The sequence below is a fragment of the Scleropages formosus genome, chromosome 6 (assembly GCF_900964775.1).
Source record: "Scleropages formosus chromosome 6, fSclFor1.1, whole genome shotgun sequence".
NCBI lineage: Eukaryota > Metazoa > Chordata > Actinopteri > Osteoglossiformes > Osteoglossidae > Scleropages > Scleropages formosus.
Window position 1 is genome coordinate 31,073,347 of NC_041811.1, and position 144,179 is coordinate 31,217,525.

Sequence of the window (144,179 nt, forward strand, 5' to 3'; positions counted from 1 at the left end):
ACTGTGGCCCGAGGCACAGCAGAGCGCTCCCACAGATCGATGGGATATAAATCAATCCTATCTCCCCTCTCCGCACTTCTGCTGTTATGGATTTTTTTGTTACCACTCTCGTTTGTTGACTACTTGACCTCTGAACTGTTCAAATTTTTAACTATGCAGAATTTGAAACTGGAGCAAGTGGAAAAAAAAAAATCACCTGAGAGGAAACATCTATAAGAAATGTCAAGAGCCCGTTTGCAGTAACACCAAATAGCCTGGCAGCGGATAAAGCAAATTATGTCCAGAGAAATGGTGGAGATCTGTTATGTCGGCCCTTGTGCGCTGCCGTGTTTCAAATGTGGGTGGTAGAAATGCTGTTTTTGCTGTGCCCTGATTCGTAAGTAGACATTTGCTTAAAAAGATCAGCAGGCAGTGCATTCTGGTGTCATGTTGTTCCAAGGAGCAGCTCATCAGTTACACGCTTAGCAAGCAAATTTACCTGCTGAACTGTGGATATGTAAGTTTCAGTGAATACTTAAGCAGAAACCCTTCCAAGACTTAAACTCCCTTTTTACCACATTAAAGCTACTACTGCACTCCCCGAGCCAGATATTTATGAAAACAAGCACAACAGAAACACTATATTTCTACCTCTTCATGGTGTATTTACAGGCACGGTAAATGTGTGATAATTGACGCACTGCGTTACTTAAAAATTTGCCAAATTCGTTGATCCATATATATTCCGTATTAAGTATTGATATCCATAAAAGAAAGCTAAGTATTTAATATTGTAAGATTTCTTATAAATCTGTTACAGTTTGTATCTCAAATACACTTGTACTCATTTTTTTATGGAAATCTGATGGATATTTCAGGGCCCCTAACAAAAAAAAAAAAAACAATTTTGCGATTAGAAACGTAAGCTACTTTTGGCAGCGATTGATCTGAGAGCAGCCCCGGGCTTTTGAAATTGCCATTTTTGACGCCGATTGTGTCACCGCGGTTACCGCCCACCGCAGTTCGCGATTGGTTGACCCGTGGGACCGTTTCAGTCGCCTCTGCTCTCTGATTGGTCCGAGGGCGGACTATGAAACTGTGAGAACGCGTTATTCCGGGTGGCCACAGTTTTCTGCAGCCCGGCGCCGAGGGAAGGAGCCGCGGACACGGAAGGGAGCTGCGCGGATCGGCCGGACTGTTCACAGCAGACCCCCGCGCGTTCCGCTTCATGTCGTTAAACACCGGCGAACACACCGGTCCAGTCGTTTGAGATCGCAACCTTGTGAACAGCCCGCGCTGCAGCCCCCCCACCCCCCATCTCAGGATTTCGGATCCCATCTTACCCAGGGACTCGGATGTCTTACAAATAAACGGACGAGGATCATTTTGCTGGCACCCGATTTCCGACAATCAGGGTTTGTGGTGGAAAAAGAAAGAGCATAATTTCGCCCCTGCGACTTTTTAGTCGTTGCGTCTGCCTTCGGCCAGGATTTTGCCTTGAAAACACACACCGGAGTGAGTGTCATCTCAATTTCCAGGGACATTGTTGTGTGACTGAGGGCAGCAGCGACTCGAGTGCGTCCGGTGTTTTCGCGGACGCGCATTTATATTCCCGTCTCGGCATCTGCGGGCGGCGATCTCGCTCGATTTTTAGGAGAAACTAAGTAAGCTGCGGGGACGGTGACATGCCGCCTCACGCGCCACATTTTCACGGATTTGCGGTGCGCGCTTTGCGCTCGGAGGCGGGGATGAAAATCGGATCACGCTGATACTTTGTTTACAGCGAGTAAGTCCCGGTCCGTGACCGTGCTGCGCCGCGCGAATTCGGAATAGTACCGGATAGCCGACGGCGAATGCGCTGTTTCGGCTCCGCAGGCGCGCCTTCCACCTTATTTATGCGTTCGCGAGGGACGCCCGGGAGCGCGTCGCTGTAGCCGCGGCGCTCGTCTGGATTACAACACCGCGGGGGAAACTGGATAACTGAACGGCAACTTGATTCACTCGTCGATCGCAGCCGAAGCGGGGGATGAACACACGGGATTGCTTCACTTGTTCGCCCCAAAGTGCATCCTCGCCGGGCTCTGGATCATCATCATCATCATCATCATCATCATGCTGTGATGAGAGCACCGCTGCCGGCTTCTCTGTCTCTCTCTCTGCCTGGTCGCCTGCGCTCGGAGGAAGATTGACCGGAGCGGCGATCTGTATGGCTCTCTAAGCTGCGCCATCGAGCAGTTCAGGGTAAATATATAATAATATTCCTCTCCGCCTGCTTTTCCCCTGCGGACACATCAAAGGGTCGAAGCGCCGCTTTGATGTAGCCGCGTGACCGCGGCGTGCGTTAATAAATAAGAGCGATCGGGCGGTCGGCGCTGTCGAAACGTCCAAGTTGGGAGGCTGTCCGCGCCTTCGTGTGTGTTGACTGTCGCTCGGAGGACGGTGTCGCGGTGATGACCTTTCCCGGCACTGGCGGCAGTCGGAACCCGGCAGCCGCGGTTCGCTCCGAAGCCGAGGTACTGTACTCTGTGTCTGTGCCTGTGGATGATGTCCGGGGTGAAACGATGTAAATGTAACGCGGTGTTCAGAGGAGCCTCGAGACGATCCTCGTGTCAGAGGCACGAGTTGAACGGGGTCATCGATCTCCGGCCAAGGGATGTGCAGCTGCCGCCCGCCGCTTTATTTCCGTTTATAATAATTTCAGTCTGCGCTCAGAGATGACGCTGCAGCCTCGGGACTTGCAGTAAAAGTGCAGCCCAAGTTTGCGGGTCTCGGAGGGGCTTCTTCGGTGGCGGTTCAGTGCGAATCGTTAAGTTTTGCGGCAAACTTCAGCATTGATTTCCCCATACAGCTGCAAAATCTGAAATAATAATAATAATATTAATAATAAACTATAAAGCCGAATAATAAGATCATCATCATCTTCTTCTTCTTTTTCTTCTTCTTCTTATTATTATTATTATTACTGTAGCCAACCTGCTGCCGCAAACAACCCAATATGTCAGGGCAGATTTAAGGGTCTGGGTACATAGTAAACTGCCGCAGTTTACAGTCCGTAAATATGAGGCTTAGGAGGTGTTTTTAAAATGTGGTTTAAGTGACACTAAGTTTATTTCTGCCTTTTCCACTGTATCACTGTAACGCGCAGCACGGATGTCGGAACGTGTCGGTTTTTATGTTGCTACATTTTTTTTTTTTTGTTTTTTTTTTTTTAAGTTAAGAGAAACGTTAAACATCCTCGTTTGCTCCAGACTGGGAAAAAAAACTCCGAAAAATTTGCTTAATTATATCCAACATTTAATGTAAAACACACTTTATGTTGAAAAACCAATATTTATTTCCATATCTCTAGTTTTATTTACCATGTTGTTGTTGGATGATATAAACTCTCGTTTCTAAACTGTTTACCACATTATTTGAAATTGTTTTCATATTAATAATCGCTTTTTATTTTATTTACTTTTGAGATGCATCAGATTTCGAATATAATAAATTGTAAATTGAATGGCTTCTGATTATCTAACCTTTATTTTTGCAAAGAAACAAAATTTATGGTGTTAATTTAACAACAATTTACTGATTTATACATCATGGTCATCTTTATCTATCCGTTCACGGTCATACCTTGATGAAGGATGGTACAGCAGGGTTCAAACAGGATTTTCGGGGCTAGGACTCTAACCAGTACGCCCCCTACTGCACAGTTTCCCGTTTAAAACAAATCAGTGGGTTGTGGTTTGCAGCTTCCTTCTATCAGTTCGAACCTCCAGCTCAAAGTTTGGTTCTGATCAATCTGGGGAGCTGAGAAGTTTGGTGGAAAACCCTTTTCCAGAAATAGCAATTGAACGCACCCATTTAGATAATTGACTTGTGCGTTTCAAATACCCAGTTTTACATTTTAACCTTCACTTAAGTCACAGAAGTCATCTGAGGAAGATTGGCATTTGTCCTATGATGTCGAAACGGGGTTAATTAAAATAAAAAGTAGGCTTTGACATTTTTTTTTTCAGGACATCCCTCCAGTGACTCCCGTTTCAGATAATGTGATTTGGATGTCTTCTGATTCCCAGTTGACAGAGGCCATGACTGTCACGTGTGCTTCCCTGCTTTATCGCTACAGGCTTTGACGTCGGATCTCGGCTCCTGGCCTCGAATGCCGGGTGCTGCTGCAGGACATGCAGTGACTCGAGGGGCCTCTGCCCGCCTGGGAATTGTCCCCATTCAAGGAGAACCTTGCCACTCTCCTCCCGGCATCATTTCCTTCTCTAAGAATGCGTTTCCCCTTCGTTAACGCTGAGCCAGCATCTCCATTTGTAATGAAATAAAAGATCAGTTCTTCTGCAAACTGCTCTTCAGACGCTGTAGTGATGCAGGCCCTTTGGTCGGCCCAAACAGCCCTACGTCCTGTTTATAACCAGTCGTAGGGGTCATAACTAAGAGACCAGGTTTGTGATCAGATATTCTCTCTAATGAGATGTGCGGGTGCCAGTCGTGCCAATTAGATGTCTAAGGGCAGGTATAGCTGACAAAAATAACTTGTTTGAAGTTGCGATGGAGCCACTCCTGTCCATGTCGTGTTCCTCGCTTCGGTGCCGGCGAGTCCGTTTTTTTCCCGGAGGCGCAGCACTGACTGCAGGTTTGGTGGGAAGGAGAGGACTGCTGTCTTTTCCGAGCGTGCTCCACATTTGTGGACCCCGTGAAAGCGTCGTTGGCTTGGAGATGATTCGCTTCCATTGTTTCTTCTAGCCACAACAGCGAATGTTTTGACCATGATGTTTCCAAGGCAACCTTAATATGTAGGTCACTGAATTACACCTATTGGGTTTTTTTTTTTCGTACCATGTCTCAGATGTTCACTCTTGGTGCCTCTAAATGTGCAAATCACAGAATAAACAATTCGTCTAGCGTCGCGGTGGATAATTAAATCCGCAGTAAAAAGTTTGTTTGGTCCCCTTGGAATTGATCTTAGTTTTCATTTTATTCAGAGGAGCAAAGTTATTCTAAGAAGTTAATTAAGTTGACTAGTTTCGTCTCATAATTCTGTCGGAATTATTTTTTGGTTCATGTTGTATGGAACACACTTAGAATCATTTTTTGCATTACGTTGGTGGTGCATTACATTAAGGGGTCATTAGACTAAGCAGAAGCAGTAACTCTGAATGCACAAAAAAAATGGGTTCATTCTTCATGTACAGAATTCCAGCCGTATCCATGAATGTGTTGGGTGTAGCTGTGATTTCGCTTCCTTTTATCTTGTTTGGGTTTCTCTTGTTCACTGGAGCCGGGCGGTCCAGCAATCCCCAGGGAACTGGAACTGCTTGTTGTAAATTATCCATAATTATTTTGGTGTAGGAAGCATTAAAGTGGCATTTTTTTGTATATCTTTTTAATGGGTAAAACCAAAGCAAAGTGTCCAAATTGTTGCGGGTTTAAATTCCAGGTCATCAGCTCGACTTGTACGCGTGAAAGAAATACTTGGGCTTAAAATAAATTCACTCTTTAGCCACCAAGGTGCCAAAATACTTTATATAAAAGCATTTGCAAAGAAACTGCACTTGTATGAATTTAGAACAAACTACAAGTAAAAAGTACAGTTTAAAAAAGCAGTGTGGAAATATGCAAAGATAAAAGTGTACCGGCCCAACCCTCCCTGCAATTCTGAGACTAGCTCCGCTCATCATATTCCCCCATCAGCAAGATCACACAGCGACTTCTAAAATTAAAATAAAATTACTAACGAAAATGGAATTACCATATTTCTTATAATAACGGCTGCCCTTGAATTGTCATTAAAAAGGTTAAAATCCTGACATCCGAAAGGGTACCGATTCGGTGTCAATTTATTGTGATGAGTTTCCTTTTATACCTTTTTTTCTAGGACAAGTCGCAGTGCGTGCCTTAATAGGCAGCCCCTTCACCTTGATTTCATTACTTTTTATTATTGCGCATGGAGCGGAAACGCACGACCCTTCGACCTTGAACGCCCATCCTTCGAACCTGCTTTTATTTGTTTGCGTGCATTTGCATTTTTCGTTCAGGAAGACCAGAGAGATGACTGGCGCTCACAACTCTTAAGTGCAGTAACCGCAGTGGAAGTTGCTTGAAGCCTTCAGGGCCAAAGTGTCTGATGGGTAATCATCTACCATTGATTTTCCCTGCCACCTAGCAGGCCCTGCAGGGATGGATGTCAGAGCAGATATGAGACAGGATTTTCACACATATCCTGTGTTGCTTCACCTTCTAGGACTGGACTCACTTGAGTTTACCCTTTTCCATTTCACTGTTCTGGAGTTTTAAACCCTATTCCATTGACTTCTTAGTACTGTGGGACACCTGGTAGTGGAGTGGTTGGAGCTTCTGCATTTGGACCCAAAGGTTGTAGGTTTGAACATCACCTCTGCCTGTAGTGTCTTTGACCAAGGTGCTTATCCTAACTTGCACCAGCTAAAAATTACCCAGCTCTACAAAGGAGTGAATAATTGTAGGTAGATTAACATTGTAAGTTGCTTTATAGAAAAGCATCAGCTGACTGTGATGTAATACTTCTTTTCTTCCCAAAAATGATTTGCGTAGTTTACAGCATTATTGGACCGTGTACCTCGTTCAGCATCAGTAAAATCTGCACCGGCACTTCAATCACCCACCTTCTGAACACCATAAAGGTTGCCTGGCCCACGTATATATCGCAGCAAGACACAGTTAACCGTGAGAACGAACACTTCCGAAAGGCTCACCGACACTTTTTTGGGTCCGCTTTTCGTAGCTGATGGCCTCATATTGAAAAATGTCCTATCTTCTCATTTAGTGCTTAAGGTATTAAAATGTTTTTCCGCAGTGTCACGTTTTAATTCAGAATCAGGTTTATAGTAGTCGTAATAAAAGGACGTTGTTCTGCGAGCTCAGCAGCGGTCGGTCGAAGGGTTTGCTCCATGCGCTTAAGCCAAAGGCAAGGCGACCTCAGAATTGGTATCGACTCGGCGTCTTCATCGGTCGCGGTGCCTCCAGCCAGCCCATCGTAACAGGAGATCTGGAAAAAACGACTCGACCCAGTCAGTGATACTCGCTCTGAGCTTTCTGGTTCTCCTTTCCAATTATTCAAGGAGACACTGGAGTCTGAAGACCAGGGGAAGGGTGTGTGTGTGTGTGAGGGAATATTGATTTCTGTCTGCTCACCTTATACATTGCCCTCTCTTTTCCTGCCTTTCTCACTCAATCCAGATCATGTTGTTTGAGTGGCAATGCAAAAGTACATCCCGGCTGCTAAGTACATAACAGATGAAGGGGGCGATCGACCAGCGAGTGGCAATTATAGAGGCCGTTGAACTGAGCAGAGAAACCATTGAAAGGTAATATGTGCATTGAGCAAAAAACAAGTAAATTAGAGTTGCTTTGTGGTATTTTTCCTCTTTCTCTGTCTCTGTCATTGAAACATTTCCCCCGGTGCCTTGGAAAGATGGATGGGTTTATTCTCCTGATTGCACTTCCCGTAATTTCGCTTCTGATGCCATAGCTACTTTAATTTCGGTTGATGTACGATATCCTCCCTAGATGACTCGAGTTAGCATGAGGGGCCAGTCTGTCAAAGATCCAAGTTACAGCAAAATGATATCTTACACAGGTATAATTTGTGTGCGAAACAACGGGCGCGCGATTCTCCACCGGCTGTTTTTGTTATCGCGCTTCCTGTGGTTCGCCAGCTTCTGAAGTGATCCTTGAGGCGGATGGGGGTCGCAAAGGCAGGTCGCCGTGCACTTTTTTGACCGGCTTGTCCTCGGTTTACCAAACGGTACAACAAATTGGTTTTTGCGAGGTTCGTGACGATCGTTTCGTAGCGGAATCTCGAGGGAGTCGCCTGATTCGCTTTACGAAAAACACCCTCAATAGCGGCGACTTTTCCCATGCTGGACAGCTGGCTGGAGCGATATGATGGTACCCAGTGGATACCATTCCGATACGCCGCCACAGTCCTTCTACCCTCTCTATTACCGTGTTTGCTAAGGTTTTCATCAGAATCCTATTTATTCGGCCACACATACAAGGATTTTCGCTTCGGTTCCCAATGCCTCATAGTGTAGAGAAGACCAAAAAAAAGCACAACATACATATACGCACCTATAAACATACATAAATTCAGGGATTCATTTTGGGGAGGGAGGCATAAATAATGAGGGAAGGAAAAAAATAATGAGGGATCGAATAAATAATGAGGGATTGAATAAATAATGAGGGAGGGAATAAGTACTGCACAGAAAATTTAAACACGAACCACAATTGGCTGTTTGTGGACATGTCAGCATGGGGAAAGAACCTGTTTTTCTATCTTGTTGTTTCAGCTCATTTGAAATGAACACACACGCACACACACACACACACACACACACACACACACACACACACACACACACACACACACACACACACACACACACACACAGCCTGAAACTGCTTGTCCCAAGTGGGGTCGCAATGAACTGGAGCTCAAGCCAGCAACACAGGGTGCAAGGCTGGAGGGGGGAGGGTACACACCCAGTACGGGATGCCAGTCCATCGCAGCCCCAGACCCACCAGAGAGCAGGCACAGGCCAAACCCGCAATGCCACCACACCCCCTTTGAAATGAACAGCTACAGTAAATGTGGCTGCGTGTTTTTTCCATGGTTTGACCTACAACTTGAACTGGCAATTTTATGATCACATGTTCAGGTCCTTAACTATTATGTTGTGTGGAGGTATACAGCTGGTTTTCACACCAAGTGAACGCGTGCATTTTGTCATGTAGCCGTACAGCCTACAGGTTGGCGGGAGGGTCCCCGGGTGAAATCGGATCAATCAACGGCCTCTCAGTCGCCTATTGTTTCCATCCAAACCAACAACAATGCAAGCAGTGCAGAGCTGAGAGGCTGTTTTTGCTGAACTGACCAGCTCACCACCTGGTTTGGGGTGTGGGGAGGTACTTGGGATCAATACTTGTCCAACTGCTAGCATCAAGTGGCGTAAAAATAGTACCGAGACCCCGGCTCCCCAACCTGGACCTACTAATGCACCCGACAGCTGGTAGCGCAGTGGTTGGGTTAGAGCTGCTGCCTTTGGATCTGAAGGTTGCTGGTTTGAATCTCACCTCCTGCTGTAATACCATTGAGCGAAGTACTTACCCTAGGTTACCCTAGTAGAAGGGGGGTGCAGTGGTGCAATGAGTTGGACTGGGTCCTGCTCTCCGGTGGATCTGGGGTTTGAGTCCCGCTTGGGGTGCCTTGCAATGGCCTGGCGTCTCATCCTGGGTGTGTCCCCTCCCTGTCCAGCCCTTCGCCCTGTGTTGCCAGGTTAGGCTCTCCCTGCGCCCCCATATGGGACAAGCAGTTCAGACTGTGTGTGTGTGTGTGTGTGTGTGTGTGTGTGTGTGTGTGTGCGTATACCCTAGCAGAACTAGCTGCAAGGAGCTTAACGTTGTAAGTCGATTTCGAGAAAAGTTGTCAGCTATGTATGTAAATGGGCACGCGTACGGTTCGAGTCTCTTATTGTCATGTTCTTCCAATAATGTCTCTTTCACTGGGGACTCTCCTCCTCCTCCACGCTCCACCCTTTTGTCCTCCTGCTCTCCTTCGCACCGCACTTGTGTTCCCTCGCTCAGCCATTTCTCTCGCCCCGACCCTCCATTACTGTCGTATCCTGTCTTCCCGAGGCCTGTTTTACTGCCCCCTGTCTGCAGATAAATTTTTTCCCCTCGCTGTGGCATGCCGGGCCCCGGGTTTCATTGTGCTGCCCCGGTTGTGTGTGGAGAGTGATGGATGTGACTCTCTTTATCTTCCTGTGTTTGTTTTGGAAGCAAGCGGAGAGTGTGTGCCTGTGTGTGTGCTTTGGAGAGGGGGCAGGGAGAGGAGGGATAATGGGCACAGGGAGGGATAATGGGTGCGAGCAATACGCAGAGCGCCCGGTCCACTGTGCTGCGCTCGGCAGGGTCATGCTTCAGCTCCACAGTAATCACCCTGTATCTCTCAAAGATGTCATGTGTAATTATAAGCCAACGGCCGTCTTTCTGAAATCTGCCTAATGGGTCTTTTCATTTCATTTCTGTAGGCTGGTGGGGGAAGGAGGCAATGAAGTGGGGTGGGGTGGGGTGGGGTGGGGGGTGGATTATTTCATGTCCTGTCCTGTGGTTGGTGAACACGGTGATGACTGATCAAGCGCCCAAAGCGGCTTTTTCTGCCTTTGTGGGACAGGAGGTTGGCAGAGGACATTCCAGGAAAATTACACAGAGTGAAATCCAAAAATACGGGGGGTGGGGTGGTGCTGCTGGTGGTGCTGCTGGTGGTGATGGTGGTGGTGGTGTTGGAGGGGTGGTGGCAAGGAAGGGGGCCACTCCTCCTGATTTGTATTATAAACATTTTCATTACCGTGCACTCTGATCCTCGGGAGCACAAAAAAGCTGCCAGGCCTTACCCTGTAGATAACCGTGCTTTTACAATAAGTCGCTGAAGGTTAATTAAAACTTGCCACCGCTGTGTTAAAGCGGCGTGTTTGTGCTGCTTGCGGAAACCATAAAAAGGAACAAGAGCTCAAAACGTATCGCGTCGGCAAATCCTGGCGGGATTTCTACTGCAAAGTTCGCCCCGATACCCAGTTCCTCATCTGCTCCCGCAAAGTTTTTGTGCCGTTTAATTATAGCGTTCAACTTTGGTATTTTCGCTCAATTTAAAATGTGCTTTTGTCTTCGACTGATTGGAAACTTGGCACACAGAAATGTGAAAGTAGACCAAAGTGTCCAGCAGTGTCCAAAGTAAAAAAAAAAACAAAAACCTCAATAGCATCAATTGAGTAATTTATGGGGGAATCCTTAATTACATAAGAACAGTAATTCTGACGTTTTGTTTACTTTTTTCGCCAAAGTACGTATTTTTTAAGCTAAACTTGCTACTGTCATTCCTTTAGCTGCTGTATTATCACCTGGAGGCTTCAGAAGAGTTTTACTTGGGTTGTGCATGTGAAGATCCTACGAACAAGGGCAAAGGTTCATATTTTGGATGTTGCAAGTGAAAATCTTGGCTCAGCCCAAGACCTAAAGAAGGAAAGCTGGAAAAATGGTGCCAGTTGATCCCTCTTGGAGCAGGAAACTAGACCTGCTTAGAAAAACTAATAATAGCAATGTAATCCATTGCAAGTGTTGTTCAAGGGCTGGAAAACGGCTGTAATCTGCTGGCTGGCACAGGTAATTTTTGGCAGTGTAAGGAGGACCCAAGATCAGGGAAAGGAAATAGAAACCGTTATATCATCTAAAGTCAACATAATCCAGTGGCTTGATCATGCGAATAGAGTGCACTTTGTATGGGAAATAGAGCAGATCTGTTCCTTGTTGACATTTCTGTTGACTTTTTTTGATGCCAAGCCATAGACTGCAACAGTGGGAAGTAATTAATCAATAAAATCATAGTGTATAGACTCATAGACTCTGCACAACTACTTGTCCACGTCATGGTGACATCCCATCTGGATACTGCAACTCTCTCCTGTCTGGTCTTCTTGCTACTGCCATCAAACCTCTTGACTTGCTGAAGTGTTCCCATGTATCTCCTCTACTTGTTTCTCTGCACTGGCTTCCTGTAGCTGCCTGGATGAAATTTAAGACCCTGGTTATGGTCTACAAATGCATTAATAGAACTGCTCCCAGATTTCTACAGGACTTGATCATCCGCTACACCCCAACCAGACCGCTACTCTCATCTACTTCTGCCCACTTGGTAATCCCACGCACGAAAGGTAAAGCACAGAGGTTCTCGGTTCTGGCTCCGCTGTGGTGGAACTACCTCCCCCTCTCACTCAGAACTGCCGAATCCCTGTCCACATTTGAAAAGGGTCTGAAAACTCACCTCTTCCAGACTCACTTCACCCATCATCGCCTAAGTTCATGTAAGGCATAAAAGTTCATGCACCATAACTTTAAGATGATGCCCGGATAAACCTTTACTCAGCTACTCCTGTAATGTAACGTAAATGTTTATATGTATGTCAAAAAAATATAACTAGCAAGGTTTTGAAATGACTTTTTATCTCTGTTTTGCTTTCGGCCCCTGTATGTTAGCACATGCCCGTTAATTTCTTGCAATCGTCCGCATTTATTTTGGCTATTTAGTCTCTTAGTTGTGCTGCATTATGCTGTTTATCTTGCTTTTCAGATATTCCTTCCCTTATAATTTTTTAAAACAACGTGCAGTGTTTCGTTCCCTTGTGGAAATGAAGTCTGCTGTAGGGTGAACCATTAGCGCTAAGGCCTGTCCTCTCAGGTCACAGGGCTATTTAGATAGATTTAGTCCTAAATGTAAACTAGTAATGACTTAAATGACAGCATTACTTCTCTTGAAAGCCTTGTCACTAATGCTACTGGGACTGGGAGTTGGTGTTTATTGGGTTAGATTCAGCAGGGTTCCCTCATCCGAGTCTCCTGTCCAGGTTTTGTTCTGGAACCCTGGTGACCTGCTTAGAAGGTGTTGGTAGTAGGTGGGCATAGAGCTAAAAAAATGAAATCAAAGATGTCATGAACATTGTTCACATTTGTTTATTTAGTTGATGGGTTCCTTCAAAGCAGCTTGCAATGTTAAGATACCTACAGTTACATAACTAGGTACTTTTTACTGGAGCAATTCAGGGTAAGTATTTTCCTCAAGGGTACTATAGTTGGAAGTGCAAGTTGAACCTTCAACTTTCAGTTCCAAATGCAGCAGCTTTAACCACAATGCTACAAGGTGTCCTGTTGGTTGCAGTGAGCTTTCTTAAATATATTTGGTATTTATATTTATGTAACTCGGGTTAACATCTTCAGCACCAGGGCGGCGAATATCATACTGGTAAGAGCTGCAGCCTTTGGACGTAGAAGCCGCAGGTTTGAATCGCCTCTTTACCACCTACCCTTGAGCTTCACCTGAATTGCTGCAGTAAAAGTACCCAGATGTGCAAATGGGTAAATAATGCCAGGTACTTCAACATTACAACTTGCTTTGGAGAGAAGCATCAGCTAATTGAATAACTGCGTCTAATAAAGTGGCGCTACTGTCAGAAGTAGTTTCGCTTTCGTTCCCGTGGCCCTCGGTTTGTGCGGAAAATTTTCGGTGGCAGCTCCTTCTCAGCACTTGTGTGATTGTAAAAGAAGGAGCTGAATGGTACTAGTGGCACTTTGCCTGAGTAAAACCCAACATTTCCCCAACCGTCGTTGAGTCGCGATGGCACCGCCATGCTTACAAGGCCATCGTCACGCTACCAAGGGTTGGAGGTCTGAAGAAGAAGCCAAAAATGTATGGTAGATGTATGATGTATGAAATTTTTACATACTGAGTTGCACAGTGTGTGGAACCAGGCACCTCTGGTGGGCTGGCAATCCATCCTGATCCATAAGAAAAAAAAAAAGTATGATGTACAGGGTAATGTTTTACATTGTATTTTAGAAGTATTTTCTATGTTTCGGAGATGCATGTATGTGGTATGATGTTTCAGGTTAGGCTGCTAACGGGGAACATGTAGATCAGTCATATTTTTTCGAAGCCAGTCAGGGGATTGTGTGTTTTTTTGCGGGGGTTGAATGTATGTTATTGGACAAAGACTTCATGTGATTTTATTGTGACAATGTATTTCACGTAAAGATTTTTTTAGTACTTTTTTTGTTGACCAACCGAAGGAAATGTAGTTGTTTTTAAATTTGTATAGATTTTAGTTGTGTGTAATATTAAATACGTCTTTCCGATACAGTTTAAGTAAAAAAAAAAAAAAAAAAAAACGTATGATGTATGAGTGACCCAGTGTAAGTAGTATATCTAGCAGTGTAAATCACTGCAGTGAATAAGGTGTGTGGGCTGATAACACTACATAGAGTTCACTGGGAGTCGCTTTGGAGAAAAGTGTCTGATAAATAAATAAATGTAAATGTAAAAAATAGCTGGCAAAGCCATCCGTACCGTGTCTATATGAAAGCAGCAGTTGGCGGTTAGAAATGCTCCAAAGAGCGAATACGTTGACCTTTGTAATGTAAAGACAAGACGCTGCTCCCCCCAGAACAGCAGAACAGAAGCGGTGCTTTTACAGCACTGCCTGATGATTGTTCTCTCGAACCAAGTGCAACGTTTGCTACCGAGACCTTTACCGCCGTGCTGGAGAAATTTTCAACAAGAAACGCCGCCGCCGTGTACCTCGTGTTGTTATTATCAAAACGACGGATGCGATCGTCCTAGATTTAGCGTTCACGTTACCACCTCCTCTCCACGCTCTCCGAGTCTCTCCTGTGGATTGCGCCGAGATGAAAGTTTCCTTCCGTCTTTCTTTTTGGACAAGGTGCAATGAGGAAACGCTGCTGTTATTCTGAGTCAATATAAATGCATAACATTCAAAGGGGAAGATGTTGTGTGCTTGACACAAAGCCATCCTGCAGAGTTTGTGAATCATATGTTTATGCCTGGGGACATATTTTATTCATGAACTCGACATAGAGATCATAGCCCCGACTCTGTGGAGTGTTAAATTAGGTATGCCTGCGTTTTGGCAGAGCCCTCCGAACACAGGTCAGGGGGGGCCGCGCTTATTCTTCTCCGACTGCTGCTGACCTGTGCGGTAAGTGCTTAAAATAAAATCTCTGCTTTCGGATCGTGCGTAAAGTAGCTCTGCGGTTTTGGACGTTTATTCTTTGCGAGGCGGAACGACTGGATGACGAAGTCGTGTATCTCAAAATTGTTTCGGGTTTTGCGTCCTTATTTTTTAAAAAAAAACGGCCCGGGGAGGTGTGCTTGGATGTCCCTACCTATGGGACAGCTGGTAGGGTTAGGCTTAGAGCCGCTGCCTTTGCACCCAAAGGTTATAGGTTTGATTCCCCCTCCAGCTGTAGTACAACTGAGGAAGGTACTTATCCTAAAATTGCTCCAGTAAACTTAGCCAGCTGTATATAGGTGGTCCCTGACTCATGATGGTTTGAATTATCAATTTTTCAGCTTTACAATGGTGAGCTGGAGATAGACATTCAATAGAAATCGTACTTCGAGTTTTGAATTTTTCCCCGGGCGGTGCGGTGACGTGGCGGGTTTGGACGGGTCCTGCTTTCTGGTGGGTCTAGGGTTCGAGTCCCCGTCTGGGGTGCCCTCTGACGGACTGGTGTCCCGTCCTGGGTGTGTCCCATCCTCGTGCGCCCTGCGTTCCTGGGTTAGGCTCCGGTTCGCCGTGACCCCACTTGGGACAAGCAGCTTCAGCCAGTGTGTGTGTGTGTGAGCGAGTGAATTTTTTCCCGGGAAGGCGATATGCAGAGTGATACTCTCTTGCGACGCTGGGCAGCGGCAGCGATCTGCATCTCCCAGTCTGTCACGCAGAGGTGTGTATTAAATGCATTTTCGACTTACGATATTTTCGACTTCCGATGGGTTTCACGGAGCGTAACCCCATCGCAAGTCGGGGATCGCCTGTAAATGGGTAAATAATTGTAACCTTAACATTGTAAATTGCTTTGGAGAAAAGTGTCGGCTAAATGAATACATGTAAATGTGTGTGATTGTTCATGTCTCTCTTAACCTTCGACCCTTTGTGTGCAGTGCTGTTTGGACAAGGCAACACTCTTCAGATAACCTGTGTCATTGTTAGGGTTCGGGGTTATTCTCTCTGGAATGATCAGATGCCTCTGAATGATAGTTACATATTATTGAATAAATCTGCTAATGAAATTATGGGTTTTGGTGGTTGGGTAAAACCCCCAGACCGGTGGACAGGCTTTCCGTTCCTGCTCTCCCAGCTCGCGGCTGGCTCACGAAGGAGTGCGGAAGAGGCGCTGTAAAAAAAGGCTCACATACTCACACCTCTTAAGTGGCTTCTGCTGTCCCTCTTCCTTTTAACTCTTAGAGGTTCAGTCCTAGATGAGCCACTGGAGACCGGTGTGGGTGTTAGGTTCCCCCGTCGCACAGCGATCCGGCAGCGGCACTGGATCATCCTGTTACGTTGTCAAGGAGGCCACAAGGTCTCCAAGCAAATGCTTGTGACAGTTGCAGTTTCCTCTTAGCGGGGAAGGATAAGCATTAATTCAGTTTGCTCGGAATATCTGCCTCTTGGGCAAATTGCACAGTTTGCATTTAGGTAGGATGTATTCAGTTGTGATTAAGTAAGATACCTCCAACCAACGAGCCAGTTGTCCCATGCAGGGTCACAGGGAGCTGGAGCCTATTCTGGAGACATTAGGTACAAGGCATGAGTGGTGGGGGGAGCACACCCTGGATGGGACACCAGTCCATCTCAGGGCTGCCAACTAGTTCCCCAGGCACAGGAGAAGTTGCAGGGCAACCACCATGTTTAAGGGCACTGTAGCTGGAGGCAGGGATTGAACCAACATCCTTCAGGGCCAAAGGCTGCCGCTCCAATCACGATGCCACCAGCCTCCCCTGCGAGACACTGCCATGAAACGCAAATAACTCATGGATTTCAGGTTCTTCCGGTCAGTTTGTACCAAGAAACAAGTGGAGGTGGACTGACATGAGAGGAGATGTTTCTGGCTGCGGCTTAATGGGCTCAAGCCAGAATAAATGTCCAGCTTAACCAAAGCTCAAAAGAAGACGCGACGTTTTCGTTTATGTCTTCTTCATCAGTAATTTCTCCTCGGGTTTGCGGGAGGACCTCTTAAACCGTGTCGTGAGCGACTAACCATAACGACACGGTGTCGTTCACCCCTCCGCCCCCCCGTGAATCGAGCGGAACCGTATGAGCTCTGCCTTTCTGTTTGGGTTTGTTGCCAATGCGCCCCATCAAAATCCAGGCCCCTGTTGTGTTCTGCTCTGATACCAATTATGCAAACTATTAAACATTTATAAACAGGGGAGGCTTTTTCCCCCCATTTAATCCCAAAGTAATAGATTGCATTAAAAATGCATAAGGGCAGCTTTACTGATGAAATTGGAGTTGGTGTCTGTCAAAACGCCATCTCCTGTCTTTCTTTTTTCTCTTTGGGATCCGTCAGGGGAAATATTTGCGGCCATCCTTTCATTATTATGATAGGATCGGGTTTCAAAGGGATGGAAGGTCGTTCGGGGGCAGACCAGGAGCACTTTTGCAGGATGATGGAGTTTGTGCGCGGAGAGCAGCAGCGCCGTATATGGAGTCTAGAAAGGTAAATCAAAAGACCCTTTATTGGTGTGTTATTTCGTTTGTCACCTTTGCACCCGTAATCTGGTCGTATATTCTACCTCGAGCATCACGGCAGTTTCTCCTGTATACCTCCCGAGTTCAGGCTTCTTTAAACCGAACGACTGTCAGGTTGCTCCTCTTTTCCTCTCTAGTGTCTGCTTCCGTTGTTTTGGATATGTACGTATATTTATTTATCAGACGCTTTTGTCCAAAGTGACTTCCAATGAACTCTATGTAGTGTTATCAGCCCACACACCTTATTCACCGCGGTTATTTACACTGCAAGATACACTACTTATACTGTGTCACTCATCCATACATCAGGGGAACACACTCTCTCTGTCACTCACACGCTACAGCATGTCTTTGGAGTGTGAGAGGAAACCAGAGCACCCAGAGGAAACCCACACAGACATGGGGAGAACATGCAAACTCCACACAGACTGACTGGGGATTGAACCCACAGCCTCTCGCACCACCCAGGCACTGGGAGACAACAGTGCTACCCGCTGTGCCACCATGCCACCATGCCACCCTCACGTACTTGACTAGTTTGGAGAATAGAATCTCGTTTTTTTTCCCACGTGTTTTCTTCAATGCACGATTTGCGTACGGGATGCATGCAGCTGAGAAGAGCAATGCCTAAAATATTTGCCGCCACGTTTTAACGAGGGTTTTCACTCAAAAAGCTTACGTGACGACCCTTGCTCTAGAGAAACCCCTCATGGACTTAAACCTATGGCCCTCAGGTTTAGAAGTTCTGGCCAACATCACTCATGCTTCTCCGCTGAGCTCGAGGGCATTTTATTTAACATACTGAGTGAAGCTCTAAAGTCAGATCGCGCTCTTTCGGCCGCTCTTGTCGATGAAGCACCGACCGGGGACTTTCTGCGCACTTATCTCCTGTTGCCAGTGGCGGCGGAGAAGCATCCAGCATCCGGGAGCTCGAGAGGCTTTCACCAGCTCCGTGTGGAACAATATTGTTTTTTAGCTGGTGGGAAGGTCCGATCGGTAACCGTTCCTCGATGCGCAGCCTCCCGCTCTTCAACTCGAGAGAAATCAGCTGAGCAGTAATGAACAACCGGCTATTCACCCTTTAGGTTTTAATTCTAAGATGTGTTTCTTGCCAGTCGGGGTACAAACCCCCGATGCACCACCTCTCTCTGGCAGCCTAATAAATTAATAAAATGGATAAATAAGCCTCAGAGGCATTGAGAGTTCTAGGCCGTACCCCCCACCTCCGCTGCCCCCCGCCATCTGACGCACTTCGCAGTCCTAATGTCCCTGTAACGCTGTATTAATGATGCGCTACCTCCACAGCCCGGAGAGCAAGGTACGTGTTAGCTGGAGCTGAGCCTGGAAGCCCGCAGCAGGTGGGGGATGTTACCGCCCTGCTCTCTTTTCCTCCTTAATGCTGCTTTAATGCTCAAAAAAGCTGGATTTCGAATTAACATTTAATGATTAGCAGAGGACTGTAGTTATAAGGCCTAGGGGTCTTGTGTGTGTGTGTGTGTGTGTGTGTGTGTGTGTGTGTGTTTCCGAGAGAGAGAGAGTGAGTAAAAGAGACCTGGGGAGGGGGCGCTGGGAGGGAAAGGGGAGGATGCAGAGCGATATTAGAGCCGTGTCACTCTGTATTAGCGGAGACTGAATAGACGGCGTTAAGTATGGATAAAAGTGAGAGCAAAGGATTGGATGGAAAGCTGAAGGTCGTACTGCTGGTGCTTCCGCCGTGTGTGGGTATGCGTGCGTGCGTGTGTGTTTGTGTGTGTGTGTGTGTGTGTTTCATTTCTGCCCTTGGCAGTGTGTCAACAGTGGAAAAGCCCTCTTCTTGTCATTTGCATTTATATGCGAGAATATATAGAATGTAATCTCCCCTGCCATTTCTGATAAAAGGAGAAATGACTCCATCTATGCTAATTACTGAAACCTGGCAATGGCGCTTGTTGACACGCCTGGGACAGGCCATGCTCCGCTAATTTCGCAGGCGAGATGAACAGACACTTCATTTGTGCAGGCTGCTGGGGGTGGGGTTCGACAAACTCTCGGGGCTGTGAAACGCCCCAGTATTTCCTGCGCTCTACCTTCTCCTCTCCCTTCGCTAGCACGACATTTACATTTACATTTGTTTATTTTGCAGGAACTTTTCTCCGAAGCGACTTCCAATGAACTCTGTGTAATGTTATGATCCCACACACCTTATTCACCGCGGTGACTTCCGCTGCTAGATACACTACTTACACTGGGTCACTCATCCATACATCAGTGGAACACACACTCTCTGTCATTCCCACACTATGGGTGAAGCTGAACAGCATGTCTTTGGAGTGTGGGAGGAAACCAGAGCACCCAAAGACTTCCACTGCTAGATACACTACTTACACTGGGTCATTCATCCATACATCAGTGCAACACACACACTCTCTCTGTCACTCACACACATAGTCTGGAAGTGTGTGAAACTGGGCTTTTCTAACCGGTAGGTTTTTGCTGTCTTTAAAGTGACCCTTTGTGTTCTTGGTATGACAGCCACCAACAGGAAAGGTCAGGTGAGGAATGATGATGGGGGCATAAAGATGTGAAATTGATGGCTAGTGGGACAGCTGGTAGTCTAGTGTTTAAAGCTGTTGCCTTTGGACCCAAAGGTTGCAGGTTTGATCCCCACTCCTGAGCAATGTACTTACCCTAGAATTGCTCTAGTAACATTACCCAACTCTATAAATAGGTAAATAATTGTAGGTAGACTAACACTGTAAGTATCTTTGGAGAAAAGTGTCAATTAAATGAGTAACTGTACAACTGGGTGGTCTCACAACGCCTGGGTGGTGTGAGAGGGTGTGGGTTTGATCCCCGCTTAGTCTGTGGCGAGTTTGCATGTTCTCCCTGTGTGGGTTTTCTCTGGGTGCTCAGGTTTCCTCCCACACTTCAAAGACATGCTGCTCAGGTTCCCTCGTAGTGTGTGAGTGACAGACAGACAGAGTGTGTTCCACTGATCTATGGATGAGTGACCCAGTGTAAGTAGTGTTTCTAGCAGTGTAAGTCACCTTGGGCTGATAACACTACATAGAGTTCATTGGAAGTTGATTTTGGAAAAAAGCGTCTGCTGGATAAGTAAATGTATTTCGTACTTTCGCTCCACTTATGCTGTTCCCGACTTAAAACTTTAAAAGTAACATCCTCTGTTTCCTGGATTCCATTTATATAACCAGAACCTCTAACCCGAGGTGTATCGCATCAGCCCAAGTTCAAGATTTGAGCTACGACAAGGACAAAACCTGCTGCGCTCTGACAGATAAAAGTCTCATCTCTTCAGCCACGTTCTAGGTTCTCAATCCAGAAGTAAAATTCTAATAATTTTCTCTTAAACGTCCAAGAACCGTGAGCTTCGCAGTCAACTGGACAAAAATCACCACAAATACCTTTGGGAACGACGTAATGAAAAATACTAGTAATAATGAGTAACGCTGATGTCGGCGGTAACAATGTTGGGGGAGAAAAAAAGAAAACGGAACGGAAAAATGAAAATAATACTGACAATACAGACAATGGAGACTGGCGTGCTCATTATAAAAACAGAAGAAAACATTTCCATCTAAAGAGATGCAGCTTTTCTTTAAACCCGTGGAGCTGTGCTGTGCGAGGAAGATCACGGTAGATAAAGACAGCGCCGTTAAAGCGACGCAAGAGGCAGATTGAAACCAAATAAACGCGATAAGCTCTCGAAATGCTGCTCGCCTTCTTTGCAAAGTGACCCTGTTGTCTCGGCCTGTAGGCTCGCGAGCCGAACACGGCAGAGATAAAGGCCTGCCAGCCCTGCAGTTCCTAAAGTTAGTCCTTTTCAAGCCAACCCCTTGCAAAAAAAAAAAAAAAAAAAAAAGAAAACGAGTACTTGGGGAGCGGGGGGGTGATTTGCCTGTCAAAGCCATCTTATCAAAAATCCTTGAGACAAAAGATCAGTCCCACAATGCAAAGCTCTTATCTCCCATGCAGTCCCACACCGGAATGCATAGTGGGTGATAAGCGAGGTCTTATCGCCTGCTTGGCGTCACGGGAGGTGCCAACGATTTTATGTCATTACCTCTGCAGAAGTTTGTCTTTTTGAAAATGATTTAAAAGACACGGAGACCTTGCAGGTTTGGAAACGGAGGTCATCGATAGAGCGGACGAGGAGAGGCGCCATTGGGGAATTTCGATATTAGAACAGTGGAGACATTTACATAATCCAAACAAGGGAGAAAATAGCCTGGAATCTCAATGTGTTACTGTGTTAAGCACGTTGTCTGTGGGATACGGCTTGTCCCGTTGTCCCTTTCTGCAGCCGTTGCAATTTTCGTTTGCTCCTCCTTTTGTGTAGCATGTTATTCAGCTGTCTTACTTAAGAGAATTACAGGTGGTCCCCGGCTTACGAAGGGGTTACGTTCCGCGAAACCAATCGTGAATCGAAAATATCGTAAGTCGAAAATGCATTAATGCACCTAACCGACCGAACATCATCGCCTAGCATACGTGCGATGGCCATTACGGGCTTGTCGCCTTCATGCTGGGCCATTATCTTGAGTTTCTCCTCAAGAGTAATCGTCCTCCTCTTCTTCTTCCCACCAGTAGCAGGAGACACAGATGCACAAAACACAACGTAGATGCAGGGGTATCTATATAGCGACCGCGTGACAGACCGGGAGATGCGGATCGCCGCCGCTGCCCAGCATCACGAGAGAGTATCGCGCCACATATCGCCGGGGAAAAATCTAAATTCAAATTTCGAAGTGCAGTTTTTACTGAATGTCTATCGGCCGCTCATCATCGTAAAGTCGAAAAATCGTAAGTCGAACCATTGAAAGTCGAAGAGCATCTGTACAGTGAAGAATTATGAGAATTGCCTCTTGCTTCGTGTTAGGGACTTCCTGGATATGCTCCTAATGCCATGTATGTCCCCCCGGTTTAAAAATGGTTAATATTTTCTGGCATTTTGGGGCATTTTTTTTGCTCGTTGATTTGATTCTCGTTGATACTTGTCGACTAACAACGCTGATACATTCCGTTACTTTTTAGTGGAAAAATCGTAAGTCGAAAAAGAATACAGTACCGCACCTACCGAACATCATGGCCTAGACTAGCCTACCGTCAGCGTGCTCAGAACACTTAGCGTAGCCTGCAGCCCGGCAAATTTAAGCAGGAGACACACATGAGCATTTAGTAGACATGATGGGATGTGAAAACGCCAAATTAAAGAAAAAACACTTTCGACATGGTATTGGTTTTTTACACTCGTTGGCGCGATCGCTACGGAGACTGCGAGCGCGGTTGAGCGGATGCTGCGGCTCGCTGCCATCGCCCAGCATCGGGAGAGAGTATCGTAGAGCATATCGCAAGCGCGGGAAGAGATGGAAATTGAAAATTCGAAGTACAGACTCTACGGAACGTGCATCACTATCGTACCATCGTAACTTCGAGAAATCGTAAGTCGAACCGTTGTAAGTAGAGGAGCATCTGTATAGCGGTTTTGTTGCATTTCTCCTGCCAAAAGGTATTCGCATGAACCGAAACAAACCGAGTTGAAAGGCGAAGGGAAGGAGCAAAGTTCGAAAACACGGGAGATGGCTTTGCTAGGACGTAAAGAGCTTCCCCGCAGAACACAGGAGGTGCGTGTTTGGAGGGGACAGGCGGGGGAAACCAGACAACTTTAAAGTGGGCTTCCAGAAGCGCTTCAACGTAATATAAAAAAGAAAGAATTCTCAGAGCTTCAGTGGAAAATGACATCCCTTGATGCTGCCCATAAAGCATAGTCTTGTCTGAAGGATCCTGACTGGAGAAGATTTAGTGGGGAGAGAAGTGGGTGACTTTGCACTCTGTGTGTGTGTGTGTGTGTGTGTGTGTGTGTGTGTGTATGTTTAGAGTATTGGGGAGTTTTGGCTTATACTGCATCTCTGGGAAAAAAAAGAAAAAAAAAAAACTGTGAAATTGATCACTTCTATTGTGAGTTTACACTTTTTGTCATTGTACATCGCAGTATTTTTGTGTTCCCTGTATTGCATTTATATGTAAGTGGTCAAATATTGGTCAAGCCTTATATACAGCTGAACATATGGACTTTTTTTTTTCCATTTTCAAAGGGACTGCGCTCTCTGTAGTGGGTTTGGTAAAGCTGTTAAAGGCATCTCAGAGGAGTGAGACAAGAGCTCAGAAATTCACTTTGATGGGAAGGATGAAGAAGACTAGTTGTCCTCTAACAAATGTCTGCCAGGAGCTAAGAGCTTGCTGCTTTTCCCCATCTCCCTCTCTGCCTCTCTTCTTTTCACCCTCTCAGTGGAAAATTGATGGAAATTGGTTTTTGAAATGGAATGAAGAAGTGACTTTGTAATGCACTTTATGTAGGAGCAAATTGGGGTATAATGGAAGGGAGTTTTGCCATTGTCTCTCTCTCTCTCTTTCTCTCCCTCTCTCTCTCTCTCTTTCTCTCTCTCTCTCTCTCTCTCTCTCTCTCTGACCCCTCTCTCCACCTGCGCTTTCTCCTTTGCGCTCTCTTGCTCTCTCTCTCTCTCTCCCCTTGCTCTCCCTCTCTCTCCCTCGGTCTCTCTCGCTCCCTCCCTTGCTTTTTCTCCTTTGCGCTCCCTCGCTCTTTTGCTCTCCCACTCCCTCCCTCACTCTCTTTCTCTCCCTAGCTCTCTCTCCGTTTCCCTCCCTCCCTCGCTCGCTCGCTCCCTTGCGCTCTCTCCCTCGCTGTCTCGCTCTCTCTGTCTCTGAAAAGACTATTTTTCTCATGAGGCACAGCGTCTGCAGTGGAAGGCTGGCTCACTATGACATGCATATTCTCTGACTGTGGACCAGAGGAAAGGGTTGTGTGAATTGATGATTGTGGCGATGCGGTTTGACGAGGGGGGTCGTCTCCGGCGGAGGGAAAGGCGGAGGAAATAATTTCTGCTGCCTGGAATCAAATTGTGCCCTGCTCAGCACCCCCTACCCCCAAACCCACAGCCTTTCTCTTCCCTTTTATGTACAATTGATCAAGTTGGTGCGGTGAGTGTTCTCAGTCCATATCCCCCACGCTTTCAGCGACAGATTTAACAAGATTGAATATCAAAAAATGAGCATCATCGCTCGCATTGTGTGCTGTAGAACAGTCGCCTTTCTGTATCGGCGCATTTTTTGTTTCGGCCGTGATTTCAACCCTTTTCCCCGGAGAAGAAAATCCATACGATGGTAATGTTCGCAGCGTTATTATCCTGATGACTTTCATTCGTGTTGCTGTAGCTCCATAGCAGCGCGAAAGTGACGCGTGAAGGAAAGCGATGTTGAGGTACTTGACTGTTTTTGCTTGCGGGACCACTTGAGCAGCAGAAGAAGGATGAGGTGCAGGCATCTGACTGACTGGGAGGCCTGTGGAACACTTTTCATAACACTTCTCTGCACATCACAGCTGGATAACGGCCAACAGACTGCATCTGGTCTTCACAAGCAGAAGGGGTACCAGTACATGAGTTGGACTTGATTTACATTCATTCATTTACATAGCTGACACTTTCCTCCAAAGCAACATCTAGTGTTGGGTAATTTTCCTGGAGCAATTTAGGGTAGGTACCTTGCTCAACTGTACTATAGCTGGAGATCAAACCCACAACCTTTGGATCCAAAGGCAGTAGCTCGAACCACTACACTACCAACCAACCAACCAACCAACCAACCAACCAACCAACCAACCAACCAACCAACCAACACTTTTCTTCAAAGCGACTTAAAATGTTAAAATACCCATAATTATTTACCTATTCATACAGCTGGCTAATATTTAACGGAGCAAATCGGGGTAAATACCTGACTCAAGGGTGCTACAGCAGTTGGTGAGATTCACAACTTTCCGATCCAAAGGCGGCAGCAGCTCCAACCACTATGCTATGAGCTGCTCGTACACTGATGTTATGCGTAGGGACGAGAAGTACTGTACCTAGGGGTGCAACAGTGGTGCCTTTACTGGGACACTTGGTAGCATCGTTGTTCACGCTACTGCGCTTGGATCTGAGGGTTGCAGATTTGATCCCCATCTTTGGCTGTAGTACACTTGGGCAAAGTACTTAACCTTACATCACTCAAGTAAAATTACCCAGCTGTATAAATGGGTAAGTAGTTTAATATTATAAGTTGTGTTGGATCAAAGTGTCAGATAAATGTAAAATGCACTGGAATAAGCAGCCTTTAAATTCCGGGTTCATCTCCTTAGTCGATATTCCACTTGCTGAATTTCTCCTGTGTAAATTCTAAGAAGAAAGTCCATAACGGAACATCGAGAAGTTGCGCGGTCTAGTTTTTCGATTAATTACTGCTATTTTTTATCTACCACTTAATGACCTCTTTTATTGAGGCATTAATTTTGTCGGGCACTGATAGTGTCACACATTGTTTTCAGTTGCTGTGAATACCGATGTGATTAAAATGTTGAAGAGAGACGTGCTTGGGTTTGCAGCTTAATTAACATAGCCACTATTTTAAAACGTCCTCTCGGGCGTTCTCCGCTGGGAGGTAAAGGTCAGATTTTAATTTCGGGGAAGTGTTCAAAACGGGGTAAATACACTCCTGCTGTTTGGGTTTCTGTGCGACTGCGTGTTTCTGACGTAGTTGTTCTGATGGGGGTGGGGGGTGTATTTGGGGGGGGGGGGGGTCTCGGCCATTTGCGGCCTCCAGTTCCGTCAGCATTCCGTCTGCTCGCCTCTGCTTCTGCGCACCCCCCACCCCCAACCATGATGTTGCGCTGCTCAGAGGAAGGGAGGCGAGATTTATGGCATGGCATGCTGGGAGATTGATTAGTCCTGTCACCGGCCCTTGTGCACCATTGGCACTAACTGCTTAACTCATGCACGCGCGCGCGCACACACACACACACACACACACACACACACACACACACACACACACACGATAGGCTACCCAGGGCTTCCATGTGCTAGAGCTGAGGCTGGAAGACTGCTGTTTCGCACTTTTCCACCCGAACCCCTCTTGCCTCGTACTCTGGTTCGAGACCGCCATTAATCATGGCAGATGCGCCACCCAGGAGTGAGGGTGAAGGTGGTCTGGTGGACGTGGTCTCCCTTGTAAACAAGCAGACGAACCCTGTTTGAAATGGTACCACCCAGAGCTTGGAATGGGTTCGCGTTTAATATTTAGAGCCGGAACGTGACGATCATTTTCTCGCGGCGATGGCATGACGCTCAGTTTACTTCAAGGAAGTGTAAACTGGAGGTAATTCTTCGCCGGCCTCCTTAGAAATTTGCGCTCAGCCTGAACGCTTTTTACTGCCTCCATTTATTTGTCTTACTTCTCCGACTCTCTCTCTCTCTCTTTCTCTCCGATGCCCCAGACGCAGCACGGTGCCATTTGGCTGTAGACCTCCAGTGGTGCAACATGTTGGCCTGTCTGCAGAGGAGGCAGAACCCAGCGGAGCAACGGCTACCGTGCATTGGAAGAACCCTGGAAGCCCCGCCCCCCACCACCCGCAAATGTAAGTGCGACCGCATGGTAGGATCACGGCCCCTTTGGGTTCTTAACTTTCTGGAAGAGAGAGCTTCCAGTCTACTGCTTCATTAAGGTTCATTCAAGTGGTTCTGCTGTTTATATATAGTTATATACAGAGCTGATTGAAAGTATGTGAACCCCATAGGGATGGTCATTATTCCTATATAAAATTCACATTTTTTTATTTCACAGACACTTTTCTCCAAAGCAACTTCCAATGAACTCTATGTAGTGTTACCAGCCCACACACCTTATTCACCGCGGTGACTTACACTGCTAGATACACTATGTCATTCATCCATACATCAGTGGAACACACACGCCCTCTCTGTCACTCACACACTATGGGGGAACCTCAACAGCATGTCTTTGGAGTGTGGGAGGAAACCAGAGCACCCAAAGGAAACCCACACAGACACGGGGAGAACATGCAAACTCCACACAGATTGAGCGGGGATCAAACCCACATCCTCTCACACCATCCAGGCGCTGTGAGACAACAGTGCTACTCACTATGCCACCATGCCACCCAGATTATGAAAATACTTTTATATTTTATATATTTAGTATATAGAATATTAAAATAAATGTATAAAATCTAAATCAAACTTACAAAATGAATAGATGATGATGATTTACACCCCTGATTCTACTTACCTACTTGGTTGAACCAGTTCGACTTGGGCTTCACTTATTTTTACACCTGCACTACTTGTGTGTTTCTACCACACACACGATTTCCTCTAAAGCAACATATGGAATTGATCATTACCCACCTATTATGTCACATGAGAAACACTGATTATCATTCAATAACCATTTTGTGGTAAAACTAAGGGACACAAGGGCTTCACATACTTTCAAGCAGCACTGTATATATCTATATATATATATATATATGTGAATACATTATATATCTGGACATTCGAATCCCACCTCCAGCTTAGGAACCCTTGAGCAAGGTACCTACCCTGTATTGCTCCGGTAAAAATGGCCCAGCTCTCTAAATGGGTGGGTCAGTAGCTGTAAGTAACTTAACACTCTAATTCACTTTCTAGTAAAGCATGAGATAAATGAATAAATGTACTGTAAATATTCATAATTAAATTTTTTAAAATATGTATTAAATACATGACCTGGGGATGCAGTAAGAAGTGTGTTTTACACCATTGGAACTTCATGGCATCATGTTGCTCTTCTAACCTTACCCACAGTGCCCCTTTCCCTCTAATTTTACCAAAAACGCGGTAGCGGTAGGTGTCAAGGCATCAGGCGTGTCGATGCTTGAGGGGACCGATCGTCTACAGACTGGGGGATGGTGGACTCTTGGGGGGGGGGCACTTGCCGCAACCCTCCTCCGTGACGCGCCGCTGGCTGTCTGACAGTGATTGAGCACGGCCTTTAAATGACGTGGCACCGGATCCTTCATCGACACCTTGGAGTTCCCACAAGCGGAGTGACGGGCTTCAGACTTTTCGGCGCAATTTCATAAAACCGTTTCTAGCCTCGCGGTTCTTGTTGAAGGATTCCTCGGTATTAGGCGGCGGGGCGTGGGACTGTCCCACCTGCCGAGGCGTAACGAGTGAGTTCGGTGCGTTTTCTTCGTCGGCATTTCAGCAGAGCCATAAAACGCGTAAATACAATTATTGTTTTTTTTTTTTTTTAAGCCAATCAGTCGCATGCATTCTCTAGTATGGGGAGATGTTCTGGAGAGCTGGCAGTGTGACGATTAGAGCTACTGCCTTTGGATCCGAAAGTTACAGGTTTGATCCCCACCATCTGCTGTGGTACCCTTAAGCAAGCTATTTACCCTAGATTACCCAGCTAAATGGGTAAGTAATTGTAACCTTGGCATTGTAAGTTGCTTTGGAGAAAAGCATGAGGTCAATAAATATACATGCATGTAAGGCAAGGTAACTCCTTATTAATTGGTTCCCAGAGTAAATCTCTGTAGGAAAGAGCACAAATATAGAGGATGACTGTACGGGTAGGTCTTACATGCCGTGAGGCTAAGCTCTCTCTGCAAGACTCTACTTTTTTTTACCTTCGGCTCATTCAGTGCTGATGGCTCACAGTCAGACTAGCAGCCAAAAAGTTATGGACCCATCATGGTTTTTGTAGCTGAGAAAATGGCACTTAGTCCAAAAAAGACAAAAAATTGTGTCTAAAGCAAGGAAAAAACAGCAGATGTTGTAGCAGTTAAGGACACACGGACTGTAAACTGATGGCCGATGGCTGGAATTACCCTCCCGTGTCCTACCATGGACTGGATTACCATTGGAAAATGTACCCCCCCCCCCCCATGAACTGCTGGTGTAAACGGGTAACAACTGTAAATTACTTTGGAGAAATCTTCAGCCAAATGAACATTTTAATTCAATAGCAAGGTGTGTTTTAGTCTCCAGCAGGAACGACTCAGCTAGGTCCAGAGAACCAGGGGAGAGACCTGGGAGGTTTCACTGTAGGTTGTCCTATCATTTTCGAGAGAGGGCCATCTAGGAGAATCGGGCCTTCACCTTCGTCCTCCGACCAAGAAAGGGCGGCGCGGGAATACTGACGTATGGATGAGTGACCCAGTGTAAGTAGTGTATCTAGCAGTGGAAGTCTTTGGGTGCTCTGGTTTCCTCCCACACTCCAAAGACATGCTGTTGAGGTTCACCCATAGTGTGTGAGTGACAGAGAGAGTGTGTGTGTTCCACTGATGTATGGATGAGTGACGTAGTGTATCTAGGTGTAAGTCACCGCGGTGAATAAGGTGTGTGGGCTGATAGTAACACTACATAGAGTTCATTGGAAGTTGCTTCGGAGAAAAGCATCTGATAAATACACACACACACACACTGTCTGAAAGTACTTGTCCCAAGCAGGGTCACGACGAGCCAGAGCCTAACCCGGCGACACATGCCGTAAAGCTGGAGGGGGGAGGGGACACACCCAGGACGGGATGCCAGTCCGCCACAAGGCACCCCAAGCAGGACTCGAACCCCAGACCCGGCAGAGAGTGGGACCCAGCCAAACCCACTGCACCACCACCACACCCCCCAAGTCTGCTAAATAAATAAATGCAAATGATTGTAAATGTATTAAATGTAAGGCACCCGAGATGGGCCTTCCTGATCCGCGACTGCATCTCGTCCTGCAGACGAAACACCTCCAGCCTGTTTCAAAAACCCTTAAGTCCTCGTCCTCAATGACGAAAAGGATCAACGTGCCCTCAGCTTGGGTGTTGCTCTCCAGACAATCAATTTCTGAGCGCGAGGGGCTTAGCGTGCGATGCTGGTGATGAGTAAAAGGGGGGGGGGGCAGGGCATTGTCACATTGAACTGGATCCAACGTTTCTGAAAAAGCTCCGCACCACGTGCTTCATGAAGCCCGTCGGTGGAATTGCTCAGTGGGGTTCAACCTTCGGGAATTCGGAAAGCGCGAATGAGACGGAACCCCCCCCGACTGCTGCTCGCTTTCGCGGGTCGCAGCTCCACGCGTGTAGCTCTTGCTTCAGGCGCTGTCCTTTCGAGTGAAATCCATGTTCTTTACACCGCATGTGGGGGCGACAATGGTGCATACGTATTCGGAGACCTGAGCCGGGGACCGGAATATTACATTATTACACAAGAACGCTATATTATTATTCAACAGCATTACCTTGAGTCTTTTATCCGTTACATTAATACTTTATCAGGCGCTTTTCTCCAAAGTGACACGCAGTGATTGCTAAGTAGTACTTGGATTCACATGATGCAGTTTAGAATCACCAGTCCGTCTGAAACGCTTGCCTTTGGACTGTGGGAGGAAACCAGAGCTTGTATAGGAAATGCACGCAAGTACAGGGAGAGCACGCAAATTCCACAGGAGCGTAACAGGCGTCAGACCTTCTTCTGATCAAGCATGGTGAGACAGCTGCGCTGCCCGCTGCACCACCTTGCCACCCCAGAGCAGAGCATCCTGCAATGTTTGACCTGTTTCTACAGCCATGTGTTTTTTTTTTTTTTTTTATTATTACTGGAGCAGCTCAAGGGTGTTGTAGCCAAGTGGGGCTTAAAAGCAGCAGCCTTCAAGTTGTGAGTTCATATTTGTGATCACTGCAGTGTCTGTTCCTTGTTACATGTGGGGTTCCGCTGTATGCCCTGGAGTGAGACTCTTGGGACACATTTACATTTAGTCAATTAGCAAATGCTTTTCTCCAAAGCAACGTACATCTCAGAGGAGAATACAAACAGTGCATTACATCAACAGAAGGAGAGATTTGGATGCAGACACATGATTCTGGAATACAGGTCATTTGTCTCATACCACCATTTAAACCTGTAACATTTACATTTATTTATTTATCAGACACTTTTCTCCAAAGAGACTTCCAATGAACCCTATGTAGTGTTATCAGCCCACACACCTTATTCACCGTGGTGACTTACACTGCTAGATACACGACTTACACTGGGTCACTCATCCATACATCAGTGCAACACACTCTCTGTCACTCACACACTATGGGGGAACCTGAATGGCATGTCTTTGGAGTGTGGGAGGAAACCAGAGCACTCGGAGAAAACGCACAAAGAGGGGGAACATGCAGATTCCACACAGATTGAGTGGGGATCGAACCCATGTCCTCTCGCACGACCCAGGTACTGTGAGACAGCAGCGCTCCTCGCTATGCCGCGTTACATCACATTACAATACATTACACACGTATCTATATGTTCTTTTTTTTCTTTTAGAAAAACAAGTAACTACAGGGAGTTTTAAAAAACATTATTAAACAGATAACGTAGTTTGGGACAAGCGGTTGTAGCTATTGTATGTGTGTGTGTTGATAACGTAGTTCACATTTATCACGCACATGGGAGAACAAGGGAGAAGTGGTTCCGTAAGAGATGTTTTCAAACTCTTCTTGAATGTTGAGAAGGATTCAGCAATTCCGAGGGGACATGGGGAGGTCATTCCACTACATCGGAGGCAGGCCGAAAAACTTTTGTGCTTTTGTAAGTTGAGCATTTATGTGTGGGGACCCCTGAGAGGGGAGAGGGGGAGGAGCACAGCCGGCTGGTTGGGCTGTAGTGAGGTCTTGTAGATCAGAAGCAGAGCTGTTGATGGGTTTGTAGGCAGTAACCAGAGTGTTGCCGTTTGGGTGCGGGTTCGAATTCACCTCAGACCGTGTGGAGATTGTATGTTCTCCCCGTGTCTGCATGGTTTGCATCTGGGTGCTCTGGTTTCCTCCCACACTCCCAATATATGTGGTTCAGGTTAACTGGGGACTCTAACGTGCATGTAGTGTGTGTGCCTACCCTGTAGTGAACCGTCCCATCCAGGATGTACTTCTCCTATCCTAGTTGCCCGGTAATTCTTCAATAGGCTCCAGACCACCGTGACCCTGACCGGGACAAATGGTTAACGAAACGGAACCGAGTGTTTATGAAAAAAACTTACGTCGTTTGAATGCCATCGCTTCACTTGGTGAGCAAATCCAAACATTCCTCTATTTGTCCTCCACCCAGTTAACTATGAAATACTGAAAGTGTCTGGTTTATAGCCCCTCCCCCCCCTTTCATTGCCAGTGAAGTTTTAAATATTAATTGGGAATCACTGGAGGACTTGTCTCCTAAATGCTGGAACAGGGGGGCCCAGCTTGCCTCAGGCAGCCTGCAGGCATCTCACCCCCCCGTTCCCTCCATTTACCTGCACCCCCTTGTGCATCTGGTGCTACCCAGAATGCAATGCTCTTATCGCTCATCTTCTCATGCCAGACTGGCTCTTTAATCCTGGTGTCTCGGTCCTCTCGTGTTGTTGTAACACATTCCCTCCATATAGGGCTGATTTTTTTTCTTTCTTTCTTTTTTCCAAGTGCCTCTTTTCTAACATTATTTATTTTCTTAACACGTTCTTTCATCCAAAGAGACTTTTGTAGGTTACAGTTTTGCTCCTTTACCCATTTATGTAGCTGGATGTTTCCCGAAGCAATTCAGGTTATGCGTCAAGAGCTTCCAGGCAGTTTTTCAATGCCACTTAGAATGTTTTTATAACAAGATCTTTTGGAAAAAAAGCCTTTTTTTTTTTTTCCCTCTTGCCACGGTTCCACTACAGTCACCAGTGGGGGACGAAAAAAAAAAGTGCACAGGTGCAGATTGAATCGCTCCGCTCGTGATTGTTTTCTTTGCGATGTGTTTTTTTTAACGCAACATCTACGAATGTGTGTGTGAGCCGTGTGCGTGAGCCGCGAGGACGGGCCACTGTCACCTTCCGCTCCCGCTGTCTCCTTGTTTCCCCGCTTTCTTGGCTCGGTTTGTTCCGGGTGCAGAAAGCTCTCGGGAATTATAGATAAACCTGGATTAACCTGAACAGAAGCAGCTGACAGGCAGGGACTTGTCCATCACACCCACATCCTTATCCCCCCTTGCTGACGGCAGGTATGGTAAAGCTTGGTAAAAGGTGGGTTCCGGCTCCCTGCCTTTGGTTTGCATGAGCGGAGCTCCCAGCCCTCTGCCGGACCCCCGTCTTTTTTTATTCTAGAGGGACGTTAACTTTTTTGATCCCAAGGTGGGGTTAGATTGACACTTCCTGACCATCAGGGCTGCGTTCATGGGAGCGTCTTCCTTTGTTGGCAGTCTTTCGGTCAGCTTCCGTAAATTAAAATGATCCTCTTTGTTCATCATCTGCAGAGTCAGGGTAAGGGAACCAGCTGGACGTCGGAAAAAGCGAAACGGGCCCAAGCCCCTGAGGCCGGTCTTATGTTTGAACTGTAAATGTGTGTCATGGAGGCTTTGAAGTGACCCAGAACGGGAGGAGAATTTATTTAATGAAGCATGAAAGTCCTCTGGGTGGTTTAAAGCAGGACAGGGATGCGGGGATGGAGAAGAGCGGAGAGGCACAATGAGTGACAGGAGAGGAGCTCGCGCAGAGACGTCGGCGTGCTTGTCACGGAGGAGGAGGGGAGAGGCGGTACCGACCGAGGCCTCATCCGTAGACCGTCTTTCCGAGTACCGGCGACAGCTCCACGCTCGGCAGAACCTTCTGAACGTTTCTGCAGGAGAACTTGCACAGCTTGGTGTCTTTGGGTCACTGTCACTAATATGAAGTGTGCTGTGCTGCCCACTTCTCTGCTTTGGGAAACATTTGTGTTTTGAGACCCTTCGTGGGTCTACTGCTGTAGGCTGAATTCAAAGGACACCTGAGCCTTTCCCACCTTGGAGATGAGACTTCCCACCATCAGAGCCTAACAAGAAATACATCTTTAGCAGCCAGTAAATTGCTTGCTTTCGCTGGGTCTTTTAGTTGGTGCTGCTCAATAACATGTGGCCCGTTGGCCTTGAAGCAATGTGACAATGATAAATAAATGATCACGATCCAATCTGTCTCCACCTTGGATGATTTGACATTGTCTGATCCTTAACACTTCTCTCTTCTTTGCTTCTCAGCTCAAACTCATTGAATGAACTCATATGTTTAGCTCATCAATAAGTCAGCAGGCACATCAGCGCCAGCTGGACTGGGGTGCACTGATTTAATTAAAATAGATGAGCTTCCACTTCCACGTATTTGTCATCTCATATCAGAATTAAGTAAACTGGTGGCTGGGCTCGGGGAGTGTCCCACTTCTGTGGCTGCTTGAGATCGGGGTACCAGAGGAAAACTAGCTGGGACTCGAACCTGCAGCATTCAGCACACATGCGACGTCCCTCCTTGCGCTATGTACCGACTTTGCCTGAGCTTGGCTGTGGATGCTTTTTTATCTGAGCCAACAACCAAATCTGGGTGGAATGGGGGCACAGCAAGTAGTGCTGTGGTCTTACAACACCTGGGTGGTGTGAGAGGATATGGGTTCAATCCTTACTCAGTCTGTGTGGAATTTGCATGTTCTCCCCTTTCTGCTGGGTGCTCTGGTTTCCTCCCACACTCCAAAGACATGCTGTTCAGGTTCACCCATAGTGTGTGAGTGACAGAGAGAATGTGTTCCACTGCTGTATGAATGAATGGCCCAGTGTAAGTAGTGTATCTAGCAGTGTAAATCACTGTGGTGAATAAGGTGTGTGGGCTTACAACACTACATAGAGTTCCTTGGAAGCTTCTAGATAAGTAAATGTAAACAGGCCCTTGCACTGTTGAGTGCTGTGATACAAGGCAGCTCCAACAGCAGCCCTTTTCTGCCGCACCACCGAGAACCCGCTGCTAAACTTGTCGACGTCCAGCTCTATTTTTAAACTTAACCAAAGTGCTCATTGGAGCCATTAATCAACCTTTAGCTGAAACGGCCCCATAACAACGAGGTGGCGCCGCTTGCTTCTAAGGAGGCTCACCTGAACATTCAGCAGGACTGCGGATTAAAAGCAGATTAGCCGTAATCATCTTTCACCATCACGGAGCCCAAGTCCCTCTGCCAGGTTAACGGGACCTTTATAATAGTCCGCCTGTCCCATGTGACAGGTAATTAACATCCTCCCAAGGTCACACTGCGTAGTTTCTGTCGGAATGCTGGGGCAGGTAGACAAGGTGGGCGCAGCTTCCTTCATTTGACGCAGTCGCTGACTAACTGTGGAGCTTCTTTTGTTTTTTACATCAACATTTACATGTATTCATTTATCAGATACTTTTCTCCAAAGCGACGTACATCTCATAGAAAATACAACGTGTTCATTACATCAGCAGAAAGAACCACTTAGATGCAGATGTGTGATTCTTAAGTGCAGTTTGTTTCTTTCCACCATATGAACCAATGTTCATCACATGAGTAGCTTCATAAAACTTTATCTGAATCTCTGTGATTCCGCATCATGTTCCTATTAATTTTTTTTGGCGATATATATATAAACATTTACTTTACATTGCAGGAGTAGCAGTGTAAAGGACTGATCCGAGCATCATCTTAAAGCTAGGGTGCATGAACATTTACACCTTAGATGAATTTAGGAGATGATGGGTGTGAAGTGAGTCTGGAAGAGGTGAGTTTTAAGACCCTTTTTAAATGTGGATAGGGATTCAGCAGTTCTGAGTGAGAGGGGGAGGTCGTTCCACCGCATCGGAGCCAGAAATGAGAACCTTCATGCTTTACCTTTCATGTATGGGATCACCAAGCGGGCAGATGTGGAAGAGCGATGCGGTCTGGTTGGGGTGTAGCGGATGATCAAGCCCTGTAAATAGCTGTGGACTCTCTTTTTTTTTTTACATTTCCATGTATTCATTTATCAGACGCTTTTCTGCAAAGCGACGTACATCTCCTCATAGAAAATACAATGTGTTCATTACATCAGCAGGAAGAGACACTTAGATGCAGACGTGACTCTTAAGTGCAATTAGTTTTCCTACCACCATATGAACCAATATTCATCACACGAGTAGCTGCATGAAACTCAGAATATCGACGATTCCTGATCACCTTCCTAGTAATTTTTTAATTTTTTTTTTGGAGATACATATTAACATTTCCGTTACATTACAGGAGTGGCTGCGTAAATTTTTTAATTTATTCATTGTCATCCTTCACCTTGTGTTATTTCTCATTGCCAGTAGGTGGTTGCCTCACGCATTCACACACACACACACACACACACCCACACCCACACCCTGGCGTACCCCTTCCTGCCCGTCTTGACGTGAACTCATTACGATTAAGAGTAATTAGGCCGTTGTTAATTGAGTTTTCAGGATCATCCAATCTCCCTCCACCTCCTCATGGATGACCTAAACTGCATGAAGGAGAAACTCGCGGCTGGGAGTAGAAGGACCCGGTAGCAGAAAAAAAAAAAAAAGGTTATCTCACTGGGTCACCGTGCACCCAGAATAAATTGCAACTGCTATGATATATTTTAATCCCTTTTCTAGCCCATTAATTCCAATCATTCTTTATTTGCCAAAGTAATAGAAGTGATATTTTTGTTGCATTCCCCTGACAACGGCGACAGAAAATATTGTCCCAGTTGTCGCAGAAATATGGGTTCAATCAATAGTAAGGCCACATATTGTTTATTGCCATCCGGGGTGATGAATGGAGCAGAATGGTAACAGACTGACCTCTGAGTTAACAAATATCAATTGATGTTGCTGAGTTTTATTCCGGGCTGACAGACTGACATTGAGATTGTCCTTGACTACAATTTTTTTCCCGGCTCTTAGGGTTCGGTTAACGTTCCTGAGTTGACGCTTGTAATGGAAAACAGAAAAAAAAAAAAAAAATTCTTGTTAATGTTATTTTGTAATCCTTTCTGGGGGAGTGACTGGGGAAACTGATAGTGTAGTTGTTCCAGCTGCTATCTTTGGCTTCGAAGGTTGCTGGTTCAAATCCCCCTACTGCTGTAATACCCCTGAGCAGGGTACTTACCCTAAAATGGCCCAGTTGTATAAATGTATGCTGTTAGCTCAGCATTTTAAGTCACTTTGGAGAAAGGCATCAGCTAAGTGGAAGTGAATGAGTTTGACATTGTTTCCTAAGAAATTTTACATCTACGTATTTATCAGACGCTTTTCTCCAAAACAACTTATGAACTCTCTGCAGTGTCATCAGCCCACACACCTCATTCAGCAAGGTATCTTATACTGCTAGATACACTACTTACACTGGGTCACTCATCCATACATCAGTGGAACACACTCTCTGTCACTCACACACTATGGGGGAACCTGAACAGCATGTCTTTGGAGTGTGGGAGGAAACCAGAGCACCCAGAGGAAACCCATGCAGACACAGGGCGAACACGCAAACTCCACACAGACTGAGCAGGGATCAAACCCACATTCTCTCACACCACCCAAGCGCTGTGAGACAGCAGCGCTCCTCGCTGTGCCACCATGGCACCGGATTTTACCCGAATAAACAGTGAATCAGCGTTATCCTAAGAGCTCATGGTCGCTGCCTAGAAATAGGTGATTTTTCATCGTAAGAATGAGCGTGTGTCACCTCTCATTTTTGGATTAGGGTTTATTCTGTTATTTAATCTCTATTAAGGAGGGAAATGGTGCTGCGGAGTCAGATCGATTACTATAGTACACTTTTTGGAGGAGAATGTGCTCGTTGTACGTCCCATATTTTTGCTTGGCCCTGCACCTCCTTGGCAATTGCCTCTTATAATTTTCCTGTGTGACACTGCTCTCATGGCTTACATCATTTTCATGGCCGGAAGCTCACAGACGGCGCACCGTGGACCGCCGAGCGCGAGAGCCCGGGGAGCGGCGGCGGGGTCTGTCCGACATGGATGGAAAGGCCACTCGGAGCGGTTTCCTCGCAGGGAAATAAATGAAGCGTCTCTGCTCTTCGTTCCCTCGGCTTGCGGCGACCGTTGCTGACCACAACATTATCGCATTTAATTTTGCCACATTTCTGTCCAACCGTAGTGCGGCGCAGAAGGTGTCGGTTCCGGGTTTGCTCGTAATTCCCGGCCCTTGATTTATTGCTCGTAAATGGGAGCGCTTTTTCCGCCCCTTTCTTTGTTGCAGTGAGCTAAGTAGCCATGAAATTGCCTGAATGATGCTGTTTGAATCCAATCTCGGCGGGGGCACACCCCCCCCTCCCCCACCCCCACCCTCCACCCTCCACCTCCTGCCCCTACGGTCACGCCAGTCAGCGCCAGGCCCTCGGGAGTCCGTGCGGAGGAAAGGAAAAGGGCGCGGCGTTTAAGGCCCTTTCACAATCCGGGTCCGCGGGTCTGCGCTTGGCAACATGAAATTAAATTTCGGCGAACTACACGCGGGCTCCACAGCAACCTGACCAGCTCTGTAATGGCGAAGTCAGTCCGCCTTCTCCTCAAACCCCGATCCGATTCAAGCACTTTCGCAACCATTATGACCATTAAAGTGTCCATACTTACATTTCGGTATCCGCGAGGTTGGCGGCAGAGAGCACCGGCTTTGTTAGAGCGGCCAAAGGTTGTTGATCATTTTCAAATGAGCAGCTAAACAGACTTTTCTCCTCCTCCCACGGCCTTTTGTAATATCTCAGGGTAATCCAATTTCATGTGCGGCGGGGGGAGGGGGGGGGGATCCAAAAATTAATTTTGTAAAACGCCTGCGGTGTCTCCTGGGAAACAAAAACGAGTTTTTAAAAAGACACAGATGTCTGGGGATTAAAGGAGAGCGAGCGAGAAAGACGGGAAGAGGATGGAGATGAAAGCAGCGGGCGTTTGGCGAGGTTCTTCTTTTGCTGCTCTTCCATGCCCTGGGTTCTGCAGTGTATCATGAAGCGCCACGTGAAAAACAATTAGCAGAACATTCGACCCCCCTGGCGGTTGCGAGGGCGGCTGGAAAACCATGTGGCCCGGTCCTCCATAGGTCGAAGAGCTTTGCTATAGATCGTTGCAGCTCATCAAGTCCTCTCTGCTCTGTTGTTGCAGTTGCGGGTGATCCGGCGGCCCTGGCGCATTCTCGGCGGTATCCGAGCCCGGCCGAGCTGGACGCTTACGCCCAGAAGACCTCGGACAGTCCCCTCTCCATCAAGATCTTCCCCACCAACGTGAGGGTTCCTCAACACAAGCACCTCAGCCGGACCGTCAATGGCTTCGACACGTCTGGCCTACGGTACGGCCCATATCCGCTCCTCCATTCAGGAGGATACCGTGGTCTGCTGGCCATCGCTAAGACCCCCCCGACGCCCACGCCCAAGGGTGTTGTGAAATCTGCCGAGGGCAAGCGGACCAAGGTCTCCCAAGCACACATCACGGTGGCACCTTACCCGCTGCCCGGTAACGCTCTGGCACACCGGCAGCGGCAGGCGGGCTACCCTACGGCCCTCCCTAAGCCTCCCGAGGCTCCCGGCGCCACAGCCACCGCCTCTGTTGTCCCTGTTGTGGGAAGCAGAGGCCTGGCCCTGCCTACCCAGGCCAATCTCCCCTCCATCCAAAGCCTCATCTACCAGATCAACCAGCACTGCCAGCCCCAGCCTCCGAGCCAGGTCCCGGAGCAAGCGGGCGCCGGTGCCCTGACTGGCGCGGCTGCAGGTGCCAATGCCAGCCCCTCCACGCAGCTCACGGCAGTGGCGGCCGTGGCTTGTCCCAGCACCCCCGCAGGGGGTTTTGCAGCGGGCGAGGTGCCCCAGGATTGCTTGATCTACACCGGAGCGATGCTACCCACACAGGGTGCGGAGATGACGAAAGCCGGGCCCTACGTGGACAATGTGGATTACCTTCTGTGGCAGCACAAGCAGCAACAGCAGCAGCAGCAGCAGCAGCAGCAGCACCACCACCACCACCACCACCACCACCACCACCAGCAGCAGCAGCAGCAGCAGGTGGCCCTCCGGATGTACAGCACAGGCAGCGGAGGAGGGGGAGCCCTCAGCAGGTCCCCCGAAACGTGTATCCCAGGGGGCGGATGTCAGGTTTCCGGCAGGCCCTATCCGCTCGGAGGGGGCGGGGCAGAGCGCTTCAGCTCCTCCCCTCTGAACTGCACGGCCATGCACGGTAACTTCTCGGTGGGCCAGTACTTCGCGCCGCCCTGGAACAGCGTGCTGGCCACCCCCGACAGCGACTGCTACAACCCTCAGGATCTTCAGGGGACCGGACCGGGCGGGCCTCAGGAGCAGGGTCCACCTCCGCACGGTCCCGCGGCCTGCGGCGGGGGCCTGTGCTGCACCCTGCCCGCCAAGAGCCTGTGCAGCGGCGCCGCCCTCAGCAGCAGCCTGCAGTCCCTGGAGTTCCTCATCAGCGGGATCCGGCCGCCCTGCATCAAGGAGCAGATGCTGGGGAAGGGCTACGAGGCGGTGGGCGTTCCCCGGCTGCTGGACCACCAGCACGCCCACATCCGCCTGCCTGTGTACAGATGAGATGCAGGGCTGCGCGGGCTGTACAGGAACTAGGCTTTCTCTGCAATTAAATTAAACAGAAAGGAGATCTTATTATGAGTAAATAGGCCTATCAATCTCTGCGTGAGTGCGGGTCTATGTGCACGTGTTGGCCTGCGCTTGAGTGCGTGCGTGTGTGTGTGCGTGCGTGCGCAGACGCACGTGTGTGTATACTGATTTTGTAACGGGCAATCCTTTCAAAGAGGGAAATCGCAGACAGGCGTGTCCTGCCGTGGACCGGACGATACTCGTTTGACCAACGGGGAGAGGTGGACGTGAAACGGACAGGTAGACGACGGGAGGGGGGGGAGCACTTTGCATTTTCCACTAGGATTGCCCTCGGTCTCCGTGGCATGTCCGCTTAGAGCGTTAGAGCTTTTAATTTTAGTTTTTTTTTTTTTTTTGCTATATCTTGTTTGCTGGTTTCATATTTTATTACCCGTTAGTAACGTTTAAGGGCTCAACTTGAAAGGCTTCCCTCTCCCTCTCATAAAATTAGCACCCATAACGAAAGCGGTGAAAATACGGGCTTTTCCCGCTGACGAAATACGTGCAGCGGCGTCGGAAAGCGCTCAACTCAAGTGCAGCGGTGAGCGGAAGCAGTTCCACGTAGGTAAAGCGCGCAACTGTTATTTGCACTATGCGCATTTTTCAAGGGTTGAAATAGTGGGAAAAGAGGGTCTCGGGGTTAGCTGAATACAACGTATTTATGAAAATACAAACTTGAACCTGTTTGTTTTACTCTGTTAGATGTACAATCTTAATTGGCTGCTAAAGCAAGGAATTATTTATTTGTCGGTGGTATTTTTATTATTTAATTCAGTTTTTTTCCCCCCCCCGTTTTGTATTTTATTGCTGTTTTCGGTTAATGTGAAGCTGCAGGTCATGGGACTTGTAGCAGCAGCGATTCTCTAGGAACGGGTCGCCATGGTGATCGTTGCTGGACACCAGTGTAAAAACTGCATCGGAGCTCACAAGGAAATGTAAGAGACTGAAGAATGTTGTTCCAAAACGGAGATTTGGCCTTTGCACCCTCCCCTGTGTTTTATTCCCTGGAACCTTTTTATCATGCTACGATGAGCGAAAACAATTTTGAAATTTAATCCATATAATAAAATTTTTAAAAACTATTTCTACTCTTTTTTTTTTTTTTTTTTTCCTCCCCCCTCCTGTTGGGTCCTGCCCTTTGTATCTTGTTGAACAACCGAAGCGAAAGATGGATCACAATCGGCGTTGTTGTCTCTCATTCGGCTGGTTGGAAATTCTAACGAGGTCCCACTGCTGAGATAATCGACAGTCATGCATCAAATCTTCATACTTACAAAGTAACTTCACACGCAGGAGTGTTTTTTTTTTTTTCCTTTCCTCACTCACAAGTACGTTTTCTGTAGTTATACCTTTATATTTATGCATTCAGCCGATGCTTTTCTCCTTACGCTTTTAACTAATTGCAGTTATTTAGCCATTTAAAAAAGCTGGGTAATTTTACTTTTTGGGTGAATACTTTGCTCAAGGGTACGACACTTGAACACGGGATTCAAACCGACAAGCCGCGGCTCCAAAGGCAGCAGCTTGATCCACTATGTTACAAGTGCCCCGATCCGGTGTAAGTTTGCTGTAAAAGGTCTTATTTTCTATATTCCCAGTACTCTGTAACAAAGTTCATTATTTATAAAAAGAAATATTTTAAAATTCTAAATTGTTTCTTGGTCAGTTTTGTCGACAGCATCGAAAAACGTCGCAGGACACTGAAAAGTAAGCAGAAAGAAAAAAAAAAAAATATATGTGTGTGTGTATGGCTTGTCTCCAGTTCTTAATCTACATGGTTCTACTCCTCGTGTTCAGTCCATCATCGCACCCCACCTACCGCATGAAACAGCCACCTCTCTGTAGCTGCACTTTGTGACTCAGAGCTCTCAAACTGTGGAATAGGGTTCCTCATCAAACATGTTTCTGCTCTCCTGACCTTAGGTACCTCCTGAAGGCCAAACTCTTCACCTTAGTTCTCATCCAACACTCAACAAGCTGTACCTATCGTGTCTCCCTCAACTCTGATAGACATGTATATTTACCAATCCTACCGTGCCTCTCTGTTGGCTTCCTGTAGCTCAACACTCTGGGTATGGCTACAAAACCGTCAACGCACGTGCACCTCGATAGGCTTAGATACAAATATCTGGATATTTTTGGAGATATTTAGAAGTTTCTGAGATATTTAGAGTTTTTCAAGATATTTAGAAAACTACTGATATCCTGGGATATTTCGAAAAATTAAGCATAGGTTTGAGCCTACTTTGAGGGTTTCTCTGCATTTCCGTCCGTTATACTGAGCCCCAAGCTAATCATCCATCAGCTTTACTATTTCATAATGTATCCCACAATGCCTGGTGCAATCCAACGTGGAGGATACGCATCGTGACGACAGGCAAACTCCTGAAGCTCAAACTTCTAGTACTAGTACAGCAGCGAGGGAAAACGAAGTGGCGTCCCTTTTAGATCGACTCAAAGCTCCAGGGTTTTTGAGAGGGTTTTCTCGTTACTGGCCACCATGTTTGGCGATCAACAGCACGGAGCTCTAGAAGATTCCACCGAGGCGGTATTGATGCTACGAGTTAACGGTTCTTAGAACAGGACTCAATCTAGTTGTCCGCTAAGCATTTACATCGACTACTGTTGTAATGATTATTAGGCTATCAGTAATGATTGGTCCAATGCTGATCCTTAGTGTATAAATCCAACAATGTTCTTTGTTGTTTTGGATTTGGCACACTTTAATAACTTTTTTGCCAACCCAGTGGAACACTGGAATCTGAATCAGGCATGAAAGTTCTGAGACTCAAGTGATTTCAAGTGCGTAATAAAACCGTTTTGATGCGTTTGTCAGTCTCATCCTTTCATAGACAACACATAATCTTTAAAATAATATAGATATGTATATAGATATTTAGGCATTTTTGGGGATATTTAGAGAATCTTTTCGAAATATTTTGAAATTTTTTCGGGAATTTCCGGAAACATATTTAGGCCAATTTTCGAGATATTTGTATCTAATCCTACACCCTGATACCTACAGGACTTGTTCACTCATACACCCCAACCAGACCACTTGGTGGTTCTACGTCCAAAGTCAAACGATTCATAAATTGCTTTGTTATTGTAAACCATGTGTGGTTTAAACTCTGTAGATTATTTGCTGTTCCCATCTACCTTGGTTTTCCACTCATTACTGTACATATTGATGATGTTTTGACATGACGCTGACACTTTTCTTCAGAAGGACTTACAATGTTTACAATCATTTACCCATCTATACAGCTGGGTAATTTTACCGGAGCAATTTAGGGTGAGTACCTTGCTCAAGGGTACTAAAACTGCAGATGGGATTTAAACCTATGAGGACTGGGTTTGAAGGCAGCAGCTTCAACCACTACTCTGAAAGCGACCTTTTTTACATTGCTATTACATCTTCTTTTTTTGACATTTTTTACACATTTTTTAAATCCTGTAGTTCTTGAAAATAGTGGTTTGAACTACTTTTCTATTGCTCGCTTTTATACCCTGAGTGCCTTCATTTGAATCCTTTTGTCGACACACTGCTTTGTTCGTTCATTGATAACACTGTTATTTTTGGGGGTTTTCTGGGTTTTAAACTCACTTTGTTCAGTATGAGATGAGGTATTCATTCTGGACTGCAGTTAGTGACCGATTCCAAGCAGAAGTGTCTCGGACAGTCTGCTCTCTGACTGCGTTAGGGTGGGGAAGGATTGGGATTCCAGGGGGTTCTTATATAAATATATATATAGAGTAATAAGGAAAAGGTACAAATAACCTGATTTTATATACTGTATATATATATATATATATATAATTTTTATTTATACCAGGAACTTAAAAAAGAAATGTGTCAAAGAGGCAGCACCATCGATGGTGCTGTCTCTTTGACGTATTTCTTTTATTAGTTCCTAGAATAAATACACATCATCTCATCTCTCATCACCTCACCTAACAAGAGCAGACTTTGTTGTTTAAACGGCGGTATCGATCGCCCAGCATCGCGGCCCCCGATCCTCCTCCATTATTCAGTCTGCTCTCGTAAACGTCGGCGTTGCCAACGCATGGTATTTTACGGAGTCGACGGGCAGGGAATTTAAGCCCATCACTCATTTTCACCAACGGACTATTTCGTAATTGACAGTTCCCTGCTTCCTTCTGCCCAGTTATGCTCATACCGCAGTATTGTTATTTCAGGCCACGCTCCAGTTGTCACGGAATTGATTTTTGAAGACCCTGATCATATTAGACCCTTGTGGCAAACGAACCTCTTACTTATCAGACCATCACTTTGCCCATTTTATGAGCAACCAAATTTGCCAATTATTGGAAACAAGTTCCAGATGTTGTGTATAGGGGAACAAAGCTGGGCAAATTTTGGCTCATCACCCGTGGCAGCTAAGGGCATCCCAACTTATTTCTGCTCTTGGTGGAGATGATGCCTTCGCCACCTCAGATGGGAATGACGTTGAATTCCCCGTTTCGGAAGTACCGCACCGACCCGTACCCTCAAGAATCCACCGCTGATCACGCATCGCTTAATACGTTCTTCCACACGCTTAACATCCCGTTTTTGTCAGAGGCTTTCAAAATCTGTCTTCATGGGCGTCTCTCGGAACTCAAAGTGTCTGCAGCGATCAAGCCAATGCGATCTTGGAAAGCTCCCAGTTAGGATACCTTCCCAGCTGAGCTTTGTAAGTCTTTTTGACTCAGCTCTTTGTCTTCAATTCAGTGTTCGCAGAATCATTTCAGTCCGAGACACCTCCCCACCACCCTCTGCCAGGCGTCTACACCCCTGCTGTAGAAAAGAAAAAAAACAGAAAGATCCTGTAGATTATGGCTCTTATCGCCCCTTACTGCTTCTCGGCTGTGATGTCAGAGAATTAACTAAAGTACTTGCAAGAGGACTGGAGGCTGTTCTCCTTCCGCTTAACGCAGCAGAACTCGTGCCATTAAAGGAAGGCATTCCTTCTTCGATACCGGGCGGCTGCTTATCGTCTTACATACATCCTCCAGTACAACACCCGAGGTCGTCATATCTTTGGATGCAGGAAAAGCATTTGACCGAGTAGGATGGATTTTTCTGTTCTGCTGCCTGGAGAAGTTCCATTTTGGCTCTAACTTTATTCCTCGGATTAAACTTCCATATAGCTGTACTGTAGCTTTTGGTTCAAATGAATCAGTTGACTTCCAAAATAATTTCCACTCTCCCGTGGCACAAGACAGGACTGTCCTCTATCCCCATTCGTTGTTGACTTTGCGATGAACCCCTAAACAAATGATGACCAGCTAATCCGAAGCTTGGCCCAGGGGAGGTGCTGAACAGAAGGAATCCTCCCCGACCAACCTCTTGTGGTCCATATCCAATCCTGTCTCAAGTTCTGCATTTGCGTTTTTTCATTTACCTGATGCTCCTCCAAAGCAACTTACAATATTAGGCTATTTACAATGATTTACCCATTTATAGAGCTCAGTATTTTGCTCAGGGGCACTACTAGCAGTGGGTGGGTATTGAATATGCAACCAGGGCTGGCCTTCGCTCAGCTGAACCTAAATGACCCCAATGGAGCCCCCCAGCAGGGTTTCCACCTCAAGCACAGAACAATAAGGAATGGCTTACAGAAGAGTTTGTGCATGGAGGGGGATTTTATTTTCCTTATGTGAATACAGATGAATATACATGGATGTTGCTTTGCTTTTAATACAATTTTACAGCATATTTTCCTTACAGCTGGTCTGAAATAATCCAGGAGGTCCCACCAAAATGGTCCAAATTAGGTCAATGCTGAGTGCAACCTTCTGAACAGCACTAGCCGCTATGCCACCTGCTGGCCCAGTGAGTGTAGCAAAGTGAGTGGTAACAAGTCAACTGTTCATTTGCCAAAATCAAAGTGACTTACCTGGTCATACAGGTACCAAGAGACCACAAGGACATTTATTTTAACAAATCATTGTGCAGCCTCACTAGACCAGGTGGATGTTCCGCTGCCTCTGGTTGCTCATCTCAACGACATCAAGATGAATATTTTTCCCATCTTCCATTATTTGTTGGGATTTGTTCCCTTTTTTGCATTTACTTTTTTTTATTTTGATGCTTCTCCAAAGCAACTTAGTGTTTAGCCAGATAGAACTATTTATCCATTTATACAGCTGGGTAGTTTATTTTCAATGGAGCATTTTGTAGGTATGTACATTGCTTAAGGGTACTATAGCAGTAGGTGGGATTCAAACCTGCAACCGTCAGATACAAAACCAACAGCTCTCACCTTTACGCTCTCAGCTGCTTTATGGAAGCCTTTATTACCACTGACTCCCAAATGTCCTCATTCAACGTCCCTTGCATGTGCAGATCTTTCCTTCAGTGATCTAAGCCAGTGGGAGGTATTACACTCCAACCCTGTAGAATAACATTCTCAAAATCTGGGCCTGGATCAGAAAACATTTCACTGATCTGTGAACAGTGATGTGTTTGTCACTTCTTGTTTTGGCTCTTTTGATCACCTATCTGCTCATACCTGCACGTACCTAGTTGTTGATGGTACCTGACCGGGAGGCGGGCCAAGAAAAAAAAATGGATTGAAGAAATGACGCCGGAAATGGAGACCATGGGCCTGAAACACGTGGAACATCCCACCTTTACAGGTATCTGCACCTGAGGTATTTATTTTATTCAGACATTTTTTTAAAAACCTTGTTACTTCCTTTATTATTGTAATTTTCTACATATATTTTCTACAAGTTAACAGTTGTGAAATATTGATGTATTGACGGATATTGCACTTTTCTGACTGTATGCTTTGCATTTGGTTGCAGTGAGACTGTCAGACTTTAATGCCTGTTTTTACTATGCTCCCTCCTTTGATTTTATTATTTTAACTCATTTTTACAATATATGACCAATTAAATAAAATACGCACCCTGCCTTTCGTGCTCATAATACAGGCCTGGCAGGATGATCTATAAGTAGATGCTTATAGATCTGCATTATGTATAAGCATTATTTAGGATCAACACTGGTCATGAGCTCTCTGTATGGTACTTACTATACTATACTATACTATGCTATAGGGTACTAAACAGTGCTACTTGAAATTATGTGAAGCCCTTGTGTCCCTTAGTTTTACCACGAAAGGGTTATTTAATGAGAATCAGTGTTTCTCATGTGACATAATAGCTGCGTAATGATCAATTCCATATGTTGCTTTAGAGGAAATCATGTGTGTAGTAGAAACACAAGTAGTGCAGGTGTAAAAATAAGTGAAGCGCAAGTTGAACTGGTTAAACCAGGTAAGTAAGTAGAATCAGGGGTGTAAATTGTAGTAATTTGTTCATTTTATATGTTTATTTTAATATTTTATACAAATATAATGAGCATCCCTATTATGTTCTCATACTTCCAAACAGCACAATATGCCATATTTTGATACTTTTTGAAGTTGTGCACTGTCTCCATATGGCTGAAGCCAGACTGGGATTTACCCTGATCTACACCCCTCATGCAGTAGATGTACTGTAAGCAAACTCCTGCAAACATCTCTGGGACAAACTTTGTGGGCCTGTGCTAATTTAACCACCTTCTGGACCTCAGTACTTGATATTTTGTCTGCTTCACAGCGTCACAAGTTCCACCCACACCATTAGCAGTGCTCGCTGGCATCCTCCTCCGTGGGATTTGACAGCCATTTCCTTCGAAGGAGTGGGGAAGATGGCGTCCCCTCTTGTCCACCCCGTTCCTTGGGTCGGAGACTTGCCTGAACTTTCTCAAGCGAGAGATCAGGAGGTCAAACACGTTCGTCTGATGCTTTCTCTAAAGCAACTTATAATTATTTACCGGAGCAATTTAGGGTAAGTACCATGCTCAAGGGTACTATAGCTAGAGGTGGGATTCAAACCTGCAAACTTCGGGTCCAAAAGCAACAGCTCTAAGTACTACACTACCAGCTGTCACACATGCTACTCTTCCTCTGTGGAATTTCTTTGGTAACATCTGTCCTCATACAGCGAAAACACACCTGTACCTGAACCCTTCTTTCTCTGCATGTTTTCTTTTGTGGGTTTGGTTTTAGCATCTCTTTTTACATTTATCAGACACTTTTCTCCAAAGCAACTTCCAACGAACTCTATGTAGCGTTCAGCCCACACACATTATTCACCAAGGTGACTTACACTGCTAGATACACTATTTACAATGGGTCACTCATCCATACATCAGTGGAACACACTCTCTCTGGCACTCAACGCTGCGGGTGAACCTGAACAGCATGTCTTTGGAGTGTGGGAGGAAACCAGAGCACCCAGAGGAAACCTAGACAGACACGGGGAGAACATGCAACCTCCACACAGACTGATTGGGGATCAAATCCACATCCTCGCGTACCACCCAGATGCTGTGAGACAGCAGCGCTACTTGCTGTGCCACCGGGCTGCCATATTCTCCTCATGTTTAAATGTATTGCCTTACTGATAGTTATTTACTGTATGTTCACAGTGGGTTGGGGAGTAGAGGTTTCCTTCCTTATATAAAAAGGGGTTGTTATAGGGGTTACTGTATTGGTTTTTGTATTCTCTCTCAGCATGAGTCACCTTGTTTCATCCCCCGTTTAAATCCATCGCAACGGTACCCTGTTAAATTTTAAAAGTAAATGTATAAAAAAAGTCTCATCTTCTCCTATGATCAGACCCTATTTGTAAAGTTTCTGATTTTTTCCGGTATGTCACCATATATTCAAATGTCGTCTTTTCACATTCAGGTTTATATTCATTCATTTAGCAGATGCTTTTCTCCTAAGCGACATACATCTCAGAGAAAAGTAGAGAAAGAGCTTTACATAAACAGAAGGAGCGATTTGGATGCAGAGAGGATTCTAAAGTACAGTCAATTTGTCACCGCAGTATAAAACGGTACATCGCATGAGTAGCTGCATATAGGCCTTTCCATTATTCAACATTGTTATAAAATTATTAAACACATTTATCTTGCACTTACGAGAACAGAGGAGAAGGGAATCCAAAAGAGGTGAGTTTTGAGACCCTTTTTGAATGTAGTGGGAAGAAACAAAGTATGAGCTAAATGAACAAAGTAAATGTAAATATGCTTTAAAGGGCCACGTGGTTTTGTTCAGTCGGTTCTTTCACACAACCCTAAATACTGCAGAGAGCTCAGTTTTCCAACCTAGGCCACAAATCACATTTTTTGCCAGCGGAATTGACTGCCTTTGCTTTGGGTCAAACACCCCAAGGGGCTGTTCTGTCTGTTAACAGCAACAGCTTTGCAGGATGTAAGATGCTTTGCGAGACGGGAAAAATGCTGAATGGTAATCTGTCAAGGAGGCCACACTTGGGACTCGGTCTGGGTAATTAATTCCAGCGAAGAAACGTCTGAATATGCACATCAATGTATTTCTGTAAATGACAGAAGCTGCCAGGAGCGCAATCAATGTTGGTTTTTTTTTTATTTATTATTTTCCTCCGTGTTTGTGTATTTCTCGCTTTTTATTTCGCGCTGGTTTTATTTCTCACTTCCCTTCATGTTTATTTCCTGCTTCTTCTTCTTCGCGGCGGCTCGGGGATCTAAAACCGCCCACGGTGGTCTTCGGCACGCCAGCTCTGCCATGGCCTAAGGGGTCCAGCAGCTTTGAGAGTCATTTATATGGCAGAAACCCATCATGCCTCCACCAGCCTCGGCCCCTGTGGTCTCGCGCTCCTGTTGTTAAATTGAACTTTTCTGCAGCGTGGATCTTATCTATCCGCGCAGATCTGTGGGATTTCGAGAAAATGGGAACTAAGCCATGAAGAACATGGACTCTTATTTCACCATTTTATTACACTAGGTATAACAGTTTCATTCTGGTGTCCATTATGACTTTGAATACTGGATCTCACTTGTGACTGAACTGCATCACCACCACCGATATTTCACCACTGTTAATATTGCTGGTTGGGCGTCTTTATCGATGGGTGGGGGGGAGATAGAGGAGTTACAAGTTACACTGGGGTAGCAGACCTCCTGTTGGAAGCATAGGAAAGGAGGGTCACTGATTAAGATGAGTTACAGCACCACCAGTCCCATACTTTGACCAAGTCAGCGAGCGAATACCCATGTGTCCACCTACGGGGGACGTGCAGTATGGGTCGGCAGGGGTCGGGAACTCACCTGTTAGCTCGCTAGCAGCTGCTTTGTAATTCCAGACACGGAGGCCCCGGTACTCACCTTTGTATGCCTTACCCTGCATTGACCGTGCTCGCATGGATAAACCTCCAGGATTACCGGCCCACTTTAGGTTGGGCAAAGAGGATTGACCTGCTCTTGGGGTGAGATGCCTGGTGTCCTTCAGCAGAGGCCAGGACAGGGGAAGCTTGGCCAGGATTGAACAGAAGGACACTTATACAACACAGCTGCAGTATAATATTATAATAGGGCAGCTGGTAATAGCTGGTAACACAGTAAGTAAAAATCTGCAACCACTAGGTCTTCGGTTCACGTCCCACAAAAAGACTGCAGCGTTGAGGCACTGAACAAGATACTGAATTGCTTCAGTAAAAAGTATCTGTATAGATGGATAAAAGATAGCTTGCTTTATATTTAAAAACTGATTTACATGTACACTAAGCATTATAACGGTCAGAAACCAGAGCAGATGGCATTTAAAATGGAAACTATTTCCATTAGTTCACTTTGCCTACTAATTTTCCTTCATGGTCCTTTAAATTCATTTATTAACGATCATATGCCCTGTGGGATCTAGGTCGGGTTGAAAACAACCTGCATCAGCACAGATTTTACTAGACCTTCAAATGGAAGGGGATGGTACATTGTGGGTAGTGCCAGAGGTGCCAGGTAATACAGAAAAGTATTAAGTAAGAAGTGCTGTTCATAATTATAAAGGACCAGCTGTGAACAAGTGTTAGGATGTCTTTAATCATATCAAAAATATAGTTGGACTTTTGTCAATAAATATGAGATATGTACGTACATCCGTACATCCATCCATCCATCCATCCATCCATCCAAATACACCCTGGACAGGGCGCCAGCCCACTGCAGAGCCTGAAGTGCTGATTACACACACATTTACTCACACACTATAGGCAGTTCAGACTTACCAATTCAGCTGGAAAACATGGCAGGAAAGCAGAGCACCAGTAGGAACCCCACATAAATACAGGGACAGCATGCAAAGTCGAACCAGCAGCCCAGGAAATGAGGCAACAATGGCGCCCACAGCAAAAACAGGCCACAATGTGTGTATCTATGTATAACACACACACACACACACACACACACACACACACACACACACACACACACAGTACCAGTGAAAAGTTTCAGTAAACTTTCTGGAAACCTGCTTTTTTCTACAAGGCATTCGATTAACAAATATCAGCAGGAAATAACTTGACGTTTTTCCTGCTCGTTATTTAAATTGTTATATACTGTACTATAAAGAAGCACATGCACACATTATTTCATCATTCTTTTCAAATATTTCAAGGGACTCTTGTCTCAGCAAGAAATCAAGTTTTATTATTATTATTAGTGGATTTCCATGGCAGGGATTACTAAACCATGAGCCTATCCTGTGCTATTAATGTGCTTGTGTCGCCATCTGGTGGTCAATGTATGAACAAAGTGTCAATACCGTTAAAGTGACTGAAGGTGCACACGTGCTCTGCAAATTAAATAACTCACCAGGAGTGGGGGAGGAGACACATGTTGCACACATTCCCCTAAATGAAGCAAAGATTCGAGCCAGTAAATATGGCAGATTTTACAAGCTTTCAGAAATTGTGTAAAGTGCCTTATCACTGAAACCCTGTCACATCATAAATGACAGTCGTGAGCAGACTTAAGCGCCGATCAAATACATTGTTATTACCATATTAGAGCGTGACGAAGATAATGAATGCATAAAACTACCGAACGCAATCCCATTGTCACTCAAGTGCACCCCTAAAGGAGGAGTTCGGTACTACACCGTATATAGTGATGGTACATGGGAAGGATGAAAATAGTATCGTGACAAAATTGGGGGCGGGGGGTGACGTCATTGGGGTAACCACAGTCCCTAGGTTTGGGAAGGCTGCCTTAGGGGTATTAGTTCTCACTGAATGAGCAAAGGTTTCATTAAACCATCCTGGCGGTATACTATTAGAACATAAGGCAGCAATAAACACTTCATTATTGACATCACACAGTTGTCCTCAAAGGTGAATTGATTCATAAAAATGTAACAGATCACAACAGTCATGAGCAGATGTTTCTGGTTCTGGTTTATTTGTCATCCTGCAACTCTTGCTGGTGCTTTTCTGCATACTGAAACCCACCACCATTAATGTGAATTTGCATTATAGATCAGCACTGCTAGCACACATTCACAAATCCAGCTTCTTTTATGCAAAGTACACAGCAGATGGACACATCAACCTATCATAGCCAGAGAGTTTACATAGTGCGGAAAAACACTGGCCAATTCTCTTCAGTTGAACATGTGCATCCTTAACAAAGACAACCAGAGTTCTCATTGGTGTGAATTTAATTTTTTTTCTTTTTTTTTTTTTTTAAAAGTGGTTCACATTACAGTAAGTAGCAATGAGAAACCATCTCATGATGTTAATTTTTGAATTAACGTTGCACCTGTTTTCGGCACACCATTAAAATCAGAAACTCCACCAACAGCAAACAGCTAATGAGGCACTCCGGTGATTTATGGCAAACAGTATTAAAGAAACAAGTTTAGTTTACTTTGCCAGCCCTCCTTGTATGAAAATTGAAGATTCAAAATTCCTTCTCTGTGAATGCAGTGGCATATTTTACATAACCCTTCTGCCACCCATGAAAACTGGTATCTACAGATACACAAACTATTTCACAACAAATGCTGACAGAAGAATACAGTACAATGCAGTACCGTTTCATATATTTTACAGAAAGCAGCAAAAACAGTAGATTGTTTTACATTTCTGAAGAGGTGAACATTTTTAAATGTCACATCAGGACTTAGAAATGTAAATTGTACTTTGGTATAAGATGCTGTAATCACCTTTAATTCAGAAGAGTTTTCCAATCAACACTCTTCCAAAAACACAACATGCTGTGTTTTTTCCTACAAGAGGCCAAGAAGAAAGCAGGAATATTTGATTCCACTGGATTTGTGTCTCTGCTGGTTTGCTCTCGAAACGTAACCTGTCACTTGTAAGCAGCATCATGTGACTAACTGTGCAGACTGGATTCCACTGAACTTTGTTCAGTTCAGGGATGACAAGCAAAAAGAAAAAAAAAAAAAAGAAGATATTGGGACTGACCACAAGTACTGCAACAGGTATTAATGTTCCTCAAAAACTCAACATCAACAGCTGACTTTCCCTAACTGAGAAACAGACCATCCACTCCTGGTATAAGTTCTGCTTATGGTGATAGCTGAGGTTCTTTTAGGATATTATGTCCATTGTGAAGGATTTTTTCTCTAATTTCTATAACTCCAGTTACTCCAAAAAAATTTAATAATTTAACATTTCAAATATTAAAAACAACAAGTACTCAATTACCACACACTTCAACTGTCATTTTTTAAAAACACCTCACATTTCAACTACAGCCCCATTCAAGTTAAAATTCAAGTTTTGCTTTTTGTACCAATTCAGTTCTTGTACCCCTAGTTTATAGTATTCTTGGGAGCTGGTACCTTCTACAGCAGGCGAAACATGGGGGAGTCAGATGGGCGAAGACAAGCTGGCAAATGAATGTGAACAGTGGTAGACCTTCGGCTAAAGAGCGACACTACCACCACTAACACCCACGTACAGTGAAAATAGAGCTGGGCAGCTCCGAAATGTGTAGGGCTCCACAACTATAACCTGAGGCACGATGAGGAAGCAATCGATGCTAATTGAAGCAGGATAAAGTCTGGAAGGAACGCAGTGCTCACACAGTGTAGTCCAGTTCTGCGTTCATTGTGTTGAACATGGTGTAAATGGCATCCACAGCGGCTGTAAAATTGACCAGGAATTGTTGGATCTGCTGCAAGCAGTCTTCCTCCTTGACCTCCTGACCTTTGGACAGGGCTTTGAGGAAATCTGTCTTATACGGTGCAGCATACAGTGCTGCCTGCCAAGAAAAAAGGGGGAACAAGTAGCAGTTATATTAACATATCACAAGAGGACTTGAAGACATGTTTATTGAAGAAAAACCCCACAGGCCAATAATTAAGAGCCCCACACGGGGACTTAACTTGCCTAACATTACCTGTTGTATCCTTATATATACACAAATTGTTAATATAGCAAGTATACTAAATACTGAGTTAAAGGTGACAAATTTCATTCTTTTCAATTAATTTTTAAAAAGCTATTTTCAGAGTGACACAGAGCACCATTTACAGTGAGCAACATAAACAGGCAGAATAACTATTTACATTGTAACCAAAGCACTCAATCATTTCTCCTCAAAAATGTTCCCAACACATAATTCTAGACTCACTCTTTCTCATAAACCTTTCCTCCTCCATCAACTTCCTGAAATGAGCCAGAAGAGTGGTTAAACAGTTTTTTCCCCTCTGCTGTTTCACCCATCACAATCTAGCACATAAATTACAGGGGTAAACATTTAAATTTGAAATATTCAGAGGAACATTTTTCATTTACCACAAGATCATGAAATTGAGTAATTTAATAAAACCAAAACCTTTTAAGCTAGCAGCTGCTAGTAATGGTCTTTACTTCCTCTTGTTATGCAGCTGGCACTCTAGAGAATCAGTACCACCTAATCTGAAGTCATGGCGCTGTCCTGGAAAAAAGCAAGTAGCTCTCGCAAGGCGGGGGCTAGGGGGAGACAATTGTCTCAACAAAAGAATTAAGTATCTCTGGGTCTTGTTCATGACTGATGAAATAAGGGGAAATTGGAAGACCGATTGTTGTGGCATTAGCAGTTGGGTGTCCCTCCTACAATCTGTGGTGGTGAAGCTGTGCCTTTAGGCAAAACTATCGGTTTACCACTCAATCTCCATCCTCATCGTGATCTATAGCCACGAACTTTGGGTAGTGACACAAAAAAACCAGATCGGAGAAAGAAAAAATAAAGTTTCTATGCAGCACTGCTAGGTTCACCTTGACATGGTGAGGAGTTTGGTGAACTAGAAAACCTTTGGAAAATAGTTGCTGGTCCTCCGGACCTAGAGAAATCAATTGAGGTGGTTTGGGTGATATGGTAAAAACAACCCCGGTCAACTCCAGCTGGAGGTATAGCAGTACATCTCATTGGGAGGAGACCCCAGGACAGATCTAGGATGTGATAGAGATTATGTCTCTAAATTGGCCTTTGAATGCCTGGGGATCCTATAAGAGGAGCTGGACACACCTGCTGGGAACTGGAAGCCTTGAGCCTGAGTGCTCAGCCTGTAACCACGGCTACCATTACCAGGACAAGTGGAAAGATACTGAAAACATTTAAAAATTAATAATTCAACTAAACACTGGAACTTCCCTTTAAAATCGCTCTCTCGCAGGTAGTGTTTGGCCTACTGCAGGATGTATGTGTGGGTATCACAGATGAGTTTATAGACCTCTCTAGAGTATTACTGTGGTTTAAAAAAAAAAAAAAAAAAAAGTGTGCATCGCTCAAACTAATTGTTTTCTTTTTAACTACGGCACGGATTCCACTTAAAGGGGGTAAAAAAACAGTTCTTCATCCAAGACAAAAGTATGTGTAAGAAGGAACCAGGATGGCACCGACCTTAAAAAGGTTCTGAACCAGCCAGCCATGGTACCTCTTCAGTGCCGTCTCATACGCCTTGGTAGCATTGACCCGAATCAGATTAGGGTTCTTGTCATCCTTCTCACCATCTACAAGGCTCTGGAGCATAATCTGGATGAACCGAAGGCCCCTCACAAAGACAGTAAAAGCAATGTTTTAATATAATTCTTCTTTCAAATATTCTTAATCATTATCCTGCTTCTAGAGTCCACAGTTATATAATGGAAAGGTGCCACCAAGTCAAATAATGCACACCTTAGGTAGTGATTGTTCTGGCACTGCTTTGTTCTGTTGTTGAACTGAAGATAATCTTTACTACAAACACCATTTGAGCCATTTCTTTACACCAATTCTTATTTGGAAATTTAGATGAGACTAATCGACAAGTTACTTTACCTCTTCAGCCACATCAGTGCCAATGTTGCTCCCACTTTGGGCCACTCTTTTGGATGCACTTCCTTCTCCACCTCCAGGATCTGCTGTAGGGTTTCGTACCGTGCCGGATCAGTGTCGTACACAGCCTTGATTTTCTTGGGAACGACAGGAAGTCAGTCTTAAGGGGTGAGTTGGTGGGGGGAGGTTCAAAACGTTATGTCCATCATGGTCTTGTACGGTCAGGCCGTTAGCCTTACCGTGACATTTCCAGCAATATCTGCTTTAATCGGTGCAAACACCTTGGAGCCAAGGCAGTCTAGAAGAGGAAAACAGTTGCAGAAAATCAGGCAGGAATCACCACGGTTTGAGAAACACAACCTGGTCTTTATTTCCCTTTTGGAGGTATGTCAATGGTATCCCCCCCCCCTGCCCCCACACTCCGCTAAACTCAGCCTGAACTCAGAAATTCAATCTGTACTCCAACAGTCAATTAAATAACCACAAACTAACCTATAATAAAGTCTTTCTTTCCCGTTAGAGCAAACAAATACATGAAGAACAGAGCTCAGTCCTTGGGCTTTGTGCGAGCGCCCTTTCAGATCCATGCGCATTACTTTATCACTCCTTATTTTTGGTGACAGCACAGGAAATTCTTGCTTTTTATTTAACCTGAGGCGTTTAACTGAGCCATGACGGGCTGAACTGGGCCAGCAGGGAGCATCACATCTGAAGTTTGTCGAATCCCCCGTTGCTCTAGTGCTCTTGAGCAAGCTACTTTCACTGAAATTCCCAGGTAAAATGTACCTATCTGTATAAATGCTTATTGAAGTAACTTAACAGTCCATTTGGAGAAACACAGCAGGTAAACGAATAAAAGTAAGTCCGGAGCCGAGGGCTGTATGTAACACAGGTCATCTTTTTTGGAAAATCCACCAAACATAAGATAGGTAACGTTATTTAGTTTATTGGATGATTATTTATAATAAACTTAAACTAGTTAAACAAAGCTGCATGAGTTCAACTTCAAGGTGGCGCGATAAAGTGAGGCAAACCACGCAAGCTGCGCTGTACTGAAATGCTCGACGACTGCTGAGCGAGAAAAGCCACACACCGCATCCCTCAACATAGACCAGCCACCGTTTCTGTTTCTAAATGAAGGTTTTGCCATTCGTGGATGTTGCGAATATAATATCCACTGAAGAAATGCTTTTAACGTCGGCCATGTCGTGAGACCGCAGAGGTGGAGCGAAACGGAGCCGAAACCGCGCGCCAGGTCGCTCAATTATGTATAAAGTGCTGTCTGTGGCCTCGCGCGGAAAGTGGACCCGGCGCGAGAACTGGAGCCGGGGGCGCGCGCGGTCAGGCGGCAGCCGAGCTTTTCCCCCCACAGACACCGGTACTTTCGTGAAACAGCACAGTAGCCACATTCAGTGGGACTGAAATATGTCAAGCAATGGGTACGGAAACCGCTCGATAACAGCGCGAGAGTCGCCTCCGGAGATGCCAACATTGATTCGACTGAAGACAGGTGAACGACTCCTCTGGTGGAAAGAAGCCTCTCGAAGGCGTTATGGAAGAAGGGCTACGAACGACTGACTTCACCACACGGGTCGGCACTAGTTTATTTAAATCATAGCCCAAGTTGAAGTTCTGGGATGCTGAGGTCCTTTAGCCGCCAAACTCTGGAAACAAGTTAGATCGCAAAAGTGTCAGAGTGTCAATATTGCTTACTAACTTACTACGTATCAAGTTGTCAGAAAGGCGCCAAAAATATTAACAATGAATGAATAGCGCTCTCATGTAGTTAGTCCCGGGGGTTCGTTAAATTTGTATGAACACCCACGCGCTAAACGCAGCTCGAGTCGAGGTTCATGGCGGGTCAAGAAACATGAAGCAACTGCAATATATAAAGTGGGGCCATACGCCGCGTTTGAAAAAGACAGGAAGAAAAGAGAAGGGTCTCTATCGTCTATTTACGTTAACGTTTTTCTACTCTTTCTACTTTGATTCGTGTACATAAACAGCTCAGCGGATCTACGCATTGATCTGCCAGTCTTTGAGGCAGAGCAGCTCTTCGTGGAGCGCAGGAGGCAGCGGCGGCACGCAAAAGAAAGAGCACAGCGGTTCGCTCACGTTCGCGAAAGGGTTCGTTTTGTTTCCTAAACAAGGCCAGTCCGGCTGCTCGTGGCAGTTCCATAAATGGCATAATAAGATAACAATACAGCGTTCGTTTCATCTGACTGAGGAGCATCAACTCAGCTCAATACCCTTCCAGTCTGCTAGAACCCTCGTAAAGAAACCGTAACATTCTGACACACGAGGCTGTGCGAGCCTGTGTTTTGCTTACTTCTTCGGCACTGACACTCACACTGCGAGGCGGTTGATCGGCATGACCAATTTTATTATGGCGCGAAAGACAAAAAAAAAAGGGACGGATGGTGAGTCAGCTATGAAGGCGCACTCAGTCATCTGTTAACTCCCAGCGGAGCGGTGTCGTTCGACGTGTTCTACCACACGCACAGGTATGAGGTAAACCGGCGTCAACTTACCGAAGAAGGGCGGGAGGTAAGAGACCGATTCCAGAAACGACTTGGTATCCACTTGCCCATCAGCTCGTAGCTCAGTGAACTGATGATCCATTAAAAGCGCCATCGCTCACAGAATCAGTTTTATCTCCAAAGCGATTTTCTAAAATGAAAGCGGAACTTATCTCGCTTAGCGACAGTATCGCTTCAGCATTTGGCGGAGTGCGCGTCCCTTCAGGTGAAGAGAAAGACAGCCAATCAGAGGAAGCTCAACCCACGATGGGGGCGTGGTCTAGGACTGAGCCGTCCAGTTAATGTAACAGTATTAAAATAAACTGCAAAGAAATATGCCAACTTTTCAGGTCCTGGGGAAACGCAAAACCAGCAATATTAGGAGTTACACGCGGGCTTGCTCCTATTTGTCATGCCTATATAATATCTGAATATTTTATATCACCAACACAAGAAATGGAGTAAGCCTTAATGTAGCGACCTCTTTAAATGGTTTTCACGAAAATATAGAAGAATTCTCACCCGGGGATTTTTTCAAGTGTAGCACATTTTGATGTGTATTTTGGCACGTGTATTTTTATACACAATGCCACTATTCTTATGTAATCCATTGCTGGAAGCACAGACTTTGATTTTTGTGATGTAGATTAACCTTAATGTTAGGTCCAGTACTATTATTCTACACTCTGTCGTTAAAAACATACTTTGCATTTTTTATGCTTATAGGACAACACAAATGAAGAATTATTTAAGATACTTATTTTTCTAGTAAGGGGGGTGTGGTGGCTGCGGGTTTGTGCAGGTCCTGCTTTCTGGTAGGTCTGGGGTTAGAGTCCCACTTGGGGTGCCTTGTGATGGACTGGCATCCCATCCTGGGTGTGTTCCCGCCCCCTCCAGCCTTGTGCCCTGTGTTGCCGGCTTAGGCTCCGACTTGCCGCGCGATGCTGCTCGGGACAGCCAGCGTGTGTGTATTTTTCTAGTAGTATATCCAGACAGAATTACAGAATTTGAAAGAAGAATTGATTTACACTTATTTTAAGACAGGGGGAGGACAAAATGACAGAAACAAAAGTAATATACGTATAAGCAATGTATAAATATCATTATACTAACAGTATTTTGAGATCAAGGACCTAAAAAGAAAGAGAGCCTTTTCCATCAAAACAGCTTCATTCTTCTTTGGAATGCTGTCAAACAAGTCCTGAACTGTGTGTAATGGGATATTGAACCATTCTTCAAAAAGAAAAGCCTCTTGTTTTTTGAGGGAAAGAGGTGGAAATCTACTCTACAATCTGCAATGCAGAACTTCCCATAAAGATTTACTGATGTTTACATCTGATTACTGGATAGGCTATGAAATGTGTAGAATTTGTTTAGCAGTCTGTATGAGGGCATCATCATCTTGGAATATGATCATGAGGGAAAAGTTTTGCACTATGGGGTCCTGTAAAATGCCCTCACATTCCTTGGACATTATGACTCCCAAAAGATGGCTGTCTATACCATTATGGAGCTCATGCTATATTTAACAGTACGAATAGACATTGTGGATTGAAGGGATCCATTGGCTTTCTCCAAATGTAAACCTGTGCAGATGCAGGAAATATGGTGAAAGGTTACTGACAGTATTATTCTTACTCTGGGATTCAGGTTTTGAATTCCTTATCCCAAGTTGAATGTTGGCATTTGATGAAAGAGTGCTGGTTAAAATTCAGGGGACTGTTGATAGCATAGTGGTCAGAGCTACTACCTCTGGATCCACAGGTTCAATCCCCAGCTTTGGCTGTAGTACCCTTGAGCAAGGTCCTTACCCTAAATTGCTCCAGTAAAACTACCCAGCTTTATAAATCAGTAAATAATTGTAAGCTTGTACTAACCTTAACATTGTAAGTTGCTTTGGAGAAAAGCATCAGCTAAATGATTCATTCAATCTAATGGTTAGAATATCGGGATTTCAACTAGAGTAAACATTACTTAAAACTGAGGTTTGTTTGCTTGCATTTTTTCAGATTGTTACTCTTGACACCTTAAATAATTTTGCTGTGTTTGTGAACGATGCACTTTCCATTCAAACACAACGATTTGGCCTGTTTGCAACTCTGTTGGCTACCTCAGATTGCTTTGAAAAGGCACATTACAAAAGTGCCAGTTGTTAGACCTTTTCTCTTTTAGAGCTGATACATCCTGCTAGCTGACGATCAACCTTATATGACTCACCTTTACTGCTGCATTTGCAGCTATGATTTAATTACTTAAGATAAACTCCTTTCTCATGTGGTGTTTACATTATTTTGTCCACCCTCTGTATATTTTAAAATACCCAGTGTAATTTTTATTTCTACAGATGTAATAGTTCTACTGACACAAATAGCTTATTGATTGATGTACAGTGTGTTGAATACCACTGGCTTTATGCCCAGTGTTTGCTGTGCTTTTTGTCCAGTTGTGCAAGTATTTTATGGTCATTCATTCACTATTCACTGAAAAGTTCATGAACTTCTTTCTTTGGATCACCAGCATTTCCTTTCTGAAAGTCTGCTGTGCAAAAATTCTTATACCGTGCTTTAAATATTCTGTCCAATAGCATTATCATGTTTATAGTGTATTTGAGGCAGTTGGTCATCATTCACAAAAATTACAACATTAAGCTAAGATCTGATATCGATGGTACACTGGGTCCTCATGTTACAAACACTCAAGTTAAGGATTTTTGAAGATGCTGAGAGCATCCAACCAGAATTGGCGTGAGGGACCAGGTTCACCGAACTCATTGTGTATTATATTTTGCGTTGGAGGTGCGTCGCTGCTGTTCATGGTGTTTTAGGTAAGTGTAGTTGTTTTGCTACTGCTTTTTCCCAACGCACATTCGTGTTGTGTAGCTGTGCGGCTTCATAGATGCAGTCGGTTGTGTGTCTGTGTAATGTTCCGTGGCACTGTAATTATTTTGTTTGCTAAATAGTATTTAGTGGTTTGTTAGGGTGCACGTTGTCCGGATCATTTCTGTGTCCCTTAGTGGGGAGTGGGCGTGACTCCGTGGTTCGATTAATCGCGTCTGTTTGGTTGGTTGTTTTGGTCGCCATTGTTGGAGTAGTTTCGGTTAGGAATGGCAGTTGATAGGCATTAGCCTGGTTTAAATAGCGGCTGGTGATCTGTAGTGGCAGCCCCTTGGTGCAAAGACTTGGGATGCAAAGACAAGGGAGTCTACCTGTGGGAGTCAGTCCATCAAGGAAGGTCACCGGCACAGTTGTCCATAAGGTATCATGCGTCGAACATGTCGACCATCAAAGTCTTTTACGGTAGGTGAGCTGTGTGACTTCGTCACCGCGGGAGATCTGGGTGCTCTCGCTGCTACAGCAACCTGGTCTATCCTCACCTGTCAAACTTTCCATCTTGCTTTACTTTCTCCATGGGACTCCGGAACTGCCAGTCCGCTATGAGAAAGGCTGACTTCATACCAGCCTACGCCTCCCATCTCTCACTGGATCTCCTGGCCCTAACTGAAACCTGGATCACCCCAGATAACTCAGCCACACCTGCAACACTCTCCACTAACTACTCCTTCTCTCACACCTCTTGTTCCTCCGGCAGAGGTGGGGGCACAGGCCTGCTCATCTCTCCCCAGTGGGAATACTCTGTTCTTCCTCTTCACTTGCATGATCTGTCCTCATTTGAATGACATGCTGTCTCTATCACCATCCCAGTCACTCTTGTTGTGGTTGTCCTTTATCGCTCTTCTGGCCCTCTCGGCTACTTTTTGGATGACCTTGACATCTTGTTGAGCTCTCTGCCAGGGGAAAACTCTCTGTTGATTTGTCCTGGGTGACTTCAAACTGCATGTTGATGACATTCATACAAGCAGCCTTCTGTTGCTCCTACAGTCCTTTGATCTCTCCCTGTCCCAATCCCCTGCTACTCACAAAGCAGGCAACTGTCTTGACCTTGTATTTTCCTGCAACTATGGCTGTCCTGTCCCCTCTGTCACTCCACTGCATGTCTCTGACCACTTCTTCATTTCCTTTCAACTCTGTCTCACCAATAACTCCTCGTCTCTTTCTGCACCCATTGTCACCTTTTGCCGCAACTTAAAATCTCTCTCACCTTCCTGCTTTGCCTCTGCTACTCTGGCCACTCTCCCTTCTGCTGCACAATTCTCGGATCTGTCTAGAAATGATGCCACTAACACTTTCCTCTCTGCCCTATCTTTCTCCCTTGACTCTCTCTGTCCTCTATCTTCTAGACTAGCTTGCCCCATTGCTACCCCGTGGCTGTCTGATACGTTACGTGCTAACAAGACCAAACTGCGGGCTGCAGAGCGAAGATGGCGTAAAACCAAAACTCCATCAGACCTGGATGCCTACTAGTCACTCTTAGCTGCTTTTCAATCTGCTGTCTCTTCAGCTAAAACCTCCTTCTTCCACAACAAAAGACAGTCTGCATCTAAAAAAAAACACACAGACTCTTTGCGACCTTCTCATCCCTTCTGTGTCCCCTGCCACCTCCTCCTCCCTCTTCTCTCACTGCTGACGACTTTGCTTTGTTTTTCAGAGACAAAGTCAAAGCAATCGCCGACAAGTTCTCAGCAGCAACCTACTCAGTTCGCGCTGGATCTCCCTGCGAAGGTATCCTCTCCAAATTCAAGCTGCTCTCTGAATCTGAAATCTTTGACCTCCTGATATTGTGCAGAGCCACCACCTGCTTGCTTGATCCAATCCCATCGTCACTCCTCCTGAACATTTCCCTGCAACTCTCCACCTTCATCTCTAAGATCTTCAACTCCTCGCTCTCCTCTGGCTGTTTCCCAGCTGCCTTCAAAGCCTCTCTAATTTCACCTCTGTTAAAAAAAAAAAAACCCTCCCTGGATCCCAATCTGGTTGAAAATTACAGACCGGTCTCTCTCCTCTCCTTCCTGTCTAAAACCCTAGAGTGAGCAGCCTGTGAACGACTGTCTGATTTCCTCACTCAGAACCATCTCCTTGATGGTTATCAGTCTGGTTTCAAAGTTGGTCACTCCACTGAGACAGCCCTTCTGGCAGTATCTGATGCTCTCCAAGCTACTAGAGTTGCCTCCCTCTCCTCGGTCCTCATCCTCCTCGATCTGTCTGCAGCATTCAACACTGTCAGTCACCGGATTCTACTCCCCTCTCTTAACCAGCTTGGGATCAAAGGTGTGGCACTAAGATGGTTTGAGTCCTACCTATCTGACATCATATCAAGTGGTCTGGTGGAGCTCTCGTTCTTCTCCTCTGGCTCTCTCAACCGGTGTTCCACAGGGCTCGGTATTGGGTCCTCTTCTTTTCTCGATCTACACCTTCTCCCTCGGTCCGGTCATAGCCTCCCATGGATTCAAATATCACTGCTATGCTGATGATACCAAGCTCTTCCTATCCTTTCCACCTGGTGTGTCAGATATCTCCACGCGCCTTGCTGCCTGCCTGTCGGACATCTCTTCATGGATGTCTGATCACCACCTCCAACTCAACCTCTCCAAAACAGAGATTCTTTGCCTCCCAGCTGGCCTGTCCTCCTGTCACGATCTGTCGATCAAACTGAACAACTCACTCATTTCGCCTACCTCCTTGGCTAAGAGTCTGGGAGTAACAATTGATACAAGTCTGTCATTCTCTCAGCACATCGAAGCCACAACCGGTCCTGCAGATACATTCTACATAATATTCGTAGGATCTGTCCATACCTCACAACTGACTCAGCCCAACTGCTTGTCCAGACCATGGTGACTTCTCGTCTGGACTACTGCAACTCTCTCCTGTGTGGCCTTCCTGCTACTGCCATCAGACCTCTGCAGCTTTTACAGAATGCTGCTGCATGAGTTGCGTTTGATTTGCCAAAGCGTTCCCACATATCTCCTCTACTCATTTCTGTGCACTGGCTTCCTATAGCTGACCGATTCAAATTCAAAACCCTGGTTACTGTGTACAAATGCATCAATAGAACTGCTCCCAGCTATTTACAAGACTTAATCAACCGCTACACTCCAGCCAGACCCCTTCACTCGTCTACTTCTGCTTGCTTGGTGGTCCTGCGCACGAAAAGTAAAGCTCAGAGGTTCTCGGTTCTGGCTCCGTTGTGGTAAAATGACCTTCCCCTCTCACTCAGAACTGTGGAAACTCTGACTACATTCAAGAAGGGTCTGAAAACTCACTTTTTCTGGACCCACTTTGCCCAAGATCTCTCCAGCTCATTTATGGTGTAATTGTTCATGCACCATAGCTTCATGAGCATCACTAGATAAAGTCTTTAATCAGCCACTACTCCGACATTGTATTTGCTTGTTTATGTATCTTATATTAAAAAAAAAAAAAAGGGTGGGAATCAGGATTTGGTGGGGGGTGCGGTGGCGCAGTGGGTTTGACCGGGTCCTGCTCTCCGGTGGGTCTGCGGTTTGAGTCCCGCTTGGGGCCTTGTGACGGACTGGCGTCCCATCCTGGGTATGTCCTCTCCCGCTCCAGCCCTCTGCCCTGTGTTGCCGGGTTAGGCTCCGTCTCACCGCGACCCTGTATGGGACAAGCGGTTTCGGACAGCGTATGTGTGTCAGGATTTCTCTATCCTGTGTTTTATGCACCTACTTGAACGATGAACCTCGGTGCAGCAAGTGGTAGGTAACAAAGTGGGTTTACTTGAGTCACATGTCTGCAGCTATGTCTCTTTCTCTTAATGTAATGCATAAATTGTACTTTTGCTGAGATGTATGTCGCTTTGGACAAAAATGCCTGCTAAATTAATAAATATACATGTAACTCACTGACAGCATTTACAGCTCCTGTCTAGCATTCGTGAGTGTCTGTGATCTACAACACAGTAGAAAAATTTTGCATGTGTATGGAAGATATTGGTGAAAACCTTCAAGTTAAATTTGTAGAGGCATGTTTTTTCAGTCATTTAAAAGTGCTTTTAATTCAATGTAGCCTGAAGTTAATGGAAGTCATTTGGCCTATTTTTACTACAGCTATGTCAGAGACTTTTACAGAACTGTTCCAATCAATAAATCAAGGCACATCCCTTATGTAGCAAACTGAAATTAGGTATACGCTAACAAATGTTGCACATGCTGTTTGAAGTTAATAAAAAATTAACAAAGTAAAAGCCATGCAGTGGAATGTATCCCATCCACAGTGTTCTAATATTCTCAATGATTATTTTCATCATAGGATATAGCATTTACATCCCGATGCTTGTGGAATGCACAGGGCCAACAGTGTCGCCAGGCCTTGTCAATAAACAGTATGTCAAAAGTCTGCCAAGGGCTTGCCTTAAGCAGCTGCTGCACTTTGGCCTCTGGGGCACAGAATAAAATTATACCCATCGCCTGTAAATTCTGAGCAAAAGAAAACAGCCCATGTATGCTTTCTAAGTAAATCGATGTGGACCAACTGTCAGCTATTTCTTACTGTACTGAGGTTCTCAGTGCAGAAATCAGTGGATAAATGGCAGCATAACTTGGGCCCAGATAAACTTTTTTGTTATGGCTACAAATAGAAAGCAGAAGTTGCCTTTACGCTACTTCCCTTTTTCAACCAAAAAAATCAGTGAATTGACACACATGACACACCAAGCCTTACAGTTTCATGCAGTAGATAAAAGTCTGGGAATTTAAGTGAAATTACAGGTTTTTAACTGCCTTCTCACTACATTCTGGATTCATTTTCCCACCATGTTACAGCTAGTGAAGAATGTTGGTGACCTGCAGAAAGGGCCCTGGATCTCACTCAGTTGTAGGATAGCCACGCACACCCCCTCTCTCATTGACTGACCCACATTATGGGTGATTTTAGCATCACCTGTTCACCTGAACTGCATGAGAACTCTCTGGATGGATGATTTGAAATGGTTCATGCAAATATAGAAACAACACCTTTTTTTAAATGACCACAAGTCAAGCGCAAACAGTGAGATCGTGGCACAATTGCGGAGCGTGTACTATTCCACTGATTGAGTAACATTCCTAAATTTACCGCACAATTGCTATTATTTACCATTAAGTTTCCTGTTTTCAGAATACTACGACACCTTGTGAAAACCAAGAACGCCTGGACGTACACAAATGCTACAAACAAGAGTTGTGTTCAAGTCGTTTAGGTATTTGTTAAGATTATGATTAGAAATTATTTTAATTTCTATCTCGGCCTTCTGCCACCTCGGAGCCGTCCGGACACCACCAGAGACCGGTGATCATCACTGGGAGGAGTAGGACACAAGAACAAGCAGCGTGTTTCGCTCCAAATCCTCCTCAAGTTTATTGTATGTTCACAAAGATTATGTACTATTTTGCAGAACAAAGAAATAAGCTCTCATTGGTTTAGAAAGTGAGTCGGGGTCTAGGGACAAAACTATATATAAAAGGTAATGTTAAACAACAGAACACTGTGACTGGTTATACATATAGAGAGGATGCGGGGGGGGGGGGGGGGGTATGGGATATTTCAGTCGCGTCCGTTTGCCCTTGAGCATAGCCACAGACAAAGAGAGAAAAGTTAAACAGGAACTTCAACTTGCACGTACATGATTGTTAACAGGTCTGACACACAACAAAGGCACCAAGGGCAGGGAGGACAGAGAGATCGAGGTAGAGAAGAGACACGAGAGCCATTTATTTTTCACAGTATTTAATAATGAAATATTCTTAATTCAAAATTAAGAATTAAAAATTCTTAATTCTTTCACAGCTAAACAAGTCAAGACGAACCGCCCACGCTAACTTTATTTAAAAAAAAAATACGATCAACACACTATATTTTAGGCATCTCGTAAGCATAAAAATATTTAAGAAACAAAAATACTGACATATGATGCGTTGGAGAAAGGGCGCTTGTCTGACAACAGCACCACTTCCATGACGGTCACCAGTGACGAGCGAAAACTCCAATTGCTTCGTGTCGTGCGACCGCGATGACGTCATCATAACGCGACGTCGAGTGAGGCAAATGACAACCACGTGGTAAAGCCAAGGCGTCGGGACGCATTTTAAAAGAAAAATTCTAGGAATCGTAACGCTTCTAGGCATTTCGTTTGTATTTTGAGGATGAATAGTGTCGGAGAGGGCTGCACGGAGCTGAAAAGGGAATATGATCAATGCTTCAATCGATGGTTCGCGGAAAAATTCTTAAAAGGTGACCGAAGCGGCGACCCATGTACGGAGATGTTCAAGAAGTATCAGCTGTGCGTTCAGGTGAACGTCCCTAACTGACCATTCGTACATATTGTTTTTTGTTTGTATATACGGCTTTATTATTCATGATATACGTAGCCGTATTTTCTTTGTTGACCTTTACTTCCGTTTATGTACCCTTTCATATTCCACATTCCTTCTGCGATCATGTGAAATCATGTGGCGTTTTCTCTGTCCACACAGAAAGCCATTAAAGACAAAGACATCCCCATTGACGGGGTGGAATTCATGGGACCTAACAAAGAGAAGCCAGAAAGCTGAAGGGGGGTGGAAGGTCACGCCGGAGCGGCGCACCTCGGTCACGTGGGCAGCGCGTGGGAGGAGCGACTCTGTAGCCGTCGTTCTCCAGTCCTCGAGGACGCCAAAGAGACTAAAAGATCTGATACTTTCTCCCAATTTTTTTTTTTTTTCTTTTTTCTAAAAAAGTGTCACCTGCAAAATGGAGATGGTTTGGCTGTTGTCTTTACCGCCGAGGTTTCATCATGAGCTGTACAGTAGAGCACAGGCCGGCGTACATCTGTCCCCCGATATTCAAGCAAACCAAATGCGAGCCCCCACCACAAATATTTGGTCATGTTTTCTTGTCCCCCCCCCCCCAACATGACAAGTTGTTAGGCCGCTGGAGAGGAGGACGTCATCTACAAGACCTAAACCTTGGGGCGGACAGTGCGAGATTCCTCGGGACAAGTGACCTCAATCCTTGAATGTAATGATCTCTACAGTGGTGGAAGAAGCGCGTTTATGAACGTTATGCCTGTTGTCTGTGTCCATCTTTAATGTCTTCCGCTTATTTTATCTTCGTACAGACTGGGTACGTGCGACTGGGTGGACTGTGTTAAAAGAAAGGTTCACTTGTTAACATTTGGGTCCTGTATGACATAAATGTTTTGATGCCGAATGGATTTCTGTGAAGCCTTGGAATGGCTTATTAAACATCGTTTTTAAATACGAGAGATGGAGATTAAATCTGAAGCAGTAAAACAGGCTAAAGGGTCATAAAGACCCCCCCCAGATAATAGTTTTACTGTGTTAAATTTGATTTGTATTTATCTATTAATGGTGTTCTGTTGTTAATTAATGATTAATTTGACTTCTTTGTGTGCAGCACCTGAATGTCACCCAAACACATTCAGCAATAAATATTAGATTATCTCTCAAAAGCTTTACCTCCACAAGAAATAACCTCTGCGAATAACTGCAGTAGGGTGCAGGGTCGTGGTGGTCTGGCGCTTATCCTAGAAACGGTGCACACGGAATAGGACAGCGGTACTGAAGGGCAACAACATACACGGAGAATATAAATTTCAAATCACCGTTTGACCCAAACACGTTTAGATTTCAGTGAAAACACAGATGAATTTGGCACACGAACAGCTGGATTCAAACCCATGTCCAAACTAAGGTCAGAACCTACAAGGCACCAACACCTGCCACTGAGCAGTATATCAAACAGTGTGTGAATCCATCAATGCTATATTGTTATGTGTCTTATTGTTGCCAGAAGGGAGTTACTCTTTCATTAGCTGGTGGTGTAGAGGCTAAGGCTGCTGTTTCTGGACCCAAAGGTTGTAAGTTTGAATCCCACCTCTAGCATCAGTGTCTCTGAGTAAGATACTTATCCTCAAGGCTTGAGTAAAATTACCTTGCCGGCATATAAATGGATAAATAATTATAAGTAACTCAACATTATAGGTCACTTTGGAGAAAAGCATCAGATGCGTTTAAATTACATTTCAGCTCATGCTCTAAAACTGGGTTCTTATTTGTTCCCAAACCCGAGTTCACGTCAGTTGCTACCTGAAAATGTTCGGTCCGCACCTCAACTAGCCCATCATGTCCTTAAAAACGACCTTTTTATAAGTACTAAAAGCTTCCGCCCGAACAGGGACTTGAACCCTGGACCCTCAGATTAAAAGTCTGATGCTCTACCGACTGAGCTATCCGGGCTCGTGCTGCAACTTCCCTTTGCGTTGCTACTTCCCTTAAAGCGCGGGAACTCATAGCGCTGAAGGCAAAGTGCGCTTCTCATTTTAGGAGCGAAAGTGTATAAGACCAGTTTTTCATTAAAACAAAACAGTACAAAGCGCAGAAACAACACAGAAAATTGTGTGGAAATAAGGAAAAAAAACAGCGAGGGGGATACAAATACAGAATGAGATGAAATTTAGATGAAAACACTGACTGACGCTTCCTTCACACAGACTGGAGAGTAAGAGTTTTAACTGCTCCTTTTTGACAGCTTTTAAGTTAAACGCTCGAGTTCTGAACTGTGTGCGAAATCGGTACGAAACTCGCCAGCGGCTCCACCCGCGGAGCTCCGCCAAAACCCGCCTGAACAACGTCCTCCTGCCCGGAGCTCGGGTTGGGGCTCCCGGCGTCTGTGTGACTGACGGGCGGAGTCTCCATTTACTGCCCCCACAACTCTTTCGATCATTTCGCAAAAAATAAAAATACACCGTTAGCACAAGTCGAAATGAATAGTTGCTGGTGGTACGGAATCAGCCACCGTCAGTACGAGCACCTATAGTATTATTCTTGTATAAAATATTAAAATAAACATATACAATGAATAAATTATGATCTACACAGCTGATTCTACTTACCTACTTGGGCTGCATTTATTTTTACACCTGCACTACTCGTGTGTTCCTACTACGCACATGATTTCCTCTAAAGAAATATGTCATGTGTGTGGAATTGGTCTTACACACCTATTATGTTAGATGAGAAACACTGATTCCAAATAAAAAATTCCCTGGTAAAAACTAAGGGACACAAGGGGTTCACATTCCTTCAAGTAGCACTATGTACTGACACATCTTATATTTATTTAGCAGACACTTTTCTCCAAAACGACTTTCAGCGAACTCTATGTAGTGTTATCAGCCCACACACCTTATTCACCGTGGTGACTTACACTACTTACACTGGGTTACTCATCCATACATCAGTGGAACACACACGCTCTCTCTGTCACTCACACACTATGCGGAACCTGAACAGCATGTCTTTGGACTGTGGGAGGAAACCAGAGCACCTGGAGGAAACCCATATATACACAGGGAGAACATGCAAACTCCACACAGACTGAGCAGTGATCGAACCCATGTCCTCTCGCACCACCCAGGCACTCAGAGAGCAGCGCTACTCGCTGTGTCATTGTCCTTTGTAAAATATGTTTCAGTGTAGCAATGGTTTAGAAAGAACTGAAGTGCTTCGGAAGGAGGGAGACTATTTAAATCAAGGGGAACCTCTCAGTTCCTGTTGGCCGCAGACACTCTGCCATTTGAAGCTCCCAGTCTGCAGTCCTTCAGGCCTTTGCTTACCATGGCACTTGGGGTTGGTTTCAACTTAGCTCCCTTGTCACTCAACCGCCTTTCCCTAAAATGTCTCTCAAAACTGAGTATACCTGGGTAATATATGTATGGGGCAAACTGGACAGAAGGGTGAAAGGAAGGCCACCCACAAGTGCTCCACATCTCTTCTTATTAACCAGATGCCTCATGGAAGAGTTTCTGGCAATTGTACTCAAACTTTTGACTGGTACCACCACCACTTTTAATAGTTCTGCTTTATCGCTTTAATAATCTTGCACATTACTAACATTTAACAGAGTGGAAGTAGTCATTTATTAGAAAAAGCTTTTAAGAATCTACTCACACAATACCACTTCCTGTCCTCAGAATGCAAACCAGTTCTTTAGAGGCTAAATATTTAGCAGAGAATTTACTCTACCCATTTACTCAGCAAATATGAACTATCTAAAAACTCTGTCACGTGGTGTATGTTTTGTAAACTGAGATTAGTTCTACTGCTACAGTAATTGGTACATGTAAAAAAAAATTAACACGTGTATATATACTGTTTTGCACATATAAACCATAACATCTTATCACAGTGGAGGGCCATCATGTTGGATACAGGTAATACCCAAAATGACAATTTTCAGCAGTCCTGTCCATGGAGTTCATCACAGTGAGGAGTTAAAGTGATTACATTTATAAGGGGAAGAAAAAAAAACTATAGATCATAAACAACCAACTTCAGAAGGAGAGATTTTTTGCCACTTTTATTTAAAACAAAAGAAAAAAAAAAAAAAAAAAAAAGAAAAAAAAAATCACAGAAAGACATTTTAGATGGAAGATGACCACTGGAAAACAGGTCACTCCAGAAAGGACTAGAACCCTAGATTCCACAACACAACCAGGCCTCAGAAACATGTTTACAAAAAGAAAAAAAAATTAAATTAAAAAGGGATTGTTAATGAGAAATTTATTTTCACGCTGTGCGGTGTATTCTAATCCGGCTGATTAAAACTGCATCGTCACATACGTGTACGCGCATGCATACGCAAACCCAGTCTTTGACTCTCCAACAACCTGCTGAGGCATTTAAACAACAACAGAAAGAAGGGAGCGGGGGGAAAAAATAAAAAATCTAGAATCTGAAGCCTCAACTGGTCGCCAAAGTTGTCTTGCTGCGATGACACGCTGAAGATGCAGATTTCTGGGGACAGTCCTGATTGTGGAATGTAAGTAAAACACAGGTGGGAACAGGAGGGGAAAAAATGGATTGTGGGAAACAAAAAACCTCCAAACATCTACTGGATCCAATCTCAGAGTTTACCGGTAGTGGCGTGGGGGTGGGCTGTGATGCTGCATGGGAAGGCGACGTGGAGGAGGGCTATGATGGGACAACGAGTGTCGACGGGGAGGCGGGGACTGGTAGCGGGGTGGCGGGGAGCCCCTGCTTTGGTAGGGGGGCGAATACCGTCCCCTGGACCTGGAACGGGATCGCGAACGACCCCAGCTGGAACCCCTCTCCTCATGGACTCGAATGAAGGCAGTCTCTCCCTGCAGGACAGCATAACCAAACATTGGGTTTTCAGTCTCACACCAGTTGCCCAATCAGCATGACCCTGCACAATCTTTAAACTGATTTCAGCACTGTGAATTGAGATAAAAAAATAAATGCCAAAAACAGTTATTACACTATACAGTTTTGGTACAGTTTTGCTTTAAGAGAAAGCAATTTTACTATTAACTGCCATGGCCAATAACTGAAAACTGAAACACCACAGAAGACTAAGCAACCAGCTGCAGGTGTGCTCTGTATTAGTTTTACAGTACGGAGCTGCATACCAGTTGTCAGCTGGAGCATCAATTTTGTGTCCTCCAAAAATATTCTTGCTTCTATAGCCCCGTATCACTTAATAAGGATGGTTATTATTGAAAAGATAAACAAAGTTGACTGTCCCCCTCTTTATTCCTTTTAATCCAATGAGAAAAATTCTGTTTTTGAGTACACTTACACATTTGACAAGGAAATGCATTTTACTACCATAAACCACACAAGAAGGTTCCTCTACAAATACCATTGTGGTTAAATTTTCTGGTATCCAAGCAATTTTAACCATATGTGTTAAAGAAACAGGGGAAAAAAAATGTAGCAGCTTTGCTGACAGCTTGAAACTAAAACAGATTAATGGAAAAAAAATTAAGTTTAGCATTTTTATTCTGGCAAGGCACGGACAAATCTATTGGCACAAAAGATGCCAACGCTCTCTGTCACTGTGTGAAGAGCGCGCTATAAAAATTTAACTGAATTATAACAACTTTTCAACATCTGTTGAAAGTATCAGTTTATTTTATCTTCTCACTGACAATTCTCCACTCTTCAGTTATTTTGAAATTCTGAATTAAGTTGGAGACTGTACTCCAAAATGCCTTGATAATGGAGACATGTACAGGATTCCCACAGGATTATGGAACTTCCACTATATATGACAGCAAGGAAATATTTTCCTCTAACGCCTCATTTTGTCAACTGTGGTCTTTACGGCATCATTGCTAACTTACATTTAGTCACTCAGGGCACTTTGAGCAAAATACACATATGTGGTCAGTACACATATACATGGTTTGTCAAGTATTTCAGTGCTTTTCACCCATCATACCTGGCGAAAGAAGCCTGCTAGTGACCTAACCGCATCAAAGATGCAAAGGAAAAGCATTTGCTTGGATATGAACTTCAAGTCTTAAAGCAGCTGGAAGCTAGTGAGAGTCAAGATGGTGTGAGTCCTTCTTTAAAATGGGCAATATACATAAGAACAATTACAAACATATAGGCAAAAGGTTCTGCAACTACAACCTTGAAACTGTCAGTAAATTATTTTCACCTAATAAAACATGTTATAATGACCCCTTTCGGTGTTGTTCCGGTTAACACTCCGTGTTCCTAGTATGTAAGTTTAGCGATAACTGGAGTATTACTGCATTAATTTACAAATGTTCTAATGGGCCATATTTTGTGAAATCACAAGCTGCACTGGACACCACTGTCATCACCCCTGCTAAACGTATCTGTATGTATTTGCAGTTTCTTGGCATACTGGTGTCTCAATGTTGCTGTGACCCAGTTTATTTCCATTGCTAATAATGAAAAGGGGGAAGAAAAAAAAAAAAAAAAAAACGTAGTTCACCGCACAAGTATTACCTTGCATGTCAACTGCTGTCAGGGCATTAGCAACTAAAAAAAAAATAACCTATAACCCAGTTGCCAATCCAAGTTTCATGAGCATCCTGCTGTTGCACCGGAGAGAAGTTAACCCAAACTGGAACATAAAATCGAAGGAACTTCCTGTCTGCTCTTCTAGTCTTAACAGTGAAGCCTCTCAAGGTGATACGGAACTCTGTGTCCCTAGTTGTGTTCGACCTGGCAACACACTCCCATATATCTCCCTCCTTATTTCTGTCCATTGGTTTCCTCTGGCTGCCTCTATCAAGATCAAGACTTTTAACCATGTTGCTGGCTGTAACCAAAAATCTGCATCCTGATTTCTACAGGGCCTGATTACTCCCAACTCCTCAGCAAAACTGCTGTGCTGGTCCACCTCTGGCTGCTTTGGCAGCTCAGTGCTTGAGAGCTCCTGAATCAAAAGCCTAAAGGTTCTCAGTTTTGTTTCTTGTGTGATGGAATGTGTGCTCTTTCTCCCTCAGAAATGCTGAATCCCTTTCAGTACAGAATGTCGAAAAGTATCTCTTGTGGACAGACTTCTGTCATTACCTAACTGCTGTATAAACTTGCATGACAACTCACACTTTAACTCCTCTCAATTTTACAGGAAAATAATCATGCCTGCAATAATGATGGCACTTAATTTGGTGGATAAGAAACCAAATTATAATTCTGTCGCTTAACTGACACGTACATGAAGCAACAGTATCCGATATACTGATAAAGTTCTGTATTTTTCCCTGAAGCAGTTCAGAGTGATTTCCTTTCCGGAGGTAGTACAGCAGTAGTGCTGTTTACAGCTGCAACCTTCAGCTTTCAATCCATGTCCATAACTACAACACTACCAGGTGCCTCGATATAAAATTATGCAAAATACCATGGAGGATGTTGATACCTGGTGTGATCGAAACTCTGTCCTGTCCAAACGGCGCAATGCATACTCCATGTCCTCTCTCCGGAGGAACTCCACCACACCTTCACCATCACGCTGGACATCAGCAAAGCACACATCCCCTGCTTCTCTCATGTGGTCCTTCAGGTCCTGCCAGCTGCCTGTTGGAGGGAGGCCTGGCAAGAGAAGAAACTGATTCAATGCCACAATGCAGGAAAACCTGGTAACCATAGTGTTACATGCTATTTTTGATCTAACTGATCTCTTCTTGAGGCTTCCTTAAGCTTTGACTGTCACATCCATCATTAGATTCAAATTAGGTGCTTTAACAAAAAAACTTTAAAAAACAGACTAGGCTTTAGACACCAGTCTTCTACTTGAAAGGCATGTGTTTTTCTTTAAACCCAAGACATCACATTACTTTTCACTAATTCCAAAGATTTCAAAAAGGAGAATAAAGTTCTCACATGCCAAGACTTATCAAATCCAACAGTTAATACCCAGCATTAAGTTATACATAAACCTGGGAAACACCGAGCTCTACTACTGCTTGAGGGGACACAAATGTGACAGTACATCTGCTGTGCTAATTTGACAATTACATTTTTCAAGTTTCAGCACATCTATGCAAATGTCAGGTATGAAAACACTTAAGGGCATTGTAATCATGACAATGTAGCTGTGTAAACCTCAAACTGGGCTAAAAATAGGTATTTTGATAGCCACAGAACTGCTGCTAAGTTATTCAGCCTAGAGTTTTAAGAAAACATTATTCAAAACAATAAGTACTGCATACAGAGGCCTGTTATTCACATTTATAACCTTTACCTACCGGTCACTATGACTCGGAACTCAGACCGTCGAGTTGGAGGCCCAAAACGCCCCCGTGGGCCCCCTCCCATGGGGCCAGTGAATTTGGAAGCAGAGGAGCGTGGGTACTCTACACGAAGCTTGCAGTCTCCAAAGCCATACCCGTTCCTCCCATATACTGCATCCTCTGCATCTCTGAAGTGCAATAAAAACATTCATATTGACATGGAAAGCAAGGTATGAAACTTCAGACAAATACACTGGCACAAGCACCTTGGTTTAGTCAGCTTCTAATATATATGCAATCCACAGTACTTATTTCAGATTTCAAGTTGATTCATATGTAAAAACTACAGTGTGCAGAAGTGCATCTGCACCCCATTAACAGCTTCAGCGAGTTTATACAGTTCAGTCAAATTACGAGAAGCCGCAACACAAGCGGCACCATATCAACGTGATCTCGTCTGTTAACATGACCCTTATTGTCACCATGCAAACTTTCCCACCAACCTTGGATCTTCAAAGCGGACAAAGGCAAAGGGTATTGTACCCCGGTTGTTTTTTAGTTCAATTTCCCGGATTTTGCCATATTTATAAAAGAGATCCTCAATGTCACGTTCCTGCACATCGGTTGGAAGGTTTCCTACGTAGATCCTTCCATCAGCCATGGCACTTTTGGGGCTGGCCCTGAAAATAAAAGAACAATATTAAGGACCTGTTGAAATGCACCAACTTCTATGCAAATTTCTCTCTCTCTCAGATGTTTAAGCAAAAGCACCAAATTTGGTTCCGTGCAGTTTTTACTTGAGCAAAATCTGGCTGAATACAGCAGGAAAACTGCACTTGTGCAAGCAAGTGGGTATCCTTCTGAAATAACATCTCCGGGGAATTAAAGTAATAATAAAAACTGTGGGCAAACAAAAGCTGAATGAATACATCAATCCAGCCAATCTGTAAGCTAAATCTGCAAACCAACCTTGCTTGTTTACACTTAACTAAACCAAAAACATGCCCTTTTTAAGCTCATAACTAACGGCACGATTACTTTCAGGAACGCACGTGTATAAACCTCACAAATGTACAGAATCGCCGGTTGGAACATGATGCTGTAAAAAAAGAAAAGAAAAAGAAAAAAAAAGGTATTTCCTTCTTTCAGTTTCCCTCAGGTCTGACGCGTTGGTGCGATGAGTACAGTTTCTACTATGACTTCTTAAAAATAAATGTCTGAAGTCTCAAACTAAGCAAAGTTTCTTACACACGCAAACTATTTTAAAATAATTTAAATATGAAAAAGGTGTTGCAACGTGTGCACTTCAGTTCAGTCAGCGGGAATGCTGTCAAACAAGAAGGGTCTGAAGAGAGCAAGTCGCTAAGCTAAGGCTTGGTGCCCGCAGAGCTCGCGCCGCGGTGCTTTCGCGAGCTCCGCAGTGGTCGCGTGCCGCAGTTTCCGTCTATTCCTCGCATTCTCCGGCGCCCGGCACTCTAGTTAACAGGAAATGAACCCATGATGCCATGGCGGGACTCAGACCTAAACGAAACGAGGCCACACACATCGCTAACACTAACACACACACACACACAGCTAGTACTAGTAGTAGTAGCTGGATAGCTTATCTAAACCAGAGTCATATTACACTATCCCCCGAAGTGAGCAAGCCTCGTCTCCATCACTTAAAAATAAATAACATAAAATTTATTAAAAAAAAAAAAATATATAATATATATATATCGCTCTGACTCGGGCTGTAGTAGCTAGAGCTGCTAACGACACCGAGCTTCTTTGTTGGTCCTTGCTAAACAGTTAGCTACTGCAGCTAACCTTATCTAGAGACCGGAACCAGTGCAAGAGCAAAAGGAGGCAGAACAGGCCGAGTGAAGAAAACCATTCCTTAGTCGCGACATGCATTCGCCTACTACTTTCGCCTAAATGGATTATTTTACACACACCTTAACGAAGGTTGCGGATGTGTTCAAGACCCGTCTCAGGCCGCCTGCTTGGCTTCCCCGGAACAGGAAGTAGTCGTTCTACCGTTTTACCCGACCGAACGCAGGGAGGTCGAGTTAGCGGGCTGCTTTCCATTTTGTTTCGCGGGAAACGATAATTATTTCGTCATATTACACTACAGTGAATTTCTTTACTTGCATAAAAATACATCAGTTATTATATAAAGAAGAAACACATTAGTCTTTCAGTAAACAACAAGCCTCGACGTTGAAATTTGGTACGAGTGGGGGAGATGGGCGGTGCAGTTTGTGTGACGTCATATGACCACGCCCACTTAATAATTTTAATTAATTTAACATATTTTGCAGCATAGGAAGGTTAAAGGTTAAAAGGTTCTCGGGAGTCACAATGCAGGCAGCCTTATTTATTACCTTCATGACCCTTTCCTAGTGTACATATGTGTATATAAATGAGGGATTTCAGATACAATGGCCATGCACTGGTTTATGATTTTTGATGGCTTATTTTGGCTATACAGTAGATACTACTTGGTATTTTTCTTAGCCCTTTTCTTATAACATGCAATACTTTAACACAGTACATTCTGAATGTTTTAATACAATAAGCAAGTAGTTTAGAGCAGTATCAAGTAGACCCAGATTGGACTCCCATGGTTCACTGTAGTACCCTGGGTCAAAGTACACACAAAATGTTGACAACTGCTTGTTCCAAGTGGAGTCATGGCAAACCAGAGCCTAACCTGGCAACACAGGGCACAAGGCCAGAGAGGGAGGGGACACATGCTGCACAGAACAGCAGTCTGCTGCAAGGTACCCCAAGCAGGATTTGAACCCCAGACCCACCCCACAGCAAGCCCTGGCTAAACCTGCTGCACCCCCATACCTCCCTAGGTCAGTGTACTTACTCTAAATTGATCAAGTAAAAAAGATCCAGGTCTATAACTTGGTAAATAGTTGTAAGTTTCTTAGCACAAAACCCTCACATTGTAAGTTGCTTTGTGGAAAAGCATCTGGTAAATTAATGAATAATAATACTTTAATAATATATAAGCCAGGATAAAAATGCTGTGCCACAAATTGAGCTTTATTCTCACAATCTAAATTCTTTTTCACAGTTCTTTCTTTAGCAAAATACAGTACAGTACATTTACATTACATTTACACTTTTTTATTTAGCAGACACTTTTCTGCAAAGCAACTTCCAATGAACTCTATGTAGTGTCTTTAGCCCGCACACCTTATTCACCACGGTGACTTACACTCCTAGATACACTACTTACAGTACTGCCTGCCTTTTTATTTTCATTAGTAAGAAAGAAAGATTAATGGTTTTGGATGGGTGAACCGCAGTTTGATTTTCTATGCATGTTTTACAGTTGTGACAGGTAGAGCAGGGTCTTTTTATAAATTATGATATATTTAGAATACATATGTTACACTGTGGCACACACGAATTAGGGTATGAAGAGGGCTCTTCTGTATCATTATGATTAATTTCTCATGTTTTGTTGTTGTCCAGTAGAGAGTGCTGGTGTTTTATTGAATATTGCTGAGAGTTCATTGAAAGGTAGATAGTTAACAGAGTTCAGGGCTGAGGGTGCGAAGGCCATGTGATATGTGTGGAATGCAAAAAGTGGTCCATCGGTCTCTAACATAAACTTTGGAAAATACTGTTAATCTCAGTTCCAGACAGAATGGCGTTTATATATATGTTCATTGAAATATTGATAAAAGTTTCATTAGGTTTTCTTAGATGAGTGTAGCCACTGCTCTGCTACTGCTCTACTTTTTTACAGACAGGTATTAGGGGCTGAAATGTCAGGACAGGTCATCTCACAACAGATCATATTTTGCATCCCTGCTCAAATCTTGACATTCTCCAGTAGCAATGGGAATAAAATGCAATTAAAAAAACAGAAAACATTTCAATGATGAGATCTGACATGACAGGAGAAAGTCTGGGGGAAAGTAGCATATGGCGCCATATGATATCTTAACATAGTGTACACTGAGTCATCGAGGCATTAAAATAACTTCCTACTGGAAGGAAAAAAAAAACACACACTTTCATGGTCCCGAGTTGTTATGCAGGTCCTGGTGATCTGCAAAGGTGAAAGTCTACAAGTTACACAGTAATCTGTTGTGCTGTGAGACATGCATCTTAGTCTATAAATCAGTTACAGAATGTCACACACACACACACACACACACACACACACACACATTTTCAGAACCGCTTGTCCCATACAGGGTCGCAGGGAACCGGAGCCTAACCTGGCAACACAGGGCATAAGGCCGGAGGGGGAGGGGACACACCCAGGACAGGACTCCAGTCCATCGCAAGGCACCCCAAGCGGGACTCGAACCCCAGACCCACCGGAGAGCAGGACTGTGGTTCAACCCACTGCGCCACCACACCCCCTGCCACAGAATTTCAATAAATTTCTAATTATTTTTTTTTAAAACACACTTTCATGTATACTCAGTATAGACCCTGATTGTACTTCACACACACACACACTTTCTGAACCGCTTGTCCCATGCAGGGTAGCAGGGAACCAGAGCCTAACCCAGCAACTCAGGGCGTAAGGCTGGAGGGGGAGGGGACACACCCAGGACAGGACGCCAGTCCATCGCAAGACACCCAAAGTGGGACTTAAACCCCACACCCACCGGAGAGCAGGACCTGGTCCAACCCACTGCGCCACCGCAGCCTCCGTAGATTGTACTTTAAACCCTTTCTTTTACAGCACTTGTGTCAAACACAGCCATATCTCCAACATTTTGGGAGTCTGCCATGATAACCACTTTTGAAAAGGGCAAACAATTATCTTTTTGGCCAGGTCTAATTCACATTCTGACCAGAGATTATCTGTCTTCAACAAACTGTACACTGAGCCATTGCTGGTGTCATAGTTTCTAGCAGTCAAACTATACTTGACTTAAATGTGTCTAAATGTTTTGCTGCTCATAGCATGTAAGGGTTTTTATGAAGTTAGAGTATTTTGTGTTGTATAAACTAGTTTTTATAATATGAGAATATTAGATATAAGATACAATATAAAATGTATGGATGAGTGACCCAGTGTAAGTAGTGTATCTAGCAGTGTAAGTCACCGCGGTGAATAAGGTGTGTGGGCTGATAACCCTACATAGAGTTCAGTGGAAGTCGCTTTGGAGAAAAGCATCTGCTAAATAAATAAATGTAAATTTAAATGTAATAATGACAGGGAATGTAAACAATATACTACAGATGCTCCTTGACTTACGATGGTTTGACTTTCGATTTTTGGACTTACGATGGTGAGCAGGCGATAAACATTCAGTAGAAACCGTACTTCGAATTTTGACTTTAGATTTTTTCCTGGACAAGCGATATGCAATGTGATACTCTCTCGTGATGCTGGGCAGCGGCAGCGATCCGCATCTCCCAGTGTGTCACGCAGTTGTGTTATGTGTATCCATAATGTCACAAAAACGCCCATCTGTGTCTCCTGCTACTGGTGGGAAGAAGAAGAGGAGGACGATTACTCTTGAGGAGAAACTCAGGATAATACCCAGCATGAAGGCGACAAGCCCATAATGGCCATCGCACATATGCTAGGCGATGATGTTCGGTCGGTTAGGTGCATTAATGCATTTTCGACTTACAATATTTTCGATTTACGATTGGTTTCACGGAACGTAACGCCATCGTAAGTCTGGGACCACCTGTAGTTTCACTTTTGATCTCTGTTTCCTTATATACAATATAGTGAGTGTCGCTGGCTCAGTAAACAGTGTTATTTCAGTTTTAATATGAGCTCAGTGTCTTACATGTTAAGAAAGACAAGCAGTTTTTTAAGGTTTTATCTCCAGCATAGAGGGGTTTTGAAAAAAAGTTGTAAAAAATTACACTGGTCAGTGAAGTTTTTTTTATACGGATTTAGGGGTAGCTATACTTTGGATCATTGTCCTGCTGGAAGATCCAGCTACAACTCAGTCTTAGCCTCTTGGCAGAGGCAGCTCGATTTCCATCTAAAATCTCTTCATATTTGATGGAGTCTGTGATGCCATGTTTCCTAAGAAGATTCGGGGGGCCCTTGGAAGAAAAATAGGCCCGGATCCATGCCCATGCTTCACAGAGGGGATTAGGCTCTTTTCTGCACGATCTTGACTCATTTTATACCAAAACCACCTGCGGTGCCTGTCGCGAAAAAGCTCTATTTCGGCTTCATGTGACCATAACAGGGTTCCAATCAAAATTCCAAAAATGTCGAGCAAGCTTCAGATGTTTCGGTTTGTGCTTTGACATCAGCAGAAGCTTTCTTCTTGGCAAGCCTGCCAAGTAGTTTGTTGCCATGGAGGTGGCGTCTAATTGTAATTTTGGAGACTTGGTAACCCCAGGATGCAATCATCTGCTGTAATTCTTTAACTGTGATCCTCTCGAACCATTCTCCTCATTGAGTGTGGTGGCAGACTATGCTCCCAGGTTTATGGCAGCTCCAGTTGTCTATGCACAGTAAGGAGACAGGGTTGTACTTAATATCTAGAAATACACATACTTTTCAATACAAGAACCTTTAAGAGAAATAGTCTCACACACACATCTTCCCCAAGCAGGGTCGCAACAAACCAGAGCCTAACCAACACAAGGTGTAGGGCTGGAGGGGGAGGGGACACACCCAGGACATGATGCCAGTCCACCGCAAAGCACCACACGCAGGACTCGAGCCCCAACCCCCCCAGAGCATAAGACCTAGCCAAGCCTGCTGTGCCACCACACGCCCTGGGAGAAGTAGAAATAATTTTTATTGCTTTTGTGTTATATATTAAAAGTAACACATTAGCTACAGTAATGACTCTACAATAATACAATACAGCTGCTGGCTATATTCTCTTTATATTGTCCATTTCTTAATGCTTAGTCCACACACAGCAGGCACATAGCAGAAAGTCTATGTAGCTGTTTCACTCCCTATATGATGATGGAATATTATCTCTCAAAATGCTTTCAGCTCAGTTTTGCAACATCACTGTGAAACATCCGTATCCACAGAAAATGTCAGCTGAGCTTCTGAGATGGAATATCACATTCCATAGTGATTCTTTACCATTTCAACGGCGCTCCAGTTCCGTTGGCAATATACCAAAAAAAAGAAAAAAAAAACTTCCTACTGGAAGAACAAAACGCTCACACACTTCGTAGTCCCAGAGTTGTTATGCAGGTCCAAAGTTCATTCATGAGTTTCAGGTAGTGAGTCAGTAAAAAAACCAAAATCAACCATCATTACATACTGTAAGAGCACAAGACATGCAGTTCAGGTGTTTTTGGGAATTGGCTGTAGTGAGCGCGCGTGGCTACCCGACGATGGACTAGTATCCCATCCATGATGGGGTGGCACAGTGAGCAGTGCTGCTCTTACAGCACCTGTGTGGTGTGAGAGGATGTGGGTTTGATCCCTGCTCAGTCTGTGTGGAGTTTGCATATTCTCCCCGTGTTTGTTTTGGTTTCCCTGGGTGCTCTGGTTTCCTCCCACACTCCAAAGACATGCTGTTCAGGGTCACCCATACTGTGTGAGTGACAGAGAGAGTGTGTTCCACTGATGTATGAATGAGTGGCCCGGTCTAGCAGTGTAAGTCACCGTGGTGAATAAGGTGTGTGCGCTGATAACACTACACAGAGTTCACTGGCAGTCGCTTTGGGGAAAAGTACCTGCGAGATAAAGTAATGTAAACGTACCCCCCTACAGTTGTTTGTTTGCAGTGCTTCCTGGGCAGGCTCTGGATCACTGTGACCCTGATCTGGACAAGCGGTTATTGGAAATGAATGGAGGGTTGAATGTTTCACTGCTCACAGTTCTAAAGTTCCCAGAACAATGAATGACCACACCATTGCACTTTGTCGCATGGTGTTTTTAGTTTGGGAGCTGGTTACAGTAAATTGTAGTAGGAGTAGTAATATACTGTTGTCCTCTATGTCACACCGTGGTCCAGGAGAAATGCTGTTTTACTCCTATGTATCTTCTAAACATATTGTGCCAATGACAATAAAGTTGACTTTGGCTTTGAATATGTTTTCTTTTCATCATTTATTATTATTTGTCACATACGGTACCCTATTTCACTGGTGTACGGTGGCACAACAGCTGCATTATTATAATGTTTTACTGTCCAGTTGCCAGTACTGCTAAGGGTCAATGTGCGGCATGTTACACCAGAGCTATAAGGGAGACCCACTGTTGCCCTTGGTGTGGGGTAGATGAACTATGGCAACTAAGTCTTCAAAACATTTGCATGAAAAACATCATAAAAATTAATGATTTGTGAGTCCAGTTGTTAGTACAGTCACTGGGAATAATTAACTTTTCCATCAGAGACAGACAGACAGACACACACACACACACACACACACACACACACACACAAAGAGTCGCATAGAGAAACAGATGTACAAAGAAGCACCTGGACCTATGCATGATAACTGGTGCCAGCACACACAGCAAGACACACCTGCACGCCCACAGGAGATAAAGAGAATGAGAGAGAGAGAGAGAGAGAGAGAGAGAGCGAGAGAGAGGAGAGAGCGAGGAGAGAAAGAGAGAGCGAGAGAGAGCGAGGAGAGCGAGAGTGAGGGGAGAGAAAGGGAAAGAGACAGAAAGCAAGGAGAGAGAGTGAGGGGAAAGAAAGAGAGAGAGAGAGAGAGCGAGGAGAGAAAGAGAGAGCGAGAGAGAGTGAGGGGAGAGAAAGGGAAAGAGACAGAAAGCAAGGAGAGAGAGAGAGAGAGAGAGAGAACAAAGGGCGAGAAAGAGAGAGAGAGGAGAGAAAGAGAGAGTGAGAGAGTGAGGGGAGTGAGAAAGAGAGAGCGAGGAGAGCAAGGAGAGAGAAAGAGAGAGGAGAGAGTGAGAGAGAGAGAGAGAGCGCTGAAAAACCAGTAACACTTTGCAAATGAACGGAGGCTGTTGGGTCTGAAGTGGGAGAGTGAACAAGCAAACACCTGGGTGAATTTTTTAAAAAACCTTCCTGCCTTCATGGTCAGTGTCACACATCTCCTAAGAGGAGAACGTGAAGAACTAACTGCATCCTTCCAACTTATGGACACCTTTTCATAGGAATATTTTCATCCACCTTCTAGTTTCCCGGCTCGCTTTTTTGCACGGCTGCTAAGTGTTGCGGGACTCGCTCGCTCAAAGGTAAAGTATTTCTTCTTTGAGAAGTGATGAGGGACTGCTGACGATGAGGACTGTTGACATAACACTAACTGCTGCCTTTAATCTAAGTGTCGATTGAGAGGATAGAGAGAGGAAACCAATTACAGGAATTTGCAAACAACATTTAAATTGTGTATATATATATATATATATATATATATATATATATATATATCACATATACAAATGTATATATATTTTATATATTTACTTATAATATATTTAAAGCATATATATACAGTATATATGATTATATATATGATTTAAATATAAATATTATATATTTTATATATTAATCTTACATTATAAATATTTGATATATATAAAATGGAGGCAACATTCTTTCATATATATATTACTTTCATATATACATAATATATAATATATATATGAAAGAATGTTGCCTCTGTTTTAGCACAACATTTTACAGAGCAAAACAATGACCTTGAAGTAAAATGAAAGCAAATATATTCCACATTTGCTTACAGGGCAAGGTGAGTTATTACGGTGGAGCTGTTGCTGAATAGACTGACCAAGTGGACATGAGAGAAGAAAACACTGATTTTATTTCATAACAAGAAGCAATTTAGAAGGCTGTTTTTATTTTTATTTTTTTTTGTTTACGCATCAACTACATAGATGGAGGTGATAGGAGAGAATATGTGCAAAACAGCTTTGTACTTTAGGCACATTAGTAAAATCATGCTGGCAAAACACAGGTAGTAGAAACAAAGTGCTATCTGTCAATGGGAGCTCTTCCAAGTGTTTCCCTTAAGTGTCCTCCGCAGTCATTGTCACCTCCACCTTAACATCCGCAGAGTCCTTGTCATTCATTTACGAGGATTCTGCTCTAGCTTTTCACAGAGCACATACCTGACTGTTGTTAAGAGTTGCTCGCATCAGTGCAGAACATTCAGTTTTCTATTATTTAAAATCAGTGCTTGTCTCTTAATTTGTTCCTGGATGTTTTCTGGAGTAAAATGTCAGCAATTTAAATGCAATGAAAGAGTATGCCGTCTGAAAAGGAAAAAATAAATAATTAATCTACTCTAGTAATCCATGCACTTGTCGGCTGTCAGTCATTTCCAGTCGTGTGTATTTATTTCGTGCCGTGAGCTACAGGCACCTATTGTATTACATCATATGATGCCTGTTGTTTTTGTAGGTTTATGCCTCCCAATGTCAAGAAATCGCTTCTTCATGCAAATTAGGTTTGCATGTCTAAAGCATCATATCAGTTTCACTGACGGTCAGCATCTCCATAAATCTTGCTTCCATATTGTCTGACCTGTAATTTTAATAAATTAATTATTTATTTTTGTAAAATTATGTACCAGAAGGTGTTGTTCATCACTACAGTATCGTCGCAGTGAAAAATATTGGTTTACATTGCTGCAGGTAGTCAGGTTGTATCACAAGTTACAACTAGTAAGCCATAAAGTGGAACTAGACACTTTCAGTCCTAGTGCTGCCCTTTCCATCAGACAAAGTCTGAAAAGGTCATGCTAAATGTAAGCATTGTAATACACAAATGAAAAACAGGCACATAGCAATGAAACAATAAATAGTCATAAGAAAAAAGCAAATAACTCATATCAGTTAAAATGCCATTCTTATCAAGTAAATTATTCTCAGTTAAAAGGAGTGTTTCACTGTCACATTAATGTTTCAGCATCATATTCAAATGTATATCAAAGTATTATGCTGTCACGATTAAAGTGTTATTAAAGACAACATACTTTCCATTGCTTTGTTTCCAGTGTTAAAGTAACATGTGAAGTTCTTAGACATCAAGGATTCTAAAAAAAAAAATGCAGTTCACCTAATTTAGACTGCATAATAACTTTAACTGAGAGGTATTTTTTATTATTCTTAACTCTTAATATGGGAATAAGTTTGATAATTTAATTAGTAAAATTATTCACATGCATAGAAACATGCAAAAAAAAAAAAAAAAACCCTGAAACTTGACACTGTGAACTGAAGCATAACCCAGCTGGAAGGAATCACCATATTGCTGTAATATGAGACATGGTTATTACACGCAAAAATCTGTGTGAATAAGGTACAATTTATCCCTGTGGTTTCTGTAAAAAAAAAAAAAAACTGGCTTGTCCACTGCACTGAGTGTCACGGTGAATATGTGACGGACTGAGATAACTCTAGCAGCGGATTGCTGTGAGAAACCAAATACGCTCTAGGCAACCGAGATATTCCCTAGATAACAGGCCCCTCGAAAGAATGTGTTCGTGACAATGGTAGCACGAAACACGTCAACCCATTCAGCCATTCTCTATCGCCCTAGATATTGCTGTAGGCAAAGGACGGAACAGGTTTCCCAGAAAGAAACCTCGATGTGTTTGATTTTAGAAGTCATTCCTGAGCACAAGACTGAACATCAAGGACAGAATAAAGTTGTGTGCCTGTGGTTTCAGGTTTTGTAAGCCTGGACTGGAAATGTATCACTGAAATGACTTTTCATGACGCTTAAAAACATTGTGGAGATCAGCAAAAGGACGATGACTCGTGATACGTTGCCGCGGAATAACGTTGAAGAAACATCTCTAAGTGTGATTATCATTATTTTCGCTGTGTTATGTGGTGGAATGGAAATGTGCATGACTTCACATGTTTGGTATGTAAGCATTTGTGTGAGTCTGCTGGTAGTGTAGCGGTTAGACACGTTGCCTGGGGACTGAAAAGTTGCAGGCTTGAATCCCACCTCCAGGTGTTGTACCCTTGAGCAATGTACTTACCCTCAAATGTTCTGGTAAAATAGCCCAGGTATATAAATGGATGAATAAGCATAATTAGCTCAACATTGTAAGTTACTTTGGAGAAAAGCATCAGTGAATTTAATGGATGTGACTGTAGTTTTGGGAACGAACAAGTTTTTCCACACTTGATCATTTACTAACAATACGTGTTCGGGCTGTATGAGGGCCTGAGAGTACAACACGGTACCTGGAGCCACGTGGGTGACATCACATAGATTGGAAATACGATTCTGTCTCCAAGGGTGCAGGTTTCACGTCACCGTCAGGTTAATTGAAATGGAAAACTAAGAGGTTTTAGGCCCAGGGTGCACGGTTGGCATGTTACGTTTGTGCTGAGGAAACACAAGGGGTTGAGTGTTGGGAGGCTGGCGAACACTGACACGGGACATGGACTGGATGTCACACTTGGTGTCTCAAACAGTGGGGTAGTAGAGAACTCTGCTGCTCACATCAGAACTGGGAGACCTTTGTGATTCCTAACAGATGACCCCTGTAGCCCCCAGATGGAGTACATGGATAATTTTGGTCATTGATGCTAAATATAGACTAGGTTGATTATTTACCACCTTGATTATTTACCTTATACAGATACACATGGGAAATGATTTGGACAAAATCCAAGGGGGTGACGATTTGGTTAAATGAAACTTCTTCTCTTTTAAACTGTGACTTCATTATCTTGTCTCCCCAGGCAGCTCTTGGAAACACGATGGCACGGAAGGGGAGGCCCTGGCGATCGATGGGCAAAGGACTGGTTCTGGGGGGCCTGCTGACCAGCTTCCTGATGATGGTGTACAGTCTGTCCATGTCACCGTTCCGCTTCCACCAGCAGGAGTAAGTCTGAGGACATGAGGCGTGCACACAGACCTTTAGACCTTGTGAATTAATAAATATATTGAAACAAGGGGTACTGTGAACTGTCAGGCTAATGAGTATTAGACAATGCCGAAAAAATTCAGACTTTTCCAATAGCTTTCAAAGAGTAACCTTCTTATATCAAATTAACCATGTTGAATGTTTCATGCTTTTCATTCCGAATCCAATTGCAGAAGGAACCATTCATTTGCTGGCTTTTTGTACCCTCATGGTGTTGGTTCTCAGGTCCTGTGCAAATCAGCCAACTGAGACCCAAGCATGGACCTCATATAACACTTCCCAGCATGCCTCAGAACAGGGGCGCTCCTGCACACCAAAGCTCAACGTCATGTTCATGAAAACCCACAAGACGGCGAGCAGCACGCTCCTAAATATTCTGTTCCGCTTTGGAGAGAAACATCACCTTAAGTTTGCTTTCCCCGACAACCGCAACGACTTCTTTTATCCCGCGTTTTTCCAGCGCATGCAGGTAAAGGGCTACCAGCCGGGAATGTGCTTCAACATAATGTGCAACCACATGCGCTTCAACGAGGGAGAGGTGAGAAGCTTGCTGCCTGCCGACGCAGCATACATAACCATCCTAAGGGACCCTGCTGAGCTCTTTGAGTCTGCCTTCCACTACTTCAACAGGGTAGTGCCCCTCACATGGGTGATCCCCAGCAAGAACAAGTTGGCCGAGTTTCTGCGGGACCCCAAGCAGTATTACAGCCCCAGTAGCTACAACTCCTATTACCTCAAGAATCTGCTCTTCTTTGACTTGGGCTATGACAATACTCTAGAGCCAGAGGACCCCCAGGTAGAACAGGCCATCCAGGCGATGGACAAGCGTTTCCAGCTTGTCATGATCGCGGAGCACTTTGAAGAGTCCCTCATCCTGCTCAAAGACATCCTTTGCTGGCAAATGGAGGACCTGCTGTTTCTCAGGCTCAACATGCGGCGCGGATCCTCCGTGTTCCGGCTGACACCAGAGCAGAGGATGCGTGCGCGGGAGTGGAATGCTGTTGACTGGCGACTGTACCGCCGCTTCAACACTACCTTCTGGGCCAAGGTGGAAGCATATGGCAGGGAGCGTATGGCCCGTGATGTGGAGGAACTTCGGCGACAAAATTCTGCCATGGCTGCCATCTGTGTTGAGGGCGGACAGCCTGTTGAGGCGGGACAAATCCGTGATGCAGCTCTACAGCCCTGGCACCCCTTTGGGGAAAGGTCCATCATGGGCTACAACCTCAGGGAGGACATTGAGCTCCAGTACCGCGAACTGTGCCGCAAGATGTTGACCCCAGAGATCCAGTACATGTCAGAACTGGGCGTCAACCTCTGGATCACAAAGCTCTGGGGTCATGTAACAGACCTGCTCAGCTGGTAGCCACACTGGACACTGGGGATCCATGCTGCCAGCACAGTGGAGACTAAAGGAAGGACGATGCACTGACACTCAACACTGGAGCTTAGAAATGCAAACACACAAACACAGCAAGATGAAGAAACAAGGTAATATTTACTTAATTTGTGGTAGCAGGATGGGACTAGCATGGTTCTCAGCAAAACATGTAGTTATTACAATAATTCTTTTAATTAATATTGCTATATTATGGCACTGCCAGACAGGTGATAGTTGAAATGAAGACTAAGATATCTGTGGAAGGGGTGAGTCCTTTGCAAAGGACACCAACCGATCCCTTGATTCCAAGGGAAAAAAAAAAAAAAAAATCATATTTTGCTGACCTGTCCTCATGCCCACATCTAAAGCTTCTCAGCGTTTTATCATTGTTTATGATGAGTGATAATACTTTTTTGACTGATTTTGGACAGATGTGACTGGTCTATAACATTTTCAAAATTTATTCATGAGGGTTAATTTTAGACTGATAACACCGTATCAAAACATTCTTCATGGCTGCTACATTTGGAAACCATCAATGAGCTCTTTGAAGCTACATTTTGTCAAAAAGCAATAACAAATGAAGCCTTTGATTATTCGCCTGTTCATGAAGTCTTTTTATTGTTGACATTCAATATAATTCAAAAGAATGACTGACTCTTTAATTCCCTTAGTGAAATACATTGTATTCAGGAGTGCCTTGCAAGGGAAGGGTTCTCAATGAAGGTTTTACCCCATTTTGCCCTTTTAGGTATAACCTTAGACTATTTAGTCCTTTGGGGACTATATCATTGAGAAGTATCTCATATTTTATGACTGAACATTTTAATTATATGTTATTCAATTTAATATTATTTTATTTTATTTATACTAATTGGCATGTGCTTTTTGGGTCACTCAGTGCCCCATTTCACTGTTGACCTTGTGTGACACTTACAATGAAGACAAGCATTATTGCAATACTTTCCAGTCTTTAGCAATACGACGATTTCAGTTCTCAAATTCCATCACGACTCGGCCTCCATATCTCTCACAAAGCCCTATCTCAGTTTGACTCTTGCGATTCAGGATTTTGAGAAGTTGAGAGTTGAAATGTCAGAAAAGGCCTCTACCTCAGCTGTGAACCTATTTCCCAGTGCAGTATTTTGGTGGTATGATTTTGTGGGTTTTACGTATTGTGGGTTTTATGCTGCCACACCCATATTACTAGAAGGAAACATGATATCACAGCTTGGAGAACTGAATTTCACAAAATACTGAAACAAAGAGCAACGTTAAAACTTTTATTCCAGAGTTGAAGATATGTACATTTACTACAGCTTCAGTACATAAGCAATCTTTTGCTTTTTTCTTAATTCAAATTTATACCGTATTACAATTATACACATTCTTGGGATGGGAACTTTGGGGAGAAGGTAACAGGTGGTGGATGTGGCCAGCTCTCACCAAGAACTGCACCCCCTTTCTGTTCTATCATAGAATACTCAACAATAGTCACAATAAATTAGCACCGCAATACAACTTGTAATTATGAAATTAGAGCTAAGCTGTTTCTGTCTCGGTATTGTGTGTTACTGTTATTAACACCTTGCCTTTGAACTGCCTTCCAGGCATTATACTGCAAGGTTAGGGTATGACAATTATGCGTATTCAGCATATTGCACTGAAACTGCTCTAAAATATGTAGTAGTACAGCTTATTCAATCTTCAGCAGTATGAATAATAAGAAGAAAGTGTGGCACTGCTGTACGGGAAATGTTCTAGCTAATAACGTAAAAAGAATACCTGCCTGTTTCAGATATATGGGCTGGATGAAATATTAATATTCAATATTAAAATATGAAATATTGTAGCCCCCCCAAAAATTCATTCATTCATTCATTCATTCATAACTGCTTCTCCAGTACCTGGCTGCTGTAGTTTGGAGCCAGTCCCAGAAGCGTAGGCTGCTATTCAGGGTGCACAATGGATGAGAAGCCAGTTCATTGCAGCCACAGAAGAATTTATGAATTTAAGCAAATAATAATAGGAACAGCCCCATTTCTTTGTGGGATGGAGCAGATGGACTCTGTAATCAAGATGGGGCTGTTATTATCTTGAAATAGGGAAACTATAGCATGCACCCGGCCATCAAAATGCTCTGATATTCTTTGGTCATTATTTAGTCATTTGCTGGCTCGCCATTCAATTACAGATCCACCAACATGTGTTTAAAAGCATATTTTATCTCCCAACATAAAGCAGTCAACGTACAGAAAAAAAAGACAACTCATAAGACCTCATTCACATTGTTTTTCCCACTACTCAGGAATGTAGGATTAGCTAGAATATAACATTGTAGGAATGTAGAATTTTGTGTCCTTTATTCCGAAATGCTGCATTACTCCAGGATATTAATTTCTGAACAGCAGGTTTGGATTCAAGTGAATTGAGGCCAGTGTATTTTTTAAACTGGATCGTAGAGTTGTTTCTTAAATTCTGTTGTAATTTCATATAGTTGTGCAAAAAAAAAACCTCCTTATTTACATTTATTTAGCAGACGCTTTTCTCCAAAGCGACTTCCAATGAACTCTATGTAGTGTTATTATCCCACAGGGGATGCGGTGGTGCAGTGGGTTGGACCGCAGTCCTGCTCTTTGGTGGGTCTGGGGTTCAAGTCCCGCTTGGGGTGCCTTGCGACGGACTGGCGTCCCGTCCTGGGTGTGTCCCCTTCCCCCTCCGGCCTTACGCCCTGTGTTGCCGGGTAGGCTCCGGTTTCCCGTGACCCCGTGAGGGACAAGCGGTTCTGAAGATGTGTGTGTGTGTGTGTGTGTGTGTGTGTGTGTGTGTGTGTGTGTGTGTGTGTGTATTATCCCACACACCTTATTCACCGCAGTGACTTACACTGCTAGATACACTACTTACACTGAGTCACTCATCCATACATCAGTGGAACACACTCTCTCTGTCACTCACTCGCACACTATGGGTGAACCTGAACACCATGTCTTTTGAGTGTGGGAGGAAACCAGAGCACCTGGAAACCCACATGGACATGGGGAAAACATGCAAACTCCACAAAGAGTGAGCTGGGATCAAACCCACATCCTCTCAGACCACCCAGGTGCTGTGAGACAGCAGCCCTATTCAGTGTGCCACCCCTATGTCTAGCCCATATTTATGTCTGTCCCTCTCAGTAAGATCCAGGGTTCCTCTTTTCCAGTGCAGTTTAACTTGTTTCACCTGACTTCTACAATGTGGCCTTTTTCAGATGGTGTTTTTCACTTTTGTTCCAAGCCCTGTGAAACACATGTTTTGATTCAATATGCTGTCTGCACAATTCCTGACACCAGGAAAAGCTAGAGCTGGAGATTCTAGGAATCTGAGACCAAATTCCTTTTCCGTTTAACTGTGAAGCCAGTCATAAATTCGAGGAAAAGAGGATGACTGATGAGCTTTGCATAGCACATGAAAAACCATGATGTAACTCAATATCTGTCAGTGGAAAAGTCTTAAATGTTTCACATTTTGAATACAGTGATGTTTTTTTTTTTTTTTTCCAGTATTACAGTTTTGTAAGTAATGTGCATCTGTTTTTTTTATTTTTTTAAAAATCTGCCTATTTGCTGAGCTGGAGTGCTGTCTCAATTTTTAGCAATTTGTATTGTATGTGAACCATGATGGAATGGAAATAAAATGAATCTTCCTTCATATTTGTTGTTGAAAGGTTTTTTCCACTTTAATTTTCATTGTGGAGTTACAATCCAGTATAATTGGCACATAAGGGTTTCTTGGGCGATTGACAAAAATAATGTGTTGTTCTCATTGTGCACAATTGTGCATAAAACAAGTCTGAAGTAAAATGGAAAAACTACCTTTGCTGGGAGCAGGTCACCAGTGATGACATTTTTTGGAGCAGCATTTTTAATACATATACTGATTTTATTTTTAACAGCTTTTACAGATAATGAAGTGACTCTTTTGTTCAGACATTTAAAACCATGGACACATGATCAAGTGATGGGTTCATAAGAACCATACGCATACAATATTTGTTTTTATATATGTGTGTAATAACTGAGTATAATATTTTGTTTTTTTTTTGCTCTGAATAGTCTCAGTGTACTCTGTTCTGTAAAAGGTCAGGTGCAATTTAGGAAGCACTAACAAAAACACAGATTTTGTCTATTTAGAAGAATTATTTAGTTTTCTGCTATACCGTACATGTATAGCATTCTGAGATTTGTCTTCATGATGCAAGTTCTGCTGAAGTAATCCGGACATGAGCACTGATTTCATAATTTGACTACTCTACGATGGCCATTCATTAAACAGATGGGAAGATGAGAAACATATGAAGGCAAATTGGTTGGAACAGCAGTTTTGGAGTACACACACACACACATTTTCAGAACCGCTTGTCCCATATGGGGTCACGGGGAACCGGAGCCTACCCGGGAACACAGGGGCGTAAGGCCAGAGGGGGAGGGAACACACCCAGGACGGGACGCCAGTCCGTCGCAAGGCACCCCAAGCGGGACTCGAACCCCAGACCCACCGGACAGCAGGACTGTGGTCCAACCCACTGCACCACCGCACCAGTTTTGGAGTAACAAAAAAAAAAATCCAACAAATATGATTATTAAAGTTTTTTCTCATGATTTTATGCTCATTTAATTCCATTACAATGGCAAAGAACTTGCTGTTTAAAAGATTTTTTCCTGAATTGCTTTTTTAGGATTTTCACAGTGACCAACAGAAGCGCTCTGGGCACAATAACTTTCATTTTCTATATTATTAACATTAAAAAAATGCCTCGCAAACAATGACTAAAATACATTACACCTAATGTAGTTTTTTTTTTTTTTTTTTTCGCTTTGCAATGTGATATGATGTTCTTTATCCTTAGTAGCTTTGTTTTTTGAACCAAACTTTCTGTGGCTTATAGAAAACGTAGTTTTCACAGAAGTTATTACAAGAAGGTGTAAGAAGAAATAGCGTTGAACAAACACACTGTATATGTAGGAAAGTTGATGACTGGCTTCCCCTAGTGTTCAGCAATGGGAATCAAACCCAGTGTGGGACAGACCCTGAAACAATTTCGGCCTACGCTGGATCTCCTACTTACATTTACACTTATTTGCAGAAGCTTTTCTCTAAAGCGGCGTACAGCTCCGAGAACAATTAAAAAAAAGAGCATCGCACCAACAGAAGGAAACTTTTGGATGCAGACGTATGATTTTTGAATACAGACATTTTGCCTCATACCGCTGTATAAACCTGTATAAGTTACATGAGTAATTGTATTTGGGGTTTTTCTTGCCTTACAAACTTAACTGGCACCAAGAGTTGGTCTGTTATGGAAAGTTAGTTGAACGTAACATGGAGTGGACCAAGGACTCAGTAACTATATAATTTTACCCTGGTACTATATGTAGCTAGGGGGCGCGGTGACGCAGTGGGTTGGACCACGGTCCTGCTCTCTGGTGGGTCTAGGGTTCGAGTCCCGCTTGGGGTGCCTTGCGACGGACTGGCGTCCCGTCCTGGGTGTGTCCCCTCCCCCTCCGGCCTTATGCCCTGTGTTACTGGGTAGGCTCCGGTTCCCCGCGACCCTGTATGGGACAAGCGGTTCTGAAAATGTGTGTGTGTGTATATGCAGCTACTGTGATGTATGCCTGCAAAAACAGTGGTTTTGGACAAATCAAATTATACTGTGAGAATCACATGTCTGCCTTTGTATCCCCGTCTGTTGGCGAAATGCACTTTTGTTTACTCGAAAAGTCGTGAGTCGAACCATCGTAAGTCAAGGAGCATCTTTAAACGTAAATGTGAGCGGCGCGTTTCGGACGGGAACGGAGCAGCGAACTCTGTCTCTCCCATTGAGCAGTTTGCGCACACCAGGCTGGCAGACGGCGCCTCCCTCTCTTGAGTTGATGATGCCTGGCTGAGTGTTTATGACCCGTTGCAAATAAGAAGGGACAATAAATAAAGACCTGGGGTCAGAGTTAGAGCAGGCTCCTCTAAACTTAAGGCGATCATTATCTGTCCGCGAATCAGGTGACACTTTGGGGTATGAGTTGACTTGTATGCTCGCTCTATTTACAAAAAAATAAACAGTACCCTCTTCTCAAAAGAGTTTGCAATGGTGAAAAGATCATAAAGATGGAATCCACTGTAGCTGTGAACAAAAATGAACCGTTGCCATCTTCATGACAAGAAGGAATAAGAGTTCAGCTGCACAGGGACCAGGTTCTTTTTCTTTTTCTCGCAACAGGTCAAGTGAAGTCATGCAACAATCGACAGCTCTGGTAATTCAAACTCCCACTGTCGCAGCAAACCGTGACCAAATTGTTACCGACAAATAAATTACTTACTGGCTGCTGTTGGCATGTGCAGCGCTTCGATTCGTACTGTCCAGGCGAGGAGTAGGTGATTGCACATGTCAAACTTGCTGAGAACATAGACTCAGACACTGGGGAAAAACAGACAGTTCAAATGCTGCCACCTCAGCTGGAAAATCTGCACCAGATGAAGATGTGAGGCAGGTCCCTCGGGGCCAAAGTCCTAATGGAAAGTGCCGGTCCAGCAGCTTTAAAGCAAAACTAATGGGATGCGACGGGCACCAGCCAAGGGCGGGAGGGACAACCTCTCTAGGCCCCGTTTGGATAGTCATATGAGTCAATCCAACTCTACCTCTAAAGCCCTACCTGAATGATCTCTGGAGGGTTCCGTGTACTTTTTTAGTCCTTGAAAGGACCAGCGTTGGATGAGATTGGGGAGTATAGTAATAAGCAAGCAGTGCATTGCGCCACATTATACAGTAGCTCTGTTTAATGGTTGCTGACTTTTGAGATAATGAGACACAATCAAGCTGACAAAGAGAGTTTTGTTATCATTCAAACTCATGTAAATTTCTGTGATAGAAGTCTGTAGACTGGAAGTATAGCCAAAGAGGCAGAGACACCCAGCGCCACATTCACCAGCGCCACTAAGAAAGGCCCTAAATGGCACTGAGAACAGCTTGCTTCCTTGGTGTCGTTGGAAGGCGGAGCTGCGTTGCCATGGTAACCACTAATGGCTCACTAGCTGGCCATCTCCACAGGGAGAAAGACGTAAAGCCATCCAGTAAAAAAGGCTTTGGACAATCTGCCCTTTATTTGCTGGACAAGGAAGTCATACAAAAGGTAGCAAAATAAACAGGAATAATTAAAAATTGCATCCAAAAGCACAGCTGGAGAAAGATCCTAAAGAGGATGAATAGATACTGTCACTGTCAAAGCATTATTTATTGATTGATCCTGGATCAACTACAATTTGGCCACAATGTCCAGTTCAGACTGTGTGACTGTGTGACTGTGTGTGTGTGTGTGTGTGTGTGTGTGTGTGTATTTCCAGGTATGTTGACTTGCTTTTGCTTACACTGAGTTTGTACGTCACTGTTGAGGAAAATGTCTACCAAATGCACAAATTTAAATGTGAATATTGTAATGGACATAAAAGCAAAAACAAAAGTAAGGTTTATTTGTGGCTGGTGGTGCAGGATTGCCGGTTATATCTGCCATCTCTCGTGTTAGAGAAATAGAATTTGGCTTTTTCACTTCCCAAAATGTAGAAAAGAATTCTTATCGCTAATGCACGATTTTCTTTGTGTGTTACAGAACTTTAGTCTCACTTTATGATCTTTAACTAAGTCATTACGGGATTCAGGAATCTTCATTAAATGTTGTCAGTTTGGTGCTTTGTAACACAGTAGGCAGAAGGAAAAAAAAAAATGGTACCAGTAGGAAAAGATCAATTTGTAGATATATTATTTTATGACTTTTTCAGAGATATTCCAGCTTGCTGAGAAGATGCCCAATATTTCCTTGGCTAAACTGCAATTATCACCGTGCACCTGAGGCCCACACTGTGCGTGATGGACAAAGCATTCATTTGACAAAATTGATTTATTCACCCGCCTCCCTCACCCATCCTTTAGACAAAGCCTATGAGTGAAAATGCCACTCATTCATAATGATGCATCTGCAGGACTCATCTCATATATTTCTTAATGTCCCCAGTGAAGGGGATTTAATAATACGTTTGTTTAGGGCGCTTCACGTTTTTTCCATATAACAAATGGAGGGCAAACACATCCCGTGAGGCACTGGGGAGCCATCTAAATTGCTGACATCGATCACAGAGCAACGGTGCACGGTTCGTAATAAAAGGCGAGTTTTTAGAGAGGACAACCAAATAATTGTGCTCATTTAAAATTTAAGACTTGTTCAGACAGAATGAGCCTCCGAAGGTTGTCTCCTGGTGCCTAATCTGCATCAGGAACTGCGGTTGAATAAGATCCTTTTGATATTCTGCATAGGAACTAATTGCTAGTCCTTGGACTAATAACTTCAGAGGGTCATGGGGGGAATGAATTTCTCCATTTATTCCCCCAGTTAATGGATGCTGCTTGAAAAACAAACGAGGCAGCTGGTAGTGTAGTGGTTACAGCTACTGCATTTGGACCCAAAGGTTGCTGGTTTAAATCCCCCCTCCAGCTGTGTCACCCATGAGTAAGGTACTTACCTTCAGATGCTCTCCTAAAACTATCCAGCTGTATGAATAGCTGTAAGAGATTTTAGAGGAAATAAATGTAATGCAAAAAGGAAGAGTAATAGTAGGAGTGACTAAATGGGCAAGGGGTGAAGATGCTATGAACCACCAGTGCGGACATCCACTTGGGTCCCTCTACTGTGGACATGGTAAAATGAGCGGTGTTAACAAGTGCCCACTGACCATGTGATGGTGGCTAATAAGCACACTGGTTGCTAGTCTCCATCAGATCCATGAGGTGCAACCAACTGAGCTATCTGCCTCTGAAAGACTCCTCTGTGCATCTGCTCTGGAGGAAACCCAGAAGTTTCTTTCTTAAGATCCATTGGGGTGGCAGTCTGAGTGAGTGACAAAAACACAAAGGTGCTTTGACAGAGCCCCTTATGACTCTCCATGGTGAACCAAGCCCATTTGAATAAATGAATACATAAACAAGGCAGCGCTCCCGTCTGTACAGGGACCACTTTCTTTGGGGAGGAATTGAATCAGCTCAGTGACTGATGGTAAAGTTTCGAATGGGGTTTTTATTGGGCAACGGACCATGCATTTAGAAGGCAGAAAATGTTTTTTGGCTGATAGGACCCCATCTATTTTCAATCGGAAAAGGGGGAAAAAGCATCCCTCAGATTTAGTAATCAGTATTCCAGCCAGTAAAGGTCTGTCTCCGCTCTCCGTGCAAAAGTTTATTTTTCTTCTACGTATGCAACACTCCCCCCGTTTTTAACTGTGAGCTCGGTGTGCCAAAACAGCTGTCACACGGTAGTCTTCACGGTACAATCCCCCAAGACAATTATTTAGACAGTTATTGGGTGACAGGCCTCACACCTTCGCCCAGAGACTGAGGACAGAACTCTGGGGTGTGTCATCAATGCAATCTCCTTCCAAACTTTCCTGGTAACAAGAAAAAAAGAAAAAAAAAATCCAAGGATCTTTTTCAGAATAATTTCCTGAAAAGTGTGAAACCAGAGAAGGTATCACTGTTAGTGTAGACAGAGCTCATGTAAATCACAAGCTATTAAACCGTCTCTGTATTGGAAACCTTTCTGGAATTTACTGGAAAGTGCTACATGATCACACCTGTGATGTATTGCAACCTTTACACTTTATGAATGCAGACGTATTTGCTGTTTCTCACTTTACTGTCCACCCTCTTCTATCTCCGTGCTGCTGCCGCTCTGCGCTGTTCATAAGACAAATTAAAAAAGAGAATTAAGGTAATGAAGCGTTGGTTCACGGATGAAGAAAAAAATAATAAAACATTAAATTTCCCTGCATAAAGTGTGTCAGTGGGATATAGTACTATGCAGCATCAACTTCACATGAATCGTGATACATGGCAAACACTAATAAAACGAACCCACTTCCGTTCACTGATCAACAGACATAGATTAGTGTGTCATCTGACTTTGTGTGCCGCCCGTCCATCACCAGAACATTAAGAAATTACATTTACATTTATTCATTTAGCAGACGCTTGTCTCCAAAGCGACGTACATCTCATAAAAAATTAGTTCCTACTGTCGTTCTCTTCACCTGCAAGTCTTTCACTCTTTGTTATTATTTATTTTATTGTATTCTTTCATAGGATGTCATCATCCCAGAAATCACTTGGACATGACAATGAGGCGCTCAACCTATAAAGAAGCACACCACTGCTTTTCAAAAAGTGTATGAATAATATAAAAATCTCTGACCTTCATAAATAAAGACAGCGCAAATAGTGGATAGAAAAGGCTCAGTTGGCTTTATACTTTTTAACTGCAACCCAGGTTGTGATTAAAGCTTCACAAACCTTTACAGCCTGCTGTACATCCGATAGCCTGGGGACACGACTTCAATGTGTTTTCCATGCTTCCTGAATGTCTTTGTGTCCCATTGTTCGACATTCACATTTATTCACTTAGTTACAAAGTGACTTACAATTTTAAGGTATTTAAAAGCTTTTCACCAATTTATAAAGCTGGGCGGTATGGTGACACAGTGAGTAGCACTGCTATCTCACAGCTCCTGGGTAATGTGAGAGAACATGGGTTTGATCCCCGCTCAGTTTGTGTGGAGTTTCCATGTTCTCCCTGTGTCTGTGTGGGTTTCCTCTGGGTGCCCTGGTTTCCTCCCACACTCCAAAGACATGCTGTTCAGGTTCCCCCATAGTGTGAGTGACAGAGAGACAGTGTGTGTGTTCCACTGATGTATGGATGAGTGACCCTTTGGAAGTAGTGTATCTAGCAGTGTAAGTCACCATGGTGAATAAGGTGTGTGGGCTGATAGCACTACATAGAGATCATTGGAAGTTGCTTCGGAGAAAAGTGTCTGTTATATATGGAAATGGGTTTGCTAAAGGGTTACTACAGCTGAGATTCAAACCTGCAACCTTTGCAGCTCTAACCACTACACTACCAGCTGTCTCAGCTACCTCTACTGGAGGTACATCAGATGGGGACAAACCAATTTGCAGTTTTCTCACCTATTGCTCAGTCTGTGTGGAGGGGGAGGTTTGAATGGGTAGACAAGGACACTTCACGAAGCGAATGTACTGGACCACCGCTGGGGGTTGTCGTGACCTATAAGCATTTCCACAGAAAACTGCACACACAGTTTATGAACAGGAAACCACATTTTTCATCTGTGACTTTTTTGCAAGGAAAATCATTTTTTATTGGCGCATGACTCATTTTACTAATCAAGGACACATTACGATGACCACTGAACTAAAGAGGCGATTGGCCATTCTGCTCTCAGAAGGAAACTATGAGAAAGTTATGTAACACAATGTTGACACTGGACTGTAGTGCTGAAAGTAGTCAGATCGACCAAGAAGGGATGGACATCACCAATCACTCCATGGACGGTGTCTTGGATTGTCTGTATCTTGCTGGAGGTGAGCCGTATCATTCCTAGGCCACAGCTGAAAGCCCTCCAGGTGTCATGTCCATGCCCACAACTCAATTGATAGCACCTGACTCCGGTCCAGCACCTGACTGACTCCCTACCCTTTAAAAGACACTCCGCAGCTCCCATACCTTTGCGGAATCTCGTCAGGGACAATCGCCCTTCCTCGTGACGCTTCGCTCACAAGCATCGCTAACTCTCAGTTCATGTCCTCCAGTGTTTGACTCTTAGCTTCGTTTCCCGACCACGTCCACGGATCCTCGTCCTGTCCTGTTCGCCGCTCGACCGACCCTTCGCTAAGTCCCCCGACTTCGCTCATGGATCTTTGCCCTGACCCTGTCCGCCAATCGACCGACCCTTCGTCTGTCCCTACACCGAGAACTTGCCTCATCCCTCGACTCCGGATGAACGACGCTGCACTCGGGTCCAGCCGTCCCAGCTCCCTATTTTTCGCGTGATACCGGGGGGCAATAGGGAAGGGTCATTGCATGTCCCCACGGCAACTCTGATCAGCTTTTTCTGAAGAGGCTCAGGTCCTTAGGAGTGTGCAGATCACCGATGCTGTGGAAGAACGCAATTACCCCACAGCCGATGAAATAAAATATTTTATTGGTTCAACCATCGCGTGACACAGAGTACCACCAGCAAGCAGAAGTTGCAAAGTCAATCCAATAAAGCCGCATGTCCACCGCACAATCAAAGCTCATTCACCAATCGGATGTATAACAGAAACAAATAATCTAATGAGGTGTAAGAAAAACACAAAAAGACCTTACATAATTGAGAGAAATAGTACGATAAGGTAGGGTTCTAACGCAAATGCAACTCAAGTTCTGAAACAAAGCGGTAAACAGCAAGAGGCAAACAGGGTTAAAGTGTTCTAAGCATAAGAAAGGTACCGTTCTAGGCCAAAAGTAGAAAAAAATTCACACCATGATGCCTAGGAAGCTGAAGATAGGGACAACACAAGGTTAGGAGGAAGCACAGACTCAGATTCCATCACATGTGGATGTGATGCACATGTTCTACCAGTCTGTTGTGTCAGCACAGTCTTTTCTGAAAGGCTGGGGCAGTAGGGTGACCACAGGAGGTAATAACAGGATCAACTTGCTTACCTGGAGGGCTAGATCTGTCCATGGGAGTTAAGCTGGACCTGCCGGGGTTGGGGGGGGGGGGGGGTCACATAGAGATGGTCTCTAAATAAACTCAGGTCCATTGAGGACAATGAGTCATGAGCTCTGCACACCACCTTAGTGAAACACAGGAGCACTTTCAGCAACAGAGTGGTCCAGTTGGGGTGTTCCAAGGAGTTCTACCAGAGATCATTTGAACCAGCAGCCATCAGGCTTTATGAGTCTTTACACTGCCGTCGGGGGGGGAAGGTGGCGGATGGGCTCAATAACTGAATGGACTGAGCTGCTCTGTGTCCCACCTTGGATTAACCAATAAAACTTGGGTTTCACTTATTTTAGTCACCTGCACTACTTGTGTGTTTCTACCACACACGATTTCCTCTAAAGTAACATATGGCATTGGTCTTTACACACCTATTACGTCACATGATTGCCATTCAGAAACCAATTTGTACGTATGTATGTATGTTCTGCATTGTATGATGTTGCAGCCAGAGGGAATTTCCCTCAGACATTAATAAAGTTTCATTCATTCATTCATATTGAAAATTTGCTGATGATGTCTTTTAACTGCGGTTTGCTTGACCAGTCGTCGGTGTGTCTTTGATGGCTCACACAGACAGAGACCAACCCACTGGCACTGGAGCCTAGGCCCTCAATCACACATCAGATAGATCTGGTATCCTGAGCTCCTGACATCAGAGGCTGTGGTGTAAGTGTACGTATGTGTTCTTTTTGGGGAGGGGGGGGTTGGTATTACTTGCAAGTCTCCAAGGGAGAAGAAGATGGGAAGGGGGGGGGGGGGAAATCTCACGTGATATTTACACTTATTATCCAGACACCATCCTGCAGACACACTTTAATTGGCTTGTCACATTTCATTTCACCTGCTGTCGTACTCTCTTGCAAATGAGCTAAAAATGCCCCTTTTTTCTGGCACATTTTTCATTATTCAAAAATATGAATACGAGAAGACAAGAGAATACGAATGTGTAGATATTACCAAGCGCCCCCCACTACCTCACTGCAGAGCAGAATCCCACCCACAGTCTTGTATTCGCTTATTGCTGTAGGATTAAATTGAACCCATGAATCGTAAGATAGAGGCCAGAACAGATGGTTCCTGTTATTAACCCTTTCCTTGCCTTGCTGCTGTACTTTCCGGAATATTTTAAGGCCACTGCTGTGATTTACCTGTAACATTTGAACAAGGGCTGTGATAGTTTTGTACAAGTGGTTTGCATTGATTTGTGTAAAAGGGAAAGCAGGGGAATTAGGAGCTGAGCTTCGCCTGAATGAGCGTCTCAGCCGCAGGGGTTCATTAATATTCACCTTGTATTCGAGGACAGGCTGATTTTTTGTAAGCGTGTTAGGCCAGCCTTGCTCAACAGAGCGAAACTGCCCGCCGATCCCTCAACGCGAGAAAACACAGAGGACGTAATGTTGGGCTGAAACACTGCAATAAAGCAAAGGTGTTCCATCGAGAAGGTAGGAATTCCATAAAGCAGGAAATGGGAAACATCACAGAACAATGTTTAAATAACAAAGAAAAGCAGAATTAATTATTGGAAAGATCACTCAGTAATGTAGTGGTTAGGGATGTGACCCTGTAACCTGCAGGTGGCTGGTTTAACCTTTACATAATGTTCATAGTCCGAACTTGGAAACTCAGGACAAGATTAGTTTTTCAGCATCACATTTTTAACTCCAAATCTGTTTTTCATCTAAAAACAATCTTTCTCTGATCAATAAAGGGGTAAATAACCTTTTATTACTGTGCCACAGGTACGAAAGTGTATTTTTTTAGATTTATTGTACTAATTCATTTTTTGGTTGTTTGCTGGTTTTCTGCCACCTATTGGTGTACAAACTGCTTCAATTTCAGAAAGACAAAGTATTTTCGTGAGTAACCAAGAAAACAGCTAAGACAAGGCCACATAACAGCCGTACAATTCAGTGGATTTCACTGACAGAGAAAATGACTTTTAAATTTTTTAAATTTTGGGTGACTTTATGTAAAGATATCAAATTTCAGGCTGAAAAGATTGTATTTAGGGTGGGTTTAGTGCTGTTGAAGTTCAAAATGGGTCAGATTGGACCCTAACAGCTTGTAAAGGTTAAGCTCCACTTCTTGCTGCTGTAGTGGACTTGAATTAGGTATTTACCATGAATTGCTATAGTAAAAATAGTTTATACATAAATGGGTAAAACACTGCAAATTGCTTTGTAGAAATGCATCAACTAAGCAACAAACTGATAACTCACACACACTATCTGAAACCGCTTATCCTGAGTGGGGTCTTGGCAAACCGGAGCCTAACCCAACAACACAGAGCGCCAGGCTGGAGGGGGAGGGGACACACCCCGGACGGGACGCCAGTCCATCACAAGACACTCCAAACAGAACTCGAACCCCAGACCCACCAGAGAGCAGGACTCAGCCAAACCTGCTGCACCACCGCACCCCCCCAAAAACTGATAATTGAAAATATTTAAAATAGTATTATTTGATTTAAGGGCTCACTTTGAGTATAATCCCTACCAGTGAAAGGTGTGTGTAGGGTGACCTTTCACCTTGGCGAAAACAAGCAACTCCTTTTAGATGGTGACAATGAACTCAGCCTGCTCTGGACAGCTGCTGGCAGCCTCAGCGTAAACACAGAAATGTGCCTTCATGCAGGGCAAGTGGAGACAGTGTTATTACTGTTTGCTCAGCAAACATGTCCAACCACAGATTCAGAGCAAACAGTGAATGCAGTGAGGAGAGGTGTGGGAACCAGTGCAGCTTCTCCTGGTATTGAGTGACAGATCCAAAGAATATATGATTATAAAACAAAATATGGAATTTCTATATGGATGTGTGCATTTTTTATTGGACACAATATATTTATTTCAACCTTGGGTACTTGGGGGCATGGTGGTGCAGTGGGTTTGACTGGGTCCTGCTCTCCGGTGGGTCTGGGGTTCAAGTCCTGCTTGGGGTGCCTTGCGACAGACTGGCGTCCTGTCCTGGGTGTGTCCTGTCCTGGGTGTGTCCCCACCCCCCCAGCCTTATGCTCTGCGTTACCAGGTTAAGCTCCAGTTCGCTGTGACCCCACTTGGGACAGGTGATTTCAGACAATGTGTGGATTTGGCACTCAACTAAGTGAAGACCTTAATCAGCAAAGAGAACAGAATCATACCCCATGTTAGAGTCTTATCTTCTTGGGCTACTCCATTATTTTAATTATGTCCAAAGAATATATGATGAGAGAAAGACTGTTTTTAGATGAAAAACGGATCTGGAGTTAAAAAATGCGATGCTCAAAAATGACCTTGTCCTGGCTGTCCATGTTCAGAATATGAATGTTATGTAAAGGTTAAACGAACCACCTGCAGGTTAGAAGGCCATAGTCTAGTATAAATTCAAATAACAGAAAACAGTGAATTGAATTGAATTTAAAAATGTTCAATTCAATTCAATTCAGTTCAATTTAATCCGTACAATAAGAGCACCCATTTTCACTGTGACGGTGTCATTCTTTTCTTCGAATGACCATCCATTCGCTAGACTGTCTGCAAACAGATGCTGTAACTTATCCTCTGTACTTTTGCCAGCCACCACATGGGCCTGTCCTACTGCTCTTCCAAAATCACCAGCAACATCTCTCTATATTGTCACCAAAGGCCAGCAGAAAAACATGTCCCTTCTACCCCCACAGACCTCTAGATGGCACAAGAGATCCAGAGCATAACTCAACGTAGCAGCAGACATCCCACTTTTAATTATTTATTACCTTCACTGCAAATATAGATCTTTTTTGTATTTATTTTCCAGTGCAGACAGTGGTTGGGCAAAACAGAGATTTGGGTAACAATAACATGTCAGATTGTGTGGATGTCTTGTTGGAATTATATTTTCATGCAGACTGTATGGGCAGACATGGGTAACCCAGGAATATACCGAGCGTGGAAATGAATGTGTGGCTTTAATGTCTGGTTTTATTGGCGCATGTAATGCGCGGGCATTTGGTGAGGCCTGTTTTACTGGTTGCGCTCACTTTCACCGAGTGTTAACCCGAAGCCTGACGTATTGTTCCTTCTGAACCATCCTTGAGAATGTCCATCAACTGACTGTATTACGAACCTTTGAGCAACTGAGTAGTACAGGCTGTCTTGAACATAAAACCACACATTACACAACTGTAAACAGCTCTGGTTGGAATTTGTTTAAAATTACTTTTCCTCTAATAAGACACTGCATAGTGAGTAATTGCACAGCAGTTAAAAAGCAATTTCACAGCCTACTTAAAACCAAGCAAAGCCATCTGGCTGAAGTCCATTTTGCTTAAATCAGCAGTTGTATTTGCCTTGCGAGAAGTCTAGACTTAAAAACATGATTTTAATTTCTGATTCTCTGCCTGGCAAGGAAGCCTTGTTCCTCCAGCCACATCTGACCCTCTGACTGGGTATCACCAAATGCTCCGGGGTCTTATGGCTTCTGTGGCATGGTTCGCTGCATCTTATTACATGATCAACCGAGAGCAGAAGCTGTAACCTAGTCATGGAATAGCTCCACCAGAAACAAGTTGCCAGAGGGAATGAATGTGCAAAGGGTAGTAGAGCCAACAGCCAAACCATATCGTCTTCCAAAAAAAAAAAGAGAAAACAAAGGTGTTAGGTAAGACTGGCACAGTGATGAAGGGGAAAATGTGAGCAATTGTCAGCCCGTCTGGCCTCCCATGACCATCGGCCCACCCTCTAGCCGTTATCCAGCAAGATCTTCCCCACCTCTGTAGTGTCCTGTGGGAGGGGCGGATAAAAGGGCACACGGTGAGCCAGTGGTGATCCGTATGAGGGAACCAGAGTGCTTCGGAAGCTGCCATCACACTCCCTTGAGAACTTGGATGAGAGATGAGGGATTACCTCCAGATCCAAGGCAAACTGCAAACTAAGCTTTCTCAGCCTGGGAAGTCAACTTCTCCACGTTGCAACCCATTTACCTCCTCTAATTCTGTGACTATAACCATGCATCCCCCAAATAGCTGTGAAAATGAGGAATTAATTTGACCTCCCTGGTTGCGTAAAGGTCAAAATACGACATATCCAGGCCCCTAAGTGAATCTGAACAGATTCAAAAGATAAATGGGACCGAATCTTTATGGGGTACGATTTTATTGTTACTTTCCCATCAGTGATGTGCTTCAGAGTTTCCTAGGGCAGGCTGATCAGTCTTAAAGGTGGTAGAAATGAAAACATCAATAAATGAAAGAAGGAAGAAATAACTGGTGTAGAAGGTGTCAATTGCTGGAGAAGGCATCATGGGAGAGAGTGTTTGCCTGCATACAGGTGCCTATTAAATAAACACACATATATATATATATATATATATCTACATGTATTGTACATAGTATGAACGGGGTCCAGACAAACCCCCCTAGGACAAAAACCCTTCTTAATTAAATTAAAAAAATTACAAAAGCCCCTGTTTTTCTGTTTTTGCACTTTAATGCCATTTAATACCATTATAATTGGAAGAAAAAAAATATATAAATTAAGTAATGTGATACTGAAGTGATCCTAGAAAATATTACAATGTTTCTCTGTGTTGGTTCGTTTCTGAGTGGTGTGGGACACAGCATCAAGTGGTAGCAAATGAAATTTTAAATAAACCTTAACACTCAATGATGTTTTTATTATTGCTTTTTTTATTTTTCAAAGATATGATATGATGTTCTTTTAATTATGCATTTTTTATAATTGTACAAATAATTTTATGTTGTAAAACAGTGAACTGTAAATGTTTAATGCAAATATTAATGGATGGTACAGTACAATACTTATAATGCCTTCCTTATTGCAGTCTCATTATATAATAAATGTAGTATTTTACAACTGAGAGAAGTGTTCATAAACTACAAATAATCAGAAGAATAAAAATTTCATTAATTATTTGTCCTGAGGGGGTTTTGTCTGAGGGGTTTTGTCCTGCAATCAGTATGAACAGTGCCTAGGTGAAGAGACAGAATGTGGATTCGATCCTTGCTCAATCTCTGCAGTTTGCATGTCCCCGTGCCTGCAAGAGTTTCCTCCTGATGCTCTGGTTTCCTCCCACAGTCCAAAAACATGCGGTGCAGTTGGATTTATTAAAGATAAATTGCCCATCATTGGCGAATGTGTGCATGCGTGGAGACCCTGCAGTTCACAGACATCCCGTCCAGGAGTACCCTTCTTAGCCTTGCGCCCAATGCTTCCAGGATGGGCTCTGGCTCTGGTTTACTGTGACCATGATCAGGACCAGCCTTTATTAAAATTGGATGGAGGGATTTCATTTATATCAGAGATAAAATATACTATATATAAAACAATAGTCCCCTCAACATTGAGAGGAGCCAGTTGAAGTGGTTCGGGCATCTTGTAAGGATGCCCCCGGGCGCCTCCGTTTGGAGGTATACCAGGCACAGCCAAGCGGTACGAGGCCCCGAGGTCGGACCTGCTTGAGGGATTATATCTCACAGTTGGCTTAGGCTGGGCATCCCCTGGGCTGAGCTGGAGGGAGTTGCGGGGGACAGAGACGTCTGGGCCTCTCTGCTCTCCCTGTTGCCACCGCGACCCTAGAAGGACAAGTAGGCAAGAAAATGGATGTATGGATAGATGGATGGATGGAAGGATGGATGGATGGATGGATGGATGGAGGAATAAAACAATAGTAATAAAACATATAAAAATGATATCCATATCTTTCCCACAATGCTGAGAACCATTGATTCAAAATGGAATTTGCATTCTTTTCAATCTTTTACTTAATGCTTCCTTAGTTGGAATTTTGAATAGAAAATCTGCCGGAATCTTTTAAACATGAGGCTGACATCATCAGAGTGTACTGAGAGGATTCCTCTATGAAGCTGGAAGCTGCAGTATTAAACCGCTCTCTTGAAGAATAAATAGCAAACAAAAAAAAAGAAAAAGCAGTCTTCCTGGAATTTAAAGTGCCCAAAGTTTTTGGAAGACACCAGGATTCCAAACATCTCAATCATTCAGCATAATCGGAACAAAAATAAGTAACGTGACTAATATGTATTCACACCCGGTACCAATCTTAAGTGGAACTCTTCAGGACAGAGCACAGAGAGGCATACTTCTCGTTTCCGGTGATAAAAGATGTACGTTTGTGGTCCAGCCAAGCCTCGAGCATCACTGGGGACTTCAGAGGGCCAATCTGTCAGAGCTGTCCATTAGGTACCTTCCTGGTGGCTGTTGTTTACGCAGCCTGGCGGCGCCTGGGCAGATGGAGAGATGAGATGTGTCAGTGGCTCTTATCTACAGGGCCGCAGGGCGTGAGCCCCTGGGACGGCCCTCCTCTCCAACAGTGCAAAAGTCTACCTTTCCAGGTCCTGCTCCGCACACGACAAAAAATGGGGGAATCACTTAGAGGAAACAGAAATTACATTGTATTAATTATGCTGATGGCTGATGTAAAATTAGTCTTATATATCAGAACCCAAAACCCTTTGATATCAGTATACCGAAAGTACATTATACAGACATGTATCGCTTTACGATGGGGATGCATTCTGAGAAATGCGTCGTTAGGCGATTTCATCGTTGTGCAAACATCATTGAGTGTACTTATAGAAACCTAGAAGGTATAGCCTTGATCATAGAGTGTACTTATAGAAACCTAGATGGTATAGCCTCGATCATAGAGTGTACTTAGAGAAACTTAGATGGTATAGCCTCGATCATAGAGTGTACTTATACAAACCTAGATGGTATAGCCTCGATCATAGAGTGTACTTTTACAAACCTAAATGATATAGACTCGATGCAGTCAAGTGGCACGGTAAACACGAGATTTATGGTGCTGCTGCCGGCATAACACAGCATACTGTTTTACAGTAAACTTTTTTTTATAAGTAGTGAGAGTAAAATAATGATTAAAAAGTACAGTATAGTAAATACATAAAGCAGTAACATAGGTGTTTATTATTATTAAGTATTATCTACTATACATAATTGTATGTGCCATACTTTTCTACGACTGGCAGTACAGTAGGTTTGTTTACAGCAGCACCACCACGAATGCGTAAGTAACACGTTAGGCTACGACGTTACGACATCGTTAGTTGATAAGAACTTTTCAGCTCAATTATAATCCTATGGGACCACCGTCGTATATGCAGTCAGTCGTTAAGAGAAACATTTTTAAGCGGCGCATGACTGTATTTACTTAGCTGATGTGTTTCTCCAAAGCGGCTTACAACATTAAGCTACTCACAATTATTTTCACATTTATGCAGCTGGGTAATTTTACTAGAACAATGCAGGCCCAAGGCTACTACAGTCGGAGGTGTGATTCAAACCTGCGACCTTTGAGTCAAAGGCAGCAGCTGCTCTAACTGCTACGCTACCAGCTGCCCCAGAATTAGTTGTGGTTCAACGCCAAGCATGGAACACAGCATAACTACATACGAGACAGTGAAGGACAAGAGAATAACAACATAAAAAACAATAACAATCTTCCAGTATATTGTTTTAATAAATATATAATATTTTTACAAATAGAAAGGCTACACTATACATATATATACATATATAGTATGTACATTTATATATATAAAGACACACACACACACACACACACTCTTATATTCACATACATCAATCGCAGTCTGTGTATAATGAGCTCTGTTCCTTGATGACTGAACATGGTGTTAACCAGCCCAGAAATACTCATCCTTGGCAGGTGACAAGGAGATGGGCAAAAACAATTCTTCTTTTTCTTGAAAGAAAAAAAAATCCCTTCTGCAATGGCAAAAACCTCTGGTAAAATAAAATGAAAAGCGGTCGTCGAAGTTATTCTCCGCACGGGCAGCTCTTTTTCGGGATGTATCACTGCTGCCGACAGTGAGAGAAGAGCAGTGGAAACAGAAGGCACTGAAATGAGTTCAAGAGGACATTTGGTACAATGAACAGTAATGTGTTCAGTGGTGAAATTAAAAGGCTGCCCAAAGACATAGTAGATCAGAATAAGCTTTGTCCAGCTTTGTCCTTTAGTGTTGGTTCACTTGGAAAAGCTTGTGTGGATTTGCCCTCTGATCCCACCCAACACCGCCCACGATTCAAAGCCACGAGCTCATTATGTCCACTTTGAAACACTGTCCTTCATGAACAACTCATTCCTCTTGCTGCTCAGTCAGGAAGTTCTAATTGAACAGAGGGAGGGACATAATGTCATTATTTGCAACACTGACTGTCCGATTGTCTCACAGTTCCTAGAGGTTGGTGATTGGATACTGAAAGGTTTTCTGGGTGGAAAACAAGTTGAGTCATTCCTCCTCCCTGGGTTCTACTGTGAATGGCTGATCAGAAATAAACCATGTAAATAAATAGGGAATGAATAGCACTTCGGGTCACACAGGGACATTTTTCTAATAAATTGTACCCGTTGATTGAGTAAAGTTTCCAACACTGCATAGAAACATACGAAATGTCTCAAATCTCCCATTTAAGTAACATGTAAGAATGATATGAAATAGGACACACAGGTGCATCTCACAAAAAGAAGCAGAAGGGAAGCAGAGTGAACGGAACACTTTTTGAGTGTTAAATGCTGTTTTTGGCCATTTGATCACTGAAACAGTGATTCTTCTATGCATTCAAAATTCTCCCGTTTGCTTTGCCTTGCTGCAGAGAACATCCATCCATCCACACACACACACACATTTTCTGAACCGCTTGTCCCGTACGGGGTCGCGGGGAACTGGAGCCTACCCGGTAACACAGGGCGTAAGGCCGGAGGGGGAGGGGACACACCCAGGACAGGACGCCAGTCCGTCGCAAGGCACCCCAAGCGGGACTCGAACCCCAGACCCACCAGAGAGCAGGACCCGGGCCAACCCACTGCGCCACCGCGCCCATCCATCCATCCATCCATCCATCCATCCATCCATCCATCCATCCATCCATCCATCCATCCATCCATCCATCCATCCATCCATTGTCTATAACTGCTTGTCTTGAGCGGGGTCGCAACACGTGGCGGAAGGCTGAAGGGGGGGGACACACCCCCAGGATGGGATGCCAGTCAATCGCAAGGCACCCCGAGCAGGACTCGAACCCCAGACCCGTCATACAGTGGGCATGCAGAGAACATGACATTAAATAAATCCAGTTAAGGGTTTTTAAATATTGTAATGTGTGCTGATTATGGCTTGCTTCTCTGTTGTGCTGTTGACGCAGCAACCCATATAGGTGTAGGACAAAGAGGCAGAACATTTCCAGCATCCATTTAGTTCAACTTAAATGTCATTCCATCCACTTATTACAGGTAACATTTGTTACTGACAGCGGCCCCGACAGGTAAACCTTTGTGTTCTGATGACTCGCACCAACAACCGCTGCAGCGGAGGCTGGAAAATGCAAGGTAACCTTTTCGAAATATCACCGTGACCATCTGATTCCCGATCCAATGTTTTCCAAGGCTTGAAAGATGACAGCAACATTGGTTATGCTTGTACACGCCTACCGAACACAGAGGCATCTAATTTAAGCCGATTTCCAGTTCAGTGAAGGGTCTTTTTTGATAGCTATGTAATTTGCAGTTTTATCTATAATAGACATGGCTAATTGAGTCCTCTGAACATGCTGCAATTAAGGGATAAAGGCAAAAGAAAAGACAATGGTGAGATCAGTGAACAATCTAAGTCTTTTAGAAAAGATTAACGATTACACAAAAGACTATTATTAAATTGCGAGGAAATAAAAACAAAGGGTTAGTTAAATCTCGGTCGTAACATTGTCTTACAATAATAATTTAAAAGTTAAAATTTTTCAAAGCATAAAAAATTCTAATAAGCTAGCAAAATTACAAGCACGATAGGCATGAGTTAAATACTGAAATTCATAAATATTTAGGTTCGGAGAAGCGCGGAAAGAAGATCATTTAAGGCACTTGAATAAAGCCTGTCTGCTCATCAGCAAAGACAGCAACTGTGATCCAAATTAGGAAACAAATCTTACTAAATGGCTAATCAATTTTTTTTTGTTTTTTTTTTTTTTTTAAATAGCCTCCCCACTTTGGTGATGATGTATATGGAAACGATTCCGTTCGCCAAAGGTTTTTGTGTCGCCAAGTCGGGGAGAATGCAGCCTGTGATTAAGGGGGTGATTCAGTCCTGCTGTTTTGCACAAGTCCAGCAATTAATCCTGCGAACAGCACTCACCATGTGAACAACTCTAATCCTGTTAAAACCAGCCCTAAGCGAAGCACTTCTGCGATAGGAAAGGAACTTACCACAAGAACCTGTAGGGTTAGAGCTGGCATCATATTTCTGACTCAAAGAGGCCGTCGAAAGGCGCGATTTTATCACTTCAACTAATTGCACAGAAATAAAAATTTTCTCAAGCATTTCCAAAAATCTGCCTCATAATATGTTCAGCAACTGCTTCTGCTTCGGTTTATTTCTGAATGAACCAACGTATTAATTAACAAATCCACTGGGTAAAAAAATCAAACCTCGGGATCAACCAGGTTCTTGTGGAGGTCGGGGGAAATCTATTTATGATCTTTCAGTCCGGGGGAAGCAAGAATTTCCTCTGAGTTACACAAACGGTTGCAGCTGGTAGATGGCACCAGTAAATATCGAGCTGTATAAACAGTAAGCTCAGCAGCTTCCCTCTGGAGGAAATAATGGAATGAAACATATAGATAAACCCGCTGCCATAACCACATAGCTCTAACGGGTATCAAAGTGTGACTGCCCCGGGGCGCCGGCTGGGCCCTGCCGCATACAGATGAAATTCTAGGGATCCACTTTTTAATTGGAGTGTCATGATGACTCCATTCTGAAAACGTGTAGCCGGCGCTGCAGCGGCTGGTTCGGCCTTCCCTCACTTCTTCTTCCCATGGGAACTGAACAAATGGACAATAGGGCAGGAAGAGGCCTTGTGCTTCCTCTTGGCTTTTCTCCAGTATAGACTGGGCACGAACCCTGAGTGTAACTCCTGAGATGGAGATCCATTAATGATGTGGTAATATGATGATGATGCGGATTTTGCAGTTAAACTCAATTTCAATTAAATCCTCACGAAGGTGGAAAAAATTGTCTTGTGTCTGAAAGGTTTCAGTTTTAAGCTCCGGTAAGAGGCGCAACACACACACACACACACACACACACACACACATTGTCTGAACAGCTTGTCTCAAACGGGGTCGCGGGGAGCCGGAGCCTGACCCCTGCAGCACAGGGCGTAAGGCCGGAGGGGGCGGGGACACACCCAGGATGGGACGCCGGTCCGTCGCAAGGCACCCCAAGTGAGACTTGAACCCCAGACCCACCGGAGAGCAGGACCTGATCCAACCCACTGGAGGCGCAACACAAACTGCAAAAAATCAATACTCAAATATACATTAATTCAAAAGCAGTTAATTTGCTTTTTTGATTAAAAATATTTGCTTAGCAAAAAGAATGATGCACATATGTATATAAATAGAGCCAGTTATACTTCCAGTCTTTCTGTAGGTTGACAGTGCCTTTAATGTTAGGAGAACAGTCTTTCTGTAACATTGACCTGTCCCCTGATTCAATCCTTGGCTCTCCAAATAGGTGGTGTTTAACCTTTTGTCCTCCTGCTAGCCCTTCTCTCCTGCAAACAAGCACCCTGCCTTTTCTTCTCTGACGCCTCGCCTCTCTCGCTCTGCAAATGCCACAGTTAATTAGCGACTCGCCCGCCCTCCTGCAGACTCTGTCAAAGAGAGGACATGGACTTCCGTATTACCGGGGGCTCACCCGCTCCCACGCCGTGTCACCTGGATGCTATCACTGAACGAAGTTCAGTCCAGGGGGCACGGTTGGGTCTAACTTTACGTACTAGTGTCATTGTTTGAGTAATGGCTTTGTGAAATGGAAGTGTGCATGATGATGGTATGTTTAGAATTTACTCAAAAAGCATACATTTATATTTATTCGTTTGGCAGATGCTTTCCTCCAAAGCGACTTACATCTCATAGAAAATACAATGTGTTCATTACATTAGCAGGAAGAGAGACATAGTTGCAGACGTGTGACTCTTAAGTGCAACTAGTTTCTTTCCACCATATGAACCAATGTATATCACACGAGTAGCTGCATAAAACTTTATCCGAATATCTGCAATTACAAATCACCTTCCTAGTTTTTATTGAGATATATAAATGTTTACATTACATTTGAGGAGTAGCTGCATGAAGGTTTATCTGTTGCTCAAAATTTATGATATCAAAGTTATAGTGCAGGAACATTTACTCATTGTACGAACTTAAGAGATGATGGGCGAAGTGAGTCTGGAAGAGGTGAGTTTTAAGACCCTTCTTAAATGTGGACAGGGATTCAGCAGTTCTGAGTGAGAGGGGGGAGGTCGTTCCACCACAACGGAGCCAGAACTTTTTGCTTGATCTTTCATGCACGGGATCACCAAGCGGGCAGATGTGGAAGAGCAAAGTGGTCTAGTTGGGGTGTAGTGAATGATCAAGTCCTGTAGATATCTAGGAGCAGTTCTATTTGTAGCGTCCGGACGGGAGTCCGACACGGACGCGCGTTGCTATTACGTCCGAACACGGACGAAACGTAAAATGACCTCACGTGCAGTGTGATGTTAAATGTGCACTGTGTGTACTGTAAGACACTCGGTGGAAATGAAACAGGAAACACGAGACCAGGAAACACACACGGTGTTTGAACTACAGTGAACAGTGAAACGCTACTCTGTGAGTATGACCGCAACCCCGAGACGTGACAAAATATCGGACTGGAACACTGGACCAGGACTGAAGAACAAGAGGCAGGAACTGACAGGACGGGCACTTGGGACTGGAACATGAACACCTAGGAAACAGACTGAGGGAACAAGAGACTATGAATTGCCAAGAGAGCACAATAGAACCGCTGATTAAGAATCCGCAAGTAGTTCTGCTCCGCTGGATCCTTTTATACCTCCGTGTCCTATGAGACTGTGAGGTGATACATGAGCGTTACCTAGCCGCACTGAGTGGCGCCGCCTCTGACCAGGAGGGGCAGTGACCCCGTGGGACGTGACACTATTGATGCATTTGTAGGCCATAACCAGGGTCTTAAGGTTGATCCGGGCAGCTATAGGAAGCCAGTGAAGAGAAACAAGTAGAGGAGATACATGGGAACGCTTCAGCAAGTCAAAAACAACTTGGGAAGCAGGATTCTGTATCAGCTGTAGTGGTTTGATGGCAGTAGCAGGAAGGCCAGACAGGAGATAGTTGCAGTATCCAGAAAGGATGTCACCATGGCCTGGACAAGTAGTTGTGCAGAGTCAGTTGTGATGTAAGGACGGATCCTGCAGACGTTATCCAGGATGTATCTGGAGGTCCGGGTTGTGTCTTTGAGGTGCTGAGAGAACGATAGACTTGATTCAATCATCACTCCCAGACTCTTAACTGAGGAGGTAGGCAAAATGAGTAGATTGTCCAACACTCACTAAGCACACCTGATGTAATCTTGACTACTTCAAATATCTATCTTTGCAAGCATTATCAATAATCACTTGCCCAGTGCAAGGTTGTGGTTGTCCAGAACCTATCCCAGAAGCACCAGGAAGGAAGTAGGATAGACCATGGACAGAATGCCAGTCCATCAACTCATATACACTCATTTGCTCACAAATGCTCACTGTGGTCAGCTGTGAAGCAGAGGCAGCTACACAGGCAAGACCAAGACATCGCACAGCAGGATTTTAAACCAAACTGAAACCAAAACCTAAACCAAACATAAAATGGAAAAAAAAAAAACAGACCACATTCAGGGGAAAACTACAACAAACTCAATGAAAACCAATTTCTTCACACACTGGCTCAGCAGTTCTTTTCAAACACCGTTTTCTCTTGTCCTCAGACCAGTTGACTTTGTAGTCCCTCTTTGTTCCCCTAGAGTGGTTGCAGCTGGCCCTCAATATTCACCGAGAGCAGGGGCGGATCCTTGAGAGCTGTTCATCTTGTTGCTCCTGCCTCCTGACCTGGGTTGGACTGCCCACCAGGTCAAAACACACTATGGGAATTTAAAAGTCACCACTTCACCTTACAGTTACACTTAGCTGACACTTTTCTCCAAAGCAACTTACAACATTAAGGTCACAGTTATTACATGCTTACAATCATTTACCCATTTATACAGCTGGGTAATTTTACTGGAGCAATTTTGGGTAGGTATCTTGCTCAAGGGTACTACAACCAGAGGTGGGGATTAAGCCTGCAACCTTTGGGTCCAAAGGCAGTAGCTCTAACCACTATGTTACCAGCTGTCCCTTTTGAACCATCTCCCTACTGGATCATCTTATTGGACCATTGAAGGAAACCTATGCAAACATATAGACATTATACAAGCTCTGCAAAGACTGAACTGGACTCAAACCCATATTTGATTGCCCAGCTGAAGCCCTACAAGGAGGCAGATAGATTTTGCCATCCATTACTCTGCATGAGACTGAGGAAAACACCAATATAACATACTCAGACTGGACAGATACCCACACAGTTTCATTTGGAGATGCATTCACACCAGATGTTTACCGACCGAGAATGTCTCGACAAGTTACAAGGATCACTCTACCACACATTAGAGGCCTCTCTGAGATTGCATTTAGACTGCTGCATCCACATGGGATTCCAGTGGCTCACAAGTCCTGTAATACATTGCAAACTTTGCTCTCGCACCAGGAATAGACCATCAGGAAGGGCATCATTTGCAGAACACAGTGTGGGTCCCTGATTGTCACAACATGGGACAAACCAACCGGAAGCTTTGAGGAGAGCACATGAACATCACTTGGTGGTGAGGAGACACGATTCACTTTCACTCATTTCAGTTCACAAAGATGAGACAGGTCATTCCTTTGAATTGGACAGCATCAGGGTTCAAGCCCAATCCAACTGTAGACAAAGTAAGGAGATTCTGGAAGCCTGATTCCATCAACTTCGTTCACTCACCTGCCATATGGACTTGGATGTTATTCATGAGCTACCGAGAAGTAAGGAGCTCACCTTGGGCAGTCCTAGCTAGAGAAGAGGGAAATAAAACATAGATAAATAGAAATTACCCACTGATACAACTAGGTCATTTTTACCAGAGCAATTCAGGGTAAGTACCTTGCTTACCGATGAAGTAGCAGGAGGTGGGAATCTAAACTATGACCTTTGAGTCCAAAGGTGGCAGCTCTAAGAACTAAGCTACCTGGTTCTCACTTAGTTACTAAAGCAGGTGAAGCTGTGTGCTTCAGCAGTCCAACCGGAATGTCCTCACTGGACATGGACTTGTACTTAATGGCTGCAAATTCAAAATGCCATCATTGCCTGTACACCACCCATAAACTAGTAAAGAAAACAACAAAAGTAACAGCTAAAGAGCCTCTGTGTACAGTAGACTTCCTTCAGCAGTTAAGAGGCCTGGTGGTATAAGAGCCAGTGTACAGGAGTAGAACATGCACTCCTAATGGTTCCACAAGGTGATCACCTGGAGCCAAACCTTGGCATTCTGAATAATGCATCATATTCCATTACTTCCAGAGGCAAAATAGATTACTGTGTTTTTGCAAGGGACCTCTAAAAGATCAAAATAGGGCCATATTCAGAGATATGCGCTCCCCAGCGGCTCACTATCATACACTTCGTGCCAACTTGCAGAAGCTTGCTGTGGAAAAATTTCACGGAATGAAAATGCGTATATTTTCCTTCGTCTGCTGCGATTGCAGCGGCCTTCACATGGTGAGGAAAGGTTAAAAATGCTGGTACAGAGACAAAAAGCAAAAGTTCATCACCAGTTCATGTTTGAATCAGGTACCCTCTACCTCTGCCCCTTCTGTTCCACTGCCCTCTGAAGCCCCCTTCCGTGCCCCCCCCGTCCCTTTCTCTTCGGTATTAGTGGGGGCTTTTTTTATGCCTCATTGTGCTCTCCACTTTCCATTAGGCAGCCTGCAGCAAGCCTCTGGCCCCCTTGGCCCCCACTCCTATTATCTCTCAATAATAAATAAAACCATATAAATAAATCACTGCTCTTTTGCAAAATAGGATGCGCTCTCCTCTCTTGCCTTGAGCAACGTAGCATCCTGCCAGCAAAATAGACACAAAAAAAGGGCAGGAAGAGATGCAGCGTATACTGAATGTATCTATGATTGTGTCTTCAAATCCATCAAGAAACTTCTTGAATTGAACTGAGCTGTTACAGCCCTACTGTCTATAGTAGAATTACACCAACTGATTAATGACAGGACGTGTTGCTGGTCCAAACCCTAAGATGGGCTCTGCTGTAATACCTTTGAGAACCCATACACCCTAAATTACTCCACTAAAAATATCCAGCTCTATAAATGGACACAACTGTAAGTTGCTAGGGAAAGAAGTGTCTAAGTGTTCCCGGATGTCTCCGTAGGGACCTGCAGCCATTCCCTACACATCGGTTATTCCACCACCTGCACATCTTATTCAGCAAATCAGATGATCATCAAGCCCTTGATTAGCTGAGTCAGGTGTGTTAGTGGTGGGTCCCGAATGAGAAATACTGTAAGCACAGAGCTAAGCAAGAAAATAATAATAGTTGTTACCTGTACTCATGGGCAGCACACACACACACACACACACATTTTCAGAACCGCTTGTCCCATACGGGGTCACGGGGAACCGGAGCCTACCCGGCAACACAGGGAGTAGGGCCAGAGGGGGAGGGGACACACCCAGGACGGGACGCCAGTCCGTCGCAAGGCACCCCAAGTGGGACTCGAACCCCAGACCCACTGGAGAGCAGGACCCGGTCCATCATGGGCAGCAGTCTACTCCAAATTCAGGCCAGACATTGAGGTATTTCAAGGAATTTATGAAACGGGAGGTGTCCTCAGTTGGCTTGCAAGAACTTTCATTGTTTTCACCTTGACTTAACGGCCCTCACGCGTCTTTGCCTCACCTATGACGAATGACCTGAAACAAGCGTGATTTTATTTAGTTATTTCCAGTCCATTAAGAGTCTGGCTGCTGATTAATAGGTCGATTACTGCAGTAGTGTTGGCCATCACCACAGAGCGGTGTACAGGCATTGGGACTCAGCGGAACAGCACAGGGGCTGGGGACCACACTCTGACATCTTACGTTTACATTTACTGATTTATCAGACACTTTTCTCCAAAGTGACTTCCAATGAACTCTATGTAGTGTTATCAGCCCACACACCTTATTCACCGCGGTGACTTACACTGCTGGATACACTACTTACACTGGGTCACTCATCCATACATCAGTGGAACAAGCTCTCTCTGTCACTTTCACACTCTGGGTGAACCTGAACAGCATGTCTTTGTACTGTGGGAGGAAACCAGAGCACCCGGAGGAAACCCACGCAGACACACTTGCTGTACCACTGTCCCGTCTTGTGATTACTCTCATGACTACTCATGAATACTTGACTGTGTTCTAACATTAAAGTGCCCTGTGCACTGGTAGGTTATGCGCCTTGTTCCTTGTTTTGACTTTTGCTATGAATGTGATGAGACATATGATGTCGTTTCAGAGGTGCAGGTGACTGCATGTTTTGTTGTACATGCAGCACATTTCGCCACTCAGACTAAACATTTGTTATGTTTTGACAGACATGGACTTGCACGTCTCGGCTGCTGTGTCTAGATGGGCTCCGTGGTAAAGGACACAGTGCGGAAGTTTTCTTTGACTCCATCTTTATTGGGTCAGGTTATATTTAATGTCAGACTGGAGCTCTGAGGTCATTTAGTTGACCTTCCATGACCCCACACCACTGAGAGCACAAATATACTGTATATTCGCAACTTGTACCTCGAAAATCGTGGTATAAGTGAGAGGCTAGTGGAAAGGAGTTAGATTTGACACCCCTTAAGGAACCCTGGAACAGTATTAAAAAATGGATAATGTACTATGTTTGGGGGTCTGGACATAGAAATGAACTAAAAATTAAAAAACGCTGAAAAGTTGGAATAAAACTTTGCAGAAAAAAAGGCAATAAATCGGCTTTCAGTATCAGTATTTTTGAAAAATTGTTTAGACTGAACACATACCATCGCACTCTTTCCAATAAACAGCATTAAGAATATTGTTGTAGGAAGCATTTTGTGCTGAGGAGTGTATTTTTGGGACAATGACAAACTGAACTCGATCCGTATTTGTCTGAGGCCGAATAAAAGAGGCAATAAATAAGAAGCTACTGAGTCTCAAAAGCGAATAATGAAAGACTGAATAACAAGAAAATATTTTAAGAAAACAGCGAATCAACTGCTGTGATTGGGAGCATATGTAAATAAATGAATAACTGGAGGGAAGTGGAGTGCCACTGACCGCCTAAAGAAGACGGCAGAGCAGAGCAGCCATGCCAGCGGAGCCGGGGTCTAAGAAGGATTTTAAACGCTCAAGGGCAAGGCAAAGTGGGAAAAAAAAGTGTGGTATTGACCTGCACTTCAATCAAAATGCCCACACACCTGTTCATAATGAGGCTTTTGAGTCCAGTGAAAGGCGAAAGGATGCCTGATGTACCACTGGAAATGTCAGAGTGTTCTGTCTCCAAAGCTCACACTTCCTGAAGCTAATCTGACAGCTGTTTACATCGCTGTGCATATAATGTTTTTTTTATTATTATCATTATTGCATTTAGAAAAGGAAAAAAAAAAGAAATCAAAGTTCAAGGCAACTCCCGCTCAAAAGGAAGGAAATACTTTTTATGCAATGCTACCTCCATTATTTACGCTTTTCTCACACAGATACCATCAAAAGCTTGCAAAGTCTTTGCTTGGAAATGTTCTCTCTTTGTTGCACTTTCACAGTAATGTTAGGCCAGCAGAAGTTTGGGGAAAAATTACTACATCTGTATAACGGTATTTTTGTTGACAAGATGAAGAAAAACCCCAATAATAACAAACATTTTATGCAATTTTAAATTATTTTAAATCCAGTTGACTGTCTATATCTATATCTATGTAATATATGTGCAATATTTATACTGTATGTACTGTATATATACATATATATCAAGTTTAAAGCATTTACATTACATTTACATTTATTTATTTAGCAGATGCTTTTCTCGGAAGCAACTTCCAACGAACTCTATGTAGTGTTATGAGCCCACACACCTTATTCACCGCGGTGACTTACACTGATAGATAGACTACTTACGCTGGGTCACTCATCCATACATCAGTGGAACAGTCTCTCAAAAGATGTATGTAATATATACAGTATATGTAATGTTTATATTTATATTTGCATACATATATAATATAAATTTCCAGTTGAAAATATATATATGTATATAAAATATTCCATATACCCATATACTATGTACATTAAATAAATATATGTATATTATATATACATTTGTGTGTATTTATGGAATATTCTATCTATCTATCTATCTATCTATCTATCTATCTATCTATCTATCTATCATATGAAATCTTGAATGAATGTGTTATATAAAATTGTGTTATATAGAATCAAAGGGAAGAAGACGTGAACTAGTACTTATGGAATGGTCATGAGAAGGCTGTGGCCTTCAGCGCCCGAGGTGGCTTACATGTCCCCAACCTGTTCCCCGACTGTACTCTGCTGTGTTGGCAGCAAGCGAAATCCGAAATAAATCTGAAAAGCCAGTTCTCTCTAAACTAACCCGCCTGCCCCCTACAGCCCTATTTTTCCTGTCGGTGAAGGAACAGGCAGTGTTCTTGCCGCTGATTATAAATATTACATGAACACAGCATAAGGTGGTTAGTTAGAGTGTAAGAAAAGTTCACGATGGTCTTCTTTGAGGGCAAGGTCACCTTTTATCTTGGAAAGTACAAATGAATTTTTGACCCCGTTTCTTTTCAGCTAAATGACCCAGAGGCTACGGCAACGTTGTCCCATTACACAAGACCATGTGCAAGACTAGTATGGTACTTTGCTGTGACACTCTTTAGAGAGAGAGAGAGAGAGAGAGAGAGAAAAAAAGATTCTTTTAGTAATTGTTTGGTCTATTTGTGAGTTATTATATGGCCTTTCAGTGATCAGGAGAGTGAATAAAAATCTATTTGTCTTGTTCTTTGCATGATGCCCAGAGAAGCACAGAAATAAAAGGTTGCCTACGTAATGGCAGGAATTACTCTTTGGAAGGGTCTCTTGTCCCTACTATTCACCTCGAAAAAAAACTGGAAAGGGATCAGAGAAACAACTCAGTGACTCACTGAGCAAATGCTACATTTCACACTTATCTGCAGATGATTTATAGCCACATACATTATGAATCATAAAATAAGTCATCTTCTATTGGAGTAGAGAAACTCACTACTATTCAACCTTTTTGTGGACATGTGAGCCCACTGTCACATTCTGCTGTGATCCCAGAGCACTGTTATGAATATATAATGCAACAATATGATACATGAATATGTCACTCAATTTGCTGCTGTGAAAACAGGCACACGCTCATAGAGGAAAGTGTGAAATTTTAATTTGGAATCTCAACAAGAGCAAAAAAAGTTGAGTTGGGGGTTGGAGAGGGTGGGTGGGACTTGATTATTTTTTCAGAGTTTTTTTTAAAGGAAATGGTTAATATGTACAAGGGGGTGCGGTGGCGCAGCGGGTTGGACTGGGTCCTGCTCTCCGGTGGGTCTGGGGTTCAAGTCCTGCTTGGGGTGCCTTGCGATGGACTGGTGTCCTGCCCTGGGTGTGTCCCCTCCAGCCTTACACCCCGTGTTGCTGGTTTAGGCTCCGGCTTGCCGCGACCCCGCTTGGGATGAGCGGCTTCAGCAAGTGTGTGTGGTTAATATGTTACTTAACTAAGTTACTTCCTGTGGTCTGTCAGCTTAGTTCTGGCATCAGAACATCTTGATGTTTTATGGGTTGGATTTTAGTCTGTGACTCCGAGAACATGATCTCCCAGCCCTCCAGGTATGTTGTGTGTACATGGTGACCTTGCATGCCATATACGATGATCCAGGAGGTAACCCATGTCTGGAATGATGAGCCAAATCCCTGGAATGCATCATTTACTGGCTGCCGTCTTGAATAGACTTTGACTAGGGGCTTCCTAAAATAGTTTTTCTTTTGCTGATGGAACAAAATATCATGAATAAATCAGTCGTAGCAGCTGCATGATCGCTTGGATATGCCTTGAGAGTTTGCCAGTGTTTTTGTAAATAACAGTAAAGTATCACGTAACACCCTGTGTGACCAGCACGGAGACACTCAGTGTTTGATTTGCCCCAAAACTCTGCACACGCCGTACCATGCAGGAAGGCTGTGAATGGTAATCCTTTTCAACTTCTCACCTAGGACATTTAGACAGGTTAGCGTGGTACTAGTCACATAGAAACCTATTGCGCCACCTTCTCACCTCAGAGATTGTGAAGGATTGTCCTGGTGTTGTTCCAATAGTAAAATGACACAGGTTCTCAGCCCAGTTTATCACTGAGCTGATGATGGATGGCCACATGTCGAAAGCACCTTGAATCTAAGCTTAGGACTTAAGTGGGTTGAGACACAAAATAGGGGAAGACATTTTTTTTAGAATGCTTGTCCTCTTCCTGCTAGATCCTCCCTGCCTGGTAAGTAGATAAGACTTCATGCCTTGTTGGGTCTAAGTTCTCTCAATCTACATTTATCTGATGCTTTTCTCCAAAGCGACTCATAATGTTAATCTAGCTACAGTAATTTACCCATTTATACAACTGGAGCAAATCAGGGCAAATACTTTGGTCAAGGGTACTATCGCCAGAGGTGGGACTCGAATATTCAACCTTTGGGTCTAAAGGCTGCAGCTCTAACCACGACTCTACCAGCTGCCCCAGCTAACAGACGTTCTTCTCCACATCATCCCCCAATTACTGTATATCATAGTTGCCGTTTTTTACCATTTTTACTGTTCTGTGCACATACAGATGTCAATAATCACAAGAGTGATTCCACACATTTCCAACTAATTGCTGTCAGGAGTGTTACTGTGTGCAGGGTTGCGGTGTGGTGGGGTTGACCTCAGTGTACCGCCTTTATCTTGAACGCTCCACAACATTGCTTCCAAAAGCTCAAAATCCACTTGGCATGAGAAATACAAGACTGATTCCAAAGGACGTAATTAAAAACGGAGGAATATTTTGACAAAAAGAAGCAGAAGTAAAGAAACATACAGTATTCTAGACAAGCATCACGTTTATGTGCTGCTCTTCCGTAACTCGATTTTTGACTAATCGAATCCCTCATATGAAACGACTTGAGTGTTATTACCCGACATGTCATCTTAACTGAGTAACCCTGTCAAGGTGTCAGAGCAGAAGAAAGCACCTCCTAATAAGTGTCAGTGTCTTGCAGCAATTGAGCAAAAACAGACCCGGCAAAGATATTTATGAGATGGTCTGTGATGCTCTAATTAACAAAACCTGCATAAAATGTGAAGTGCAGCCTGCATCACGCGAAGAGAAATTCGGTAATTCGCACTTCCTCTCAGTGCTCTTTCCTCTGATGGAATCCCGGAGGTCCGGTGGTATTCCCTGCACGTCACTCCGCACCGACAGAGCTGCTTCTGAATCCCTGCAAAGAACAGCATAAATAAAGGGGATTGTGGAACCTCATCTGACCTGAGCTGCAGATCCTGGTTTCTAGGTGATTTAATACATGAAGAATTTCCATCAATATCAGGATAAATTGAGCCTTCCATTCTAATTCTACCAATAACATTTCTTGCCTTTTAAAAGACGGTAAATTCTGTACAAAAATGTCTTTTCTATATTGCGCACTGTATTTTTTCACAGAAGCTTTTATGGGGTTTCAGGATATAACAAGGCCATAATTAAAAGGGCGAGAGGTGACAGTGATTTACCTGTTCTGTACAGGCAATCTATTGGAACGCACCTGCCCTCAAAGCCTCCCTTCACTTCGAAAGGGAGATTCTGGAATTCTTTATTGTTCAGTGTTCGGGTTTAGGATGGTAAATAACGGTGTCGGTGGCAGAGGCCTTTTTTCAGGTTTTATCTGGGAGGGATTTAATAGCAGGGCATAGAAAAATAACGGAATTGCAGTTTCTACACGTGGATAAGCATGGTTAGTAACTAGAGGGAAACTTTATAGGCTGAAGACTTTGGATGTAGCTTTTATTGTTTGCCACCAAGGGAAGTTATCAGTGTTATGAAAATTCATTCATTCATTCATTCATTCATTCATCCATAAAGTTATGTATTTGTTTATTAATTTAGGAATCTGTGGAAGAACGTGGCCCGGTGCTGGGTTGGGGGGCATGGTGCACTGGATTCTGTGGCCGTTTGGAAATGTAAAAGGAAGAAATATTGATCGGCTCCACTCTCTTTCTTGCATGGTTCTCGAGGACCGCAGGGACACAAGGGACTGAAATGGAGACAGCTGCCTGCAGTCAGAGCACATTGTCAGCAGGTGTCCTCCATCTGCACCCCCCAACTCCCCCCACTCCCCGCGATTCTCACAGCGGTGCAGTTGTTTCCAATTCCGATCAAGCTCCAGCACCTTGCAAAGGTCCTCATGACGGCTTTCTGGGGAACTGAGACTGATTGGAAAAAAAGCACCTTGACTCACTCCTGAAAGCTGCCCACTTGCAGCTATCTCATTGTCCTCTAGAAGGTGCAATTGGTATATCCAGATGAGCCACTGAGCACGAGTTAATCCTTCAGATCATGTTCATCAGCGGATGGAATACCACGGATTTGCACAACTGATGACAGAATACCATCTTCTGCCCTCTACAGTCCTTTTGTTCTAGTATCTGTTATCCTGAGACCCAGATGACGGAAGGGTCATTACCGAATGCATCACTGGGGATGTTAGTGAGGGATGTTAGTCAGTGCTGTCACTTCTGCAGTCAGTCAAGCCCGACATGGGCTGGATTTATTTATATACTTAAGAGCATAATTTATCATGTATTTTTTTCAGAGAAAAATCTGTGAAAGTTGCCTTTACCATATGCTGGGATGGGCTAGCATCCCAACCAGGGTGTACCCCTCCCCCACCTAATGATTCCAGGTAGGTTCTGGACCCCTGCAACCTTGACCAGGAAACACGGTTAATGGAAATGAACGGATGGATGGATGGATGGATGGATGGATGGAAGGATAGATGGATGGATGGGTGGATGGTATTTTCAAAAAATTCTTCTATTTCCATTGTGCAGTCATGCACTGAATGAAACACCCCTACTGGCCTACCAGGAATAGTTTTTTTTGCCTCTTTAAGAATCTGTTATTAATTTGTTAGCTCTCTATCCACCTATTGGCTCTTTGTCTGTGAGAGTATTGATTTTTCACACTTCAGCAGCATGTGTTAAAATGTTTCAGACATATATAAAGTGAAAGCTTTGGCAAGATCTTCAAATATGTCATGATGAATTTGAATGTACTGTGAAAACGGACTTACTCATCACTGCTGAAGTCGCACTGGCAACATTTAGCTGAGAAGTTTCCTAAGCCGTCGTGGGTCTGGTGGCCTCCTCTTTGCGGAGCTGAAACTCAGCCTGAAAGCTGAGGCTACCCTTCCTCCTCAATCCCAGCCCCGTAGCAGGGATTTAATCAAGACTTTCTTGAACACTTGGAGTTTACCCATCAACCTTTGCGGCTATTTTTAAATCTAATCTTTAAAAAACTTGTCACAAGGCTGCCAGCTCTGTCCCTGGAGGCTCACTGAGATTATTAACTCCAGTTCTCATCTAATTTTGTACTGAACTTAAAGTTTTGGTGCGGGACTGTTCCTGGTTTGGGACGAGGGCTTTTGTTCATTTTGATGCACTTCAGTGTCACTCAGCCTAACATTCTGCATAATCCGAGCAAAAAGCACCACTTTCCAGGCATGATGATGAACACCAATGACATTTAATTGGGTGGATGGGGTGGCATGACAATCTTCAGATAAATTTGCAACAGGGTATTCTGAATGATCTGAAAAAAAAAAAAAACGTATTGTAGGGTTATGTTTATTCATTTAGATGATGCTTTTCTCCAAAGCAACTTATAATGTTAAGATACTTATCCATTTATACAGCTGGGTAATTATACTAGAGCAATTTTAGGCTAAGTACCTTGCTTAAGGGTACTATAGCAGCAGGTGAGATTCAAATTAGCAGCCTTCAGATTCAAAGGCAGTAGCTTTAAAAATGACACTTATCAACTACAAGTAAGTATGGTGTAAGTAGGGTAAGTGTAGTTTAATGTGAATGCTGCTATCAACTAAAATCCTCAGGGAAAACACTCTGACTTTAATTATTTATATGCAAAAAAAACCCACAGTAACAACACACTCAGTTCACATCTCCTACAAAACCCTGGGGATAACAGTGTGGTTTTGTTTTCTCTGCAGTAATCAGCCCTGTAACTGGATCTAACATTCCTTCAAAAGAAAATGAAAATAAGATATTTTAACTGTGGATAAACTAATCCAGAAAAGTGTAAAAACCCATTTTCAACCAACCAACCAATCAACCAATTTCGTTATCTATTCCGCTTAATAGAAAAAAGCAACTTGGATCACATTCCAATTCCAAAATTACTCCACTGAAACCTGGATTTCTTTATCTAAAAGATTTTCCTTTAGAAAGAGTTGAATTTAACCGTTACAGATTTACAGCTTTAGCCTTTAGTGTTTTTAATAACTTTTGTCGAACTTCAATCATCTATAAAAACTACTTCAATCTGTATTTTGACCCCATAGCCTTTGCTGAATTTGTGTGCTTAAGTCACTGTTTCTGGGACATTTGAAATTGCTGCAATAGTCTATAAATTTCATTAAATTAAAGAATCTTAAATGAGGGCCCTGCCTGAAATGGCTAGAAGGTGTCAAAATTTCATCTCCCCCATGTGGCAGCCAATTGACTTCTCAAGGATCTAACCTCTTGATTCATGGCATGAGCAGCCAAACCATCCTTCTTGACTTTCATGGGAAGCCGTGAGGCTTCTCCTTTTTCCAGGATTGACTTTCCTGGTGGTGGAACGGGACGGCACACTCCTCCATCCACAATGGAATTTGAGGCAGCCACATATGTTCTTTGCTTTGTCATGGCATGCGGAATTGCCTCTGCTCACTTCGGTGATGTCTTGGGTCTGCTTTTTGTCACACCTATCTATGGAACGAAAGGAACCGCTTATGATTGTCTGGGGGATGAGGGGAAGTTTAAATTCCTCATACAGAATTTTATTTCTGTTCACGTGTTCAGGTTTTAAAGGATGTCTGGATTGGTTGAAATACACAGGAGCACTGCAGTCACAATTCACTTACATCATATTATAGATATACAGCATCCCCTCTTGAGCAGTGACCCTATACCCTTGTTGTCAGAAGCCCAGGTCCTCAACCACTATGTCACTTGCAGTGTCTTGAGTCCATTGTCATGTATTTAGCACAGCTGCCTTCTATTCTGCATACTAAGTGTCAGCACAACAAACCACAGGAGCTGCCAAAGTAATAAATTGTTGTACCTTATCTGTGAATTCTTAGTCGACACATTTGTCTATAACCGGGGAACGAGGTTACGGAATGGCCGCAGGGGTACTGTCACCATGTAACCATGGAAAGGCCACATGAGTTCAAAACCACACAGTGGTTATATAATAACAGTAAAAAATGGCACAATTAGTAGTGATTAATAAGATACTTTCTTTGGAGTTGCTCTGGACCAGACAGACCTTAAACCTTAGACAGACCTTAACCCAAACTTGACCTAAATCCTGGAATTTACTCCCCACCCAAGACCCTCAGCTATGCCCTCTCTCAAGAAGATTCTTGAGCAGGAACTTGTTTTAATACCAGCTCATTATTATTATTACAGTTCTTTAATCCAAAGAACTGTAATAATAATAATAATAATGATAATAATAATAATAATAATAATAATAATAATAATAATAATAATAATAGACTTGCTCCTTGGGCTGCAACTGCCGAAAGATATGAATTTGTGTTTTTAAAATTGCATGTTTTATATTCTTGTCTATTTTTACCTGCAGGAGAACAAACATGAGCTTTTTACCTCAAAAGTCCACAGAAGGTATGAAATCCACCCAGTAAGAATAGGTGTGGGGCAGGGCCAATTCAGCTTGCTTACACAGGTGAAGATGGTGGACATTTTTGGCTTTATGTCATCCAGGATGGGTGAGGAAGGTCAACTGGACAACGCCATTAATCACAGAACCCTCCATTCTGCGAATGTTACCGACAGGCAAAGAGGGGCTGGTATTTGAGCTTTGTAAAAGGGTGAAAGTACATGAGATTAAACCTGCTTTAAAAGTACCTTGAACATGTGAAAGCCCTTTTGCCCACTCTTAATCTTGACCTGAACTAAGGTCATTGAAGAATTGTTGAAACTCTTTGAGAACTGAGTTCACACTGAGTTCTCCTAAATAAATTCTTTGGTTCACAAAAAATTCACTATGGAAACTCTGCTGTAAATAGGGAAGGACAAATAAAACAGTCAATTTATAGTCTACTTTAACCTCATTACTTCATCACAGTGTAATACTACTACAAAACAACGTAATAATGGGGTAGTACTTCATTAACTTTAATTATTCATTTGCAAAAATGATTGCAGTTTCGTATCTAAAATTGTAATTAAACTCTTATTAATATAATGAATATGATTAGCTATGTTTATCTGAAAGGGTAGGATTGAACACAGTTGAGTAAAGATAGACAGATTTATAATCTGATGGCTGGTGACTCATTGCAAGGGAAAGTTGTTTAGTTAAAACTGCCTGTGCTAAACATCCAGGAAACTATCAGTTGAACACAAATACTGAACTTGCAAAAAAATCATCATAAAGTATTCCGGCATTGCTAAGGGGTGCGATGTGTTTGGGTGCGCCCTTCTCTCTGGCGCGTCTGGGGTTCGAATCCTGCTTGGGGTGCCTTGCAAAGGACTGACGTCCCGTCCTAGGTGTGTCCCCTCCCCTCCAGCTTTGTGCCCTATGCTGCCGGGTTAGGCTCTGCTTTGCCGCGACCCCCCTTGGGACAAGCAGTTTCAGCCAGTGTGTGTACCATTGCTTTTGCTGAACAAAATGTATGAAAGCTATTTTGAATGCGTAGCCAGAGGATATAGAGCACAACAGCAAGAAGTCCTTGTCCAGTGCTATTTACTATTGCTGTTTACTCCAGATTGCAGTTCCAAATCACTTTTTGTTACTTCTGTCTGATGGCTATAACAGAAAAGACAATACAAAACATGAGGATTAATAGACAGCGAGTAGCACTGCTGTCTCACAGTGCCTGGGCGGAGTGAGAAGATGTGGGTTTGATCCCCACTCAGTCTGTGTGGAGTTTGGATGTTCTCCCCATGTCCGCATGGGTTTCCTTTAGGTGCTCTGGTTTCCTCCCACAGTCCAAAGACATGCTGTTGAGGTTCCCCCATAGTGTGTGAGTGACAGAGAGAGTGTGTTCCACTGATGTATGGATGAGTGACCCAGTGTAAGTAGTGTATCTAGCAGTGTAAGTCACTGCAGTGAATAAGGTGTATGGGCTGATAACACTACATAGAGTTCGTTGGAAGTCGCTTTGGAGAAAAGCATGTGCTAAATAAATAAATGTAAATGTAATCTGAGAAAAAGACAGAGGCAGAGATCTTGTAAAGGGAGAGAAAGATAATCTGGAAAGAAAAATGTAACAAGATGCCCTTCAACGAGCTGGTGCTCTTTCCAAGGTCCTCATACCCATGCGTCTGCGATCAGCTCTGGAACACCGCTTCCCTGTTCTTGACAAGTAGTTATTGACCCTGAATTAAAGAATTTGTTTGTTTTGGAACCCATGAGAAGCAGTATTTCTCAGTCGCTCCAGTGTAATTTATCAGACATCAACTCTGATGATTAAGGAAAAATAAATATGAAAGCAATACCTGTGTTGCCTTGAGGAAAATGGTATGGATTCGTGAGGCCGTCTAAAGCTTTGTGATGGATAACCGTGTTTATATTTGCACAGCGAAGACAGGATTGGATGGTCTATCAAGCATTTGCTCTGGGAAGGAGTACTGGGCAGACTGAGTCACATGTCTTTCAAATGGCAGTTGCTCTCCTTGATGCAGTAGCATTTCCTCATCCAGACCTGGAACAAGACCAGTCTGCTCAGAGGGGGGGGGAGGATGTGCCTTGTTTCCTGAACAGCAAACACAGTCACATGATGCGCTGCACTGGCATCTTTCTCAGGTGGGAAATACCATGCTGTTGTTGTCACCTTTAGGGGCACTGAGCAAAGTGAAGCTTTTTCAACACCGACTGAACTTGCCGCCGGCATTTCTCCCGTGCTTTATGCTTTGTTGTGCACTATTCTTTGGAGATCTCTTGAGGAGTCCAGTAGAACTGCTGCCAAATAACACCAACAACCACCAAAGAGCTCCACAGAAACCTCTGCAGGCAGAGATGAAAAGGGACTGGGCCATGCAGTAAACCCTAATTCTACAATGGCTGGGAATGGACATTGCAGTCCTCACACTGAGTTACGTGTGGGCTGGTAGACCCTTCGATTTGGACGTTCCCCTTCAGACACAAACTTACTCAAGATTCTGCGTCGAGCCAATTCAAAAAGTACGGTTATTTTAGAGAACTATTTTTTGCGTGCAATTACACGCCCGCACATATTACACGCTGTTTTGTCCGCAGTAAAAACACGCATTGCTATTCAGTCTTAGTATATCTTTAACCAAGCGGCGAAACAACTTGTATATTTAATCTCCCTCAGCACTTTGGAAAAGGAAATATACATGCGCTGATTTATATTTGTAATTGGCTGGAACCATTTACACGGTGGACTGCCTTTTCAATAAGCAAACAATTTCAAATGTCAAAATAGTAGCCTTATTTCTCCAGCGGGGGTGAAAGGAATTTATGAAGGTGGCTGCTGTGGAATGAGTACTCTTGCAGGAATTATTTCTTTCTAATATCCCTGACATGACCTGCAGTCTGTTACAGGTAATGGATGACTCACCTCTTAGGTATCGATCAATCCAGAGCTGTATTTTACCTACTATTCGGCTTCAGGCAGTACAGTTGTTGGGCAGATTCTAATTTGGTAGTGGAGAGGATGTTCACTCCTGCATTTATAAAGAGGAATTATTCCTGCAGTGAACATCAGTATAAATAACAGCTTTTCCATTCGTGGGACAGAGTATAGTAAGGTTTTGTTCTACAAACACTTGGAGGAGTGCTTTCATGAGGAAGGGAAATGCAGTGCTTAATTTTGTAATGCTTAATGATTTTTGCACATCTTCTGGGGGAAAACCATGTGGTGCAGTCTGGAAACCGACTTAGTAAAATGAATGAAGGAAACAGTTCGAGATGTAGTATAAACCTCTCTTCGCATTTATCTGATGCTTTTCTCTTAAGCAACTTACAGTTATTTACCCATTTATACAGCTCGGTAGCTTTACTGGAACAATTCAGGGTAAGTATGTTGCTCAAAGGCACTACAGCTAGAGGTGGGCATTGAACGTGCAACTTTTGGATCCAAAGGAAGTAGATGTAAGCATCACACTACCTGCTGTCCCAGATTCTAGGCACCAGGCTGGAATTCAAAATCTCTGGGATAAGAGAAGCTGAAATCTACATCAGAACCTGCCCACATAGGACGGAATCTTCAGAGTGGCCAGCATCAGCTTTAGTGCTTGTTCACCACGGGGGTTTTATTGGCTGCAACCCTAGCGACGCTGCCGCCAAAGCCATCTCCATCTCTCTTTGGCTCCCGTTCGCATGCTCTTATCGTCACAAAGCCGAACACTTGGATGTCAAGGATCTGTGCGACTGCCCTACTGCAGCCACTTGCTGTCAAGTTCCCACCTCCATTCTGACAACGCTCTACTACTTTACCACATTTGTGCCAGTAGGAGCACAATCCGAAAGTGATGGATTCTATTGAAAACTTGGAATTGGCCTAGACCTGACCAACAAGGTGGCACTGCTTCAATTTTTCAGTTCCTGTTTTACTGGATTTTTTTTTTTTTTATTGGCACACACTTCTTTTGACAAAAAGTACATTAGAGCGCTACAGCTGACATACTCATTTTTATTTACTTAGCTAACATTTTTCTGCAAAGCGATGTATAATGTTAAGGTACCTACTCCATTTACCCATTGACACAGCTGGAGCGATTGCTCAAGGGTACTACAGCAGTAGGTGAGATTCAAGCCAGTAGCCTTTGAAACTGTGAAAGAATAGCAAGGACTCTTGCAACTGCTAAACTAAAATATTTTATTAATACAATCAAGATTCACCTGAAGCACTGCACAGAATACTGCCAGCAATAGGAAGTCATAAAGTGCTCCGAGGACACTCCCCCCACCGCAGAGGATGGATATTTATGTCAAGAGAGACCGATGTCCAGTTCTTGGTTGAAGCTCAGGAACCAATCAGCTGTCAGACAAAAGAAGAAAACATTTCAATAAAATATGAGAAGAAGAACATACAGTATGAGCCAAAACAAAGAGACATAGAGCAGTGATTTAGGGCTGGTTAGGGAAGTCGATCTCAGGTGTGTCTTGACACCGCTGTCCACAAAGATAAACTAGATGCAAGAGTAATTATACAGAACAAATAAGGATTCTTCAACAAAAATGTTTCGCTGAGCAGGCTTTCACCCAAGATGAACTTTCCAGAGCCTTCCATAGACCTAAAGGCAGGAGCTCTTACCACCACACTAACAGCTACCAACTATGTTCTGCCTGTTCCATGTAACATTTGGACTTCTAGAGATGTGGTAATGGTATGGGTATGGTGGCACAGCGAGAAGTGCTGCTGTCTCACAGCGGCTGGGTGGTGTGAGAGGATGTGGGTTTGATCTAGTCTGTGTGGAGTTTACATGTTCTTCCCGTATCGGCATGAGTTTCCTCTAGGTGCTCTGGTTTCCTCCCACACTCCAAAGACATACTGTTCAGGTTCCCCCGTAGTGTGCGAGTGACAGAGAGAGTGTGTTCCACTGATGTATGGATGAGTGACCCAGTGTAAGTAGTGTATCTACCAGTGTAAATCACCTTGGTGAATAAGGTGTGTGTGGGCTGATAACACTACATAGAGTTCACTGGAAGTCACTTTGGACAAAAGTGTCTGCTAAATAAATCAATGTATGCATTGACAGAGATTTGGCCAATGAAAGTGTGTGTCATGGCATGGTGATTGATTACACAAGTCTTGATGGTCATATGTTAGCGCTCTGCAGTGGCTTTGGGAAAGACTGTGTCCTTTATTGTCATATGTCTATTCTATTTATCCTGAGTTGAGCCACACTGGACTGTCAAGGAAACAGACAACAAGGCACAGCCTCCCCTCTGTTTACTTCAGGAAAAAAAAAAAAAAAGCATTTTGTGCCTTTGACAGCTTTGCTTTTTCATATTCTGATGTACTATAAACAAAGCATTCTAACAGTAAGTTATTACTTTATATAAAGAACCTGGAGAGAGCGAGCTCTGTTCTGGCTGTAGTTTATGTTGCTGAAACTATTGGCTATGAATAGTATTAGCTCGATGTGATGAGTCAGATTTCCACAGCGGCCATCAGGAAGGAAAACATAGTCTGCTGTGACTGGATGTTTGCCAGCTGCTCTGCTTCTGTTTTCTGTTTCGGAGCTTTAGCCTGGATTTGAAAACACCATCACCGATGGTTTTTTCTTTTTTTTCCCAGATTGGGTTGAATGCCAACCCTCATGGTCTGCAATCATGGGTCATTTGCTTCTAATCCAGAAATAAGTTCTTGCTCTCTTACACTGCCCTCTTTGAGGCCTTTCTAACTCTTTGGATGGGTACTTACTGTGTCTTGAAGAAGTAAAGGAGAGCTCACGCTGTTATGCAAAACTACTGCACATTTCTTTAAAAAAATCTAGTTTCTCGAATTGTGTTAACCTTTTCCAAGTAAATATAGAAGTGGTTGCTTTACAATGATAAGCATGGCAGCCCGGAAGTTGAAGGTTTAATTCCCAGCTATAGAACTCTTGAGCTAGGTACTTAGGCTAAATTGTAAAAAAAAAAAAATTGTCTAGCTGTATAAATGTGTAAGTAATTGTCAGTTGCTTTGGAGAAAAGTGACAAATATATGAATAAATGTAACATTTTCCTGATATAGGTATCTCAAATAGGAAAGAAGAAGATTAGTTTAAGTAACACAAAGGAATGAATTATTAAATAAGTCACTGATTTGTGGTTTTAAATTTATATTCAGTGCCAAAAATGACTTGATGGCAGTAACCAATACCCCCGCACACAGAGCAAGAATATCAGAACAGTGTTTGAGATTCACACTCCTTTGCTGTGTCAATCTAAACCATATCACAGCCTGGAAATCCTTATTTAACAAAGGCATGCAGTGAAGCGGCGTCACAAGATTGCCTCATATCCACGGAGTCATTCAATTTCCTTCGAATAAAGACTCTACATGACATGGCCCAGTGAGATGGAGAGAGAACGTGCTGCTGTATGCATTTCCTCCGGAGACACAGAAATAAACAATTGTTTGGCTGAGGTTGAGTAAATGACACGACGGGAGACTTATGGGTGCATCAGAGAGCTGATGCCCCTCAACGGAAGAAAAAAACCACACGTTTCCGTGATTTGGCAGGGGGTGAAAGAAGAGGACGGGACACTGCTGCAAGACCATGGTCTTAATCTACTCGTCACTTGTGAGTAGCCAGTATGTTGCAAACCATATATCAAATGCTCGACACCCTCAATAAACAATTGCCCAAGCAGACTATTTGAGTACCTCTTTTTAGCTGGTCCTGCCACTGACCCTGGGAGGCAGGATTTTTTTTTTAATTTAATGTGCTGGTGTTATGATGTGTGGGATCAGCATGATGAGTGGCAGCCCCACTGTTTATCTGCTAATAGTGCCATTCAGAATCTGATTTGAGAGCCTAGAACATTACTGAGCAATTTAAAGAGTCATTGTAAGTATCCAGCATGATGCACTGAAATATACATTATAAAGTTTCATGGTAATAAAAAAAAAACAACATTTTAAGACTTGGCTGCAAGCATACATAATTTACAGAGAATATACTTAATAGAGTTGTTCTATTGCTATGTGGGTTGAGGTGTCTGTTTGGAGATTGCGGCAGGAGTTCATCAAGGATATCCAGGTATAGACGAAGAAAAAGCGTTCGGTATAGACAGTGAAAATACAGCAAAAAGAGTGAATCCATTCTCATTCTCCTTCCAGCTTTGACAGCGAGAGAAAAAAAGCCATCGAACACAATGAATGTCGCAGAAAATAAAGGAAGGAAAATGGAAAGACATCTGATCCAGTACTTAGCTCCAAGGCCAGAGGCAGACACATTCTCCAGATGGTGGACTATTTTAAAGTTAAGGATGACACTGTGTTTCTTTTAATTTTGAGACTCTCAGAAGCGCCCTCGAAAGGGTTATTCTCTTTCAATGTATGTTTGTTAAGATTATTATTTCTACAGCTTTTCTTGAACTGGAAACAAGAAATGGGAACAGCAGCAGGGGATGCTGAGGTCCTGTGTCTTTCAATTCCACGCTTAGGTTATTGACTGTTGAAGGCTTTTTTTCAAGAGAATGGTATCATTTAAAAAATGATCAACAATTAAGAAATTCCTAATAATCTCTAAAGACCCATAATAATAATAATAATAATAAAAATAATAATAATAATATAATGAACCACCAGTCCAGTCTCTTACGGGAATGAGCTAGAGGCCACTGATGTCTATACTGGACGCAGACAGGTAACTGCCTTTCTGGGCAGTTATGCAGGAATTAAATAGGTGTTTTTGTCATCTACTAACTTTTTCGCAAATTGAAGACGGCATAAACGATCTCAAAATCCCTGAAAATAAGGAGGCAAAAGCTTCAATAAATTCAGCTGCCCTCCAAGAGAATTTAGTGTCTCCGTTGCCAAGCATAACAGCCAGTAGCATTTTTGTGATTTTAATAAGGTAATCCTAAATCAGCAAAAAAGGAGGGAAAACAGCTGAATGTAAGAAATTAGTCATTGCTTGTTTTGGTCTCAGAATAAAACTTTACAACCTAATGAACTCAACACTTTGTCAGCCTAAGATCTGAAGTGCTTGCAGCTAATGGCTCTCCGAAAGAGCGTGCGGAGACTGTGCCTTTCCTAGCCCATACAAACAGCCTGTAAAGTAGAACAATTATTAAATCCGCCAGCAAGGCACGGCTGAGCCGATGTCTTTGAAGTGCGCAGTCGGAGGAAAGTCTGGTTTCAACACCCTGAAGAGCTCCTTGGCATCGCTCCAGAACCCTGGAGGACGACCCAGCAGCTCTTCAGCACCTCGGAGAGCTCCCCGCTGCGCCTCACTGCGGACTCCCCGACTGGGTGGCGGCGGCCCCAGAAGATACGGGGACGAGAGGAGCATTAGTGTTGAACAAACAGAGCTCTAACTGGAGGCTCCGGACCGGCCAGGCAGTAAGCTCACGACCCTTTCCCTCTGAAGAAAACAGCTGACTGTATTAGGGGAAACACAGATGGCCATTCTACTGCTTGCTTTTATTTATGCAGCAGCCCACCAAGCTGGCATGACTGTGATATTTCTTCTGCAGTACTATCAGCTGAAGTAGTTGAGCCCAGTGAAGGCTGATAATGAAATAACATTACTGTAGGCAGTGTATACTCACATCAAAGGCATGTTAAACTTGGCGTCTTATTACCACCGAAATAGGCGTGAAATACCTGACTCTATGAGCCATGTAATGACGTCAAAATACACAATTTATACAGACTAATGCTTCCCAGAGGATTTTTTTTCCCCCTCTAATTTTGCTGTATGGGACGACAGAATTAGCCAGGTTATGAAATCCGTTTTTCTGGTTTCTGCCATTATTTTGCTTCTGCGAAAACAACACTGGGATTAATAACAGATGATGTAATTTTTTTTCTTATTATTTTTTTTTTTAACTGAACTAATTCAGGTTAAATGTTGCTCTTCGGATGTTTCTGGATACGAACTGCCGTTCGTCTTCTGGTACAGCTTCTCGGACGTCGTTCTATACATCCCGAGTGCCTCCCAAAACCTCTCGTTCACGAAACGTTAAAGCGCTTTGCATTTCTCTCATAAACGTACAAATGTTATCTAATTTGAAACTGTCAGCATGTCACCTTCAAACAAGCCTTCGTAACAAGATAGAATGCGTGTTCATAAATATAAAACACTTTTCATAAATTGCCGGAGCCACACTGATGTTTAACAATAACCAATTTAGCTTGGGACAGAATTATCGGTAAAGGTCAAAGGGTTATTGAGGGCTTCGTGCTATTTCGCTCATTTTCGTTTGTTTGATTTTAATGCAAGAATGCCGCCCCTATTATTCAGTCAGCACACATGTCTCTAAAAAGAAAGAGAAAAAAATAACTCTTTTACTGAGAGTCATGACAAGAATCCAGTAGTTTGCTTATGTAAAGGGGAAACCTCAGAGGCTGCTTGGAGAGATGGCAAATAGGGGCCTTTGTGGGAGCCGAGAACAGGCCCACACAAGTAAGACAGGTGTTTGAGGCTGCGTGTCGGAGTGTACTGACAATGTGTGAAGACGAGCCTCCCAGAACTCAACACACAAAAAAGGATTTATTCCAAATAATGTCGGCAGCGCAGTTAATGGCACGGAAGATGAAAATTTATCGCGGAATTCAGAGTGTTTTCGCTTTTTCAGTTGCTTAAATAATCCTTCTAGCCCGAAGAAAACAAAGAAGCTTTAAATTTTCGGGTGATTGTATGTGTGTCCCTCGTAGCTATGAGCCCCATTATTTTTAGAGCAAAACAAAAACAAAGCCTCTATATCACCCGGTGTGAGTGTCTATGGCATTAGTTCCTAAAGATATTTTTTTCTAGTGATGATCCTTTAAGCTATGCATGCAAAAAAGTGTAAAGAGTTCAACTAAGTCTATATTCATTGAAGCAAATTAACAATTTAAAGTTTTTAGCCATAAACATTAAAGAGCATTTATTGAGAAGACTGATCATCAAGGGAAAACAGGAGAAACAGATGATTAATCATATTTCCATAACTTACAGAACTGCTTTAAGGCCACGGCTATAAAGATAAAGTCTGTCGCTTTTCAATATTATAAGCGTCACCATCATGCTGGCCTCTATTTTCTCCAAGCATAAAGCTTAACAGAATTTCAGTGCAAGATTCCAACAGTGGGCTTGTGTGAGCATTGGGAAAAAAAAAAAAAAAATAAAAATCACCATCCACAAAGAATTACGGATGAGTTATGTGATCAGTTACGTTTTATGACCGTCCTTTGTTTCGGTTAGCTGTCGCACACTACAGCACACATCTGAAGGCCATACTAGGAAAACACACCAAAGGAGAGCAATTCTTAGCGTATTCGAAGCAAGCAGGATTGTTGAAGGTGTGTCCAAGTACTCAGACTAGGATTTATGTCCCTTGGCCTCCAGCTATTAGCTGTATAGTAATAGTCGATTTAAGCCATAACCGGAAGCGCAACATGAGCCTCCTTAAGAGGATCAGTGTGACTGACTGCATGTTTAGTCGCACTAAGTAATGCATTCTCAGTCCCAAACCATCTTCCTCTGAGACAATAATGTGATAAAAAGCAACGTTATATGTGAGATGCTTACATCAACCATTGACATTCTATACTTTGAAGCCCGTGTTTAATATTATCACTCCGCACAAATTCCAAGACGTCTGATGGAGGCCGGAGGCCGGTTTGCCGAAATGCCGGTGCAAACATACCCAGCTTTGCGCGGAACTCGTTCTGTGCTGCAGCCGGTTGGTTTATAAATAAAATAAATAAATACAAATGAAAAATTTCTGGCAGATGTTGGTCAGACACCTGTAATTTTAGAATTCTGCATGAATTTTTATGGTATAACTAGACAGTAAAGAGCTGCTTAAAAACCAGTTGGAGTAAAGCATGTTCTCAAAAACATGCAGCCCTGGGGACCGATTTTTAAAAGGTTTCATCATCTCATTTCCACCCAGTAAACACACATCCCTGCCATCGTGCCACATCCCTGGCATGTCCCAATTTCTCCTTCATGCCCAGTGACCTTGTTTTCCAGGCCTCCACTGGGTCATGCCATTCAGTTCCTGCCGTCACAGCCTGTTTTGCCACTTGCATACACCATCTTACAAGTAAAATAATGGTAAAACGGGAGCCTTCACATTTAGCTGACACTTTTCTCCAAAGCAACTCATAATATTAGTCTACCTAGAATTATTGACTCATTTACACATGTGGGTAATTTTACTGGAGCAAGTTGAGGGTAAGTACCTTGCTTAGAGGGCGGGATTGAACCTGCAACCGCTGTATCCAAAGGCAAGAGCTGTAACCACTACGTTACAATCTACCCTGTATGAGCTCATTTTCTCACCCTGAAATCTTCTACTTGCGACCAGTTACCATAGGAGTTTCATACCCCAGCCACTGCCTGACGTCCTTTAACAATTATTAACCAGTATAATACTGACACCCTTGTCTGAGGGAATTTACAATGTTAGTTTTCCATTCTAAGGTACATACTGTACAATTATTTACCCGTTTATCAAATCAGAGTAAATAACTTGCTCGGTGAAAGCAGGGATTCACGGCCCGGTCTTTTGATTGCAAAGCCGTGATTCAGACTGCTCCGCTACCTGCCGTCCCTGAGCACGGTATAAATCTTATGAAACTGCAGCAGTTCGACAACTTTTTGGCAGGTTTCTCCTGCGTCTTCATTGTAGGCCAGGTTTTTCCGCAATTAGGCTTGTTTACCACAAAAAAATTCCCACTAGGACGGGGCACACATCTGCGTACAGCTATGAGTCATTCCTGGGGTTTATGCTGAGAAGTAATCAGGCTCTGGGCCAAATCTCTTTAAGCAGCCCATGTGTGTGTGTTTGTCTATGTGTATTTATGTGCGCGAGTGTGTATGGTGTAGGTATGTGTACGAACGCATTCATGCTCAAAGATAAAACCAAGGTTTTCTTTTTTTTCTTTTTTTTTTTTAAATAATTAGTGAGTCATCGGTATATGCCACCACCTTTTAATTGCCAAAACAGAGCACTTTGGTGATGCTTCCCATATGCCAGATTTAGAGTGCTTGTAATTGGTTCTGCCTGAAGTGTGAATTAGGTGTGAATGGTGTGCTGTTATCCCAGGGCCCAGAGGCTGAGCTATATTATTAAGATGGGGTCATATTACTGTAATCACTTGCACTGCTGGAGCACAAGAGATGCAAGACAGAGAATTGATGCCAATAAAATCAACGTGTTGTAGGCGGAGGGATGGGTGGAACGAAGCAACCCGGTATTGCAGCAAAATGTAGCATAGGTGCAAACAGGTGCAGTTCGCATTTTTCCGTTTAAAGCTAACACTGCCACATGTCTGAAAAAAGACAACTCAGATTTTTCATATTTTTTGGAAAACCTTGTTTTGACATTTTCTCTTCTGTCGTTTTCTTCATCGTTGCATCATTTACACGCGCTCATTTAGCAGACGCTTTTCTCCGAAGCGACACACATCTCATAGAAAATACAATGTGTTCATTACATCAGCAGGAAGAGACACTTAGACGCAGACGTGTGATTCTTAAGCGCAGTTAGTTTGTTTCTTTCCACCATACGAAGCAATGTTCATCACGCTGCATAAACTTTCAGAATATTGCCGATTCCTGATCACCTTCCTGCTCATTTATTTTTTTTTGAGACACATATAAACATTTACGTACATTACAGGAATAGCTGCGTAAATATTTATCCGGGCATCATCTTAAAGTCATGGTGCATGAACATTCACACCTTACATGAACATCATTGCAATAGAGGTTCGGGATGGGCTTTAAGACAGGGTTACATCGTAATTTTGCATTACGGTTATGTTTCTACATTGGACGGCTCACTAAAGCTGTGTGCAGTTCACCCTTATTCATGATTTCACTCAGAAAACAACGCAACCAGCAGTGAAACAGACCCTTGATGTAGGACTGAATGGAAACTGCTCA

The 144,179-nt window shown here is 43.7% G+C and overlaps 5 protein-coding genes and 1 non-coding gene across 8 annotated transcripts; 3 read left to right on the forward strand and 3 right to left on the reverse strand.

Moving 5' to 3' along the window:
- The first annotated feature begins 1,106 nt into the window (after nucleotides 1-1,106).
- Nucleotides 1,107-41,449, forward strand: LOC108933166 (protein FAM222A-like). The gene is made up of 3 exons (XM_018750026.2): nucleotides 1,107-2,220; nucleotides 26,446-26,586; nucleotides 38,915-41,449. The coding sequence occupies exons 2-3, from the start codon at nucleotides 26,490-26,492 to the stop codon at nucleotides 40,339-40,341; spliced, it is 1,524 nt and encodes a 507-aa protein (XP_018605542.2). The 5' UTR covers nucleotides 1,107-2,220; nucleotides 26,446-26,489; the 3' UTR covers nucleotides 40,342-41,449.
- Nucleotides 41,450-53,680: 12,231 nt separating this feature from the next.
- Nucleotides 53,681-59,307, reverse strand: LOC108932717 (glycolipid transfer protein-like). 2 transcript variants are annotated; one of them, XM_018749287.2, is made up of 6 exons: nucleotides 59,083-59,307; nucleotides 56,791-56,849; nucleotides 56,555-56,688; nucleotides 56,138-56,288; nucleotides 54,887-54,921; nucleotides 53,681-54,514 (listed from the first exon to the last, which is right to left on the reverse strand). In XM_018749287.2, the coding sequence occupies exons 1-6, from the start codon at nucleotides 59,183-59,185 to the stop codon at nucleotides 54,358-54,360; spliced, it is 639 nt and encodes a 212-aa protein (XP_018604803.1). In that variant the 5' UTR covers nucleotides 59,186-59,307; the 3' UTR covers nucleotides 53,681-54,357. The 2 variants fall into 2 exon arrangements, with proteins under 2 accessions (XP_018604803.1, XP_018604809.1); XM_018749293.2 differs by lacking the exon at nucleotides 54,887-54,921.
- Nucleotides 59,308-67,995: 8,688 nt separating this feature from the next.
- Nucleotides 67,996-69,373, forward strand: triap1 (TP53 regulated inhibitor of apoptosis 1). Its single transcript, XM_018751413.2, has 2 exons — nucleotides 67,996-68,254; nucleotides 68,438-69,373. Exons 1-2 carry the CDS (start codon nucleotides 68,108-68,110, stop codon nucleotides 68,513-68,515), a joined length of 225 nt encoding a protein of 74 aa, XP_018606929.1. The 5' UTR covers nucleotides 67,996-68,107; the 3' UTR covers nucleotides 68,516-69,373.
- A 755-nt stretch (nucleotides 69,374-70,128) lies between these two features.
- Nucleotides 70,129-70,201, reverse strand: trnak-uuu (transfer RNA lysine (anticodon UUU)). The gene has a single exon. It is a non-coding gene; the product is annotated as a tRNA-Lys (tRNA).
- Nucleotides 70,202-72,040: 1,839 nt separating this feature from the next.
- Nucleotides 72,041-78,560, reverse strand: srsf9 (serine and arginine rich splicing factor 9). Its single transcript, XM_018750405.2, has 5 exons — nucleotides 78,420-78,560; nucleotides 76,983-77,159; nucleotides 76,495-76,667; nucleotides 75,666-75,838; nucleotides 72,041-73,107 (listed from the first exon to the last, which is right to left on the reverse strand). Exons 2-5 carry the CDS (start codon nucleotides 77,138-77,140, stop codon nucleotides 72,877-72,879), a joined length of 735 nt encoding a protein of 244 aa, XP_018605921.1. The 5' UTR covers nucleotides 77,141-77,159; nucleotides 78,420-78,560; the 3' UTR covers nucleotides 72,041-72,876.
- A 6,731-nt stretch (nucleotides 78,561-85,291) lies between these two features.
- LOC108932879 (galactosylceramide sulfotransferase-like) lies at nucleotides 85,292-90,970 on the forward strand. Of its 2 annotated transcripts, XM_018749579.2 has the most exons (4): nucleotides 85,292-85,417; nucleotides 85,552-85,609; nucleotides 89,096-89,238; nucleotides 89,506-90,970. In XM_018749579.2, exons 3-4 carry the CDS (start codon nucleotides 89,114-89,116, stop codon nucleotides 90,644-90,646), a joined length of 1,266 nt encoding a protein of 421 aa, XP_018605095.1. In that variant the 5' UTR covers nucleotides 85,292-85,417; nucleotides 85,552-85,609; nucleotides 89,096-89,113; the 3' UTR covers nucleotides 90,647-90,970. The 2 variants fall into 2 exon arrangements, with proteins under 2 accessions (XP_018605095.1, XP_018605085.1); XM_018749569.2 differs by having other exon boundaries at nucleotides 85,292-85,609.
- Nucleotides 90,971-144,179: the final 53,209 nt, after the last annotated feature.

Coding starts and splice junctions, on each gene's coding strand:
- srsf9 (XM_018750405.2), bottom strand. CDS start 77,140: ATGGCTGATGGAAGGATCTACGTAGGAAACCTTCCAACCGATGTGCAG. Junction 75,839..76,494: donor GTTCCGAGTCATAGTGACCG/GTAGGTAAAGGT, acceptor TTCTCTTGCCAG/GCCTCCCTCCAACAGGCAGC. Junction 73,108..75,665: donor CAGAGTTTCGATCACACCAG/GTATCAACATCC, acceptor GCTGTCCTGCAG/GGAGAGACTGCCTTCATTCG.
- LOC108932717 (XM_018749287.2), bottom strand. CDS start 59,185: ATGGCGCTTTTAATGGATCATCAGTTCACTGAGCTACGAGCTGATGGG. Junction 56,689..56,790: donor ATATTGCTGGAAATGTCACG/GTAAGGCTAACG, acceptor GTCGTTCCCAAG/AAAATCAAGGCTGTGTACGA. Junction 54,515..54,886: donor GGAAAGGTTTATGAGAAAGA/GTGAGTCTAGAA, acceptor TTTTCTTGGCAG/GCAGCACTGTATGCTGCACC.
- LOC108932879 (XM_018749569.2), top strand. CDS start 89,114: ATGGCACGGAAGGGGAGGCCCTGGCGATCGATGGGCAAAGGACTGGTT. Junction 89,239..89,505: donor TTCCGCTTCCACCAGCAGGA/GTAAGTCTGAGG, acceptor GTTGGTTCTCAG/GTCCTGTGCAAATCAGCCAA.
- triap1 (XM_018751413.2), top strand. CDS start 68,108: ATGAATAGTGTCGGAGAGGGCTGCACGGAGCTGAAAAGGGAATATGAT. Junction 68,255..68,437: donor AGTATCAGCTGTGCGTTCAG/GTGAACGTCCCT, acceptor CTGTCCACACAG/AAAGCCATTAAAGACAAAGA.
- LOC108933166 (XM_018750026.2), top strand. CDS start 26,490: ATGTTGGCCTGTCTGCAGAGGAGGCAGAACCCAGCGGAGCAACGGCTA. Junction 26,587..38,914: donor GCCCCCCACCACCCGCAAAT/GTAAGTGCGACC, acceptor CTGTTGTTGCAG/TTGCGGGTGATCCGGCGGCC.